Source organism: Crinia signifera, chromosome 4 (genome assembly GCF_055691185.1).
Source record: "Crinia signifera chromosome 4, ASM5569118v1, whole genome shotgun sequence".
NCBI classification, from domain to species: domain Eukaryota; kingdom Metazoa; phylum Chordata; class Amphibia; order Anura; family Myobatrachidae; genus Crinia; species Crinia signifera.
The window spans coordinates 103,501,547-103,645,725 of record NC_139220.1 but is presented as its reverse complement, the minus strand read 5'-3'; the positions used below and the strand labels follow the sequence as shown (position 1 = coordinate 103,645,725).

At 44.2% G+C, this 144,179-nt stretch overlaps 2 protein-coding genes and 1 long non-coding RNA gene across 9 annotated transcripts; 1 reads left to right on the top strand and 2 right to left on the bottom strand.

The window, feature by feature from the left end:
* Positions 1 to 40,182: 40,182 nt before the first annotated feature.
* On the top strand, positions 40,183 to 57,242 carry FGFR4 (fibroblast growth factor receptor 4). Of its 6 annotated transcripts, none has more exons than XM_083182115.1 (18): positions 40,183 to 40,627; positions 43,483 to 43,644; positions 45,001 to 45,255; positions 45,709 to 45,801; positions 47,075 to 47,241; positions 47,379 to 47,502; positions 48,033 to 48,223; positions 48,528 to 48,666; positions 50,044 to 50,237; positions 51,386 to 51,531; positions 51,620 to 51,741; positions 52,310 to 52,420; positions 52,535 to 52,725; positions 53,012 to 53,134; positions 53,243 to 53,313; positions 53,928 to 54,065; positions 55,134 to 55,239; positions 56,264 to 57,242. In XM_083182115.1, the coding sequence occupies exons 1-18, from the start codon at positions 40,588 to 40,590 to the stop codon at positions 56,423 to 56,425; spliced, it is 2,535 nt and encodes an 844-aa protein (XP_083038241.1). In that variant the 5' UTR covers positions 40,183 to 40,587; the 3' UTR covers positions 56,426 to 57,242. The 6 variants fall into 6 exon arrangements, with proteins under 6 accessions (XP_083038241.1, XP_083038240.1, XP_083038237.1 ...); XM_083182114.1 differs by lacking the exon at positions 40,183 to 40,627 and adding an exon at positions 40,744 to 40,894; XM_083182111.1 differs by lacking the exon at positions 40,183 to 40,627 and adding an exon at positions 41,010 to 41,139.
* Positions 51,324 to 119,694, bottom strand: LOC146074238 (uncharacterized). Of its 2 annotated transcripts, XR_014473392.1 has the most exons (4): positions 119,584 to 119,694; positions 115,683 to 115,867; positions 56,773 to 56,863; positions 51,324 to 51,521 (listed from the first exon to the last, which is right to left on the bottom strand). It is a non-coding gene; the product is annotated as an uncharacterized LOC146074238 (long non-coding RNA). The 2 variants fall into 2 exon arrangements; XR_014473391.1 differs by lacking the exon at positions 119,584 to 119,694 and having other exon boundaries at positions 115,683 to 116,096.
* LOC146074231 (uncharacterized) lies at positions 99,352 to 105,208 on the bottom strand. The gene is made up of 2 exons (XM_083182110.1): positions 104,646 to 105,208; positions 99,352 to 101,099 (listed from the first exon to the last, which is right to left on the bottom strand). The coding sequence occupies exon 2, from the start codon at positions 101,078 to 101,080 to the stop codon at positions 99,689 to 99,691; it is 1,392 nt and encodes a 463-aa protein (XP_083038236.1). The 5' UTR covers positions 101,081 to 101,099; positions 104,646 to 105,208; the 3' UTR covers positions 99,352 to 99,688.
* Positions 119,695 to 144,179: the final 24,485 nt, after the last annotated feature.

Sequence of the window (144,179 nt, the reverse complement as noted above, 5' to 3'; positions counted from 1 at the left end):
AGCGCTGCAGAATTTGTATGCGCTATATAAGAAACTGTTAATAAATAAATAATAAATAAATAAATATATGCTACATATGTTCAGGGCCAGCTTAACAATTGGCCTGATGGAGGTACAGCCCATTTTGTAGCTGAGGGCTGGGGCTTTCCAACGAGCCCAGCCCTGTGTCGCTAGCCCCCTGGGGAACTGGAGATACCGCCAGGCAAAGCTGGAATATTTTCCCCATAGGATAACATGGGACCCACTAATTTCGACCCCTGCCCGGTTCCAACGGCTGCCAGTAACCCCTCTGGCATCACAGAAGCTCAAAGTTCTCAGTTGAACCCAAATCGCTAGGCCTTCGATCTAATACCAGGCTGGTCCATATGGGTTAATTGGTTCCAGAGATCTTGCGGGTAAACCGATTTTTTTCATTTCTGAAATGTAATTTCATGGCTGTTCATGTTGTTTGAGGGTAGATTTCTCTGAAACCATATGACCCGGGACCGCAATCGTTCAAAGCCCACTCAAAAGTTCTTTAATATGATACTGGTCTCATGTAAATGCATCAATTGGTTCCAAAGATATAGCCAGTTGATTAAAGGGTGGGGGGTTTCTCTCCCCCTCACACCAGATATTGCAGGGACTAGGTTGGTGTAAAAGGGGCCAGCCCCTGAATGCGCCTGCATGATCCTGGGACCATATTCCTGTGTAATATGGTCCCCTTTCTGGTGTGAAAGGGGTATTATTTCAAATAGCCTGGACCTGCAGTGCTCTGACTACAGCCGGACAGCCCCCTGCTTTCTGCCCGTCTGTCAATAACTGTCACTTCTGCCCAGCGGTGGCTGTCCCCGATTTACCGAGAGCATGTATTCCCCCTTGGCAATGACCATGTAATCCCACATGGCAGGGCCGTAACTAGGGGGGGCTAGGGGGTCACGCGCACCGGGCGCTGGGTGTGGGGGGCGCAGAGTGACTCAGTGACTGGTGAGGCTTTCTTCCTACTTTACATGACGCTGCCACTGGCCGATGGGTTCCTCCTCCGCGACGATGTGCGTGTGACATCATCACGCAGTCACCATCCACATCACGTCGGAGGTGCAGTGGAAGAGCGACTGGCGCAGCAACAGGACTCAGTGCAGGAAAAGAAGTGACATTAGTCACAAGGGACAGCCGGCGTGGGAAGACAGGGCGGGATCGTCTAGCAGCACCGTAGCTGCACCGCACAACCAGAACAGGCCGCACATCCGAGCAGCATCAGCCTGAGCCAGCACACAGAGAGCGGCGACAGGACACATGTCAGAACAGATAGAGAGGAGTGGTGTCTGTAAGTAATGTGAGGGAATTTAATGGGAGAAAGTGTGGCCTGGGGGGCCTGGGCATTACTGTGTGTGCTATAATGTGTTCTGGGCATTACGGTGTGTGTTATAATGTGTACTGGGCATAACGGTGTGTGCTATAATGTGTACTGGGCATAACGGTGTGTGCTATAATGTGTACTGGGCAGTATGGTGTGTGCTATAATGTGTACTGGGCATTACGGTTTGTGGTGTAATGTGCTCTGGGCATTACGGTTTGTGGTGTAATGTGCTCTGGGCATTACGGTTTGTGGTGTAATGTGCTCTGGGCATTACGGTGTGTGCTGGAATGTGTACTGGGCATTACGGTGTGTTCTATAATGTGAATTGATACTACTATGTGACCACACCACTCCCACCCCCCCCCCCCCAAAAAAAAATGCCCTAAATTTTTAGCGCACTGTCCCTGTTTGATGTCACCCTTCTGCTGTCTGTAAGCACATAAATGGCTTCTGATTAATGTATTTCTTTCTGTGCAAAACCAAATGCCAAATGTGTGCCTGCTTCTGAACAAAAATTATGGTGTGTGCTATAATGTTTACTGGGCATTACGGTGTGTGTTATAATGTGTACTGGGCATAACGGTGTGTGCTATAATGTGTACTGGGCATTATGGTGTGTGCTATAATGTTTACTGGGCATTACGGTGTGTGCTATAATGTGTACTGGGCATTACGGTGTGTGCTATAATGTGTACTCGGCATTATGGTGTGTGCTATAATGTGTACTGGGCATTACGGTTTGGGGTGTAATGTGCTCTGGGCATTACGGTGTGTGAAGGTATGTGTACTGGGCATTACGGTGTGTTCTATAATGTGAATTGATACTACTATGTGACCACACCACTTCCCACCCGCCCCCCCCCCCCCCCCCCCCCCAAAAAAAAAAACATGCCCTAAATTTTTCGGCGCGCACTGTCCCTGTTTAATGTCACCCTTCTGCTGTCTGTAAGCACATAAATGGCTTCTGATTAATGTTTTTCTTTCTGTGCAAAACCAAATGCCAAATGTGTGCCTGCTTCTGAACAAAAAAAAAAAAAAAAAAATATATATATATATATATATAATTTTTTTTTGGGGGGGGGGGGGCACTAAATATATGTCTTTCCCCGGGCACCAGAAACCCTAGTTTCGGCCCTGCACATGGCAACGAGCATGGAACACCTGGAAATGAGCATGGAACCCCTGGTAATGAACATTTAGGTAAGCAGCACTTATGTAGCATAATTTTTAATAGGCATTATGTTGTTTGGCATAATACGTAATGGACATTATGGTGTGTGGCTTTACATGTAATGGGCATTATGGTGTAAAATTTTAATATGTGCTGTTTATGAAGCATATTGTGACTTTTTGCTCAATCCGTTTGGTATAGTGTGTAATTTGCCTCAATCCGTGTGAATTATGGCTTATTCAATGTGGCATAATGTGTAAGAGGCAAGTACGGTATAAGGGGATACCTGCATCCTGTGAGTGCATTAACCCCTTGAGTGGTGGGTTTTGCTGGGTCAGGACAAACCTACCAGGGCAGGTTTTTCCTGCCCCAGCAAAACCCACCACAGGAAGTTGAAAGCACCCCCCTCCTCACCTCTGCTCTGGCATTAGTACGCCGGAGCTTCCCTGCCGCCGCTGTCCCCGCTGCCTTAGCCGGCCGCCTGTCACATTCAGCAGTGACGTCGGCTTCAGGCTGGGGGATGTTCGCAGCGGCTTGGGAGGACTCGGTGCCTGAGCGCTCCCGAGTCCCCCCGAGCCGCGCCGACCATACCTGAGCCTGCCGCCGACGTCACTGTAAAATGAGTGATGGCTGGCTGGCGGGTCAGGGGAGCTCCGGCGTACCGATCGCCGGAGCAAAGGTGATGGAGGGGCTGGGGATTGTGACAGGGGTGGGCTCTAGAGGTGCTGCACCAGTGGTGCATACCTGGACACCACTGGCGCGCACCTATTATATATTAGTGGTATGCCTGGAAATTTTCCAGGACAGCCCGCTGTGGCAGCGCAGCTGAGCCAGGAAAATTTCCGGCCATACCCCTCAAGGGGTTAAACTGCACCACCACTTTTGTCTTTCAAGTGTCTTCAAAACAGTTAATAAACTGAAACGTCATCAGATGGAGTAGTCCTCTCCTTTATTTGACCTGCTTTGTTAGTCCAAGTGCCATTGCACACTTTGGCTGGAGAGATTGTGCATATATATCTTCCGATGCTCTCAGGTCTGGCGATACATGGTCGGCACTGCAGCCCAAAGTCTGCAGCTGCCGCTGGAAGGTAAGTATATCTGTAGCTTCTATTTTCCCTCTTTTCTGGGCCAGGCCCTAGCATATGCCAACCTCTTTGCCATTTTCCACCCTATACTAAAGCCTTTGAATTTTTCCTATGCCAGCCCCTGCCTTTTCCAGGCATATAAATAGTTGAAATTATCTATACAAATAGAGACACATCCATGAGCAGACCACCCAAACAGAACACTGGTGACGGCCAACACATTATTAGGTGTTGGACACAAATCCTTTTATTGCACATAATAGGCCCTTGATAATTTTCAGCTCCAGGTCCATTTAGACCTTAATCTGGCACTGCATATGTCAACGCGATGAATGTCAACAAGCATACCGAACCTGTTTTTGCAACTCTCCCTTCTTTGCAGTGACATTCAGAATTATTGGGGGTCATGCAAGAGGTTTTTTTGATTTTACAGAACCAAAATTGAAAACTAGTTTCAGGGAGATTATGGTTGGTAGTAGAATTTTGCACAGTGCCCCATTGAGGGGGCATGTCATGCTCCACCGAAGGGGGTGTCTAGTTCCATATATGGAGAGATTGTGAAAACAGATTGTAAACATGGCACTTAGAAGTGTGGGTGTGTACTGCTAAATCTGAGAGGAATATTTTAAAATGACTTATATCCAAATGTAAATGATCCCCAAAGCAGTTAGTAAGAGTTACTATACTTGGTAAAGTGCTGGGAAATGGTGTTGATGATTCAATATAAATTTATCTATTTCCTTTTTCCCAAAAAAATGTAACAGTGTAATGTGGGCTAGGTGAGATGAGGGAGATTGCTAGACTAATGAGGGAGAGAGGGAGATTGCTGTAATTACAGGGAGTCTCCTGCAGAATGCAGGAGGGTAGGCAACTATGGTGCTGATGATTCAATGTAAATGTATCTATCTCTCATTCCCTTTTCCCCAAAATGTAATAGTGTAATGTGGGCTAGGTGAAATGAGGGAGATTGGTAGACTAATGAGGGAGAGAGGGAGATTGCTGCTATTTCAGGGAGTCTCCTGCAGAATGCAGGAGGGTAGGCATCTATGAATAAAGTCTGTGCAGTCTATGCTTTTAGTACTAGATTTCATCATATCTAGTACAAAAAGCACGGTGCTGTAGCACATTGTACGCTTTTTGTACTAGATACAATTCAATCTAGTACTGAAAGCTCAGAGTTCTTTGCACCGTATATGGGCACCTTAAGTGTACAATTTCTGGACCAGTAGAGCATACTTTTACTCCAACCACCAGATCACAATACCTGTCTTTCTTTGTGCGTGTACTTAGCTTTATAATGGTATATTAAACGCCGTTCAGGCGAGCTATGACGGCAAGCAGTGCCTATTGCTCGCCATCATAGCCCGCCCTAAGTATTCAACCCACCCCAACCCCCACCCCCCCCTTCACCTTCGCTGTTTTTAAAAATCCATGAGGAAAAGGCGAGGCTCGCGGCTATATGCCGTGTGCTCGTTGCATTTGTGATGAACCTCGCTATTTGGGGGAATCCCCGCCATCAGAGGACGGTAAGTACTTCCCCGGACCACAAAATACGGCGAGCGGTCGGTGAGGGAGTTAGAAGGCAATGGCTTGTTTTTGGCGATCCTCGCCAAAAACAAGCCGTTCTCGCCATACAAACCCCCTCGCCAGCCACATTAAATATACCCCAAAATGTGTATCCAGCTGTAGTAATAATTGAGTACATACGACTTAATTAGTACCTCAGTTATTTTCATTTAACCATCTTTGCTTAAGCATGGATGTGTCTTGAGGACCAAGGTTGAGATACACTGCACTACATTATGGGGGTTATTCTAAATGGTTCAGTCCCCTGTGCGTATGTGTTTGCACAGGGGACCGATGTTTTGCATCTGCACATAGGTGCGAGCAGGCATGGGGTGTGGGGCGGCGGAAGAGCCCATGGAAAATGCTGGATGTTTCAGGGAAATCCGGTAATGGTGCTGGGGGGCAGGCAGCTAACGTTAGGGATGCCAATCCCGGGGCATTTTTTCAATCCCGGGATCCGGGATTGAAAAATGCTCAATCCCGGGATCCCCGGGATCCCGGGATTGGCATCCTTAGTTTGCTGGCATGTGCCCTATACCCACCCCCACACCGGCCGACCCACAGATTTACTTACATTGGCAGGCGGGCGGCCGGGAGTGGTGTGGGTTCTGAGGTGCACGGTGCCGTCGGGCTCGTGCACCTCCTCATATCAGCACTGCAGCCGGGAGGAAGGCTCGGGCGGGCCGGCGTTGGTGAAGGGGCAGGCTGGCCAGCGCAGGAGAAGAGGTGGGGGCGGGCGGCCAGGAGGAGTGACACTGACAGCAGTGTGGGGCTGTGGGCGGTGTGCGTGGCCTGCACAGCGTGACCGTCACGCTGCGCAGGCCGCACGCAGGGGTCTGGAACAGTCTAATACCGAAATCCCGGGATTGGATACTCCAATCCCGGGATTGAAAATCCCGGGATCCCGCCGATCCCGATCCCGGGATTGGCCACCCTAGCTAACGTCAGCGGATTTTAGCTGCCCGGCTGCTTCCCGCACAGGCCGCTCGCAGATCAGAGACAGCATGCACTGGAGAAGTCATTTCATAGTCGCTGACCATGATTTGTCCCCCGTACCCAAGGCTGTGAATGGATGATATGCTTGTACGGCTTGTACAGGGTAGCGCGGGTGCGAGGGGGGGCGGACGGCGGATGGCATTTGGTCCACATGCAATGTTATGAATTTTGCAGCATTGTGTGTGGACCAGAATAAGGTCCTATGACCTGGCAATTTGATTGCAGTTTTAAGTGGTTGGTAGAGTCAGGTAAGTTATTGATCTCCTTCAGTGTCATTAAATAAATGTTAAAACCAACAATGTATCCCTTCCCCCACCCTGAGCTGCTTACCACACCTACTACTCATTACTGCTTTTCTCTGGCACTCATTACAATTTCAATAGAGCTGCAAGGAGCTTGGCCCATTAGTAAAAATAACAGCAGCACAGAGAAATAGCTTAATAGCATAGTGACTTTACTCTGGCAAACACCCCCACCAGAGGAGAAAGAAAGACAACAGTAACTAATGTGGCCAAGTTAGCACATAATACAAAGCAGGAATCTCCTGAAACTGGGACTGGAAGGTACAGAGATAAAGGTCCATTATAATATTTATTAACCTACTAGCTGAAAACCCATCAAAATGACAGACACCAGGACTGGATTATGTAGGGGGCGGGTTAGTGTTGCTACACACACACACACACACACACACACACACACAAACACATTATATTTCCAATTATCTGACGCTCGCAAATAAATGTGGACGTATGGTGCTCTGTGCCTTCCTTGGACCCAACAGCCAATATATATATATATATATATATATATATATATATATATATATGTATATATATATATATATATATATATATATATATATATTTATTCAATGAAGGGGACACTCACGAGATTTGCATCAGGGAGGAATTAACAACATTATTTCATCTCTGAAGCAAGACTCATGAGTGGTGCCATCATTATATATGGATAGATAGATAGATAGATAGATAGATAGATAGATAGATAGATAGATAGATAGATAGACTCCCAAAGTAGGCCACACCCTCATCTCATCCACATATGTTGTATCCACTGGGGTGTCACCCACAGAGTCTCAGATTTCCAGAGCTCCACATAGTGATGAATTTTAAGGGGCTCCCACCAGAATTAGAACTTAAAATTAATTTTTTCATATACATAAGTCGTTTTGGTCACTTCCAGTCCATCATCCGGTATAAAAGTCAACACAGCATGCACATTAGAGCAATAACATATTTATTTTAATTATTTATTAACAGTTTCTTATATAGCGCACACATATTCTGCAGCGCTTTCCAGAGAATATTGGAACATTCACATCAGTCCCTGCCCCAGCGGTGCTTGCATTCTATATTCCCTACCACATGTACATGCATGCATTCATTCTAGGGTTAATTTTTGTTGGGAGTCAATTAGCCTACCAGTATATTTTTGCATTGTGGAAACCCACGCAAGGACGGGGAGAATATACAAACTCCGCACTGTTAGAGCCATGGTGGGAATCGAACCCATGACCTCAGTGCTGTGAGGCAGTAATGCTAACCATAATACCATTCGTACTGCCCCATACTGCCCAGTACGGATGCATATTTTAAGAAAAAGTTACATAGGGAAGCTAAATGGCAGTGGTGGACCAAAAAGGATTATTTGACTGTGGCACACCAAGTGGGTATCTATGCGATTCTACATAGCTGGCCAGAAGTGATGATGCAAATCCAGCCAGCCTAAGTTATCCTCTGCACCGTCCTATAGACAGGTCTGTTCTGTTAGCAAGTTTAAGCATGTTTTAAGTCCTTGCTGTGCATCAGTCTCTTGTAGTTGCACAACATGGTGTAGCTTTTGGATACCGGCAGTAGGAGTCAAGTTTGGGCCCTCTCTCTGTATGGGCCCGGACTCAAGTTCCCGCAGCCCCCCTGAACGCATTCCTGCAAGCAGGAGGCTTCTGCTTATATCATACTCCTCCTGCTTTATCAACATACAGTATTAACACTATCGCTGCTGCTTCCATCATGTAAGCAGCATCTAAATTATACCCCTGGGCCTTGTACACAATTAATCAAATGTCATACTGATGAATGCCGACATGGTGAATGTCGACATTATAACCATTGCATCATGAATGTCAACACTATGACTGTCGACATATCTTACCCAACCCTTTTCCAGCACGTCCTCTTCCCACCTATTCACGGATAAATATTAAATAAGAAAGAAAAACCTCTATTTTACATTACAACCTGCCATATGGAACATGAAAAACACATCCACCCATAAATGTAGCTTTTTAGCCAACAGCTCCGCCCATTAAAGAGAAGCCTTCCTGTGGTAACTAAAGGTAATATATGTGTAGTACCACAGGTGCTGACCATACGGAGCATGGCATAGCTCCCCATAAGGAAGCAGAGGCCTGTGATTTAATGTTTTATTTGTGGCTGGACATACAATTTAAACTTCGGGCCATACTGTCACCTTAGTATGCTCAGCTCTGCTGGACTTTTCCACAAGTCTAGGCCTGGCTGTCGTTCAGCATTCAATGACTGTAATTAGCAGACACTATTGGCAGATAGACCTCTGCAGAGTTTCCTCATGGCCTAATATTTGTCTTGAATGTATAATACAAACAAAATGGCTTCTGTTGGATGTTAAGCTTATTGACTTCTAATAAGAGCACAAGAGTTTACATTGAGATTGTATACTCTTTATTCGCAAAATGTTCTAGCATGAGTCAACATATGGAACTGATTTTATATTCCTGGTATTTGCCTGGCACTGGAGAAGTGAATGACAGGAAAACAAGGGGTAGTGTGTGTTGGGGTGTAATATTTTCATAATGTGATCCCTTTGTTTTCTTTTCATTAGAAGAAGGTTTGGAATGTAAAGTTTGTTTGAACACAGCACAGTCTTGAGAGGATTTAATGAGGAGCATGAATAGCTGAGACACTGCAGGTGGTAGGGGATGGTCCTTTACAAATCAGTCACCGTCTGCCAGACCAGGACATCTTTCCTGGGATATGTTACAAAGGTGGCCATGTGACTCCTTTATCTAAGTTATGCCTGTTAGCTACAAGTACAATAGCCCAGGCGAAATAAAGCCATCAATTTATTCAACTGTATACATAAGAGAATACCATGTTGGATTAAATGCAAAATTGTTTTCTTCTTTTAAATAGATAGAATAAATAGGCTTTTAAAAACCGTACACATATGATAACATTATTTCTTAATTCCCGTTCCTAGAACTACATATATCCTTATACTTAAAATAATTTAATTATTCAACTATCATAGGACATAACAAATCCTAATAAAACAGTATACATTTATTGATGTCATTATTTATTTATGTATCTCTATAAAATAAAGGATCTTCACCCATCCTCCATGCAACCACTTACATTGTGACTGTGGTAAACTGTAACTAGCTGCGCTCTACATTTGTTAAATGTCTATGACAGTGGTTTCAACCACTGTGCTGTGGCACGCTAGTGTGGCTTGAGCTGTTCTCAGGTGTGCCCCCAGATCTAGAGATGTCCACACCAGTTTACAGCCACCACCAGTTCAACTGTTATTTACTGGTCTCTTCTTTTCATGTAAAGGGCCAATGTGCTTTATTTTTGTTACCTGTGGGAAACAGTGTGATTGTTTTTTTTTATATGGGGGCCAATGTGTTTTGCCCTGTGGGGATCTCAGGGTGTGCCTTGGCAATTTTTAAATCTTATTTAGTGTGCCGCAAGGTACAAAGTTGAAAATCACTGGTCTATGGGGATACACAGGGGCCCATTTATCATATAATATTTGTGGCTAAATCCCCCAAAACACCCTTTTAGGGGGTTAGCTGCAAATATTAAGTATCCCCCAAATATATACTTAGGAGGGAACGCAGTTGGAATCTTAGATCCCTGCTGCAATCCCTTCTTCCCCACCGGCAGCAGCATCCTCCATAGATTTCTATGGAGGATTTCATGCTGCCGAAGTATTAATATTAGGTCCTGGGGCTACTGCAATTCTGACGTGGTGGCAGCCAATTGTAGCCTATGGGCTACAGACCGCACTGCCGGCGGGGCAATGTGGTAATCCGGGGGTCGGCCCTAACTCCGAGCACCTGGTGAAGTGGATGGGACACACAATACATCCAGCAGAAAGGATTGCATATTGCAATGCGATTCTGTGCTGTAGATCCCACCTAGATCACATTGCATATAATAATAATAATGATATTTATATAGCACTTTTCTCCCAATAGGACTCAAAGTGCTTCACACATTGTCTTTACAGCTCGAAATACAAAACAAGCTTAACAGTAGATGTCAGTAAAATGCTTGGGTAAATAAGTATGTCTTTAGTCTATTTTTAAAGGATTCTATAGTGGGCGCTTCTCGCACTGTGCGAGGAAGAGAGTTCCACAGAGTTGGAGCAGCAAAGTTGAAAGCTCGACCCCCAGATGAATTCAGGGAGATTCTGGGTACTGTTAGTAGTCCTTCTTCAGTGGATCGTAGTAATCGAGTAGGACAGTAGGGGATCAGCAGCTGCTGCAGGTACCTTGGGCCCTGGTCATGTAGGGCCTTGAAAGTGAGTAAGCCAATCTTGAAAACGATTCGCCATTTTACAGGTAGCCAGTGAAGGGCGTAGAGAATGGGAGTTATGTGGCAGGAGCGGGGCTGGTTAGTTAATAGTCTGGCGGCTGCATTTTGTACCAGCTGCAAGCGGTGCAATTCTTTTGCTGGAAGACCCAGGTAGAGAGCATTGCAGTAGTCTAGTCGTGATGATATAAATGCATGTATGACTTTAGGAAGGTCTTCTGAGGGAATTAAATGCTTGATTCTGGCTATGTTTCTCAGATGAAAGAATGAGGATTTGATTGTGGCTGACACCTGATGTTTAAGTGTCAGGCCATTATCCAGGACAACACCAAGATTCCGCACATGATCAGAGTTTTTTAGTGCTGTGCCCCCCAGCTTAAGACCTGTCAGTTGGCTATGCTGCCGTCTTGTCCTGTGATTTATCATCAGGACTTCTGTTTTATCTGGGTTCAGTCTCAGCCAACTGGCACTCATCCACTCCTGGAGCTCAGCTAGGCAGCCATTTAAGGTTGTTATTGTGTTAACGGTGCCTGGAGCAAAGGACAGGTACAGTTGGGTATCATCTGCATAGCAGTGGTAGACCAGGCCGTGACGTCTGATTATGTCACCAAGTGGAAGCATGTATACTGCAAAAAGCATGGGAGATAGTATAGAGCCCTGTGGGACACCACAAGACAGCGGCACTGGTGGTGAAGAGTATACTCCCGATGCAACTCTCTGTGACCTGCCAGCGAGAAATGATTTGAACCAGCTAAGGACTGTGCCACCCAGGCCACAGAAATTCTTCAGGCGCTCAATTAGAATCCCATGGTCAATGGTGTCAAATGCTGCAGAGAGGTCCAGAAGGATTAGGATTGAACAGTCTCCTCTATCCCTTGCATTTAGAAGATCATTGAGCACACATACCAGAGCTGTTTCTGTGCTATGTCTTCTCCTGAATCCTGACTGGAATGGATCATAAATGTCATGGGTTAACAGGTGGGTCTCTAGTTGAGTTGCAACCACTTTCTCAATAACCTTTCCTAGAAAAGGAAGATTTGATACTGGCCTGTAGTTGGTCATGCAGTCAGGGTCTAAATTAGATTTTTTAAGAAGTGGTCTGACTATTGCTTCCTTTAGTGGTTCGGGAAAAACGCCTGTCTGCAAAGAGCATATGCGATCCTATAGTAAATGGGCCCAACAGTGTCCTACTGATCTAGGCATCACTTTATTCACATGCATTAATGATACATTCACCTTACAGTGAACACAGAACCAGATGTTTTGCCATGTTAAACATACAAGTTATATAAAGTCAAACATAATTCAAGCTGTGGGTGTTTGGGGGACTGAGATGTAATCAGCAATGTTCACAATCACTTACTAGTACACAATTCTAGCACATTTGTAACAAATCTTTTGTTTAAATTGATTCTAACCTTAAAAATCAAAAATATACTTTGATCTCTCAAAATAGCTCATGTACTGTACATGACATTTTTTGCACTCCCACCCTCCCTGTAAAATACATCAGAAGAGTGTGAATAGGACACACAAGCAGCTTCTGCTGATTAATATGATATGTGACATACCTATATTCTGTTTGTCATTGCAAATGTATCTGTGTTCAAAATGTTATTCCACAGTGGTTTCCAGCTAAAAACTCTAACAGTTTGTATATATAGTCACAGTTACATACAGAATATAGGCATGCTGCATATTATTTTAATCTCAGAGGCTGTTTGTGGGTACAATTCTCATAACGGTGCTAATATAACCAGTGTCCCCGCAAAAACATCTAGGTCCGCAAGAAGCTGCTTTCCATTAGCCGTCCATCACCTGAACAATCCAATCAAAGTGAATGAAATCCCAATATCAACAGCCAAACAACGTGACCCTACTTGGCGACCTGACCACCATAGTCGTAGCTAGAAATGGAATGCATGTAATGTCTTTATGTAATATTGCCAAACACAACTTATTCCCAAAAAGCTCTATTTATATCTGACTTTACAGAGCTGTTTTATGTGAGACTTTCTAACTCAGATACCATTACTTGCTCATGCCTCCAAATTGTCCCGCTTATCGCAGGAACGTCCCTTTTTTTGGGGACGTTCCCACGTCTCTCCCGGGGCCAGTAGTGTCCAGCTGCGGGGGTCCCCCCTGTCACACATGAATAGATGCTGTGCATGCACCCACAGCGATGAAAACGGGACGAGTACAGAACACGCCCCCTTCCCGCTAGGCCACGCCCCCAACATTTTAACACGCGCACTGTCCTTCCCAGACGGGATTAAAAGTTGGGAGGTATGCTTCATGGCCTGCAACTATATTTCTATACACCGCAATCCAGTTGGTCGGAAAAAGTTGGATGCTTCCTGGTCTAAAAGTACAGCGAATACTTTGATCTAATTTGCATTCTGAGAGTTAAAGATGCACACCATTACATTTGCCTGAATTTCAGGAAATTTCATACATTATGACGTCCAACTTTTTCCCAGCTGCTAAAATCAGCTCCTATTACATCCCAGCCAATGGGCCTGATTCTGGTTCACTCGCAAAAGCAAATTCTTGTGAACTGCAGGTGGGGCAGATGTAACATGTGCAGAGATTTTAATGTAATATTAAGGAATTGTGGGCTATTATTTAAAGTGGTTATTGCTGACAGTATGGGGTTGATGAGGGGGCAGTAGATTAAAGATTTGCTACCCCTTTTACACCGAGGCAAAAAAACAGGTTGGACCCAGGTCAGTGTTGGTGTAAAAGGGGCCAACCCAGGTCCAGTTACACTGGAATCGTACCCAGGTCCTGACCAGGGTAGAACACTGGTTGGTCCTGGCTCATGGGCGGTGTAAATGGCTGCAGCGACAAAAGACAGCAGCCAGGAAGGATGCGGCCACGTGCAGACAGTACATACAGAAATCATAACTGTATGCAGTATCATTTACCTTCTTTCTTTTGGGGGAGGGGGGAGCACATGGAAGAAGCTGCACTTTTTAACTGCTATGTATGCTTGAGCACTAAATGTAACTTTTTGAAAAAATATTTTACAAAATAAACAAACCAATGTTTTTCAATACTAACTTGTCATGTCTTTTAATTTTTATTTGAAACCATTGAGGGAAGGTTGGCAGGCAGTTTATCTGTCCTAAAATGGAAATTTTAATGTCATCCATAGGGAAAAGCAGTGCTGACCCAGGTTCAGTGTAAACTGCGCAGACCCGGATCCGACCTGGGTCACAGTGGGGTATGAAACTGGGTCTGACCCTGTAAACTCCTGTGTTCAAAGACCAGGGTCCGACCAGGGATTTTGGTCAGACTACTGCCTGTCAGTGCTGCTTCCTAGTGCTAGATAGGGTTGTAGCAGGTCCACCTGTGGACCACCAGATAGCAGGGGTGCCCGGAGCCTGTGTGCACTGTGCGCGAGTGGCCGCGTCCTTCCTGGCTGCTGTCTTTTGCCGCTGCAATGCACTGTGGAATGCATGGCGCTGACTTACGGAAAGGCTTCCCGTTCTTCTGGTATCCTTTCAGCACTACCCAGATGTCCCAACCTGCGTTGGAAGCATTTACACCGCCCATGACCCAGGTTCGACCAGTGTTTTACCCTGGTCAGAACTTGGGTAGGATTCCAGTGTCAATGGACCTCGGTTGGTCCCTTTCACCCCAGCTTAGCGCTGGGCCCAACCTGGGTTTTTGCCTTGGTGTAAAAGGGGTTTATTGGTCACAGAATATCAGTAAGAGGAACATTTGAAGCTCTTCCAGACAGACTAAAGTCTAGTATAAAGCAGTGCAGTTTTACAAGGACAGTGCTCCCACTTTGTTCTGCTCAGCCAGAAAACTACAGTACATTAGCAAAAAAAACATAATTAGAAGATCCTTTGTAAAGAACACTGAGTAAGGCGATTTATGGCCATGCCTGGATAAGCCACATAATAAAACAATAAAGAAATAATTAGAATTATACAATATAATAAAAATGTAAATTGTCATTTCCTAGTAATTTTCTACCTTTGTGAGTCACATTTGTTAAACATTTCACGGGGATGATATTTGCCATCTGCTGGGTCAGTGGAAATATAGTCTGAGTAGCTGAGCGATAGGTTGTACTTCCTTCTATTTTCCAGTCTTAATGAGTATGTTACCATACAGTATAGAAAACCCATGAAAGGCACATATGTTAAGTTGTAAAGTATATTATGTTTTAAATTGTTGGTAACAGTTTTCGTTTTAACCTGATACATTTTAAATATGGAATCTTTGTGTCAAATTCTGAGAATATATATTTTCCACTTCAGACGTGTATTTTTATAGACCTTAGCTATGTAAAAGGGACCTCACACTAGGAAATGTTTTACAGTATGAAGAGGGGCAGTCATAAAAGGCTGTCAGGTGTGTGCAGGGCTGCCATCAGAAATTTTGGGGCCCAGGACTCATTTTCAGTCTGGGCCCCTCCTCACTTGACTTACCGTAACCCAGGTCCTGCTCCCCCATCTCTTCCACTGAGCTGCAGCCTGGAGGTCCCATAGTACAGGCTTCATCAACTCAGGATTCTGGTGGCCAAATGCAGCACCGGCTGATGAGCCAATCAGAGCTTGCGTACCGGCAGCCGCTCTGACTGGCTGTCGTATGCGAGCTCTGATTGGTTCAAAAGCCAGTGCAGCATTTTAATTGGCTGTCGGCATCCTGGGTTGAATAATCCTGTGCTCTGGGACCTGCTTTGTTCAGCGCACTGAGCGCAGCACAGCGGAGGCAGTCGGGGGGAGGGGGGTTGTGGTGCGCAAAATCAGCTGCCTGGGCCCTTCCAAAGACCGGGGCCCGGGACAGCTGTACCTACACCACCCACCTATTGGTGGCCCTGGGTGTGTGGGCTGCAACATGAAGGTGGTTGTGAGGAGAGCACAGATCTCTTCATCAACGCTTTGGATGGTACAGACCCAGGAGTCTTGAATAATATCAAAGGGTATTTCAAGTTTATGTCTATTTGACCTTTACATCATATTAGCTTACTATAGTGTTCTGTAATGTCCAGGAGACTCCTGAATACTGGGTAGTTCTAATAAACTCCTGGCAGAGTGACCAGTCTGGCAGGTCTGGTAGCAGAGGCGTACCTAGATATTTGTAGGCCCCATAGCAAAAGTTTGTAAGGGCCCCCTATTTAGCAACTGATGGTGATAAATGCATGTAAAACATATTAGTTAGACAGCAAAGATGGGCCCCCTTCAGCTCCGGGCCCCATAGCAGCTGCACCCCTTGCACCTATGGTAGTTACGCCCTTGTCTGGTAGATATCCAGCTCTTGAGAAGTTGGCCTTTTCTTATTAGTTGCATCAGGCGGGGCCACAATGACACACATTGGGGCAGATGTATTAATCTGCCTATAACGTTTTGAGAATAACGAGTCCCGCTTCTCCAGCATAACGTGGAGAAGCGGGCAAACGTTATAGGCAGATGTATTAACCCTCCCAAAGCTGGTAAGGAGAGCCGTTATCCCCAGCGTGAAAGGCTCTCCTTATCGGCTCCCTCGCCGCCCCGCACATGCGCACTCGCCGTCCCCCCCCCCCCGGGCGGCTTTCTGGGCATGCGCAAGATCTCGCTAAAACCGCAAGATCTCCAGCGCAGCCCAAGCCAGACGCAGGGCTAGCGTTGTCCCCATAGTGGGGGATAGGACAACGCTAGCCCTGAGCTGGTGAAGCGGCCGGGGCGAATTAACGCCTTAGGTGCGCTAGTAATACATTAGGATAAACGTAATCCCCCCCAGTTAACCAGCGTTAAGTGCATTTTTGCACTTAACGCTGGTTGATACATCTGCCCCATTGTCACATATGCTGGACCTCCCCTCTGTGATCTCTGACGGTGCTCATATTCGGTACAATTATTGTATACAATTTGGACTAGATCGCATCGCATAGGTTTTTCAATGAGATGAGATCTAGTACAAAAAGTATGTGCAGCACATACTTTTTGAGCTGTGCGATGAGAAGTGTGATGGAAGTGCGCATCTCATCGCACCAAACAATTGTACCGTGTATGGGCACCTTTAGAATGTTAAACAAGACATTGGTTCCACCAGCTCACTGAATGGTATCAGTAACCAATCTTGAACACTACATGATTATAGAATTCAGAGATATTGGTTGCATATACCTGCGCAGGTGTATGATATGCCCCCAAGCCACGTCAAGGATTCTCTGTATATTGGGGATCCCTGGCGCTATATCTAGGTGCACGTTGTGGCACCCTAAAAACTAGGGTAACGGTGGTGTGGGGTGCGGTGCCCCTGGACTGGGTGGCTTTAGTGCGGCACACCCTTACATTCTATTAACACTTTTCCCTCACTAACACTATCTCTCTCATTTTAATTACATTTCATTTTTTATTTTCTCTCTCTCTCTCTCTCTCTCTCTCTCTCTCTCTCTCTCTCTCTATGTATATATATATATATATATATATATATATATAAAAAAAAATATATATATATATATATATATATATATATATATATATATATAGCTTCGGCTTCCTATCACTAATTAACACAAATTAACATAATTAACACTATAGTATCTCACTGGCATGCCGCACTGGGCTTTCTAGCTTACGATAGTTTTTGGGGTGCCACACCCTGCACCTAGATATAGCGCTAGGGACCCCCAATATACAGAAAATCCTTGACGTGGCTTGGGGGCATGTCATACACCTGCGCAGGTATATGTTACCAATATCTCTAAATTCTATTATCATGTAGTGTTCAATATTGGTTACTAATACCCTTCAGTGTGCTGGGGGAACCAATGTCTTGTTTTACTTACTCAGTATTAACCCCTCCCTTGCATGCACCTGAGTGGTATTACTGAACTAATTTGAGCATCTACCACTATCTGTATGTATAGCTTTAGAATGTTGGCAGATATGCTTCACGTGCCTCTGGCAGTATCATATAGTTAGATTTACAAAACACTATAGAAACTATATCATATATACATAATACCAATTGTTTATGCACAAGTATAAATAAATGATTTGACCATAGACCATTAGTACCAACACATCAATTTCTATATTAATACATGACACTGAGGGGAACATTTACTAAGATGGGAGTTCTATGTCAGATGGGATGTTGTTATGGGCAACCAATCAGATCCTTTAGAATGTGCTAAATAAATATATATGAAGTTGATTCTTATTGGTTGCCCATAGCAACATCCCATGTGAAATAGAACTCCCTTCTTAGTAAATTTCCCTCTGTCTAATGTCACCCAGACCACCCAGAGTAATCTGAACTCCATAGAATTTTGTGTAGCAGTACATGAGAATAAGGCTTAGGGCAGTGTACTTAACATATGTATGTACATACACCACAAACTGTCTGATGAAAGGCAAAATGAATACACCCTGTCCAAGTCTTACCTTTGCCAAGTACCTAGGGCTAATATAAGCAGATGTTCGAACGCCAATGCACCTCTACCCCTGGGGAAAAGCCTTACAATGATAACAGCAACAGTGCTAAAGAGAACAAGGCGAGTGTAGGAGGTGCGTGTGACTGGTTTACACACACTCTGGGCAGCAGTATAGGCTATAAATAGAGTTATCTTTTTAAAAACTATACCTAGTAATTGTATATATCAGTCCTCAACTGTACTACGCACATGTTTAGTGGAAATGAATGAATACCTGTGTTTCCTGGCAGGACACTTCTCTGTAATGTTTCCATCCTACATGTAGCCATGGTGGAAAAAAGACTCTATGCAATCGTGTTGCTTTGCTCAAAAGAAAATACAACTGTTAAAATATAGGGGATTATTCAGACCTGATTACTGCAGAACCCTGCGGTTAGATAGTTGCAACCCCAGCAGATTAAAAACCCGCCTTGCGAAACCCATGTGAATCAGCGAATAGCTGCAAATCCATTCGCAACTCACTCACCATTGAATGATTTTCCCAGTCTGTGTATAACCTACTCTGCCTGTGCAATAAAAACAGGCTGATGGAGGCCGGAGGCCCGGAACTGATGTCACACATCCTCTATGAACTGGGCACACCTTATTTCTTCTGTCACTCCCAGAAAATAGCCAGTTACCACCCACAAACGCCAGCTTCCTGTCCATCAACTCGGGAATGGCTTGTGATCAGAAAAGATGGTAGAGTTTTTCGCTGAAAGGCCTGGCATAAGCAGTCAATCGATAATAGTCTGCCTTGTGAAATCGTAGGGCCGCAATGAGATCTGAATAACCCCCATAGCAGTCCTTGTGGCTGCTTCCTACTGGAGCCCCCTGGAGCCAATCAGTGATATCAGTGATTCTATTTTTCTGCTGTTGTAGGAATAGGGATGTGCACCGGCCACTTTTCGCGTTTTGGGTTCTGATTACCTTTAGGTTTTGGGTTCTAATGGGTTTTGCCAAAACATCCCCTAAACATTTTGGGTTTTGGGTTCTGATTTTTTTTTTTTAAAGCATAAAAACGTCTAAAATCGCATAATTTTGGTTTTGTTTGCTCCTACGCTATTAGTAACCTCAATAACAATAATTTCCACTCATTTCCAGTCTATTCTGAACACCTCACAATATTGTTTTTAGGCCAAAAGGTTGCACCGAGGTAGCTGGATGACTATGATAAACGACTCAATTGGGCAGCACAAACACTGGACTGATACGGCACACTTAGGATCACCCCTGGACGAATACAGCACACTTAGCATCACCCCTGGACGGATACAGCACACTTAGCATCACCCCTGGACTGGTACTGAACACTTAGGATCACCCTTTGACTGATACGGAACACTTAGCATCATCCCTGGACTGATACGGAACACTTAGCATCACCCCTGGACTGATACGGAACACTTAGCATCACCCCTGGACTAATACAGCACACTTGGCAGCACCCCATGAATTATATGGCAGACTTGTCTCACCCCTGGAATTATACGGCACACATGCGGGCACCTTTGGACTGATAACGGGACACATGGGGGCACCCATGGAATTACACGACACACATACAGGCATCCGTGGACTGATACCACACACATAGCATCACCCCTGGACTGATACAGCACATTTAGCAGCACCCCATGAATTATACAGAAGACTTGGCAGCAACCCATGAATTATATGATGGGCAGTATGGATGGTGTAATGGTTAGCGTTACTGCCTCACAGCACTGAGGTCATGGGTTCAATACCAACCATGGCTCTAACTGTGCGGAGTTTGTATATTCTCCCCGTACTTGCGTGAGTTTCCTCCGGGTACTCCAGTTTCCTCCCACAATCCAAAAATATACTGGTAGGTTAATTGGCTCCCAAAAAATTAACCCTAGAATGTCTGTGTGTGCATGTACATGTGGTAGGGAATATAGATTGTAAGCTCCATTGGGGCAGGGACTGATGTGAGTGTTCAACTATACTCTAAATAATATGACACACTCGGCTCACCGTAGGAATTATGCGTCACACATGCGGGCACCCCTGACCTGATACAGCACACATGGAATTTTACGGCACAGATGGCGGCACCCCTGGACTGATACGGCACACATGGTGGCAGACATGGAATTATACGGCAGACATGGCGACACTCCTGCAGTAAAAAAAAAAGACAAACTTTTATTCTTTTAATTAATTAAAAGAGCAGCACACCTGAAATTATGCGGCAGACTTAGCAACACCCCTTGAATTATACGGCACTCTTGGCTCACCCCTGGACTCATACAGCACATCTAACAGCCCTTGCAGTAAAAAAAAAAAAAAAAAAACTTTTTTTTATTTTAATTAAAAAAAGGGCAGCTCCCCTGGTCTGATACAGGACACATGGGGGCACCCCTGGACTGATACGGGACACATGGGCAGGGCCGTCTTAACCATCTAGTGGGCCCCTGGGCAAAATAATTTTTAATTTTTAGGGCCCCCCTCTCCTCCTCACAACCCCCCTCCACCCACCTATGTGCAGCAGCAGGGGGGGGGGGGGCGCTTGGGGCTTTTGAAGTAGCTACCCGGGCAGCGTGTGGCGGGGATCCAGGCACAACTGTCAGCGGCATCCGTCCAGGCAGAGGCAGCGGCGACTCAGCGGTGATCCAGGCAGCGAGAGGGCTGGGAGCTTGATTTAGCTATCCAAGCGGAATGTAGCGGCGTGTAGCGTCCGGCCAATCAGCATACAGCCAGACTTTTCAAAATCAGCAGCGCTTCTTGCGCAGCAAATAGCGCTACATCAAGGTCTGAGTAGCCGCTGCCTGGACGGCCACTGACAGCTGCTGCCTGGATCCCCAACACATGCCGCCCTTATAGCTACATCAAGTTCCCCGCTGCCTGGATCACCGCTGAGTCGCCGCTGACAGCTGCTGCCCGGATCCCCGACACAAGCCACCCGGATTGCTACATCAAGCCCCCCCGCTGTCTGGATCACCGCCGCCACTGACCACCGCTGCCTGGATCCCCGCCACCCGCCGGCGTTCCCCAGGGCAGTGCCGTCTTCCCCAATGGGGTGGGCCCCTACAATCATTGGGCCCCTGGGCAACTGCCCATTAAGCCCAATGGGAAAGACGGCCCTGCACATGGGGGCACCCATATAATTATACAGCACACATGGGGGCACCCCTGGACTTGTACAGGACACTGGGCACCCCTAGAATTATTCGGCACACATGCGGGCACCTCTGGACTGATGCAGGACACTGTGGACCCCTGGCATTATACGGCACACATGCGGGCACCCCTGGATTGATACGGGACACTGGGCATCACGGCTGGACTGATATGGCACACTTAGCACCCTTTGCAGGTAAAAAAAAAACACCTTTTTTTTTATTTCAATTAAAAAATGGGGGCAGCTCCCCTGGACTGATACGGGACATTGGGCACCACTGGAATTATACAGCACACACGCGGGCACCCCTGGACTGATACGGGACACTGGGCACCCCTGGAATTATACGGCACACATGTGGCCACCCCTGGACTGATAGGGGACACTGGGCACCCCTGGAATCTACGGCACACATGCGGGCACCCCTGGACTGATACAGGACATTGGACCCTTGGACTGATATGGCACACTTAACACCCTTTGCAGGTAAAAAAACAAAAAAATTCAAGCTCCCCTCGACTGATGCGGGACACTGTGCAGCACAGCTGGACTAATTCAGGGCAGCCCTGTAGTAAAAAAAAAGTAGCCTTAGTAATGCCCCCTTAGTAGCTGTAACCTGAATAGTTTTCCACTTAGTATAGTTTTTCCCCCTCAGTAGTTCCCCCTTAGTAGATGTACCGGAGTAGATGTACAAAAGTTCCTGCACCATTAGTTCCCCATTAGTAAATGTACCTCTTGTTCCTTCCCAATATATATTTGTCCCCCTTAAGCAGCCCCCATAAATTTATAGCTTCTATTAGTTCCCCCTTAGAATGTCCCCCCACAATGGTATTTTGTCCCCCATAGCTTTTTATTCTGTGTGCACAGACAGCACGGACGAATTAAGATGGCGCCGGTGCCGGCTCTTTTATAGAGATCCGAATCCGACCCGGGGTGATGACGTCTTGGCCTCGTTTTGGACTCAGAAAGATGGCGGGACCCAGCGAACTCCCAGAAAGATGGCGGGACCCAGCGAACTCCTCGGATCCGGCCTCGGATAAGGAGAGTGGGGCGGTGTTAGGATCTCTAGGATCCGAACCTGCTCATCTCTAGTTATAAATAATAATTGTGAGTGCATATCTCATTGGTATTTAATCAATTCAGACTTGATCGCAAAACACATTTTTTTCTCAAATGAACAAAACCATGTTGCACTGCAGGTGGGGCAAATGTATCACGTGCTGAGAGATTTGGCTGTTATTTTGTTTCTGTGCAGGGTAAATACTGTCTGCTTTATTTTTACTCTGCAATTTAGATTTCAGTGTGAATACACCCAAAACTAACGCTGAGTCTAAATTAAGCCTATCATTTCGGCATGCAAAATGTCGAAAAGTGACATTGACATGACATAATGTTTACAGACTGTTATTTTTAACGGGATGCAGTTAGTATCCCGGGGGTCGGATTCCCGGCGGTCAGAATCCCAGCGGTCAAAATCCTGATGCCGGAATCCCGGCACTTTGTCCCTCTATAGGTGTCCATGACACCCATATAGGGAGAATAAATTAGTGTGCCGAGCGTAGCGAGGCACCGGGCCCGCTGCATGGCAAGCGCAGTGAGCCCGCAAGGGGTGGGGCAAGCCACATCCCCCTTGTCGGGATTTTGTCGGTCGGGATTCCGGCGTCGGGATTTTGACCGCCGGGATTCCGACCGCCGGGATTTCATACCGATCCCTTTTTAACAATGTTAGTTTTATAGTTAGGATAAAGCAGGGTTCCTACTTAACAATGTGTGTACTCAGCTGATAGGACTTCCGATGTAACAATACATCGGCCACCCAGCATACACTGAATGATATATAATTCATGGCCGCATTTTTTGGAAAGCGACAGAGTGGACAGAGATAAAGTACCAACCAATCAACTCCTATTGCTGGGAACACATTGGGCACTCCCCTGGCACTGCCGATATTGGGCCAGATGTACTAAGCTTCAAAAGTGATAAACAGCCAGCCAATCAGCTCCTAGACCTAGCTTCCATGTCACAGGCTGTGTTTGAAAAATGTCAGACAGGAGCTGATTGGTTAGTTGTTTATCACTCTCCATTTTATCACTTTTGAAGCTTAGTGCATCTGGCCCATTGTTACCTATATCGACTTTGCGGCGGGAGTCTTTATATAGTGCATGCACACTAACCGCAATCAGTAACAATAATCAAGATTGAGCTGCATGTACAAATGACAGGAGGGATCGTGATATACCCAGCATATCAGTCATTTTCAAACACAACTTATACGATGACAGGAACTGATTGCTTGGTAATTAATTTCTCTCCATTTTTACTCTTTTCAAGCTTTGATAAATCTTTCCCTGAATGGTTAGTACTTAATGCTGTGCTGGGGAGAGATGCTGCTGATGTAGAAGTGTCAACTCTATCCCTGCTGCTGCCCTCTACAATTGGGAAGGAGGGTGGAGGGAAACGGGCAGCAGGATCCCCCCCTCCCACGGCCAATCAGACAGGCCCAGGTAAAAAGTTCCATTCCCCCTCCTTTTTGTACCACTGTAAAAAAGCCCATTTATTGTCTGTGGTAGGCAGTTGGTTTGTGTTCACACACTTCAGTGTACATGATCTTTAGACAGTATGTACGATGTCATGAACCCTGAGGTACTGTTCCTTCATTGTTTACTAGTTATTCCCTGAGTACTACTTTGAGGGGTAGATTTATTATCCATTGATCAGGGGAATATGCGGTATCCCTGTGCGTTATGGCAGGGGATAGCGCTTCCCCTGATCTATGACACCCACGATGTGTGTGTTTAACGTGCAATGGTGCGGGCAGGAGGCTTAGTGCAGTGACAATATTTTAGAAAGAGCGCCTGCACCTTACCTGATGTATTATCTGGCGATGTTCTTTATGGTGCCCCATCCCGGATCGCCATCTTTATCTGGCGCTGCGGATCTCCTGCTTCTAATTTTCAGTCCTGCTTACTGGTCTCTGGCGACTTCAAATTAAAACTGCGCATGCGCCGTGTATACAGCATCCCAGCATCCCCAGGGAATATTATCCGGCGAATGTGCAGTTTTAATTTGAACACGCGGGAGATCAGCAAGCGGCACTGAACATTGAAAATAACTGCGCATGCGCCGTGGACACAGTGTGAGGTGCACAACCAAGTGCATGCACAGTACTACAACCCAGGGAAGAGAACACAGCCATTATGGGAGGAAGCATATCCCCGTTGGGCATAACGAAGATTTCTACATTAGTACATTCAGGCGATGTGCGGGGCAGCTACACCACGATAAAGTGCTAAAGCAGAACGGGGCTGGTTAGGATCGATAAAACAGGAATAATAAATCACCCCCTAAATTGCTTATACAAAAATGAAAAAAAAACATCAAACTTTAAGGTGTGCCCTGTACACATTGAACATCTCCATATGAACTAATTATGAACAGTCGTAGCATTGAATCAGTAGTGTATTTGTAAACATAGAAAATGTTTCCTAAAGAGTGAGTCTTTTATAGAATGTGGGTTTACTAGATTTTTTGTTTACCCTTGTACAACTTTTTTTGGGGAAACTATGTCACATCACCTTACAGAGTACTGAGCGGCTCCTGAATGGTTTATTCATGATAAAAAAACTTCAATTCACATAAACTCTTTTCAGAGTGTGGTGTATTCCAGTCACTTCAGGCTGGGTACATGTGCATGTGTGTGGTTTGATTGAGGTGTTCCTGGCCCTGGATAATTTATGTGAAATTCAATTTCTTTCCTCCGTGCTCCACTGGTGGAAAAAAAAAATCCGAGCCTGGTGTATTAGTTATGGGCAAACAAATCCTGAATGGAGTCTTTGAGAGAAGGAAATGTCAGCCAGTCTCACATTATAAGTAACAGAGTCAGGGAGGGAGGAAATGAAATGGAGAGTTACAGATAGTGAAATAGGTGGATAAGGGGATATATTTAACAACTATTAGCAAATATTGATTATGTTCTCCAAGTTTACTGTTTTTCACATTCATTTCTCTATTTCCATGCAAGTCATTCTAAAATAAATTAAAAGCCTTCAATAATGTATGTGCACAATGCAGTGAGGGTAATTAGGAGGATTAATATTCTCATTCAGAAATATGTATTCAACCTCCGGTAACATTTTAACTAAAGATAATTGCTGATGTTGGCCTGTTCACCATATGGTGTTAACCTAGACACCGTTGACCTATCATATAGATACCAATTTTCATGAATACATTAACTTTGAAATATAATTGATCATTTTGTAGGAAGTCAATTGCCAGCAACTTGTTCAGCCAACCAAAGTTGTACAACTGCCGCACTTTTGACTTTAAGGGTATTCAATTAATGCCAAATTTTCCGCAAGTCAAAAAATCATCTCTTTTCGATGATTTTCAATAAGGAACCAAGGTAAACTAAAAAGTAGTATGAGCCATATTCAGAGTAAAGCTGGGTACACATCTATACAATCTAGCTTTTCAATCGAGCGTTTGATCGACCCTACTTTAGAATTTCCCCAAACAACAACTGATATGCGCATGCACACCTATCCGGCCCAAACTATCCTAAGAATATGATTGTACCGCCAATCCCGATACTGGCTAACTGGCCAGATGTAAAAAATATTACATGTTTTGGCAGAAAACAATGTTAATTTAATTAGAAAGAGGTGAACAATTACAACGCAATGGTGCTTACATTCAGTGCTTTAGGAGAGACCATGCAGCTAGTAAATGCCCCATGGGCGTTTCTCTTAGAGTGTATTATCAACGACCTGCATATCGATAAAACATGCGTACACCGTGCACTTTTATTCCGATATGGGCACATACAGTCGGATGAATATTAAACTGCACATAAGATTCGACCGGTGTAGGAGAGCATTAAAAAAAAAGTGCAGTTTGTTCTTGAATAAACCATGATATAATGTAAAGGGTGCAAATGCATTTAGTTTTAATAAAATATGGGCTCTGTTTCCTTAACTACTAATCAGCTTTGCTTTTACGCTGACATTTAAAATTAAGTTATTACACCCATTACACCCAACTATAAATCTCTCTGCACATTTAAAAGGTACCTTATCTACAGTGCAATATGGTCTATACCATATATTTTTTTTCGGTACTTGTTTCCTATCTGGGCGCCCGCTACGTTAATTGCGCACCATGCTATTCTCCGTATAAAAATCGGATCGCATCGCATCGGATACCACAAATGCACATACACGATATTGAACGATGCGATGCGATCCGATTTCGTTCCCGCTTTTATGGTTGGCCCATAGGATGGCCCATCTGTAACACTACTGTATTTATTTAACCCTTCAAAGCCCTCCCCTTGTCACATCTGCACAGAAACACAGTATTGACGTCAACCCGAAGCGTGGCGAGCGCAGCGAGCCCCGCGAGGGGCGGCGGTACGCGTCCTCCGACTTTTTCATACCCCCACTATCCACGTCGGCGTGGAGTTGAGAATATAATAGTGTGGCGAGCGCAGCGAGCCACCGAGCCCGAAGCGTGGCGAGCGCAGCGAGCCCCGCGAGGGGACGCGGATACTTCACAGGTATCCGTGTCCCCTCGCGGGCTTCACAGGTATCCGCGTCCCCTCGCGGGGCTCGCTGCGCTCGCCACGCTTCGGGCTCGGTGGCTCGCTGCGCTCGCCACACTTTCTATTCTCAACTCCACACCGACGTGGATAGTGGGGGTATGAAAAAGTCGGAGGACGCGTACCGCCGCCCCGCGCTGGGCTCGCTGCGCTCGCCACGCTTCGGGTTGACGTCAATACTGGGGTGGCGTTAACAATGGAGGCGCATTTTAAACCATCAGGGGGGGTTTCCTATACAAATCGTGGGTTTGCGGGGTTATTACATTGAAATCAATGTAAAATCGGGTCTCAGGGACCATTTAACATTGATTCCAATGTAAAAATCAGGTTGATCGCGTCACCGCATGCGATGCGTACCGATTTAAAATGTAATCGGATCGGATAGCATCGTATGCCATCGTACATCATCGAGTACCGAATCCGATGCGATCCGATTTCATTACGGTGCCGTACGTAGAAAACCTGGGCGCCCAGATAGGAAACAAGTACCTTTTTTTCTATTATCCCTAGCTAAATAAGGCTGTATACTATATATATATATATATATATATATATATATATATATATATATATATATATATTCACCCTTATCCAAAATGCTCGGGACCAGAAGCATTTTGTATATTTCAATGGGGTATCTTGCATTACATTGCTCATTTTCCCTCTAACTCCAAAAGGGTAAACAGGAAAATGTCACCAATGTTCAATGATAGTCTACCTTAGTCTACCAAGCAAAAATGACGCGAAATGATGCGATTCACGTCATTTTAGCCCCGCCCCTCGCCACGGACCGAGAAAATCGCTATGTAGCGCAGCGGGGAAGGGGGGCTGAGGGGGACAGCATGGCTGATGTGGGAGACTTGCCCACCATTCTGAGGGGCTGGGAGGGGGACCCGAATCCTGGGAGCCTCCCGGCCATTCTGGGAGGGTAGGCAAGCCTGGCTGCACATGATGATTAGATTCACTCTTCTGATAGAATTTTCTAGAGGTTTATTAATTGTTTTGCAGCCTAGTACTAACAAGATTTTTAAAGTTACGATAAAACACTTGGATGATATTATAGCAAGACCTTTATTTTATTACCAAAACAGCTGCTTTCACTGTGAAAGTCTGTCAAATCAAATCACAGTTACAATAGCTTTGTTATACTAATTAGTAGTTCTCCGGTGAACTGTTCCTATTGCAAATTAATCAGTTCACAAATAGGTGAAGTATTTAAGAAACACCTATTGTTGTACGATTGTCAGACTGTTACACAGTAACCATGATTAAACAAAAGATTCAGTAAATGGTCTACTATTATAGATTATTGAATAGACAGATCTTATTTATAGTGAATAAAAGCAAATAAAGGACAGTTATAGGCCAGTGCCTAGACTCTACAACAGACTTTCAGATCTATATCCTGAGGGATGAGGTGTCAAGCCACTGAAACCACAAAAATGTGGTTGTGGGGGAAGGGGGAAACCCCGGCACTCTGATATGTAGTCGGAGTGTGTAAGGATAATTGGTGTAGCTCGTGTTCCGGGTAGAAAGTGATATGGATAGGTAATGGTGAAGATATGAAGCACATATATGAAAGAAAACAATGTTACAATGGTGATAACAGTGACTATTCTGTGAATAAATAACAGTAAGATAGAATTAAAAAAAACAATTACTAAACCAAATGGCAAAAAAAACTAAAAAAAACAAATAGAATCCAAAAATAGAGACAATTATTCTTAATGAATTATCTCAGGATTATTACTGTAAGATGACTGGTTCACAGCATCAGTGCGAAGAATAAACCATGAATGTTTTAATTGCTTCTCACAAAATTTTTTGGCAACCCTGGAAAGGTGGGCAACCCTCCTCGATTCTGCCCCCCCCCCCTGTTTGTGGCTTCCCCCCCCCCTGACCGCAGTGTTTAGCTAACCTGATTTGCCGATCTCCAGGAGGGGGCGGGGCTAAAGTGTCATAATCCCGTCATTTAGCCCCGCTCCCTCCGCGGAGATTGGCAAACCGTTCATTTCCCAGCATGGGGGCAGGGTTTAATGATGTCACGCACAAGCCCTGCCCCCGAACTCTTGCTGAAACTCTTCTCTATGGCTTCTCCTGGAGAGGAGATAATAAAAGTCAACTACATAATTTAGTCAACTAGATAATTATATCAACTACATAATTTCACCTTAGACACTCACTTTTATTTTGTAACCATTCATAGGAACCATAGACCCAACTTTACATTGCAATTTAATCTGAAATTTGCAGAGTTTCAATAAAGTATAAAGTTTAAATTAGTTACTAGTCATAGGAAAATGCAGGGGGGAGAGGGGGGGGGGGTTCTGGTTGCCCAGATAACCCCCTCCTCTTGGCAAGTGCCTTAAATTATGACAATAGCACTGGTATATAATATGATCAATAGAGCTGTCATGACATCATGCAGTGTAAGGGACAGAGCAGGGGTAGTGCACATGCCTAGTGTACCAACTTATTCTACCACATTTACTGTATGTGTGGATCTGAGCCCTCAAACATCGCAATGGAGAGCAGCTGCCAGGAGGAAGAGACAGGAGCCTTACCATGAAGTGGGAGATTGCAATACTGGTTCTATTATGTTTGTGTATTTAGTTATTATGGTATGTTTAACCTTTTCCTCACCATTTATCTTATTTAAATGTTTGAAACAGTCTATACTATAGACCAGTGGCTCTCAACCTCGGTCCTCAAATACCCCCAACAGTGCACGTTTACCAGGTCACCTGGCAGGTGAACAGGTGCACTCATTAGTCATTGAAGTTTTATTTCACCTTTGACTGTGTGTGGAGACCTGGAAAATGTGCACTGTTGGGCAGTGGCGTAACTAGATACATGTGGGCCCCATAGCAAAAGGTTTGTAAGGGCCCCTATTTATCACCTAATGCTGAAAAATGTATACAGCACACGATACTTTGACAGGCAAAGTGGGCCCCTTTCAGCTCTGGGCCCCATAGCAGCTGCATCCCCTGCACCAATGGTAGTTACGCCCTTGCTGTTGGGGGTCCTTGAGGACTGAGGTTGTGAACCACTGTTATAGACCATCTGTACTGTTAAATGTTAATACTGTTTTCCATACAGTAGCCATTGTATAAAAATACCAATTTTTGGGGCTGTTAATGCTCCCTCAGACTTGTATACTAACTCCAATGATTACATTTGGAAACACCCCTCTAAAAATCCTACCACTGCTAGGTACAAGGGTTTTTTTGGTAGCTGCCTCATCATTTCAGATATATTTCAATATAGACACAAAGTCCATTTCAATACTAAGGGCAGTATTCAATGATAAATTACCCGATGTGCAGCGAATCCTGTTTAGGATTTGCTGCACATTCACAGGGTTCCAGAGCGCTGGAGCATTCGTTGCCAGCCCTCCCTGTCACCCTATTCAACTTTGCAGGGGCTCGCTGCACCTGATGGTGAAGTTTAACCCCTGAGGCGAGATGGAAGCCTCCCTGCCTGCCCCAGAATGTGGGGGGGGGGGGGGGGGGGGAGGAGGACTCCTGGGGACACAGGCAGCAGAAGCTGCCCTGGGGAGAGCTGGTAGGGGACACGGTTAGGGAGCCGCTGCACTGCTCCTGCTCATGCATATGTAATGAGCGGGAGCAGTGTGAAGTGAATATATATGAAGTGAATATAAGAATATATAATGGCGAATGTGTAAAAATATTTTTTTTTATCAAAAATGTAATATATATTCATGTGCTACAAGCACATGAATAAAAATAGCATGCCCCTTCACAGAAAACAGTTTCTGATTTTTTTTACACCAAAAAAAAACTAAACTCTTTATCACTTTCCAGTTCACCTTAAAAAGATGTCAAATGCAAAACGGTGAATCATGGCGAAAATCATGCTGAAAGCAGTTCTCCATCCTAGCATTGAATACACTCTCGGCGAATCACAGTGAAAACCCCATTGAAATACAATATCGACTTGCAGCGAGTATGAAACGGAGAACTGGCCGGCATTCACTGTTCGCGTTCGGCGAACAGTGAACATTGAATAGGGTGAATCAGATTTTCAGTGAAAAAGATTCACCACAAGGAGTGAAAACCGCCCGATTCGCCAAAAAAACCTGAATCAGGACCACTGAATACTGCCCTAAGTGTGGAGTTCTATTAATCACGATAACCCATTTACAGAGGTTAATGTAGCTGGATGCAACTAAATGCATTTGGGCGCAAAGGTTTTGCTATTTAATCAGCCACGCAAGCTAAGTTGTAGGATCCATAGGATTTAATGCAGATTTATCTTCACATTCGCTGAGCAGGTGAAAAGTTTGGGAACATTTCTTTTTTTCAAGCTAAAAATGTGGGTTGTGGTTCAGAACCCTAGACATACCCCCACCTAAATATTAAACTGTTAAGCACTTAGAAATGTTAGCTTATACTGCTTTCACATCGCAAAATGCAGGTTTGCACCGGGACTTTGAAACTGTTCAGTCCCGGCGTGAACCTGCATTTTGGGATGTTCACATCCCCACAGCGAACCAACATTATTGCCGGTGTGATGACATCATCTGGGGGCGGTGTGATGACATCATCTGGGGGTGGGGCGGGGAGTCGGTGCGTCATCTGGGTCAGGGGGAGGTGGCAGAGCTTAGAGCTGGCGCTGCTCCAATTGCTGCCTCCTCCATAGTGTGAAGGTAAACATGTCGTCCGACCCGTTTAACTGTTCACACCGCCAAGCAACATGGCATCAAACCAGTAAGAACTCTGCTTTCTTACCGGTTCTTATTGCCATGTTGCTACCCATTAACGGGCCACGGTAACCCCTTTCATCTCGTACTAATTACCGGGTCAAACTGGCTTGTACCCGGTAATTAGTTGCAATGTGAAAGGGGTATTAGTTTGGCCAAAAATGACATGCCAGTTTTGGTGCAATATTTTGCGAAATGCAAAATCAATGGGTTAAATGATGATGGGGCATATAATTAAGGGTGTTGCAATGATAGGAAAGGTGGTTTTAAGCTTGCAGGTGGGAGTTACAGGTGATTTTTTGTAACAAATTCTAGGCAGAAAATACCTTGCTTTTAGCCACTAACATTATACTATTATCCAATAAAAGTTTACACTTCCTTGGAGTGCAGGCTGATTTTCTCATTTTTTTCCACACTTAACACAGCTAACATCATAGAAAATTACAGCTCAGCCGCCGGGAGAAGCCTTTTCCAATTGAATTGTATGTTAAGCGGGAGTGCACATAGACGTGATAGGTGAAATTACAGTGTGATAAGTGTGTCACTTCAAGCCACAGTAAACACAGATTTTACTGAGGCTAATTGCGTCTGCCTCTAAAGGCCCCCATACACTATGAGATTTATCTGACCTGTAAAATTGCATCTGATTTCCCTTGAACTTCCCCGGCAGCTTCCCAGGAGGCCTACATACAATTTGTCACTTGATGTGCCATTTTTTACATCCAATTTGCGTCAGATAAATCACATGATTTATCTGATGCAAATTGGATGTAATCCAAATATCTATCTATCTATCTTTCTTGAAAAGAGCACTCCCCAGTCTTCAAAATATAGCCAATCAGTGAAAAATCTTTAATACATCACCATGTCAACTGAATCGCATGTCGACATTTCGGGCTGATGTCAGCTCTTTGTCAAGACCACACACAGTGAAGGGAACACCACAGTAGCAGGCAGTAGTGGTGTTCCCTTCACTGTGTGTGGTCTTGACAAAGGGCTGACATCAGCCCAAAACGTCGACATGCGATTCAGTTGACATGGTGATGTATTAAAGATTTTTCACTGATTGGCTATATTTTGAAGACTGGTGAGGGCTCTTTTCAAGAAAGTACTGCATATTGGCTATACCCCTGGGACTCTTTAGCCTAAAGATTTGCACCGCTGCTGATGTAATTACACACACACACACACACAATCACTTCTTTGTGACAGCGGCCGGCTACCACCAGGGGCGCTTGCGCGCCCTGTGGCAATGGAGCTTGGCGGGGGTCCCCGCTGCCTCCCCGTCAGTCCCCTTTGCCACCCCAAACCCCCCCCCCCCCAGCCACCGCGATACCGGGACACGTGTGCGATGCACGCGCGTCCCTATCGCCGGTGCTCGCCAGTTAAAGGGATCTGGCGGGCACGGGAATGAATGGATTCAGTATTGAATCCCGGCGGTCGGGATCCCGGCGTACAGAATCCCGACAGCTGAAATGTCGACAAGGGGGGGACGTGGATCGCCCCCGCTTGCGGGCTCGCTGCGCTCGCCACGCAGCGGGCCCGGTGCCTCGCTACGTTCGGCACACTAATTTATTCTCTCTCCAGGGGTGGCGTGGACACCCCAGGAGGGAGAATGTGTCGGCATATCGGCGGTCGGGATTCCGGCGTCGGGATTCTGAATGACGGGATCCCGACCGCCGGGATATTAACTGCATCCCGAATGAATGAGCGGCGCTACATTTGTATATGTGTGTGTATAATTGAGCTTTTAAAATAAAAAAAAATACATTTCTCATTAAATTCATTTTTTTATTTGTAATTAACCCCCTGCCTGCCTGGATTTCCTTGCCTCTATGCTCCACTATGGAAGGGGTTAATGGTGCAAAGAAGACAGAGCATTTAACACACACAGCTCCCCCCTGCAGCCTATTGATGTCCAGAAGATTAGCCTGCAGTTCTGAAGAAAATACTACTTCCAGATCCCAGCCACATAAAGTACATAATAAAAGTTAGGGGAAGACACTCCTAGTGACGTCCAGCAGCAGTGGAGAGACTGGTGTCTGACTCTGCTGACCTCCAGCAGCAGGGGAGGGGGGCCTGGCTCTGCTGCTGTCTCCTGAACTCCAGCAGCAGGGGAGGGGGGCCGGGCTCTGGTACCGTCGCACGAACTCCAGCAGCAGCAGGGAAGAGTCTCACTGCTTCCTCTTCTCTCATAGCGAAGTGCATGCAGCTTCCGGTGATGTGTGTTCCGGCTGCTGCTGCTGCTGCAGAACACCGGAAAGAGGTACCCGGAGTTCTTCACATAGATATATCGGATCTGAAACATCGTGGGTGCTAAAAAGCACCCACGATGTGCCCATGATGGGTCAGATTCCGATGTATCTTATGTTCAGCAGGTGCGACCACCTGATCCAATCTGATGCGCACGGGAACGCGCATCAGATCGGATCAGATGTCACAAACATCCGATTTTGTGCCGATTTTACCCGATTTATCGGCCAAAAGTGCCAAAATCGGGTGAAATCGGCCCAAAATCGCATAGTGTATGGGGGCCTTAAGCCACTTTAACAATACATATTGTAGTGTGTGGCAAAGGATTGAATAGTGTTTTACTTTTGATGAACAGGTGATTTTAATTAAATAATAGTGCCTCCTAATTGTAGTGCTTAATTAATGTCAAGGGGCCAGATGTACTAAGCTTCAAAAGTGATAAAATGGAAAGTGATAAACAACCAACCAATCTGCTCCTGCCTGACATTTTCAAACCCAGCCTTAAGAGGTGATTGAAGCTTAGTACAACTGGCCCAAAGTCTGATTCACTTCATTATCAACATAAAGAACCTAGACATGTGTGTGTTTTTTCAGTCACATGTGGGGGGTGGGAACTGCGTACCACCAATCATGTCAAAACATTGGCTCCTATGCAACAAGACATTGGGTCCTTGTGTAGTTTCACGGCGCCAGCATAAAAAAAAAAGAAACTTAACTTCATGCCAACGTGGATAGTTCATACCCCCACTATCCACATTGGCATGGAGTTGATTTTAGATAGCGTGGCGAGCGTAGCGAGCCACCGAGCCCGCAGCGTGGGTGAGCGAAGCGAGCCCCGCAAGGCGCCGTGAAACTACACAAGTACCAACACTGTTACTGGTTGACCAATGACCCAATACAGTCGACAATTTTACAATTCATCACCTGTTACTCGACCGACATCCAATCATTCTCTTACAATATGTCTTTCTGCATGTGTAGCATTCCATGATGAATTGCATATTACAGTAGGAACAGCAACCATCCAGAGAGGAAGACTGGGAACAAGAGTAACTATAACAGAAGAGGGCGGGTGGCTGTGGTGACCCACCAGGTGATGGGTATATTCGGAATAGAACAGGAGGGACCATAGCGGGATGGGAGGAGCAGTGACAGCTCAGGTGACCTGGGACATGATAATGGGTGATCGGACCGATAACTGCAGAGGTGCGTACACAGCTTAACTTCCTATTTTATGGGGTTTTTTTGTATGTGTTTAATCAGGAAAGAACATGAACATACAGGGCCATATGTACTAAGCTTGAAAAGTGATTACATGATAAACCACCAGCCAATCAGCTGCTCACTGCCATGTCACAGGCTGTGTTTGAAAAATGACAGATAGGTGCTGATTGGTTGGTGGTTTATCACTCCCCATTTAATCACTTTTCAAGGCTTAGTATATCTGGCCCACAATGCGGTCTGGTTTTATGGTTTGTCTTTGGTTGAAGACATTTCTGTGGAATACAGTGAATTTATTTACTAGCGGAGAGCTGACACTGTTCCCTTCCAGTCCCCTCATAGGGATGCTGTCCGCAGGTCGACAGTCAATAGGATTATTGGTTGACAGTCCATATGTCGACACATGGAAAGGTCAACATAGTCAAAAGGTCGACACAAGCAATAGGTAGATTTGGAAAAGTTCAACATGTAAAAGGTCAACATGTCATGGACTGTGCAGTGGTTAGCATTTCTGCCTCACAGTGCAGATGTCATGGGTTCTATTCCCACCATGGCCCTAACTGTGCGGAGTTTGTATATTCTCCCCATACTTGCGTGTGTTTCCTCCGGGTACTCCGGTTTCCTCCCACAATCCAAAAATATACTGGTAGACTAATTGGCTCCTAACAAAATTAACCCTAAAATGTGGTAGGGAATATATATTGTAAGCTCCACTGGGGCAGGGACTGATGTGAATGTTCAAATATTCTCGGTAAAGCGCTATATAAAAACCAGGAAATAAACAAATAATAAATAATAAAGTGAACATAGAGTTAGATTATAGCATAGCGAGGCACCTTGCCCGAAGCATGGCGAGCGAAGAAAGCTATGTGAGGAGATACGGTGCACTTATATGGTGTCCATGTTGACCTAAGTCAACAAAGACACTAGGAAATGTGAAAATCTCACGTCAACCTTTTTCATGTCAACCTTTTCCATGATGACCTGTTGACTGTGTCGACATGTAGACCTGTTGACCCTATGACTTATACCCCCTCATATACCCCAAAGATCTTATAAGACAAAACTCTGTCCACACTGTTGCTTTTCTGGGCATGTCGGGAATGCTGGAGCATGAAGGAGCATGTGTAATGATGAGCATTTTTCACTCGTCTTCTACCTGCTCCAATTCACTCCCTGTATGCCTGAAAAAGATGTCCGTGTGGCTGAAGCCTAATGATTTGCAGCATGAAAGCTGAGTGGAGGTAGTAGTACATGAGGTGAAGGTCTTGTCGGGAAAAACAAGAAAAATGGCGGTCCTCCAGGCCAGGGGCAGGTTAAGCCTTCAGGGGGCCCGGGTCACTTTAGACAGGGGGCCCCCTCCCACTTGTCATTACTGGCCGCTAACTGCACAGGAGATAATTACACTGTCAAAACACAGAGTAAAGGCAGTATAGTCTTGGTCAATGGGTAATTGCAGGGTTGGGTTTAATATACATATACATATACATACATATATATATATATATATATATATATATATATATATATACACACCACATGAAAAGCCTGTGTGTCCCTCTGTACATTACTCTGTAGGAGACCTCACAGGGTCAGCGCTGCCTCTGATTAAAAACCCTCCTATGATGAAGCTGCTGCTGCTGTCTTCCATGGGCCCGAGAAGCATGTGATGAGCTCCATCAATCAGAGCTCAGCACAAGCTTCTCAGCCTCTGACCTCTGGTGCAAAGTCTCATGGGACTTAGTCAACTCCCAGTAATGCACTGCACACTTGTGCAGTCAGTGTGCCTTGGCTCCTGATGCTCAGCACCATTAATCATTGTCACATCGGCAGATAGGTGAAGCTGCAGCACTACCCCACTCCTATGCACAAAACCTTTAGTTAAAAATATGTATATTTGTTTTAATTGACCACAGGGGGGCCTAGATAGTGGGGGGCCAGGGGTACTGACCCCCTGAGCCCCCCCCCCCCTTCCTTAATCTGGCTCTGCTCGACAGGCCTTCAACTGTGCCTGCATTATGTGGGACACAATGTACAGAAATACCTTCCAGTAGAAACTATACAGGTATATGGTATATATTTATATCTCTGTTAGATAAATCATAGGGATGTTACATAAATAATGTTAATGTGCAAATAAATCTCCAAGGGGCCAATTTACTACCTCTGTGACTCTGGTAACTGCAGACAGTGTCTTTGTCACAGCAAAGTCATTAGCAGAATAAATTTTCAGGCAGTAATATATCTATAACAGTCACAGCACACTAAACAGGGGCTCCTATTGTTCTAGCGCAATGGATGTACATGTGAGACTGCCCTCACATGACAATATACCCTATAAAGTCTCCAGACATGTAATACTGCATTGTTTAGTAACAGTCACACATATATAAATCTTATGTTGATATTGAATTATGAACACATTGGGAGACTATAATGATCCTTGTTTCCCTGACCAATGGCTCCATTTCATTATTGTATTCATTTATTGGCCTTAGAACTTGGTAAAAATAAACGCATAGCACTGTAGCTTCTAGGTTTATGTTGGCTTCTTCTGTTACTTCTGCATATGTAAAATCAAATACAATACTGTCAAGGGAAACCCACACTGTCTGTGCGTTTGTGCTGAACATCTCGCTTATTGATCTACTGTATAACACTCAGACAGTGTCGTAGTTATATATGCTTCAATTATGGGCCTGATTCAGAGATGGATGCAGAAACACAGCAGCTGCATCTTTTGTACGCTGCAGCTGTGCTCAGGGGTACATGTATGAAGCTTGGAAAAGTGATATCATAAAGAAAGTTATGTGCAAGGTGATAATGCACCAGCCAATCATCTCCAATATGTAAATTGACAGTATGTAGCTGATTGGCTGGAGCACTATCACCTTGCACATAATCATTCTTTATTGAGATAGATACCACTTCTCCAAGCTTCATATATTTACCTCCCCAGGATGGCCGTTGTTTTCAATTAGCCGGGGCCAGTGAAGCTGCTTCAAGAACACAGCCACTGGCCTAGGCAAACCACTGATCTGTAGCATGGCTATGCCTGCCTATAACATGCCCCCAAATTGCTGCAACATGTGCAGATCTTGGGAAAATTGCAGCTTACCGAGTCCTTGTGACTAGCCTCGGCAAATTCGCCCCCCTCACCTCCATTTTTTGAAGACACAGTCCCTCGCATGTGCCCGCAGCAGGAAAAATCAAGAGTTACCCAAATGTAACTCTCTCTGCACATGTTACATCAGCCCCACCTACAGTGCACATGGTTTTGTCCATTAGCAAACCAACCTGAATCACCCCATTAGTACAAAAACCCAACAGTTTGGATGGTAAATTGTAAATAGGTCTAGGACCCATGTTCTAACAAAACTGCACGCATTAACAAGTGTATACAATTGTGTGTGTGTGTGTGTGTGTGTTACATAGATAGATAGATAGATAGATAGATAGATAGATAGATAGATAGATAGATAGATAGATAGATAGATAGATAATGTGGTTGCTGACCTGTATTCATGGAATCTGCACAATACTGAATAATTGACTATCGTATGATGCATGTATTGACAAACTGTAAAAGTAGCTGAAATTAATCTCTCACTGGTCATCAATGGATATATGCAATCTGTGCATAATACTGTAAAGCAACAATTGTGTCCTTTCATAAATGTTGTACCAGATCGCCATCTACAAGTGCATGTAAACAATAATTGTGATTTTGTATTAAAAACATATGTAGTTATTAAATAGTTTGAAATTAATGTGTAATATTTTTTAATATGAACAATTTGTGTCACTGTTGTGTATACATATGAGCTAAGGAAATATCAACATTCATGGGACAATAATATCACTCTCAAAAACATCAACATATTTTGAAAACTTTAAACTCTCTTCAGTCTATTAAAGTGCCCTTTTGAATAAGACGATAAATATCATATAGCCATGACTGACGTGGCGGCATATGCAGGTGTCCTTTTTTATATAATAGACCGGAGTGCCCCCGTGTCAATTGTTGAGATTTATATATATATATATATATATATATATATATATATATATATACTCACATACAAACATATATTAGCTAAATGGCTAATTCAATCTAGCATGTCTGGACTTTCTAAAGGCACCAACGACTTAAAGCAACATAAACATACTTTAGCTTTACAATTCATAATATAGCATGGTTATCCTTTGTCTCCGCAATGTAGTACTATCAACTCTGGCTTCATTATCTAATCAAAACGTCCTTTAAAATTCCCCCAGACTCAATCTGCTAGGTGAGGGTGTAGAGACAAGACACTAGGGGGTAAAAGTAATTGTGTGTTATCTTTTCACAGGCATATTCTGACTGTTGTGGCCAAACACCTAATTAACTTCAATGCACATCCAATAAAAAGGAATGCGATGAAGGCACAATGAGGTGAATAGCAAACAGCAACTAGGCACAAATACCCCCAAAATGACTATTTATCATCTGAAGCCAAATACAAATAATTGGAATCGGTTTATTTACAAACAAGAGAAAAGAAAGACGTGACTTTTGACTTTCCATAATACCCCCTCATAATTAAATACGAATATGATTAGATGTATTTAAAATGGAAATGTTTTACTGCTAAATAAATATAGATTTGCACTTTATCCCACATGCGGGTGTTCTCCAGTCTCTGGATGTGGGTACATTGCTATGGCAGCATGTCACCCAGTATTACATAGCTGTGCATGCAGGGTGTATATTCTGGTTCTGGGAGGGAGAAATTCTGCCTGTGACAATGGGACACCCCGGCTCCTCATCTAGCTGGCAGCAGGAATGTCATCATTAGGGGGAGGCTTTGTACAGGGAGGCAGGAGCCATGCTGGGACTCAGAAAGCCCTGAGCTGGGCAGTAAAGTGAAGCAGTTTAATCCTCCCGCACAAAGCTGGGGGAGAAGTTAGCTAATTTGAGTGTGAAAGGGTGAGTTGGGGGGAGGGTAGTGAATGAGCCCGGAGGGAGGAAGGGGGGGGGGAGCAGAGCCTGGGGGCGTGTTTGTGGTGGGATTCCCTGTAGCATTGCACCCTTATAGCCCATTGTTACTGACTGGGGAGGGAGAAAGAGTGGACAGCAGCAGCTACCCAGTGTAACCTGAGAGACCTATCACAGCGCCTGAAAGGAGTACAGGGTCAACTGAACACAGCACTGCGGCCGCTGCGTCAGCGTACATCCATCTGTGAATAGCAGTCTGCGTATGCGCCGTCTCCGGGGATGAGCACAGTAGTCCCGTAGTGCTCCAATATAACAGGACGGGGCTGGAGCCCGGGTGTGGGGTCAGAGCCTGTAGGTGGACTGTGTGTTGTACTGGGAGCTGGGTATCTGATGCGTGAGGAGGACTGGCCGCACTGGAGGATCTGCGTTTGGGGAATTGCACCGAGCATCTGCAGGAGTCAGCGTTACAGCGGAGGCACAACGCGTGTGAATGGGGAGACCGAGGGGCCCCCAAATATCTGAGTCACCAGGTGAGGGGTGTACATGGCAGAGCCGCGTTGTGCAGCGCACTGCTCGCAGCCCGGGCTCTGCTGCTGGGCGGGCACAGGGCTGTGGGAACATTTCCCAATGCGCGGACTCTAAATAGGCTGCTGCTGCTATCACTGTCTATGTGTGTGTGTGTTGCTGCACGCTACTCCGCTGGGATACCCCACTGCTGCTGCACTGTATGGGGCGTGTGACCCTCCAGCGCCCGCTATCCCCAGCATGTACTGAGGAGCCCGGATTCATAGGGGAAGGTAACAGCTACGTGTGAGAGTGTGATCCTTTCATATCTGCCTGATTGTGTGTATATGGAGGGAGCTCTGACTAAAGTGAGTCCAAGTTCCCGATCAGTGGCTGGGCTGGCCAAGTTTGGAATGACCATCTGTCCTCTCAGCTCTGTTGCTGGCTATGGGCATGGACCTTGCTTCATGTACAGCTTGTCCCAATGAGCAGGTTGGCAGTCAGTGCGGTGGCACCTATAAGGTAGCAGTGTATAGTGGTGAGTACTGTTGGCTCCTGCATACCAGGGCTGCTGGCTGAGTGCTCTGTTGTCTCAGGAAAGATCTGGTTGTATCTCTGCAGAGTCTCAGCATGATGATCTATGTCTTGTTTCCTTGTCTGATTTTTCCATTCTGTTTACTCCTTCCTTATCTGCTGTGATTGCAGAGCTGCTCTGATTAAACTCTCACTGTGGTACCATAACTATTCTGTAAATCTATAACCAGGGTAGCCTTGGCACACAAAGGCCTTTGTCGTGTTGTGTTTAAAGATTAAGCTGGAGCCCCGGGTCCCTGTAGCTAGTTACACATTGATATCCATTGGAATGCAGTGATGTATAGGGGGATTACCTCCCCTGTATTTTTGGTAAATTACTTTAAGGTATGATCTGTTATCTGGACCAGGACTGGCATGACTTTCTGTATATGGGCAATGGTGGTGATGAAAGCGATCATGGCATTTGTTTGCACAACTGACAGAATTTGCACAGTTAGATTCCGACAACCTCTTTCTTTGGATACGATAGTCTGGTGAGATTAGTGACATAAATTTTAATGCAGTGTGGTCAGGTGACTGTTTATTGTAATACAATCATTACATTCCTTTGCTGATTATTATTATTGTTGTTGTTGTGTGGGCTGACATCACTGTTGCATAGCTGACAAAGTCCTTAGTTATTAATCTCAGACTGCATTACTAAAGGCTGTATTGAGGAGTCAGAAGCTATGCCAAGAAGCATAAAGTGCTGCCAGTGTTTTTGTATATATTGTATATTTGCTGATCTAGATTTTTACATAGCACAACAGAACAGACCATTATACTAATTTTCCAGGAAACTTAGGGTAGAATTACATTTTAATGCAATGTGATGTGTCTGCACACACATTTTGGCCATATACCGTAAACTGACATTGCAAATCCCCCCCCCCCCCCCCCCCCCACCCACCAAGGGTCTGAGACTTTTTTGCTTTTCATTATTTAACAAGATTTGGAAACACTGAAGAGCCATCTACGACTTGCATTCTAAAAAAGAAAGTGGTTTATTTTGAAACCTGATCTTGCTAATTAAGTGGACTTGATCGTAAGGAAAAGCTGCCTTCTTTTTATATAAAAGTAGGATCTACACAGTCACTACATCAGAGATTTCAGGTTTGTGTCAACATCAGGTCTACAAGAAATAACTACATATTCTCGTCAGCATGGAGAGGTTATAACACCATTTCCAAACAAGTTAAATTCAATAACTCTACAGTTACAGGGTTTATTTACAAAATGGGGGGTGTTTGTCCCAGCAAAGCGCAGGCCATGTGACCGTTTTGGAAATTGCAAAGAACCCAAAAACTACATTCAAGGATCTACAGGCCTCTGTCAACATATCAACTGTTAAAGTTCATGACGCCATCATCACAAAAAAACCTGAACAAGTATGGCTTTCATGGAAGGATATCGAAGACAAAGCCTCTTCCAAAATAAACAAATCTTAGTATGGCTAAGGTTTGCAATGTGGCATGTGAACACAACCAGCCTTTTAGGCATGAAGCAGATCGTCATCTTTGGCTTTAACCAAACAGTGAATTGCTTAAGGAATTTCGGAACCAACTATCAGTCATGGTGGTGGAAGGGTAAAAATTTGGGGTTATTTTGTAGCCAAAGAAACTGAATGTCTGATTCATTACATTCACCTTTTTATATGAGGGTATTTGGTCTTCAGCTTATCCAAATTGAATGCATCAGGACAGTAATTCTAAACTCATCGGCAAATCTACAACTTACCGCATGAAGTCTAGAGCTTATTTCAGAGTATTTCACACACTGGGTGAGATGTACTAAGCTTTGAAAGTGATAAACCACCAACCAATCAGCTCCTACCTGTCATTTTTCAAACACAACCTGTGAGATGGCAGTTAGAAGGTGATTGGTGGTTTATCACTCTCCATTGTATCACTTTTCAAGCTTAGTACATCTCGCCCATGGGCTTAAGAGTCCAATCCGCTTCTACTTTATATTCTACAGGCTTTATTTGAAAAATGACAGTTAAGAGCTGATTGGTTGGTAATTTATCTCTTCAAGCTTTGAATAATACCCCCCATATTTTATTTTTGTTTACCAGACAGTGACAAATCAAAATCTCTTCTATATTTAACTTGTTGAGAAATAAAAATGTTTGCTATATCTTGAGATGTCAAACATTTACTTTAAAGCGCATATATTTTTATGAAATGGTTGCACATTTGCACAAACAGGAATACATAACAAATTGGGAATACTCCAACGTAAATGATTTAACTTTGTTGTCTGTGTATAGCTTTACTTACTGTCCTTTTTTCCCCTGGTTCTCTTGCAGATTTTGCACACTTTTTGGAACCCATTTCTCTTTATTCAAGATCTTCAACAAAAAGACAAATTACCATGCAGAACTTTCCAAGGGACCTGCTGTGTTTTCTGGCTCTTGTCACATTAACATCAAGCAAACCAGCGGCACCAGTAAACCAAAGCAGTTGGAAAGGTAAATCAAAGTATTATATGATGCCTGTGCCTGTTTTTATTCTGTAACTTTTGTCATTTGTAAATTTGAAAATGATTTTAGAGCTGAAAGTTAGTCTTGTTTCATGTTATTGGGAAATAAGAGAGCTGCAGTTAGTGCCTCTCCATTTGTGTCATGTCTTCTGGTGGCAGTAGGGCACGGACCATGCAAGAGTTTCCTTAGAGGTCAGAAGTTGACAGCCAGGTCAAAATACAAGTTCAGGAGGGTATCCCTAGCTTAGGTGAGAGAACTCACACCCTTGCTGTGTGTGTCTTTTTTTTCACACCCAGACCCCAAAATGCTCCAAAGTTCACTGAATGGTCAAATAAACATGAGGGTATCTCCTGTGCTTAGAATTGAGAACTGTCTAATTAAAACACTAATGACAGAGCAATATTGACAGATTCCAAACAAGTACGTTTTATTTATATAGCACACTTTCTCCAACAGAACGTTATGTAGATCATAGCCTAGATAGATTTAATGTAGTTCAGTAATGTTAGTTTGACATCACCTTTTTGAATTAATTATTTGACACCGGTTGTAAATGGCAACATTTTCTTTCCTTGTTGCCCGATTTCTGTGTTTTATTTTGACATCATTGCTGCTAGTACTGATGGGACCTCATGTACCATAGACTCGGGTAGCACCCAGTTTATTTCCCATGCTGTGCAGTTTTTGTTTCGGGTTGTTGGATTTGTGTGGGTCCCCCCCCAAAAAAAAATTGTTGCACTTTTGTTCTCAATTTTGTGACAAGTCATGGTGTCTGTGACATGCTTAAAGGTACTATTTGACACAATGTCAAGTCATAAGGACAAATCTGTACACACAGCAGGCTCTAAATGATTTTTTTCCCTTCTATTTTAACACTTTAATTGAACAGTACAGTGTATTTCAGATGTTAAGTTTAGATTTTGTATTAAGATAGTGTAAATGGATGTGCTAGAATTGCCCTCTACCGGTATCCAGTTAAGCTAGCCAATAACACTTTTCTATTCGGTTGTAGACCTTTTCGGATGGTTTTTAGACCTGTTTCGTCAATGTAGTGTAACATTTTTTAAAAGTCAAAACTGCATTGGTGAAACGTGATAAAAAAAAAAAACAGATTCAGTTTGGACTGTGACTGATTTTTCGGCAGTTGAAAAATCACAACTTTAATTGACTAGGTCGAATGTACGTTAGACCTAAAAACAGCAAAAAGTGCAGATTTTCTGAATGGGAAAAATCTGTAACTGATTTGAATATCCCCTCTGACTTTCCTTACTTGCTGATGAAGAGAGTGTATTGCTAAGAATAAAATGAATGAATAAAACAGTTGGCTTCTCTCTGCCCTTTCAGCAGAGACCCACCATGAGCTTGAAGAACACCTCTTGCTTGATCCTGGGAACCCGTTGCACCTCTCCTGTGACACCAACTACAGCAGTAACATAAACTGGTACAAAGAACAGGAAAGGCTGCTATCAGGAGGGAAGATTCGACTGAAGGACTATGTTTTGGAACTGTCTGATATCGCTCTTGAAGACTCAGGACTTTACTTATGTGTGGTCCGTGGCACTGGTCAAATCTTGAAAAGGTTCTCCATATCTGTTGTTGGTAAGTGCTAATGGCATACTGCATCATGGCTCAACATTCTAGTAATATCTATGTGATGATGTGGACTGAAGCAATCTTACCTCCTATATTATGACTCTTTAAATCTCCTAAGTGTTGTCTGATATGTCCTTTTGTGAGTTTATAGACAGGAAGTCTGATCTATATAAGGAAAATGTCCCACCCCCTTGTTCATAGACTTGCCCAATATCTGTTGTGCATATGATATACAATATAAGTTGTAATCATAATAAATAAACTTCTTGTATAATAGACTGCATACAGACCAGACTTACCTAATGCATTATGCCACTTAGCCAGTCTTAATCTGTCCTACCAAGATGTTCATGACCTGTAATGTCGCGTGTAATTGTGTAATGTTAGTGCTACTATTAGGATCAAAAGAACAATGCCTTCGAGGCTCTCTGCTCTTCTGATAGCTGACTGTTTCTGTAGATTCAATGGCATCTGGAGATGAAGATGACGAGGATGGCCGTGGGGAAGACTTCGAGGGTGATCTAAATGAGGAACCAGGTTATATCTACCAAGGTGAGTGCTCTCCTGTTAAGGTTACTAATTAGAGGTCATCGTAACCCTCTTTCCCCACCCATCAAGGCTATAAACTATAATCCCAGTGCACAGAAGTCTGGTCTTGCTGATGGTCTCCACATACCAAAGACCAGACTGTCTTTTGGCCTGAGAGATGAGTAAAAGCTTCTGACCTATGCCCTGGGGATAATAGATAAGTGAAACAGAATCTGACTTTTCCATGCTGTTACAGCAACACAGACAAAGGGGACGTCATGTATAATGTATATTTAATGATCAAATATTTAAGGTATTCAGAAGGAGAAGTTTTCAGTGTACACTCTAGGATTTTTTAGGGTAGGGCACTTTTTTTCAATCTGGAGGGCACATTTTATATTAGAAATTTTACATAAGAAACAAAAAAAAAAAACATACGTATATTATAAATTGCACACTGCCCTAGGATTACGCCCGATAAACATTGTCATTGCCCATTGCATATTCTGTCGTACTGACAACTACAAGAGGTTTTTTTTTTTTGGGATCCCGCACTGGATTCTCTACCGTGATGGTTTTTAATGACATCAATATTAAGATAGATTAAGCAGTTAAATGTTGTCCAGATCCTGTATTGGTTTCTTAATGAGAAATCTCAATTTAATAATTTAGAGGCTGGAGGTGCTAAATTAAAGTACTCGCAATTACACATTATGGCATATACTGTAAAGCCTCTTACACATTATACCACACACCATAATGCCCATTCCACATGATTGTATACAACGTAATACCCATTACACATGATGGCACACACAGAAAGTGCATGTCAGCGCCGTGGGGGGCAGCGTAAGGGCAAACAGTGCCACGCCTAAAAAGGACAGGGTGCATTTTGAGGTTTTAAAAATGGGCAGGGTGCGGAACACTGCAAAAGAAGTGTAGAGGGAACACTAGTTTTTACATTCCTATAGATGTGTATGTGACAAAGTTTATTACCCTTTCCACCAGGGAAGACAGTATGTGGCTTATAAAATACAACCATCTTACAAAATCCATTGAGTGATACATGGCTTTCTTAACATGGTAGTCATTTTAATGATTACCACTGTGCTGTAGTCCAGTGTTAGTTTCTGAACCAACAAAGTAATCACCTGTACATGATTAGAGGAATCTTTAAAACCTGAGCTGTTGGGGATGTTTGATAGCTGGAGTTATGAACCACTGCTGTAATCATAGATTCTCCTTCACACCGGTCTAACATTGTCATGGCCACTTACAACTAGATTTTGCCTTTCAGCTCCATATTGGACCCATCTACGTCGCATGGAGAAGAGGTTATATGCACTCCCCGCGGGGAACACTGTAAAGTTTCGCTGTGCAGCAGGTGGCAGCCCTCATCCAACTATCCGATGGCTAAAAAATGGAAGAGAGTTTCGAGGGGAACACCGAATAGGAGGAATTCAGGTGAGTCGTTTGCAACATCCATAATTTGTTGGCTGACCTTGGAGTTTTCAGAATTGGGGGAAGAAGAAAAATGTGTGGTCCTGTATTCTTCATATAAGATCTATTCTATTATAAAAGGCCTCTTTATTTCCCTCTAGCTAAGACACCAACACTGGAGTCTGGTCATGGAGAGTGTGGTTCCATCTGACCGTGGCAATTATACCTGTGTGGTGGAGAATAAGTTGGGCAGCATCAGCTACACATACATATTAGATGTACTTGGTGAGTATGTCTGTCTGGTTTTCTTTTAGTAGCAATCTAAAATACAAGTTGTATAAGTGCCCTGTATTGGGCCAAAGGTGTATGATGTACAGCGTTAACCATGCCAGACTGTCATTTGAGAACACTGGTCCTTGTAAAACCTTCTAAAACATCAAAGTCAATAAGATACTGTTTGTGTCGTAAATCTAATGAGGGTCATTATCTCTCCTGCTGCAAGGCCCTCTCTGATTAGCTACTACAACTGTCTGCTGTCTCCCAGGGTAATTGAGATGTTGTTGTCTGAAATGGGTACATCTTTTATGGGTGTTTTTCACTGTCCCCCTGCAGTTTGTTACAAATTCTAATATTAGTATTAAGTATGTGGTTTCACTGCAAGAATCAAGTTACCAACTCCTTTTTATAAGTGTAAATTTATCTTCAGCGATTTTTGTTTTATGACCTCTGTAATTAAAAAGGTACTTAATCTCAAACCTATTTTGTAAATATGGAAGATCAAATGTAATAATTTTTTTTCCTCCTCCTTTTTAAAGAGAGGTCTTCTCATCGCCCAATCCTCCAAGCTGGTCTCCCAGCTAACACCACGGCCCGCGTGGGCAGCGATGTGGAGTTCCTCTGCAAAGTGTACAGTGACGCTCAACCGCACATCCAGTGGCTCAAACATATAGAACTAAATGGGAGCCGATTTGGCCCCAATGACGTGCCTTATGTGCAAGTGCTTAAGGTGAGTTTGCTTGATTATGTTAAGTCTGTGGTTGTCCCTGCTTGCCTTCACCTGGTGTATATAGGATCCTCTCCTGTCCAATCTCGCCAGTAATCGCTATTTTGGACTCCTGTAAAAGACTGCGTCCGCGAAGCACCCAAATACTAAAAATCGAGTTTATAAGAGTTACTAATGACACAATTAGAAATTCTATGTAGGAGAAGTGCTGTACTATACCTATATGTCTTCTGTGTGCAAAGCTTATGTGCTCATTTTTTAAAGAATGATCTTTCAAATGCTACTGTTTTTTTGTTTCTTTTTGTAGACTGCAGATATTAACACTTCAGAAGTGGAAGTACTGCATCTGCAGAACATCTCCATGGAGGATGCTGGAGAGTACACTTGTCTAGCAGGGAATTCCATTGGTCTCTCTCATCAGTCTGCTTGGCTCACTGTGCTACCTAGTAAGTGTAGAGTGGCTGCCAACTTGTACTGTACTCAAGGCTACTTTTAGCATGCATGGCAGAACAAATAGAAGCTCAGCGTCAGATGTATATTTTAGGAGTAAGAGGGTCTGTGTGTGTGTGTGGGCGCGCGTGTGTAATACTAATAAAAATGTTTTGGTGTTCTGTCCCACGTATTCAACCAGAAAACTGCATTCATAGGGGTTTATTTACTAAAATGTGAGTTCTATTGTAGATGCTATGGGCAACCAATCAGAAACGACAATTTTTTTTTTTTTTTTTTTTTACGTTCTATCTAGAAGGTAATCGATATCGTGCGCCATTCAATCCACAATTCTGACTGTCCGAACATCCCGACAGTGGGAATCCTAGCCGGTTTCCGTTTTTTTTTGACAGACACATGACAGGCGGAATTCAATGTTCCGCCTATCCAGTGGTGAAAACATCCGTAGATTGTTGAGAAACTGCCGTGAATTGAACAATCCATGGCCGTTTCTGACTAAAGTGATCCGACTTGTTTTAAAGACGAATCCGCCCTCAATGCTATCGGAAATGGCAGCATTGAATCTCATCCATAATCTGGTTGCCTATAGCAACATCTCATCTTCAATAGTACTTCTATCTTAGTAAATGTACCCCATAGTATGCATCATACAGTCATCATTTATCAACAAAATAATCATGCCTGTATATGGAATAGTAACAAAAAGTTGCCCATAGTGACCACAGTGGCCATTTCAGTGCTGGAATAGCGTTCTTAAGAAAAAAGAAACTACTCCAGCACCTCCAAACCGGTTGCTGTATAAGTACCGGTTTTATTTTTTATGGGGGGGTTTCCCCTGACATGGTTTTTCATAAATTGTGATTTTTGTTTACTACATGAGTGCTGGTCTCTAGCTGAAAAACCATGTAGAAATCCGGAAAGTAGTAAAGCTGCGCACACACCAGTGAATTGTAAAATCAAAACCTGTTCCAGTCAGAGCTATTATTAAAACAGGTCAGACAAAAAGGATAACATCTCGAATGAAACAGTCATTTTGGGATTTAATCCTACTTCTTCACATGCAGCAATACACACATCCAAATGTACATCTTGGTGCACTTAAAGACAGCGTGATCTCTGGGAGATTTAACAGCAACACTTTTAAGGTTGTTTGAACCTTTTCAAATGCCATTATTGCTACTAGACATGCACATCTGTAAAGGAAGTCTTGATCTGGCATGTCACATTTTTAAACTGCTTGGTATATTAAAAAATATGGGGGGGTTGTTTGAAGAATAACAGATGGGAATGGCTGTGAGGAGAGGCAGGGTCCATAAAGAAGGTCAAGGTCACAGATGTAGTACTGACCCCCTGTCTGTTTCCTTTCCCTACAGATGAGGATTTCCTAGAGGAGGCAGATCCAGCAGAGTCTAGATATGTGGATATAATTATATATACTTCTGGTTTTCTGGCTGTGGCAATGGCAATCGTTATTGTAATACTGTGCTGTATGCAAACATCGCACAGCAAACAGACACTGCAACCAGCATCTGTGCACAAACTTTCAAAGTTCCCACTCATACGGCAGGTAAGTGGCCACTGCTGTCTTTTTCTATTACTAGTGGTGTCACCAGATCATCTCCCTATTGTCATTTGATTTCAATAAAATAACATTAAATCATTTGGCACCATTTTTAAAGTCAAATTTGATGGTTATATTAGTTTTGTGAGGCAGGTGTGGACCACTGGGGAATTAAGGGTTGCATTAGCACTTCCCTTCCCTCCCTTACAGTCTAATGCTCTACATAAAACAAACACCCCCCCCCCAATATGCATACATATTGACATATATATATATATATATATATATATATATATATTCCACAATATGCCGGCACTCTGCAAATAAAGCCAATCGTAGGATGCCTTCCCGGTAGCTGCATACACCAATTCCAGGGGGTGGGAGGCACTCAAATAAAACACTCAGCCAATGGATAAAATAATGCTGTGTATTGCGCACCAAGCGCTTTCGGGAGTCACCCCGTCCTCAGGGCACACACAAGATGGCCCGTTCAATAAATGTACTCTTTAAGGCCTCCAAACACTGGGACCATTTTGGGCCATTTTCAACCAATTGCGACGGAGAGGGCCAAGAAATCGGGTGAATTCAGCACAAATTTGATGTGTTTGCCATTCCATCTGGTCCGGTTTGCGGTCCCCGTGCCCATCTGACCAGAGTCAGAGGTCGGACCTGCTGCACGGCCGACCTCCAACTCTAACATCCACCAATGAGGTTGCATGTGATTCTGCCACCCTGGTAGGACCCAGACTGCTCAAGGGGCATTGGATGGCCATACACTGCTAGAAGTTGCAGCCATGGCCACCTTTTTAGAATACATAGATTTTTAACCAATTCAATTCAGTTAAAGTCAAAAATTCCCTGTACATGTTTAAAGTCTAGCTTTTTTTTAGCAGCATGATCATTCATAAAATCCCAAGCATATGTAATTTAATAATATGTATTATATATTTTTTTATGTAATAGTTGCATACTTTATTAACATGTTTATTTCCCAGCTGTCTATGACGTGAAAGCCTCCCCAAAACAAAGGCCTTTTTAGAGTTATTTTTAAAAAGCTTTCTTTTTATTAAATGAAAAACATTGTTGATTTTAACCAATTCTGAAAATTCAATATGCACTCACAGTATGGATTAATTTTATTTTTTTTAATGTAGTTTTCGCTGGAGTCCAGCTCCTCTGGAAAGTCCAGTGCGCCTTTGATCCGCATCACTCGCCTGTCTTCCAGTTGTGCACCCATGCTTCCTGGTGTCATGGAGGTGGAGTTGCCCTTGGATGCCAAATGGGAGTTCCCTAGAGACAGGTGAATGTTTGTCTTTAACAACTTACACACTCTATCAACCAATCGCTTATAGAGTGTTAACCATTGCAACACTATTTTTCCCTATCAGACTTGTTCTTGGGAAACCTCTAGGAGAAGGCTGCTTTGGACAAGTAGTGAGAGCTGATGGATATGGGATTGACAAAGATCGGCCTGAAAAACCTGTGACCGTGGCAGTGAAGATGCTTAAAGGTGAGTTTATCAGTGTGTTACTACACATTGACAAATCTATAGATTGTCTGTCTGAATAATTCACTTGTCTTCTTTAATCATAATTTAAGATGGAACCTTGTAAGGTGATTTTAGATAAGCCAATCTGATTCCCTTATTCAGGCATGGCCAAACTATGGCCCCCCAGCTGTTGTGAAACTACACGTCCCATCATGCCTTGCCACAGTTTTGCTAATAGGAAATGCTAAAACTATGGCAAGGCATGCTGGGATGTGTAGTTTCACAACAGTTTGGCCATGTTTGCCTTACTGTGCTGATTGATTGGAATGCCGTGACACCTTCCCTCTGAATGAGTAGAATTAGAGACATATTGGTAATTCTGGGGCTAGCTAGAATGCATCTGGCCAGCACTACAGAGATAACTATATCAGGCACTTCTCTTTGCAAAAGGAAACATCTTTGTTATATCTACATGTAGAGCAGTTATCTATAATGTATCACATTATGATTTCCCTTTTAGAACATTTAATATAGTCTGCGGAAATATTATTTCACAAGTTTTAAAATGCTTCTGTTCTTCTTTTTTTAGATAATGGGAATGACAAAGACCTGTCCGATCTCATTTCTGAAATGGAGCTGATGAAAGTGATCGGCAAACACAAGAACATTATCAATCTGCTGGGGGTCTGTACACAAGAAGGTGAGTGGTGAATCATTGGCAAGTACATTGTGTGTTAATGGATCTATGTGAAGGCTTCTGATCCTGACCCATGGTGGAGGAACTATAAGACCTTTTTTTTGTGTCTGCATTTAGGTCCACTTTTTGTTATTGTGGAATATGCTTCAAAGGGAAACCTTCGCGAGTTCCTGCGCGCCCGGCGGCCACCTACACCAGGAGATGATTTTGATGTCTCCAAGATTCCTGAAGAGATGCTGTCTTTTAAGGATCTGGTGTCCTGCACTTATCAGGTTGCCCGTGGCATGGAATATTTAGAATCCAAAAGGGTAAGTAAAGATGTTAATGGATTTTATTTTTTGTGTGGGTGTTTTTATTTTTTCCCCATAGGATCTCTGTAATTGTGTACTTAATCAGAACTAAAAACTTAGTTGAGATTTTTCTACAGGTTATGAAGTCTTTTTGTTACATCTTGGTATCTCTTTAATATGCAGTGGTTTTCAGAAAAGTCATTTGAATAAATGTACACTTCGCAGATATACAAGTAAAGGGAATGTAATCTCTTCTAGAATATGACCGCTTTTGCCTGTTGACTTAATGGTCTTTGTCCTACAGTGCATACACCGGGACCTGGCTGCCAGGAATGTTCTTGTAGCTGAAGACAATGTTATGAAAATCGCAGACTTTGGCCTGGCTCGCGGGGTGCATGACATTGATTACTACAAAAAGACTAGCAACGTGAGTTCTGTGAATTTATGCATGTGACGAAATCTGATTATTTGTATCTTGCTTATAGGAACGATACTCTTGGTTTTTGTTTATTGTTAAACTCCCTTTTTCAAACAGGGTCGGCTGCCTGTGAAGTGGATGGCGCCTGAAGCTTTATTTGACCGGGTATATACACACCAAAGTGACATGTAAGTTTAAGTTTAATGTTCCTGAAGATGTTATCACTGCGTCTGTGTAACCCAAGAAAAATGTACATTTGCGGAAATTAAAAAACAAATTGCTGACTTTGTATTCAGCCTGCAATTCATGATTCTCTCGTGAGTTAGAAATCTTGTGGCTTCGTTAGATTAAATATTAGCTTTTATTATAAATTAATGGAGAAAAGGTTGATCCTCGGCTATGGCAAAAAGACTGTTTTAATCACGCACCTCCTTAGTATGCAATCTTCTGAGCTGGAGATCTGAATAGCCTTGGAATGTTGCTTTGAGTAAACCGATATGTTCAGTTTAATGCACCTCCCCTTGTATGCTGTAAACTGATGTATTTTGGGAGGCAATTCTTTGTACATCATGTTTCACATATGTGCCCTTCCCTATCTGACATAAACAGTGTGACTTGACGCCCCTTATATTTGATAGCCTTGCCTTTAAAGCAAACCAGTCCCCTATACACTTTGTGTTATACCTAGATGATTTAATGGGTTTCTAAATCATTGGTGGGATAATATTTCTTCTGCTTGTTCGTACATTGCATTCTGTACTATGCTCATTTTAGTAGTGACTGTGTAAATACTTTTTTACAGTTGGTCATTTGGAATTTTGACCTGGGAGATATTCACTCTTGGTGGTTCTCCATATCCTGGAATTCCAGTGGAAGAGCTATTTAAGTTGTTACGAGAAGGTCATCGCATGGACAAGCCATCAAATTGTACTCATGAGCTGTAAGTGTTTTATTGATTACCGAATATTCTATTGAGGATTGTGCAAAAGAGCATTGTGGTAACTTGTGACAAAAATATTTGGGGGGGGTGGGGGGGGGGGGGGAGTGGATGTTGTAGGTCCTGGAGTGAGTACTACTGCTTCAACCCAGTACTATCATGTTATGTATTAGATTGTTATGTGGAGTAAAAACTGAATGCTTGAAATCCTTATCCGTAATGGCAATAACACAACCAAGATTTTGAAGCTCCGTACATGTGCAGTCCTTCATGAAACATTGCTAAATGTTGTATCCTTTTTTATTTTGCACAACATTTATGTAAGAATTGCAACTTTGTACCACTTCAAATCCTTTACCGTGACAGAATTTAGCATTTCCTGTTTTTTTTTTTATTTTGTTATGTTTATTTCATTTAGTTAATCTCTTTCAACACTTGTTCCTCTTCTTCTGAGTTCCAATCTTTTGGTACTGACCTAGTTATGTGGAAACCATAAATCCAAAACCGAGTGGTCCTGTTGACTACTGAGCTTAGTAGAGACTTAGCTGACATGAGTGCAGCGCAGCTGAAACCTCACATGGTCATCACTTCTGTGCATGCGACGGATCGCTGCAGGGGCATCTTTTGGGTGCGGCATGGACAATGTAGGCATATCCGGACTGCTCGGGGGGAGGGCCAAGGCAGCTGGAATAAGTAGCACACAACTGCTATGAACCAAAGCCAGAGGCCAGCCCACCGTATAGCGAAGCGCTTGCGCTTTAGCGATGTGCCCGCAAAACTTTGTAGGCACATCGTTGGGCAGAACCTGGCATACGGGTGGCTTTGCCCTGTGCCCTGCATTGGTTGTCTTTTTCTACAACCCAAGCTGAATTAGGCACATGGTGCAGTGTTTCAAAAGCCATTACTCCTGTCACCCCAGATAAATCCAGGTAATCTGTATTTGCCCCACTCCACTTGATATCACTCCTATCTGCACAAGATGCTTTGATTCTTCACTTGCCAGATGATTATTGTATTTATAAGTGCCATCTATTCTGATGAGCCATTATTGAACGTATCTCCTCTTTGTAGGTACATGTTCATGAGAGAGTGCTGGCATGCAGTGCCCTCCCAGAGACCAACCTTTAAACAACTAGTGGAACAGCTGGACAAAATTCTTACTGCCGTGTCAGAGGAGGTAAGAAAGTTTTTCTTTAGATCATGCACATTTTTGTTTGTTAAATAATATACTTGCCAGGGCAAGTTGTTTAAGTCAAAGCACACATATTAGAGTTCGTTTTATCAATAGCTGCCTTGCTAAAGTGTAATATTACTGTAGGATGGGGTATTTTCAGGTAACTATAGCAAGAATAGGTAGAATTGTAGCATATCCTTTTATTTTTCTATAAGCACTAAAGCTACATACGCATTGGGGGTGATTCTGGTTGGTTTGCAAAAGCAAACTCCTTTAATGGACATAACCATGCTGCACTGAAGGTGGGGCAGATGTAACATGTGCAGAGAGAGTTACATTTGGAGTGCTTTTGTTTCTGTGCAGGGTAAATACTGGCTGCTTTAGTCTTGCACAATTTAGATTTCAGTTTGAACACACCCCACACAAATCTAACTCTCTCTGCACATGTTACATCTGCCCAATCTGCATAACACATGGTTTTGTCCATTCAAAAAGGAGTTTAATTTTAAAAACCAACCAGAATTCTCCCCATTATGCAATAAAGGCAGACCACAATATCGTTAAAGATTTACCTTGAACTCTCCGGAGCTATAGAATGAAAGATATAGCGCTTTCACACTGAGCAATATGAAACTACTGTATGAATTATTGACCGTGTTTTATAAAAAAAAAAAAAAATTATCTGTAGTCCACACTAAATTATCTGCAGCTAGTCCTAAATGACAGGAAAAACCTGACCATGTACAGACAAGAAAGTGGGTCGATAATGACCCACGTGAGCGTACATTGTTATCGTTAGTACACACTGAATGATAAGCGCAGGATAATCTTGTTACTGTGTATATTGTTTGCCTTTATCGCGTAGTGTGTACGAGGCTTTATACTCCGTGTATGAATGCCCGTTTGGTATGGTATCTGCTTTATTATTAGAGGAGTATAATCTAGGAGGGTGGTTGGCATGGTCTATTAATAAATGTGCTTTATATCTGGTAACCCACTCACTCCTAAATATGCCATTTCATTACAGTACTTGGACCTATCCATGCCTTTTGAACAGTATTCTCCGTCCTGTGAAGACAGCGCTAGCACATGTTCCTCCTCTGATGACTCTGTATTTACCAATGATCCTGTACCAACACTATCCTGTGTCTTCAACTACCACAATGTTCATACTCACATGGGGACCTGAGCAAAGAGATGGGTCGAGCTTTAGAATGAGGGAATATGGACATCTTAAAGTGCTGTGTATACCCTCTATAGCAGGGACCTAACTTATTGAAGACTTAAGCCGTGTCTGGTATTCTAGACACTGGTGAAACACTGCTGCTTTTCTGCAATGCTTGGGACAACTAAGTTGGTGCTGGCCTCAAGCCACCGGTATACAGAATAAAAAGCACTGTGAGCTCCTGACTGGCTCGGTCAGGCTATGTCAGGGACGTGATGTAAAATCCCATGTTGTGGATGTGAAGGACTACAGCTTGCAGGTCTGTTCCAAGAGACCTAAATGCATAAAGGGATGCTAGGAACAAGGCTTACCTGCTCGCTTACATTCTGTGCATTTGTAATGCCAAGCTGCAATCTGGTCTTACAAGTGACCCCAAAGTGCCTCGATTTTGTGTTCTGAAGTCTGTAAATATTTTCAAATAGAAGTATTTATGTCCTGTTTGTTCTGATACATATGATAGGTCATTTTAACATTTCTAGGAGTGGGAAGCTGAAGATATTTATTTTGGATTATTTTTTGCTTTCTACTCTCAGCAGCCATATAATTTATCCTGGATATTTTGTTTTATTTTGTTTTTGTATTAAGGTACTTTTTGGACTATGAAAAAGAAAGGAGAAAAAAAAAACCTTACAAACAATTCTTAAAAGTTTTTTTATACACTATAGATCTATTTAAAACAGAATATGCTCTTTTGCAAGTTACCAAAAGTTTCATGTTGATTTATTTTATATATTGTTAAAAAAAAGTTACTTTTAATATAAAGACTTAAATTATATCTATATTTCTTTTTGTGCGAGTATTTTATCTGGTCAATGGCTTCCCTCCCCCTCCTTAATCTATATATAACAAAAACGGTCACAGTATATGGGGAGCAGCGGTTGGGGGTGGGTGGAGGATTAAATTAAAGTTAATGTTTCTTAGAAAAATAAATGGGTTGATTGATCACAGATCTTTGGCTTGGAGGTCACCGCAGGGAAGCCTATGTTCTACTGTTATCTGAAGAGCCATTTGCAAAAAATAAGGAGGGTTAGTGATTGATCTGGATGCAGCTACGGGTTGGTGGGGTTAGTTACTTGGCCAGAATGGCCATTTACATTTCTAACCCTGAAACATGTTGCACATTTACTGAATACCTGGCGATGCACCCAGTGTCCTGAGGGTGAAGCAACTGTTTTTAATTGAGTATATTGTTCTCTGTCCAGGGACAGGATTAGTAGCCTGGGGAGTTTTGTTACACATTATCTCATGCTGCCCCTCCTATGCATCTTAATGAAAAGAGTCCTACACACACACACACCTGCTCCCCTCACAAACACACACATGCAATTACACAGCAGGGGCATTACAGATCTGCCAAACAATAATACAGGGAATATGCAGCTAAAACACAGCTGATGTTCACCATCCTTTTTGGCTAGGATTTTGTGACAAAATACATGACCACAAAACAAGATCATTAACACTGCACATTTTAAGCTGCTCATTTGTATGTGATTGTTTTATTGATTTGCACACACAGCTGATGTTCAACATTATGGTTGAGATTTAATGGGACGAGAGATTCAGAAAGTGAGAGATTTGGTGAGAAATCTCCAGTTTATTTAAAGAGGCAATCATTTACACATAAAAACTGGAGATTTCTTACCAAATCTCTCACTTTCTGAATCTTTTTAATACGTTCTGAAGTTTTGTATACGTGTAAATGACAGGGAAAGGGAATGCACTTACACACATGGGGGGGGGGCACGACTGTGTGTGTTGTATGAAAACAAAATTCTAATACAATACATTGGAGACTATGGTAGAGATGCAAATGTTCTAACTTTTAACCTTTGTGACCCTATTAGTCAATGGCACCTTTATTGATTGACAATGCAATTGGTCTAAGAAAAACAGCCTATCTAAACTAAACCCTGCACAGAAGTTTAATTAGATGCACAGCCTCCACCCACACAAGGGCTTCCATTTGCTATTGTTCAGTACGTTTTTGAATGGTGTGAGCTGCATCTTTATAAACAAGCAATGATAAGACTCCTACTATTTGTGTTGGAGGCCAGAGATCACCAGCTCACTCTCCTTCTTGTTCTCTCACATAATTATCCCAAACTACATTCTACCCCCCCCCCCCCCCCCCCCCTTTTTATAAAAAAAAAATTATTATTATTATTTTATTACATTTTTTTTTATGGACCATCCCAGGTCTTAAAAAAACTAAAACATTTCTTGGAATCTTACCAAATTTACTGTACTATACAGTATAAACTCCCTTATTCTGTATACAGTTCTCACTATTATTACTCTGGGCTTTTTAGCTTGTTATATACATTGCTGCAATGATGGGCACAGCAGTGTAGCTAATTAAGTGTCCCTAGAAATTATTTTGGAAATTGGACCAGCATTCTCTCTGGCCTGGGCGCAAGCTGCAAATGCTCGTGACTAATTTTCAATAACTAGCGCCAAACATTCAGCAGAATTGCTCTTCTTGTACACTTTGGCTGCTGTGGATGCAAAACTTTTGTCTATTTCAAATATTTGAGAAATATATTCTGCTATAAGTGCAGCTACCACATTAGAATTCTCTTAGGTATCTAAAGGTCCATACACACTGGGCGATTATGCCCAACGTGTATGGACAGCGATGATCGCATTCATTGCTAGGGGGAAAGCCACTCAGTGCATACACACTGAGCGGCTTTCCCCCTGCACGGCGCCGACGGAGGGGGAGGACGGCGTTGCAGGGCTATGCAAAGCCATCCTCAAAGCCGCTCATCTGCTGGTAATACCAGCAGATGAGCGGCTTTCCCGGCAATGATGCAGGAGCACGCAGCAGTGCTCATCGCCGGGGCATACACCTGCTGTTTTGAGCGACTTTTAGCGCAGTCGCCCAGTGTGTATGGGCCTTTAACTGAGAGATTTATGCCAGAAATTCATATGGGTAGATTCAGCATGAGACTTAAACTAAATACACTGGTCCGATTTGTCCTAAGGACAAGTTGGACCAGTTTACCCGTGAGAACCCCCCAGGAGACTAACCCGTGACCTGGCACTTAATTTCACGGCCCGACTTGACTAAATCGGCTCAGTGTATGGGCACCTTTAATCTCTCAGATAATGGGCCCACACACTGAGAGATTTGTGCCAGAGATTAATAATGGGAGATTCAGCATGAGCGATTTAAAATCTCTTTCAAAGTGTTTAGGTAACTTCAGGGGAATAAATAAAATATTCAAATAATGGGTTGGAATAAAGCCTGGGGGAGTGTCCTCTTCAATTGTCTATAATAGAAAAATAATGTATAAATTTTTTTTGTGGGCTCCCCCCCACCAAGAGCATGACTAGCCCCAGAATACCAGGGGAAAAAATTAAATAAGGTCCCCCTATATTCAAGAAACCAGGAACGGTCCTGGTTACCAAAATACGTGGGACAAAGTGAGTAGTTGTCCCCTGTATTTTGGGTACCAGCACCAGGCTCCACTAGCAGGTGGCGTAATGCCATACCCAGGGGACATGCCTGACGGGGTCCTGTGAAAGCATTACCCACCCTAACTAGTCAGCCCAGGCTATAGGGGGGTCCCCCCTCTCCAGGGCACGCCAGGCCTGGGCTATCCCCTGCACCCCTGGGCGGTGGATGATAATAAAGCCTTCTTCACATGCTGGTAATTGGGAGAACCACAAGTACCAGCTTGGGGGGCATTAAAGGCCTGCCGGTAACTAGAAGCCCCACTGTAAAGGAAATATAAGAAAAACTGCATCTTCCCTCTTCACCCACTAAAAATGCCAGAATCGCTCACAGCAACTGTTCTTTAAGTAATTTGTCCCATCTAGTGGTCAGTGGCGGTACTTCGCCTCATAGAGGTGAGGAGTGGTTAGGAAAATCAATAACCTCTAATATACTAAGGTTGAAGTTCCCAAATGGAAAAAAAAGGGCAGGATAGATGGGTCAAGAAGTGGGTATCTGTCAACAATTTTTGGTACTTGTTTCCTAGCACGGCGCCCATCGTATGCCATTGCATACCACTAATTAAGTTATGCAATGGGACCCGATTTTCAATTTTAATAATGCGTCGCATCGCATGCCATTACAATGGCATGCGATGCGATTTTTAATTGTACAGGCACCCTGATGGGTGATTACTATGTTAAATGCACCCACAGTGTTAACGCCACCCCCACTATCAATGCCAACCCGAAGCGTGGCGAGCGCAGCAGTACGCTCCCTCCGACCTTTTCATACCCCCACTATCGACGTAGGTGTTGAGTTAATTTTATATAGTGTGACGAGCCCGAAGCGTGGCGAACGCAGTGGAATACATGTGAAGTAATCTGCGCGCGTCCCCTCACAGGGCTCGCCACGCTTCAGGCTCGGTGGCTCGATGCGAGCGCCATACTATATAAAATCAACTCCACGCCGACGTGGATAGTGGGGGTATGAAACGGTTGGAGGACGCGTACCGCCGCCCCTCGCGGGCTTGCTGTGGGTTGGCGTTCATAGTGGGGGTGGCGTTAACAATGGGGGTGCATTTAACAGTAATCACCCATCAGGGTGCCTGTACAATTAAAAAATTGGGTCTGATGGCATTGCATCGCATCGCATGCAATGCGATGGGATCGAAATGATGGCATAAGATGAAAATCGTGGGCGCCATGCTAGTAAACCAGTACCCAATTTTTTTGTTTGTATGCTAACTCGATATATTTGCAAACTTTTTGTCCTTTTATGACCAGACCATTGTTTTGGGGCAACACAATGCCACAGTGGTTAACATCTCTGCCCCACAACAATTTGGTCATGAGCTCAATAATACCCCTTTTACACCAAAACGCTGGGTCGCACCCGGCTTTTTTAGACCCAGGTTCAAGCCGGGTGCGACCCGGAGTTTAGTGCAATTTACACCGGGCGGACAGCCCGGCCCGCACCCGCCCCGCCCCCCCCCCCCACCCCGTGCTTGGAGATGACAGGATGATGTCATCTCCAAGCGCCAATCACCGCTGCCGCCGGACCGGAACGCTGCTGGGGGCAGCCCAGCACTAAGGTAAGCTGCTGGGCTGCCCCCAGTCCCCGCGCACACTCCCCCCCACCGTCGCACAGGAGGTGAATGGATGCCGCACACAGGCATCCGTTCACCTCCCTCCCCCGCCGCCACTGCTGTCTGCAGGGTATAGCAGACAGCAGCGCCGGCTGTCAGTGTCAGGCTGACAACCCGTCCAACCTGCGGACGCTGCGGCCCGCAGGTTGGACGTTCCCCATTCATGTAAATGGGAGCCGGGTCATCCGACCCGGCGTTCCCATTTACACCGCCCTCTACCCAGGTCCTAGCCGTGTTCTACCCAGGTCAGGACCTGGGTAGAAGTCCCGTGTAAAGGGACATGGCGTTAGGGATTTACACCGCCGAAGATCCGGGTCTGACCCGCCGCTGACCAGGATTTTTCGGCGATGTAAAAGGGGTATTAATAGCCAGGGCCCTGTCTGAGTGCAGTTGTAAATTTCTCATATTTAACCATGGGCCTGATTCAGACTTGATCATCTGCCACCCAGAGTAAACGTGTATATTTGCAATAAATTCGCAATCTGGTATTCTGTCTCACCAATAAACACAAATCAGTCACCATCAAATGATTTCCCCACCCTGTGCAAATGTAAGCCTGACCCTTCCACAAGTCTGTGACAAGCTGATCGAAGCCGGCGTTGATATCACAGAGCCTCACTTAAAACCAAAAAATATATACTAAAGCCCCGTACACACGGGGGAGATATATTGCTCAGCACTATATTGCTCAGTTTCTCCTTTTCATCAGCTACCAGAGATGGTCGAGGGAGCTTGCAATTAGAATGGGGCTGAAAACGGGTGCTCACACCCGGCGATTTATCGCCGGGGCAAACACCCATCACTGGCAATATGGTCGCCAGCGACCATATTTCCAGCGATTTCAGCCCCTATCGCCCCTGTGTGTACACAGCTTAAGTGTATATCAGGCGCAATAAAAAATAATTATTGTTAATATTCCATTAACCACAGCTTCAACTGATTATGGTGCTGCTCCTAATAAAGTAACTAGAACTATGCAGTAAAAGAATAGAATGCTTAAGAGAGCGCACTGTGATTATTATTATTATTATTATTTTTATTATTCCTTTTTATTCCATTTTAAGTACAAAAAAAAAGACATAGATACCATACATACAGATAAGCATGGTGTGCATAGAAATGCAGGTTGTATATATACTTAAGCATAGATCGCATTCAGATATTATTGGCATTCCAGCTTACTGCAACAAACATCACACTGAATACATAACGGTCCTAAACCCAACTATCACAATATAACCTTCTAACACTAGGGCCCTTATTCTGGTTGGTACGGTAATGTCCGCGTGCGGTCGGTCCACCGATGTTTTGTGTCTGCGCATGTGCAGAGGCGTCTCTGCGCATGTGCGAACGGGACGCACGTCCAAAATCCGCATGAAAAGTGTACACTACAAACAGGGGGTGGAGAGAGGGTGTGAAGGGCTGTTTGGGCTCATTACCATATGTTTACACCCCGCGTTTCATGGGCGTTCCCATGAAAACGCTGGGCGTACGTATGGTAATGCGGTTGTGACGCACGTGTAGGGGGCGGACATATGACATTGCCGGATGTCAGCTGCCCGCCCAGATCCCTGCTTTTGCACGGAGAATTGCCCGTGTGGTCTGAGGTTGCGGGAGCTGCCTGACCACTCGGTCCTGCATTTGATGGTCTGCGACCATCGAATGATGGGGGAGGTTCCCTGAGATGGAGGAGGTGTATTCATGAGAAATACACTTGCGGTCCGTTCGGACAGCTTCTTACCGCATTCGGACGGAGTGAGCGATCCGTACGAAAGGCGGGGTGTAGGACGCACGGTCCTGGCGCATATTCGGCTCCGTCCGCACCGACCAGAATAAGGCCCTTAATCCCATACACTTTCTACCCAGATGGCCTCCAGGATAATTAATTTATCTTATTTATATAGTATTGAGCCCATTCCCCCTTAGTGATTCTCTTTATCTGTTCTTTGCTTTGAGTCCTGAAAGTTGACAGCACTAATGTAGGTTTTTAAACATTTGTGTTATTGTGCATTCCTTATTCCCCCTGAGTGCCATCTATATACGTGCCGTGCCTTATAATATTTGATTGTGTTATGTTTAATATATATTGTGTAATTACCAATTCAAACTGCTCTTTACTTTGTGAATTACCTTTCTATCCAACTACTCCATATTTTTTTATATTTACCTAATGTGTTCCTATTTTTATAGATATATTTTTCATGTTTTACTGTGTAATCGATTAGTGATATCCAGCTGTCAATTTCCGGACCTACTTTTGCCATCCACGTCCTGGCTATCATCACTTTGGCCAGTGCGCACATATTAGTGATAAATATTTTCAAATTTCTATCTATTATCCCATCTTCAATTATGTTCAAAATACAACATCTGGGCGTGAGTATACTTTCTCTTATCCCAATTTCTACTAATACTTTTTTAACTTCCATCCAAAATTCCTGTATCACGGAACACTCCCATATCAAATGAAAAAAGGTGCCTGGTGCATTTTTACATTTCGGACATCTGTCCAATGTTATTGCCCTAAATTTCACTAATCTCCCCGTGGTTAAATACGATCTATGCAATACATATAGCTGTATTTGTTGGACTTTAATGGAGTTTCTACTCTTAGGTATTGACGTCAGAGCAGAGATCCAATCCTCTGTATCTATAAACCCTAGGTCTTGCTCCCATTTCTCCTTTAATTTCTTCATTTTATCTTCGTTTTTATTTTGCAACAAATGACCATATACCCTAGAGATCTTAAAAGTGTTACCACCCGTTGTTAACACTGGGATTATTAATTATTTAATGATGCTAAAATTAATTATTATGAAAAAATTATATAATTTAATGAAAGCATATGTTCAACACATACAAAATATTAAATAAAACACTTAAAAACAATTAGATAATGTCCAGCATTAACCTCATTTTTGATGTGTAATCCCCAGTTAATTAGATGATCAGATCCACTGATACTGGGATAATACCATGTGAAGGTTCCTTTAAACTCTTACCGCTGTCTCTGGTAAACGGTATCTTTCTGGTTTAATAAAGGGAGCTCCAGGGGTAATACGCTTCTCAGAAGGAAGGTAAATACCAGTGGATGATAGTTTGTATTAAATGGAGACCTTTGCCAAAGGTCTCCATTTAATTCATACCATCATCCACTGATATTTGCCTTCCGTCACTTAAAACACCTGGCCATGCCTGTGTTTTTTCTGACACTCCCGGTTACCACCCCCAAACGCTGGCTTCCTGTCTGTCATCTGCTTTCAGCTCAAAATTGCCCAGTGTGTATGGGCCTTAAGCTTGCAGCAGGGCCCTCCTACCTCCATGTCTGTCATATTTTATCAAGTGTGTTCTATCACTGTCCACAGTTGTTAAGCGCAACAGAATTTGCTGTACTAAATAAGAAACTAAATAATGAAATAAATAATAAATATTCTGTCCTTAGTGGACATTTAAAACAGAGTAATCTGACTCAGCAAACTGATACTAGGCAGCTCTTGAATATCTATATGAATATCTAATGAGCGGCTCGGCTCCGGCCCCCTGCTGGCTGGTCTGTGTAAAAAATATATATATATATATTTTTATTAAATATATATTCATGTGCTTACAGCACATGAATAAAAATAGCATGCCCCTCCTCAGAATAAAATTCCTGATTTTTTGACACCAATTGTAAAAAACAAAACACTTTATTTTAAAAGTTTACCTTCCACTTCACCATAAAAAGATAGCGATTGCTACTCGGTGAATCATGGTGAAAAAACCTTTAAATGTATTCGCCATCTGGTCATTGAATAGGGTGATTCACCGTTTTAGTCAGAAATTCGCCTTACAGCACAAAATCGCCATAAAAACCTGGCGAATCAGCCTCATTGAATACCGCCCAGTGTCTGGTCAAGGCTTCCTGCTTCTGTGACATCCAGCACTGTAAAGTGAGTTGCCACTTTACAGCACCGTGGGTCACAGATGCTGTAAAGTTTAAGGAAAACTACTTCCAAAACCCTTTAATGAATTCAGATGATACTAAAATAACTCAAAAAGGGTGAGATAACACCCTTTTATGCTTTATTTAAGTAAAAATAATAGACTTTACACTGATAGAATGTATAATTTTCTGATAACAAAAAACTGATGTATCATAGCTGTGGTTACAAGGACTACATCTCCACTGCACTTTGACAGGGAGACAATGAATGAGCTATGGTGTAAAATTCTTTATTGAAACGTAAAGATGGTGTAATGGTTAGCATTACTGCCTCACAGCATTGAGGTCATGGGTTTGATTCCCACCATGGCCCTAACTGTATGGAGTTTGTATTTTCTCCCCGTACTTGTGTGGATTTCCTCTGGGTACTCCGGTTTCCTCCCACATTCCAAAAATATACTGCTAGGTTATTTGACTTTCAACAATATTAGACCCTACCCTAGAATGTCTGTGTGTGCGTGTACATGTGGTAGGGAATATAGATTGTAAGCTCCATTGGGGCAGGGACTGATGTGAATGCTCAAATATTCTCTGTAAAGCGCTGCGGAATATGTGTGCGCTATATAAGAAACTGTTAATAAATAAATAATAAGTATAAAATTATCATAATTATTGATGCACATCAGTAAAGCCCATTAAACCTGCTGCAGTCCTGCCTCAAAGCTAATCTATGATATTCTGATACCACAGCTAGCGTGGTCGAAATGACAGAGGCGCTCAAAAGTATAACACTGCTTACTTTTACCTAGCACTTGTGTTGCTTCTGCGATGTTAATCTAAAGGGCCATACACACTGGGCGATTTTGAGTTGTTTTGTCGTCGAGATGCTTTCAGCTCAAAAGCCGCCCAGTGTGTAGGGGCCAGCGATGATCGCTGATGCGTGCTCCACCATCATCACTGGCCACCCCAGCTCATCTGCCAGTATTACCAGCAGATAAGTGACAGGGTGGTTGGCTTTCCTGCTATGGAAAGTCATCCACCCCCTGTAAAAATCGGTGACCAGAGGGAAAATGGCTCACTGTGCATGTAGGGAACTGTATTCTATGGTGTGGTATTGTATGTTTTGAAGTGGTTCTTCAATTTTTAGAACTGGTACCTTAGGCTGCTTATAGCGCATAATATATTGTTTTTTTCTTCTTTTCTTACATACATGGTTTGGCCCAATCGTGTGCTGTTTTGCTTTTCTAACAAAGCTGGATCAGACAATCAGTGGGGAAAGGAAGACCAATGTTGATGACACACTTTAGACTTGTCATTGATAATAATATGTATTGGGTTTGTAAAATGATATAACCCCCTCAAAAAAACTTCAGTATTCCTGCAGCATATACAGTATTATACATTGGGTTGTATAACTTTTTATGTTTCCATTGCAAGTAAGCCAATAAAGAATATTACAATTAACATTACAGTTACGCTCAGAGAACAGATTTGCTATAAAGAGCCGCTTTGCAGAAACAAAGAGCAAGAAGGTAAGTATAGCAGCGCTTGGTGAAATTTACTTAAAAAAAATACTGTGTATCAATTGGACTGATTTTACAGATAAAACTATTTATTTTCTCTGAATGTGACCATTCAAATAAATGAATTAGTAAAAAACATATTGTTAGCAAATAATAAATACACAGACAATTTAGATATATATGGGGATATGCTAGTGCACTAGATTTAAAAGTTCTACACAGTTCCTGGTGAAAAAAAATAGATCAATTTAAAAAAAGGTGGCTGTCCATTTACAATACGCCCTTAAGAAGGATCCAACAATGAATGAATAATGGTTTATTACCGTCCACCTGGAAGTGCACAGTCTGGCACTTTTGTTTGCCTCCTGGGCAGGTGTTTGAAGTTCGTCCAAAGGAGGGTCCAGTCCACCAATGGAGGATAGCTGGCAGTGCTTGGGCTTGATGAACAAACTCCTGCGCTTTGGTGGGTAGAGGATCAAAACATCAGGGGTTGGTTCGGATCAGTCCATATAGTGATGGAGCGTAGAGTATACCAGGATGTAGTAGGAATGAAAGGACCGCTGATGCATTTCGCCGTATCAAACAGCTTTGTCAAAGTATATCCTTTGACAAAGCCATTTGATATGACGAAACGCGTATCAAACATGTTCGTAACTCTCTCTCTGCACATGTCACATGTGCCCCACCTACAGTGCACATGGTTTTGTCCATTAGAGAGAGAGAGTTTGCTTTCGCAAGTGAACCAGAATCAGGCCCTAAGTCCAGGAAAATATTCATAAAACTAAAAGCAGCAGTGTCTCACTTAAGAGCTGAAAATACATATATTACTCAATAACATCGTGCTAATTACGTATTAAATAACGGTCATGGCAGAAAAAATGCTGTCATCTCCCGCTTTATTAGAGCAAAATGCGAGCTCAAGTTTAAGTGATTATCCCAGTCAGCATGTATTGTACATCTGGTGCACTACTGATGTGCTCCTGATGTGCACATATATAGATGAGAGTCGATGCATTCACCTGGGCACTCACCTGGGTATGGATCGTTAGGCCGACCCAAGAAAGGTCGACACCGGAAGATCGACGGGGACTGAAGGTCGACACATATCTTTTTTGATTTTTTTAGGCATCTAGATCTAGACGTCTAGTTCTGGACACTGTCTAAGTGTATGGCAGCTGTGCTCGCAAAGCTTCGGGCACACTATTCTATTCTCCCTCCATGCACTACCACCTGTTCTGGAACCACAACCTGTTCTGTAACCACAGTGGGGGGAAAAAATAAAAAAAAACGCGTTGACCTTCTGCATTGTCGACCTTCCGATGATCAACCTAAGGGCCCTTTTGACCTTCAGTCCCTGTTGATCCCTGTATTTTAAGAACCAGCACCAGACCCAACCAGCCAGCAGGGTAATGCCACAGCCGGGGGACACTTATTATATAAGGTCCCGCGGCCAAAGCATTATCCCCCTGGCTGGTCAGCATGGGCAGGGGTCCTGGGGAAGTGGGGACCCCCCCAATGAAGGGGTCCCCCCCCTCCAGGACTTACCAGCCCATGCTGAAAGTCCGGGGCTGTCCCCGATGCCCCTGGGCGGTGGGCATCGGGCTGATGGAAAGTGTAAAAAATAGAAGAAAAACTATTGTTTTCTACTGTAGAACTATGAGTCCCAGCAAGCCTACCCCGCATGCTGGGACTTGGAGAACCACAAGTCCCAGCATGCGGGGCATTAAAGGGCCCGCTGGCACTTGTAGTTCTACAGTACAAAAAATAGTTAAATAAAACACACTGACACCCTGAAAAATAAAAGTTTAATACACACATAACACACACACTGATACTTACCTACCTTGAGCCCGTAGGTCGGTCCCTGGATCCTGGGTCCGGGGCTCCTGGACAGAAGAGTCCGGTTCCGGGGCCTTGGTCCTGGTTCCGGGGCTGGTCCGGGGTCCTGGGCTCCAGGGCTGATGTCTCCAGGGTCCAGGATCCGAAGTAGTCCAAAAGGGGTTCCTAAGGAAGGAAATCCTACTCACCTGGTCCCCGGCGACGACCTCGGCATCCTCTCCGGCAGACGCGCTGCTCCCGGCTGGTACCCGCTCTCGGACTGAAGAGGCGCAGAGATGTTTCATCTTCTGCGCCTCTTCTCAGAATGATTCCATTGGCCGCCTAGCGGCCAATCAGGAGCCGACTTTCTCGGCTCCTGATTGGCCGCTAGGCGGCCAATAGAATCATTCGGAGGAAAGGCGCGGAAGATGAAAATCTCTGCGCCTCTCCAGTCCGAGAGCGGGTACCAGCCAGGAGCAGCGCGTCTGCCGGAGAGGATGCCGAGGTCGTCGCCGGGGACCAGGTGAGTAGGATTTCCTTCCTTAGGAACCCCTTTTGGACTACTTCGGATCCTGGACCCCGGAGACATCAGCCCTGGAGCCCAGGACCCCGGACCAGCCCCGGAACCAGGACCAAGGCCCCGGAACCGGACTCTTCTGTCCAGGAGCCCCGGACCCCGGACCCAGGATCCAGGGACCGACCTACGGGCTCAAGGTAGGTAAGTATCAGTGTGTGTGTTATGTGTGTATTAAACTTTTATTTTTCAGGGTGTCAGTGTGTTTTATGTTTTTGTCAGGAAGGGTAATCACAGGTTCAGTAAGCGTAGCGAGGAGGTCATCGGCAAATAGAGACAATTTATATTCACGGTCCCCCACCTGTACGCCCATTATATCTCTATTGGCTCGGATTGCCTGTGCTAGAGCTTCCATACATAAGACAAAGATTGTCGGTGAGAGGGGGCAGCCTTGAGGTGTGCCGTTACTTATCATGAAAGGGGAGGAGAGAGCTCCATTAATCCAAACCTTTGCAGAGGGGGAGCAGTATAGGGCAAGTATGTGGTGCATACAGTAAGATCTCAATCCCAAACTGGGGAGAAGACCCTACATAAACTGCCAGTCAACCCTTTCAAAGGCCTTTTCCGCGTCCGTGGACAATTAAAAGGGGGAAGCAACAGTCCGTGGACAAGAAAAAAGCCTGTTGCTTCCCCCTTTTAATATGATGTATCAGGTATATGAGTTTGGAAGTATTGTCTTGGCTTCTCGTCCCCTCACAAAACCCACCTGGTCGTCATGTATTAAGTCAGAAAGGAGGGACCCCAATCGATTGGACTATACATATACTTTTAGTAAAACTTGCAATACATTATAAAATATGCATGAAAAACAAACAATGTCATAAAACTGATATTTAGAAATACATTAAATTCCGACTTTGCCTATAACTCTGTATTCCATGTAAACTAACCAATACATGACTGACTGCTGTAGGAGAGCTTGTTGATAAACATGGGGGTTATTCTGGTTGATTCGCAAGGCTGTGAGTTTGCAGCCTTGAGAGTCCACCAAACCCCGCCTTGCAAATGGTTGGCTGGCACCACCCATTCGCAAGCTAGATTCACATTCCCTCCCACCCATCTGTCCATTATTCCCACATTAGCATGAGAACGCCCAGCATTCTGCTAATGAGCTGGCCGGCGTCCCACGCCCCTCTCCATACCCCGCCCACTGTGTTGGGTGCATGCACCCAGCAAACAGAATGTTCGCCATGAGTGCACACTGTCACAAACCGCAGATCTCACCATCGGAAACATCGGTCATTACCCTCTCGATGGTCTGTGTTGCGTGAAAGGCCTGTCATCCGCAGGTCTTCTGATATCTGGCGTGATGTCCCCAGTGTCTCCGCGGTCCGTTGCCATGGTTCCCTGCAGAGTGCACGCCGTTCCCGGGCAGCATGGGTGCCGCCATGACACTCACAGTCAGCTGATCCCCCAGACCAATCCCCGCTGTCCATTCACTTCACCTCTGACCCGCACACCTGTACCTGAATCACGGTGTGTGCTCCACTCCCCAGTGTTGATTGGTGCTGCAGCAGGCAGCCAATCACAGACAAGCAAGGGGGATAAATCTGGCCTGCGGCCTTCCTTCCTTGTCTTGAACAATTGCTTACCTGCTCTCAGTATTCTCCTGTGACAGAGAAGTTCCCAAGACTCCGAGATCTCCAGGCTCCCCTGTGTCTCACTCCAGCGTTACCTGCACCTGCGATACTTACCTGGTTCCGTTCATCTCCAGAAGACTCCTGCCTTTTCCACCTCTGCAGTCGAGTAACCGGTGCCTCGCCATTACCATCATTGGCTTCCAAGCCTTCAGCGACATTCTCCATCTTGTCCTGAACTACCGACAGGCTCCGTCGACTCCAGTGTCGACACTCCTCTGCTGTGTTCTATAGAGACTTATCATCCACGTCCTATTGCTCCAGCATATACCTGAGCCATCCACCAGTCGTCGGTACCACTGTCAACACCATTTGTCGACATTCCGTGCAGTCCTCTGCAGTCCACAGATTGCATCGCCTTCGCTATAATCTCAAGTATCATCGCCCTTGCCTGCGTCCAGAGGACCAGGGCAGGGGGCCGCGACCTGCCTGTCAGACGCAGCTAAGTCCAAAGTTCCTTGCGGGGCTCCCTGGTGAATACCGCTGGCAGGTTAGACTCCGCGCCCCTGTTCCTGGTCTCCGCCAACTCTCTGGTTCGCTGTGCCCTGATCTCCCCGTGTATGTCCTACATTAAACCTTCTGCCTTTGGCTCTACAGCGCCCTCCACTGGTCCACCACGGTCACAGCCGGGAACACAAAAACCGCCTGCGCTGACACACACATCCTGCATATGCACATGCGCAGAAATGCACACAACACAACATCGGTCCCCGTGCGAACGCATCCCTGCTGCGAAGCAACCTGAATAAGGTCCATAGAATAACTAGTAATCCTGCTCGTAGCAAAAGCTTAGAAAGCTAGTCTGCTACCTTCGGTGCTTGTGCATGTATGAGAAAGAGATGTAATTTAACTCTCTGCCAGCAGATGGCAGTGTTTCGGAGACTCACAGACACTAGACATATATATTGTGGGGTTTTAGCATCAAACGGGTAGGCACAGGTGAGGATTTGGCACAGACTTAGACAGTGACATCACGGCTTGGGTCCAAAACAGGGCTTGCCTGAGTTTTATTGCAGCACTCAGAGCAAGAAACTAATAACAGCCTTTACACTTCAGGCAAAACAGAAAACAAAAACCTGCTCGTCTGAGCTCTAACTAAACAGAATAAACGTCCCTCTCTATACCAGGGCCACACTATGTGACACTGGACACACACAGCAGATATAGATCAAGTAATGCAGTACTTACAGCCTTGTCTCTCTCTAGCAGCAGCTTACTGCCTCCAACACCCAGGGAGAGAGAGAGCGAGCCCTAAGGAGAGGGCTGACTCCTTTTTAAAGAATCAGGTGTTCTCCTGATTACCAGCCCAGGACAGAACACCCTTTGTAAGCCGGAGCTTACCACACAGATTGAAATAGCCTGCAGTCTATATGCCATAAGACAGGATTCTAGGGGAAAAGTACCTGCCGTCTATGACTTTCCCTGCCACTGTCTTACATACCCTCCCCCTCTGTTCGAACCTGTGGGGTCGGACACTGTCTGCCAACTGGCAGTATGTTCGGGATAGGGCATCGGCATTACCCTGAAGCCTTCCTGCTCTGTGTTCCACTGTAAATTTGAAATTTTGCAAATTGAGAAACCATCTCATGACCCTTGCATTTCTCTCTTTGGCTTGGTACATCCATGTAAGTGGGGAGTGGTCAGTGATTAATCTAAAGGAGCGTCCTAAGAGATAGTACTTTAGGGATTCAAGGGCCCACTTGATTGCTAAGCACTCCCGCTCGACTATACTGTAGTTTCTCTCCGTAGGTGTGAGCTTCCTGCTCAAATATGTTACCGGGTGTTCCTCTCCACCAACTTCTTGGGAGAGGACAGCACCTAGTCCCACATCAGAAGCATCAGTCTGTACGACAAACTCTTTTTTAAAATCTGGAGTGATCAGGACTGGTTGATTACAAAGGGCCACTTTTAATTCTTGGAATGCCCTTTCAGCCTCTGGGTTCCAGCTGACCATAACTGCCTTACCTCCTTTGGTAAGATCGGTTAGGGGCGCTGCCATGGTTGCAAACTGGGGAATGAACCTACGGTAATACCCCAGAATTCCCAAAAAAGCCCTGACTTGTTTTTTTGTCGAAGGACGAGGCCAGTTTTGGATAGCCTCCACTTTATTTATTTGAGGCTTTATTATACCTCTCCCGATAACATACCCCAGGTAACGTTTTTGGACCTCCCCAGATATGGCCTGTCTACGCGCTTCTGGTACTCTATAGGGTTTTAAGCGTACCCGAACTCCAGGTTCGGTGACAATGTCATGTTTTATGGCTGTGGTGCGCCCTGGAAGTTCTGAGAACACATCATAATTCCTTTGTACTAACTCTTTAGTTTCCTGCTTCTGGGATTTGGACAGGGTCTCTGACACCCGCACCTCTGGGCTATCACTAGAGGGGGCACTTACAGCTGTCAAAGTCTCTTTGTCTTTCCAGGGTTTAATTAAGTTCACATGGTACAACTGTTCTGGCTTCCGTTTACCTGGTTGATACACTTTATAATTTACACTTCCCACTTTTTTATCTACCCGATACAGTAGATACTGGTTAATGGCCATATATGGGAACTCTTTGTCAGCATTGGGGTATTGGGGCTCACCATTTATGACTTTAGGATTTTCCCTAGCTCTTAATAAGGTGGGATCTCTAAGTTGAGCAGTCCCAAAATTATCACGTGACATCTCTAGTTCAGGCATATCACACGCTTCTTCCTGCTCCTCAGCTTCACCTGCAAGAACAGCTAGGGGAAAACTGTCAGATTCAATAGTGGTCACCCCTACCGTTTGAACCTCAGTATCCTGATCAAAAGGCTCAGGACTAATCACAGGGCACACATTCTCATTATTAACATCATTTCTAGTGCAGTGTACATTCTTTTTCCACAAGTCCCAGAACAATGGGAAGTCTCTTCCCAGGATCACACTATGCATCAGGGTCTCTACCACGCCCACTTCATGGGACACAGTTCCACAAGTACTCTTTAGCTGGACTAAAGCTGTGGGATACTCCTTGGTGTCCCCATGTATGCACAAGACCCCTATGTAACGTCCTGTGAGTGTCCCAGGGTCTACCAAGCTGGCATGGATGAGAGTAACTAAACTCCCAGAGTCCAGAAGAGCCCTCCCGGGATAACCATCCACCTTTACATGACAAATTTGCTGTCCAGTTTCTGACACAGTCTCAGCAGAGAAAACAGAACGTGCATATAAAGAGCTTCGCCTGGCTGTATCACACTCCATTTGCTCAGAAGTAAGGGGGCAATTGGCAGCAATATGCCCAGGTCCATGACAACGCCAACACTGTATGCGGCCCCAGTCTTTTTGCGACCCAGGTTTGGACCCTACTGTCCCTTGGGAACGCCTCTCCACTGTTTGTTCCCCATCTAGGCCACCTCCCTTTACAACATTATTCACCCCTCTAGTAAACGGAACAGTCTTACCAGATGATCCGGCCGATTTGCTGTTCTTGAGGGTGGAATGTCCAGGAGGCACTTCTTGGATTAGATTTTCAGTAGCTCTGTACCTCTCAACCAAGTTGACAAGCCCCTCGGCATCATTAGGGTCGCCGTGACCGACCCAGCGCTGAACCTTTGGAGGTAAGGAACAAAGATACTTGTCCAGCACGACTCTCTCCACGATCTGCGCTGGTGTAGACTCCTTTGGCTGTAGCCATTTCCTTACCAGGTGGACCAGGTCATACATTTGGGACCGCGCAGGTAACTGTTCAGAAAAAGTCCAGTTATGCACCTTCCGGGCACGCACACTCATGTTTACGCCTAAGCGAGCAAGGATCTCTCCCTTGAGTTTCACGTAGTCGTTAGCATCCTGCTCACTCAGATCAAAATACGCCTTTTGTGGTTCTCCAGTTAGAAAAGGTGCTACCACACCTGCCCATTGATCCACGGGTAACTGTTCACGCTCTGCTACACGTTCAAACACCGCAAGAAAGGCCTCTACATCATCCGTGAGAGTCATCTTTTGCAGAGATTTCTGTACTGCAGCCCGTGTGGTTGGAAGCAAGGGTTGGGGTGTTTGCACAGTCTGCGCCACACTCTTAGCCACATTCTGTATTTGCTCTTGTAACTGCAGATTAATTTGCTGCTGTTCCTTTAAGGCTAGTCTGTTGGATTCAAGCAGCAAAACATTGGTTTCAGCCTGGGCACGCATGGCCTCCTCATGCACCTTTTGCTGACATGCGTTTGCCTGCACCAAGTGTTTTAAAAGGTCCTCCATTTTAACAGTCTCCTGTTGCAGTGTTACAGCAGCCTTTAGCCAGGACATGCAAGTATCAGTGCACTCCAGACACTCACTTGTGGCTGGTTGCCTTTAGCAACAACTTCCAGCTTGCTGTAGCAAAAGTCCTATAGTTCGATGTATGTCTCTTTAAGTGAGATGCCTGCTCGCATTCTCCACCATATGTGGGGTTTTAGCATCAAACGGGTAGGCACAGGTGAGGATTTGGCACAGACTTAGACAGTGACATCACGGCTTGGGTCCAAAACAGGGCTTGCCTGAGTTTTATTGCAGCACTCAGAGCAAGAAACTAACAACAGCCTTTACACTTCAGGCAAAACAGAAAACAAAAACCTGCTCGTCTGAGCTCTAACTAAACAGAATAAACATCCCTCTCTATACCAGGGCCACACTATGTGACACTGGACACACACAGCAGATATAGATCAAGTAATGCAGTACTTACAGCCTTGTCTCTCTCTAGCAGCAGCTTACTGCCTCCAACACCCAGGGAGAGAGAGAGCGAGCCCTAAGGAGAGGGCTGACTCCTTTTTAAAGAATCAGGTGTTCTCCTGATTACCAGCCCAGGACAGAACACCCTTTGTAAGCCGGAGCTTACCACACAGATTGAAATAGCCTGCAGTCTATATGCCATAAGACAGGATTCTAGGGGAAAAGTACCTGCCGTCTATGACTTTCCCTGCCACTGTCTTACAATATATATGTATATATATATATAGATGATATGAAAATATGAACTGGCCTAATATGACCTTGAAATTTAAATTAAGCTCCACTAGAACTCAAACGCTAGCTACCATATATGTCTAACTAATACTTAACCCACTACTGAATATGAGCTTATTAATACATTGTGACTTTAATATAAAAGCACATGAATATAAAATAACTTTAAAACATTATGTTATTATGCTACTCAGGGAACATATATAAGTTATAAGATTATTATATTAAAATAAATTCAAGCAATACCAAATATTTAAAGTCTAGTGACTATCCCTATAGATTCACACACACACATACAGTATGACCCGCACCAAATAATGTTTTGGGAATATATCCCTGTGGATGGATTTTTTCAAAAAAGAAGAAACTTTTTATAAATATTGTTTCTCTTGGTTTTAGGGTGCTCTCAACTGATTTAGCGTTTGACTTGTTCAGAAAAAGAAGGAAAGAAATCAGTTTTCACTGGGATGCACTCCTCATCCACATTGTCCCATGGGACATAAAAATTAGTACATGTTCTTTATTGGTATGCAATTAAAGGTAAAAAGCCATCATTTATTATTCCATTTGGTCAATTTTATTAATTGTCTGGTGACCTGGTATAACGAGTCCCTGTGGCAGGGATATTGATAGCGAAGTATTAAAATAAAGTAATGAATATAGATAAGAAAAGAAAAATAAGAAGATTAAAATCTGTATACTGTTGTTTTAATCAGGTTTGCTCTGATAGTTTGGTGATAACTATCAGTGGTATTGTACCAGTGAGTACTAGTGTGGTCAGGGGTATATAATCACTGAATGTGTGGGTTTATATGTATTCGCAACTATTGTTGTTGCTAAAGGACACTGTTGCCTTCAGAAGTAATTATTCTACACTTGTAACAGTAGCTACTATGCAATTCATGAGAACACTGCTATTTATTTCCCCGTCAAGAATATTGCGGCTACAGAAACGGGCTACAGTACATGTGTGCCTGCTGAGTCTGTATGAATATATGATTACCGCTATGACGGTTTAATACTATAGTTTCCGCTACTGATGTGGAGATAGCGTTGCCAATTTGCATGCAGGGTACCTGTATCAGACCATAAGGTGTGCTTTCATATATATGTGACTTTAAAACACTGATTGTGCTGGTATAGCTGGTTTTAAATATTGCGCTATTATGGCTTTGGTCCACCTATATTATTGCACCTTATAGCAAGCACTGTTTAGTGGTTATGCTTTGATGCATATATCGACAATGTGGGATGCCTGATTATGCACATTCACAGTACAGTTATGGCCTGGTACATCGTGGTTTACAACGCGCCATTGAGGGCTCTGACTCGCGAGTTGCAGATCACGTTATGTCCTGCGTTATGTACCACGCCATGCAATACATAGTTTAACCACTGGGTGACTAATGCTCCACGTTAAGACTTTACGCTACGGATTTTTGCTAACCACTTTTCACTACGGATTTTGTCCTTACTTTACGGACAGATTGTTTTGTATTTATTCGCAGAAGCAGCTACGTACGGTCATTTATGTAATTGGTACAGAAGCCATGCTAACCTTTGCTATTGCTGGATGACTACTTAAAACATTATTTGAGGACCTACAGTATCATACTTTACACTACGGATTTTGTCCTTACTTTACGGACAGATTGTTAGTACAGTATTTATTCGCAGAAGCAGCTACGTACGGTCATTTATGTAATTGGTACAGAAGCCATGCTAACCTTTGCTATTGCTGGATGACTACTTAAAACATTATTTGAGGACCTACAGTATCATACTTTACACTACGGATTTTGTCCTTACTTTACGGACAGAGTTCTTTTCTTTTATTCGCAGCCGCAGTGACGTACTGGATGGTCATAAACTGTATTTGATTGGTGCAGAAGCCATGTTAACCATCTGCCAGGAATGAAGTCACAGGCAATAGTGGCCTAGCGGGTAGAGGCACGGCTTCACTATCTCAGTATCAGTAGTTCGATCCTCAGTTGATTACATTATATTTTTATTTTTTAAACGTTTTTTTTCGCAAAATAGATTTAGCTTTTCAGGTAAAACTCCTTGCCTTGAGGACCGTGTTTCGGGATTAAATTCGCTAACCATTGCTAACCAGCCACTTTTCACTACGGATTTTGTCCTTACTTTACGGACAGATTGTTTTGTATTTATTCGCAGAAGCAGCTACGTATGGTCAGTTATGTAATTGGTACAGAAGCCATGCTAACCTTTGCTATTGCTGGATGACTACTTAAAACTTTATTTGAGGACCTACAGTATCATACTTTACACTACGGATTTTGTCCTTACTTTACGGACAGAGTTATTTTCTTTTATTCGCAGCCTCAGTGACGTACAGTACTGGATGGTCATGAACTGTATTTGATTGGTGCAGAAGCCATGCTAACCATCTGCCAGGAGTAAAATCACAGGCAATAGTGGTCTAGCGGGTAGAGGCACGGCTTCACTATCTCAGTATCAGTAGTTCGATCCTCAGTTGATTACATTATATTTTTATTTTTTAAACGTTTTTTTTCGCAAAATAGATTTAGCTTTTCAGGTAAAACTCCTTGCCTTGAGGACCGTGTTTCGGGATTAAATTCGCTAACCATTGCTAACCAGCCACTTTTCACTACGGATTTTGTCCTTACTTTACGGACAGATTGTTTTGTATTTATTCGCAGAAGCAGCTACGTACGGTCAGTTATGTAATTGGTACAGAAGACATGCTAACCTTTGCTATTGCTGGATGACTACTTAAAACTTTATTTGAGGACCTACAGTATCATACTTTACACTACGGATTTTGTCCTTACTTTACGGACAGAGTTATTTTCTTTTATTCGCAGCCGCAGTGACGTACTGGATGGTCATGAACTGTATTTGATTGGTGCAGAAGCCATGCTAACCATCTGCCAGCAGTAAAATCACAGGCAATAGTGGCCTAGCGGGTAGAGGCACGGCTTCACTATCTCAGTATCAGTAGTTCGATCCTCAGTTGGTTACATTATATTTTTATTTTTTAAACGTTCTTTTTTTTTTTTTTAAACTAATACAGTTACAGTAGTTGGTGCTTATCAAAATCTTTCGGACTTTTCCACAAACAAAAACGATAGTTAATACCCATACTGTACATACTGTACTGCGCTACAGAGAACGTTTTTTTTCAGCAACAATAGATTTCTCCAAACTCAGACACAGACCGACACCTCAGACAATAAGATGTTGATTGCAGTCATATGTTAATTTCAGTCTGCCTTTTTGTTTCGCTGGTAATTGTACATAATTCAAATGCACCTATCAGCTTCATGAAGGATTTCCTTTGTCTCTGCCAGCATAAATTCAGCTAGTACATTAAAATTGTCAAACAATCCAGTTTTTTTTTCTGCATCTAAACCGTGTAGAATTGCTACGGATCGTCTCTTCATCTCTTGCCTGTATACAAGCACGAGATTCTACCTGTACACCTGGACTATTCATTCTGCTGAATCCAAAGTCAAGTTGTTGCTGCGTTCGTGTTTCTACCGTTTTACCATCATACTGCCTTCCTTCCGCAAGAACACTACTGTATCTTCTCGCTGGAGCAGTACAGTAAGTACACTATACAGTAGTACAGTCATTTGTACATTTCACTGATTGCTGCATTACAGTATACAGTAAGCAGCACTACAAAACGGTCCCTGCGCGGAAGCGCTCGGTTCCCACCCTTCCCTGAATGAAGCTGTTTCCCTTCTTTTCCTACTGTTCAAATGCACCCGGTGCAGAATACTGTATACCATCGCTTGCTGTGTATACTGTATTCAGATACTGCAGGCTGCCGCTATGAGTATTGGGGCAGATGTACAGTATTAAGCGTTAACAAGAGATTCAATCCAAGGGTGATAAGGAGAGATAAACGTCCAGCCAATCATCTCCTTTCTGACTTTTTTCAAACACAGCCTGTAACATGGCAGTTAGGAGGTGATTGGCTGGATGTTTATCTCTCCTTATCACCCTTGGATTTACAGTACCTCTTGTTAAAGCTTAATACACCTGCCCCACTGTCCATAAATACTAGAGTCTGTTTCGCAGACTTACTGTATACAGTATCTACAGTGGTAGTGATATCGTGATTTTTGATGCCTTACACGTTCAGTGCAGTGCAGTAGAGATAGCGCCATTGAGAATATTGTACAATGTGTTAAAATTGCCTGGTGTGTATGGGCCGCAGATCCCCGACTAGCGATGACAGTACTCTATTAGGGTGGGCTACTTTAGGCTGCTAAATACTAGTTCTCTCCGTAATACAATTGGTGTAATACTGTAAATAACGTATTTTTTCGCTATTTTGCACTCATACTGTACTGTACAGTATTTGTGTAAAAAAATACCCTAGCTGTGTACAAAATCCCCTAGCTGTGGGTGTTCGTATTGTAAGTACGAGGGGCGGCAGTACGCATCCTCTGACCTTTTCATACCCACACTATCCACGTCGGCGTGAAGTTGATCTTACTGTACAGTACAGTATACACTGTAGCGTGGCGCGCGCAGCGAGCCCCGCGAGGGCACGCGCATTACTTCACAAGTATTACGCGTCCCCTCACGGGTCTTGCTGCGCTCGTCACGCTTCAGGTTCAGTGGCTCGCTGCGCTCTATATACTGTACTGTAAAATCAACTCCAAACTCCACGCCGACGTGTGTAGTGGGGGTATAAAAAGGTCAGAGGACGCGTACCGCCGCCCCTCGCGGGCTGGCTGCGCTCGCCACGCTTCGGGTTGGTGTTGATAATGGGGTCTCGTTAACAATGGTGGTGCATTTAAAATAGTCATTACCCATCAGGGTACTCATCTGGTTGCCTGTACAATTAAAAATCGGTCCTATCGCTTCATATCACATGCGATGCGATTTTTGGTTGTACAATGCCCTGCGATGGAAATGGTGGGTGCCTTGATAATACACAAGTACCCCATTTTTTTTTAATCATGCTACTTTTTGCCAATTTTCAGATCTACAGTAAATCTCCAAGTGTGTATAGTGTAGGCCACCAATGGGAGACACAACACTAGCAAAGTCTCCCGTCTGCTGATTTGACCAGCATGCCAGCGATGATGGATAATTTTTCATCCATCATCGCTGTGTGTGTGTGTACACCGCGCATGCTTTCAACTTGCGGACCGCCTCTGCGCCTCCACTTCTCCTGTCCCTGCTCCTTCCCCCTGCTCTGTGTTGTTATGAGCCACACATTACCGGCCGCTAGGGTTGCCACCTCATCCCTTTAATCCTGGAGACTGTACTGTATTTGTTACTTGTCTATTATCATCGCATCGCATACCACTAATTAAGGGAAGGCAACCCTACTGGCAGCACGTCCGGCCCCAACTTCACTCCTGCCTGCCCGGCTGACAGCCAGTCGACTTGTTGCCGAAGTACCAAAATTTCCATTACTGGTCAGTACTGTATTTACGGTACATTACTGTACAGTATCTTGTCTCCACAGTTCCTGAGATTAAACATGCCGCCAAAAATCACCAAAGAAATGAGCCAGATCATCGTCAAGATGAAGCAAGATAACAAGACAACACGAGAGATCCAGGCTTGGCTGAAAGAAAGTGGTACTGAAGTTCATTTACAGACTGTGCGCAATCATGCTTCTATGAGGATGCGCCCCAGATACAAAACTTCTTCTCACTGCACATTGTAAGTACAGTACTCTATACAGTATTAGCAGATTCTATAATTACTGTACTGTACATTACTACTGTATACTGTACTGTACCAGGCGGCTTCAAGCTGTGGCCCTCCAGCCGTTGTGAAACTACTGTACAATTGCCATCATGCTGTGCCATCGATTTGCTATTAGAGAAAGATACAGATGTGTAGTTTCACAACAGCTGGAGGTCCACAGTTTGGGCATGCCTGCTGTACTGTACAGTATGCTGTACAATCATTTTTGTCTGTGTTATACTATAGGAAAGTCCAAAAGATTGTAGAAGAATTAACTTGTGGTGATGATGAGCGTACTGCTGGAAAAATAAAAAACATTCTTCATTCGGACTATGATATGGACGTTTCAGTTTCCAGTGTGAAACGGATGCGAAGAACAATGGGATGGAGATATTGTCGCACAAGGTAATGTAAAATACTGTACTGTACAGTACATCAACCTTAATTTTACAATACTGTATACTGCAAGTCATAAGCATTTAATGCCTCAATGGTCCTAATTTTTCTTTACTTACTGTACCTCTAGGCTGCATCCCATGATAAGAGATGTCAATAAAGAAAAGAGAGTGATACAAGCTCAACAGTGGATTGACAGTGCCGAAAAATTTAATGATGTACTTTTCACAGATGAAACTTCTGTTTCTATGGAGAGGTTCTCAAGAATGTCCTTCTGCAAACCTACCTTTATCTCATTGAAACCACGAGCAAAGTTTCCATTAAAAGTCCACGTATGGGGAGGTATATCTCGCAGGGGTGCTGGACCTATGTTAGTTTTTGAAGGTACTGTACTGTACATTTCTACTGTACTGTAGTTTTAAACAACTCAGAACCCTGAAATGTATACATGTTAATGGCATCTTACTGTACTGTATCTCTGTAGGGATTATGGATAAGATCTTCTTCCAAGAACAAATAGTCGATCGTGTTTTGGTGCCATTTATCAGAAAATACTATCCATCTGGACACAGAGTATTCCAAGATAATGACCCAAAACATTCTGCTTCTGCAAAATACATGGAAGAGAGAGGAATAATTTGGCAACGTACACCACCAGAGTGAGTATTATTCGAACAGCATTTACTGAACTACAGTACACTACTTATTGTACAGTCGTGATTTTATTACTACTGTACTGTACAGTATGTTAATACAGTAGTACTTAACTTTTGTATGTACTGTACTACGTATACTTTAGGTCACCGGACATGAACCCAATTGAAATGGTCTGGGCACAAATGAAGAAGTTCATCAGGAATGAAGTGAAACCGAAAAATAAACAAGAACTTTTGGATGGGATCAGGACTTTTTGGGAAAAAAAACTGACACGTGTCCAGTGTATTAAGTACATAAACCATCTGGACACCGTCTTGCCTGTCGTCATTGAGCGAAATGGGCATGCAACTGCTAAGTAGATTCTCCAGTACTGTATAATACAGTATAAAGTACTGTACCTGTAAAAATGAACCCCTCGCAGCAGTCTCTTACAGTACAGTATACTGTACTGTACAGTACAGTACCTCTCCTTTTACTCGCTGTCCACCTCACAACTTACTGTATTTCCCTCCCTTCAATGTTTACTTGACATGTACTACACATTGCAGTTTGCTTGGGTCAGAGAACAAGGAAGAACCACTGGCCTGAAAAAAGTACAGTAAGTTTATGATCTTACTGTACAACACTCTTACAGATTGTCATGTGTACTGTATCTCTCCCTCGCTATTATTTTTTCTACTCTACCATGAGCAAAATCAAGCGTGTTTGGGCCAGAGAACAAAGGACTGGCAATGAAATGGAAAAAAAGTAAGTTTATGATCTTACTGTACATTATCTCTCTCCCTCTCTCCCATCCCCTTCCCCTGCCAACATGTCCCCCCCCCCCCCCGAAACCCTTGTGACCATTCAGTACTAACGCTATTCTTTTTTCTTCTCCCCTTACTGTATCCACCACATGCCACTCTACCATGAGCAAAATCAAGCGAGTTTGGGACAGTGAACAAAGGACTGGCAATGAAATGGAAAAAAGTACGTTTATGATCTTACTGTACATTACTGTATCTCTCTCCCTCTCTCCCATCCCCTTCCCCTGCCAACATGTGTCTCCCCCCCCCCCCCCCGAAACCCTTGTGACCATTCAGTACTAACGCTATTCTTTTTTCTTCTCCCCTTACTGTATCCACCACATGCCACTCTACCATGAGCAAAATCAAGCGAGTTTGGGACAGTGAACAAAGGACTGGCAATGAAATGGAAAAAAAGTACGTTTATGATCTTACTGTACATTACTGTATCTCTCTCCCTCTCTCCCATCCCCTTCCCCTGCCAACATGTGTCTCCCCCCCCCCCCCCCGAAACCCTTGTGACCATTCAGTACTAACGCTATTCTTTTTTCTTCTCCCCTTATCCACCACATGCCACTATACTACAGTATGAGCAAAATCAAGCGTGTTTGGGACAGAGAGCAAAGGACAGGCAATGAAATGGAAAAAAGTAAGTTTATGGGGCGAGATTTATTGTGTTTACCGTTTTTCCGAAAATGCGATTTTTGCTCAAATCGCCCTTTATCGCCGTTTTTTTAAATCGCTTTTTTTTCCAGAACTAGAATATTTAATGAGGTGTGTATTCCGGCATGAAAAGTGGTACCTGGAGGAGTGGGGACCCCCCCAATAAAGGGGTCCCCCCCCCCAGCCTTCACCCGTCCAGGGCTGAAGCCTGGGGCTGTCACCGGCGTCCCTGGCCATTGGACGCCGGCCTGATAGGGTTAAATTGTCATTCCTAGCATTGCTTAATACAGGAGAACTGCAAGTGCCAGCAGACCTCCCCAGCAGGCTGGGACTTGGGGAACCACAAGTCCCAGCATGCGTGGCATTAATGGGCCCGCTGGGACTAGTAGCCCACCTGTAAAAAGAATGTTAAAATAAAGCACACGAATGCGAATTCCGGAGTTAAAAATAATCGCACTTTTAGAAAAGTGCGATTTACAGTATGCCGCAAATCGCCACCTATTACAAAAATGGATTTGGGAAAACAATGAAAAAACGGCCGTTTTGGCGATAAAAATCGCCAAAAACCCACCATCGATCTCTAATACTGTAAATGTCACCAATGATCTTACTGTACATTACTGTATCTCTCTCCCTCTATCCCCTCCTCTTCCCCTGCCAACATGTGTCTACCCTCCCCCCCCCCCCCCCTGAAATCCTTGTGACCATTCAGTACTAACGCTATTCTTTTTTTCTTCTCTCCCCATACCACTCTACCATGAGCAAAATCAAGCGTGTTTGGGACAAAAGAGAGACCCACTGCCTTGGAAAAAGCTTTCTTGTCACCTACTGTAAAATACTGTACTGTACTTTACTTAAAATACTGTGTTAGGACTGATTGAATTACTGTACTTTTTTATTATTATACTGTATTCTACGTTAAGTCCCCAGACAAACTGCAAACCATCTGTACAGGGTCTTGCCTGACGTCATTGAATGTAATGTAATGTACAGTACATGCATACTGTAAATACTGTAACACTTCTCCTGCACTGTATTGTACTGTACTGTATGTTTTAAGAAGTGCTGTAATGTACTGTACAATATTTTTGGTCAATGCTGTGTTTTGTCAATAAAGTACCGGTAGTCCTTGCAGGTGCTGAAGTACTGTAGCAGGCAGCGGCGGAGAGTTGAGTGCAGTGGTGGGTGTCAGGGTAGCGGCACTGCGGAGGTAGTAGGCGGCTTTGCGGCTGTGAGGGGAGTTGTAGCTTGGAGGTCGCGGCTGGAGAGGGTAGCAGGCATTGTGCGCACTCTGCAGAAGTGTGTCAGTGAGTAATGAGTACACCTGTGTGTCTGTGCTGTGACCTGGGAAGTGTAACGGGGGGTGCGGGTGCATATACTGTACTACAGTATTTGGCTTTTGTGTGTGTGTGTGTGTAATGCTGGGGGGGGCGGGGTTCATTGGGGAGAGAGTGTGAGAGAGAGAGCAGGGGATATAGAGAGACAGTGGGAGAGAGAGCAGGGGATAGATGCACAAATATTAAGTACTGTAGCACTGAAATGTACAGTATTAAGGTGGACCGCAGCAGGAATCTCCGATCCCTGCTGCGATCCCCCCCTGCAGCACCGCCGGCCGCATCCCCCATAGGTTTCTATGGGGGATGCGAAGCTGCCCGATGTACAGTATCAGCCCCCCTTTCGGAGCCCTGTCCCTGCGCACAGCAGGTGATACAGTACATCCCGGTGATACTGTATGATCGCATTTTACAATGCGATCCTGGAGGTACTGTAATATTCCGCCCAGATCGCATTGTAAATGCGATCAATGATAAATGGGGGCCATAGAGAGACAGTGGGAGAGAGAGCAGGGGATAGGGAGACAGTGGGAGAGAGAACAGGGGATACTGTAGGTGCACAGTGTGAGAGAGAGCATGGTATACTGTAGATGCACAGTGTGAGAGAGAGCAGGCGAGTGGGAGTACCTGTGTCTGTTGTGGTCCGCAGTTACTGTAGCTGCTAGGTATAGAGCCAGCCTTCTTCTTTGTGCTGCCAATGGAACCCGGGAGGAAGAAGATGACCACGGGAGAGGTGAAGGGGGAGGGTGCTTCCAGTGGAGCGTGAGCTTCAGCAGCCGGGGGGAGAGAGCAGCGTTGCCGCTGCTGCAGGTCGGCAGAGCCCATGCTCTGGGATGTGTGGCTGCGTGGAAGACCAGCGTGGATTAGTGCAGAGGCTGTCCGGCAGTGTGAAGGAGACCAGGGGAGATTATTGTGTTGGCTGTCCGGCTCCTGCTCACCTTGTAATTCACCGCAGTACTGTAATTCCATTAAGGGGGGGTGGGGGGGTGGGTAGAATGGGACTTGTTTTATAACTTCCCTGTCTCCAAATCTCTGCTGCTTTGCATGACCCCCACTGTGCCAGTGCCGGGGAGATGGCAAGTGACATGCTGCGCGCTGTGGTCGGCCTTCTGGCGGGCCAGGGATTGCCCTGGTGGCTCCGTTTCCATGGGCGGGGTGATCAACCCCCCCAAAAAAAGTAGTCTACTACTAAGATGGATAGTAACACAAATAAATAGCACTGCACATTTAAAACAAAATTCATTATTTATATATTTTTTACAATATAATCAAAGAGTTGATTTTCTGCCCCAATGAGTCTCCCGATTTCACTTCGTATGGCATCTGTGAAAATAAAAAAAAATGAACAGTTTTAGAACAATAATACAAGTTGAGTACTTTACAGTAAACATTATTACAGTGTTTATAAGCTCCTGCATTCAGCAAGGCACAAAAAGGCCAAGAGGAATCATGACTGGCAGATGGCCTGACGCCATGATGTTGCCAAGCAGAGGCTAAAGGCCCCCATGCACTATGAGATTTACTGTATCTTACTGTACCTGTAAAATTGCATCTGATTTCCCTTGAATTTCCCTGGCTGCTTCCCAGGAGGCCTACATACTGTACAGTACTGTACAATTTGACACTAGATGTGCCATTCTTTACATCCAATTTGCGTCAGATAAATCACATGTGATTTATCTGATGTAAATTTGGATGTGCCACTGAGACAATGCAGGTTAGCACCTAGCACACTGGCTAAAGCGTCTATGGGACATTGCAGGCTGGCACCAAGCACACTGGCTAAAGGCCCCCATACTGTACATTAGACCGACTTGTCCTAAGGACAATTCGGACCCAATTCTCCTGCAAGCTTCCCGGCAGCTCCCCGGGAGGCTCACAAACAATTTGGCCCTTGATGTGCAATTACAAAACCGGGGAGCTGCATGGCGGTGAGGAGCAGTGGGGCGGGCAGCAGCGGTGCCGGTGAGGAGCAGGCATGGGGCAGCAGCGGTTCCTGTGAGGAGCAGTGGGGGCGGGCTGCGGCGGATCTCAAATGATCATCAGTGTGCACCGCCGCAGCAGCGGCTATTACAACTTTAAAATAATGTGTCGAATGACTGTCCAGCTTTTGATTGGCTGAGATAGAGCACTCTTAGCCAATCAGCGGCCTCCCTCTGGCGGCAGCTTATTGGCTGAGAGTGCTCTATCTCAGCCAATCAGAAGACGGACAGTCAATGGACACATTATTTTAAAGTTGTAATTGCCGCTGCTGCCTGCCCCCTGCACACAGCACACTGATGATCACCGCCGTGGCCGCACTGCTTCCCCACCGGCACACACACCCCCCCCCGCCCCTTAAAGCGTCCCTGGGACAATGCAGACTGGCACCTAGCACACTGGGTACAGAGGGGCAGATGTACAGTATTAAAGATCGATATGAGGGAGAAGGGGTATCAGCGCACGTTATGTGCACTGATACCACATCTCCCCAATGTATTAAGGAGCCAGCATGCAGTAAATGACAGGGGCACTATGCGCCTCTGTCCATATCGGCGCTGCTATCTAAATGATAGCAGGCCAAATGTATGAACGGTCAGCACTGCTGACCATTCAGCCCGCTGCTGGTTTTGCGCCAGCAGCAGGCTGGCGTAGCCCTATCTCAACAGCAGGGACAGCGCTGTCCCTACTGTTGGCTCTGTGCTACAGTACTGTATGCTGGGGATCTTGCAATTAAAAAAAAAGGTTTAAAAATACCTGTACTGTACTGTAAGTTACAGTATTAAGAAGTATAAAACTGTACTGTACCTTGTTGGTCTTCATCCTCAGATGGTGCAGGAGTTGCTGTAAAAAAAAAAAAAGCACTGTCAGTTTACTACTAGTTTAAAACTAAACTACTAATCTTCCATCCCCCGAACATACTACAGTACCCTTTTTCCCACTATCTCCATCAGCATTGGTGAAACCGAGATCACCTCCACCGACCAAACGCGCGGCCTTGGTGTCATCATTGACTCCTCCCTCTCTTTCACCCCCCACATTCGTGCTCTCTCCAAGTCTTGCCGTTTTAACCTACGCAACATCTCACGCATCAGACCATTCCTCTCCACTGACACGACCAAAATTCTCATTCACTCTCTTGTCATCTCCCGCCTTGACTACTGCAACATCCTTCTCTCTGGGTTACCTCGAACACGCCTTGCACCACTCCAATCCATTATTAACGCTGCTGCTAGGCTCATCTTCCTCTCCCGCCACTCTACCTCTGCCTCCTGGAACAACCTCCCGCCACCTACTGTATCAGGCTTTCTGATTCCCTTACCTCCTTCAAGCGCTCCCTCAAAACCCACTTTTTTCGACTAGCCTATCCCTCCTCCTAACCTCTTTTGATCCTCCTATCATGCCTCCGTTCCCATCTGTTCCTACAGTACTTACAGTACAGTATCCTATTGTTTTTCGTTCGTCCTCCTTTTACTGTAGTCTGTTAACTCTTATGAGTAGGGCCCTCCTTCCTCACGTACTCACCCTACCTCTTTACCTCACCTGTGCTCCTCTCCTGTTGTTCCCTTCATCTACTGTACTGTACTGTACTTCATTTCAACACCTACAGTACTTCTGAACTGATGCTGATTTTAGTTCTACCAGCTACAGTATACTGTACCCCTATTTACAGTATGCTGTAATTTTCAACACACCCTGTACAGTACGTTACCTTGTAATTTGTTTTTTTGTTTGCTACAGTACTGTATGTACGGCGCTGTGGACACTTTGTGGCGCCCAGGGGCGCTGGAACGTTTTTAGGTTGGGGGGGGGGGCAAGATATAATCTCATTTTGGCGCACCCTAAATTGCTATATGTTACCCCCGGGCACTATACACACTGGCAGCGGCATATACACGTGGGCATTATACACCGGGCAGCGGCATATACAGTACATGTGGCCAGAGACACCAGGACTGACATTAATCCAGGGGTTGTCATTTACTCGTAAAAAGTGGAAAAAGTGGCACTGTCACCTCCAAACAGATTTATGTGATTATGTCTGATTATGATAATCAGACATAATTACATAAACCTGTTTGGTTGTGAATCCAGGGGTAAATGACAACCCCTGGATCCAGGAGTCACTGGGGAAGGGAGGGTGAGAGGAGCAGCATTTACCTTTAAGTTTTAGTTGTGGCAGCACAGCGTGATGGCTGCTGCTGCGGCTGTTGTAGGATGCTCCCGCGGCTCCCGCCCATGCACTGATCCACGCGACCAGTCTCCCTCCCTACGGCCCGCATCACGCCCGCCAATCACTGTGGACGCATCACATCCACAGCCACTGTGATTGGCGGGCGCTGGTTCTCAACATCTCCCCGCAGAAGTCATCCATGTGGGTGGACGGCTGCGAATAGGAATCGGATTCTTGCTGAGGCGCTAAAGCAGCTGTGCGGGCGGGCGGCTGCGATTAATCAGTAATATAGGCGGACGGGCGGGAGGCTGGATCAAGCTTAATCAGCCCACCGCCCGCCCGCCTACTGTATATTACTGATTAATCAGCCGCCCGCACAGCTGCTTTAGCGCCTCAGTAATTTTGGGGGGGGCAAGCTGGTGGCGCCTAATAAATAAACGTACTGCTACTATTACTACTTACATGGTTGGGGAGGAGTTTGTTCATACTGCCAAGGTAGCCAAGGGGAATGCACTGTGGAAAAAGAAATGTTTGATCATTTTCTGTAACAATAGTAATACAGTACAGCATATTGTACAGTACATACGGTACATTACTGTACAGTACAGTACAAATACTTTACTGTACAGTACTGAACAATAGTGTCTCATACTGCAGCACATACAGTACTGTACACTAGTGTACTGTACAGTACTGTATGAACACCAATAAAGTCATAAGAATTGTCATAGTGGAGCACAACTTTCTGTGTACAGTAATGTACAGGTGGAGCAGCTCCCATTTCAGCTGCTCCTGGAGACAGAATCTCAGGACAGCTATCCATACTGTAGGCCAGTATTCAATGCAGCAGAAGCAGTTGCAGCAGTGAGTGTTGATGAATGAAGGCATTACACAAGTCAGGGGGCATTGTGCATTAGGTGATGGGGGGGGGGGGTTGAATGCATACTGTAATTACTGTAGGCACTAAAGGGGGGCATTCTTCATACAGTATGGGTCATTCTGTACAGTATACAGAATGGCAATATTGAGGGAATTTTGTAGTGCACAGGTACAGTACAGTACTGTACAGTATACAGTATGGCTTTACAGGTGGACTCCACAACTCCCTCAATGCTCCACACCATTACTCCCACCTTCCCTCCCTGCTCCACACTACTACTCCTACCCTCCCTCCCTCCCTGCTCCGCACTATTACTCCCACCCTCCCTCCTGCTCTGCATTATTACTCCCTCCCTCCCTTCTCCACACTATTACTCCCCCCCTGCTCCACACCACTACTATGCTTGATGGGGAAGGGGCCCCAGAGAGATCAATTTATGGGGCCCCAGGATTGCTGTTGCTGGCCATGAGTACAGTACTTACACCCTGGGGGAGTTCTGCTGGATGCAGGAGGAAGCGCTGCTGCCACCTCGCTTTCTTCCTCCGAGCGGCAGGAACAGTAGCTCCAATTTTCCTGGGGCTCCGGGGATGAACAGCTCCAGGTGTCCATACTGCAGGTGTCCATACTGTCCTCCTTTGGCACCTCTGGGTATTGCAGGTCTGTAAAAAAAATTGCACCAAAATTTGAGCTTGCTGATACAGTACAGTATACTAGGTAACAATAAATACAATAGGTAACAATAAAGTCTTGAGCGTAGAGGATACTGTATGCTGTACAGTAGAGAGGGGTGAAGAGAGACAGAGTGCCTAATTCAGAGGTGAGCACAAGCAGACACACTTGTACAGTATTTCTGCGCATGTGTAAGAGGGCATGGAAGGGAGGTGGGGTATATTAGCAGCACTTGCCTCCATAATATACTGTACTGTACTGTACTGGTAGAGATACAGTACCAGTGTTGCAAGTAAGGGGGTACGGCGTGGTACGGAGAAATATGTTGCAGGTACGCAGTACCACTTATTCCCTGACCCACTGTCAATTCTATTTTTATTGTAAGTCTAAATATACTGTAATGCATCCGCAGCCCGCCCACCCAGTGTTATGATTGGTGCTGTATGCAGCTACTGGCTACTGCTGATTTAGCCTGTCACACGGTGCCGACAGCATGAAGAGCAGGCTCCACAATTGTAAGTACAGTACAAGCTGCCCGGCTCTCCCCAAGCAAGAGCCAACCCACCCCCAGTCATTCCCTGTTTCTCATTCCCTGTCTCCCAATGCCATGCTACTATTGTCATTAATACCCCTTTTACACCAAGTGAGAAACCTAATGCTTGTGTCGACCTGATGACCTGTCGATCTTATCCCATGTCGACCTAGACACCTGTCGACCTTGCAGTATGTCGACCTTATGACTGTCGACAATCTTTCGGTTGACCATACCAAGCGCAGCGGTCCTATCCACTTTGGAGCGGAGTTGATTTTATAAAGTACACTATAGCGGCCGCAGCACTTTATAAAATCCAGTCCACGCCTTTTTGTAAACCCAGTAATGAGTACAGTAACTTTATTTAAACAGCACACTTTCTCATTTTTCTCATCTTCACACAGTGCCTCCGCTTGAAGGCGAGGAGGACACCCTGCCCTTGCGGGCCGTTACAGCCTCAGCCGCTCCGTCTGAAAGTAAGTCCTGTCATTTCTTTATTGAGTTTGTGTATTTTTTCTTCCTTTCCAACTTGTGTATTTTCTTGGCGTGCCTTTGGCCGAGGCTGAGGGGACGCAATGCACTTTTCTATTGTCCATGTTGACTGTGTCGACATTCAGTCAACAATAATGAAAAACTCAATGGTGAACTTTTTGACTGTCGACCTAGACCATGTCGACCTAATGCTTGTGTCGACCTGATGACCTGTCGATCTTATCCCATGTCGACCTAGACACCTGTCGACCTTGCAGTATGTCGACCTTATGACTGTCGACAATCTTTCGGTTGACCATACCAAGCGCAGCGGTCCTATCCACTTTGGAGCGGAGTTGATTTTATAAAGTACACTACTGTATAGCGGCCGCAGCACTTTATAAAATCCAGTCCACGCCTTTTTGTAAACCCAGTAATGAGTACAGTAACTTTATTTAAACAGCACACTTTCTCATTTTTCTCATCTTCACACAGTGCCTCCGCTTGAAGGCGAGGAGGACACCCTGCCCTTGCGGGCCGTTACAGCCTCAGCCGCTCCGTCTGAAAGTAAGTCCTGTCATTTCTTTATTGAGTTTGTGTATTTTTTCTTCCTTTCCAACTTGTGTATTTTCTTGGCGTGCCTTTGGCCGAGGCTGAGGGGACGCAATGCACTTTTCTATTGTCCATGTTGACTGTGTCGACATTCAGTCAACAATAATGAAAAACTCAATGGTGAACTTTTTGACTGTCGACCTAGACCATGTCGACCTAATGCTTGTGTCGACCTGATGACCTGTCGATCTTATCCCATGTCGACCTAGACACCTGTCGACCTTGCAGTATGTCGACCTTATGACTGTCGACAATCTTTCGGTTGACCATACCAAGCGCAGCGGTCCTATCCACTTTGGAGCGGAGTTGATTTTATAAAGTACACTATAGCGGCCGCAGCACTTTATAAAATCCAGTCCACGCCTTTTTGTAAACCCAGTAATGAGTACAGTAACTTTATTTAAACAGCACACTTTCTCATTTTTCTCATCTTCACACAGTGCCTCCGCTTGAAGGCGAGGAGGACACCCTGCCCTTGCGGGCCGTTACAGCCTCAGCCGCTCCGTCTGAAAGTAAGTCCTGTCATTTCTTTATTGAGTTTGTGTATTTTTTCTTCCTTTCCAACTTGTGTATTTTCTTGGCGTGCCTTTGGCCGAGGCTGAGGGGACGCAATGCACTTTTCTATTGTCCATGTTGACTGTGTCGACATTCAGTCAACAATAATGAAAAACTCAATGGTGAACTTTTTGACTGTCGACCTAGACCATGTCGACCTAATGCTTGTGTCGACCTGATGACCTGTCGATCTTATCCCATGTCGACCTAGACACCTGTCGACCTTGCAGATTGTCGACCTTATGACTGTCGACAATCTTTCGGTTGACCATACCAAGCGCAGCGGTCCTATCCACTTTGGAGCGGAGTTGATTTTATAAAGTACACTATAGCGGCCGCAGCACTTTATAAAATCCAGTCCACGCCTTTTTGTAAACCCAGTAATGAGTACAGTAACTTTATTTAAACAGCACACTTTCTCATTTTTCTCATCTTCACACAGTGCCTCCGCTTGAAGGCGAGGAGGACACCCTGCCCTTGCGGGCCGTTACAGCCTCAGCCGCTCCGTCTGAAAGTAAGTCCTGTCATTTCTTTATTGAGTTTGTGTATTTTTTCTTCCTTTCCAACTTGTGTATTTTCTTGGCGTGCCTTTGGCCGAGGCTGAGGGGACACAATGCACTTTTCTATTGTCCATGTTGACTGTGTCGACATTCAGTCAACAATAATGAAAAACTCAATGGTGAACTTTTTGACTGTCGACCTAGACCATGTCGACCTAATGCTTGTGTCGACCTGATGACCTGTCGATCTTATCCCATGTCGACCTAGACACCTGTCGACCTTGCAGTATGTCGACCTTATGACTGTCGACAATCTTTCGGTCGACCATACAATCCATCCTTGTTCTCATTTTTGACATTTTCCCACAGTGACTCCGATTGCAGACCAGGGCACCCTGCCCTTGATGTGGCTGGACACCCCTCCTCGTCCTCTTTACCCCTTCCAATATAACAGTCCCTGTGCTTCCATCCGCCATGAAGAAGGTACTGTAAGCATTGCTGCGCATACTGTACAGTATAGTAGGTGTGCGTAGCCCATTTTATTAGGGGGTGCACCATTCAAGGGGCATGTCAATCACTGGACATGTCCATCACCGCCTATTATTACACAAAATGCCACACACTTTAATGCCCATTAGAGATACTGTAATTACACACACAGTAATGCCAATTCCACATACTGTACTGTAATGCCATGCACAGTAATGTCCATTCCACATAATGCCACACACAGTAATGCCCATTCCACATAATGCCACCCAACATACAGTACAGTAATGCCAATTACACATAATGCCACACACCATAATGGCCAACACTCATACTGTAATGCTACACACAGTAATGACCATTTTACATACAGTAATGCTACACACCATACTGCCCATGACACATTATGCCAGGGCTTGACCAATGTTTGTAAAACAGGGATAATAGAAAATGTGCGTTCCAATGGTGCACGTCAAAAATTTACACCGTAATGCCGATTACATGTCACACAGCCAATACATACTGTAGTACTGTATACCACATGCCATAATGCCCATTACACGTTATGCCACACACCGTAATGCCCATTGCACTGCAAACTGTGATGCCCTCACTGTGATGCCCATTACATGGTACACCTCACACTTCGTAATGCCTATTACATGTCACACAGACATTACACATTATGCCTCAGACCGTGATGCCCATTCAACATTAAGCCTCACACCGTGATGCCCATTACACATTATGCCACACACCATGATGCCCATCACACATAATGGTACACACAGTAATGGCCATTACACTGAATGCTATACACTATAATGGCCATTACACATTAGGCCACATACTGTATTGCCCATTACACATTATTTGACACACATTATGCCACACACCGTAATGCCCATTACATACTGTACTGTACAGTATTATGCCACACAACTGCGGCTTACCTACAGTGCATTCTCATTGCTAGATGTTACATGCTTGATGCCAGGGATTTATTGCTCGATGCCAGGGATTACAGTACATCTTATTGCCCTGGTCTACATGCTCCATTCCAGGTGTCTCATGCTCGTTGCCAGAGGGTGTGAAATGCTAATTGCCAGGGGGGTGGGGTGAACTGCTCATTTCCAGGGGTAACATGCATTTTACCAGGGGTTCCATGCTACCTGAGAAGGGGGTGGTTAAATGCTAATTGACAGTGGAAGTTTCATGCTCATTGCTTGGGGGCACACTGCACACACTTTCGGAAAGCATTAAGCACTCTTCGTATCAGATACCTGCCGGAGCCGCAGCCTTCTTCCTTTTTAAACTGCATTCCCACATGCCAGAGCCACAGCAGCCTCCTTCCCTTTTGAGCTGCTGCCATATGCTGCACGTCATTTTTGTAAAGCCACCCCCGCCCTATTAACAGTACTAAGAGTACGGTAAGTTTATTAACAGTAAACAGCACTTGTTCTCATTTTTGACATTTTCCCACAGTGACTCCGATTGCAGACCAGGGCACCATAACAGCCCCCACCGCCTCAGCCGCTCCGTCTGAGAGTAAGTCCTGTCATTTCTTTATTGAGTTTGTGTTTTTTTTTTCTTTCTCTCCTACTGTACAGTAATTGTGTCTTCTCTTGGCGTGCCATTGGCCCACGCTGGTAGCGTGGGCCAATGGCAGCCTAGCGCAGCCCTGCGTAGTCAGCGTTGTGTCCATGTCAGGGGGGTGGGGGTGGAGCGTTGCGCCAAGGCCTCTGATGCACAAAAGGAGGCAATTGCCACTGGCAGTACTAGTGTACATCCGGTACTGCACTGGCAAATGCCTCCTTTTGAAACAACCACTATCCAGGGCAGCCGCAAGCAGGGAATGCGCAGCGGTATGTGTCCTATCCACTGTGGAGCAGAGTGGATTTTCTAAAGTACAGTATGGCGGGCGCAGCACTTTATAAAATTCAGTCCACGCCTTTTTGTAAAGCCACCCCCGCCCTATTTACAGTACTAAGAGTACGGTAAGTTTATTAACAGTAAACAGCACTTGTTCTCATTTTTGACATTTTCCCACAGTGACTCCGATTGCAGACCAGGGCACCATAACAGCCCCCACCGCCTCAGCCGCTCCGTCTGAGAGTAAGTCCTGTCATTTCTTTATTGAGTTTGTGTTTTTTTTTTTCTTTCTCTCCTACTGTACAGTAATTGTGTCTTCTCTTGGCGTGCCATTGGCCCACGCTGGTACCCTGCGGGCATTCTACAGGCCCCCCCACCAATTGTTAATGTTGATTTATTATGACCAAAGGACAATAAGTGAAAAGCCTAGGTTACGTATTACAGTATGTCCGTAACCAGCGTACCTTTTATACCTACAGTAGGTACGTGCGAACAAATCGTGGCGCAGCGTAGCGTACCTTTATTGTGTATTATACACCAAAGAACCAATACCTTAATAATAGATCCCTTCGCAGTACTCTGTCTCTAATCTGCGAATACACCTTTAAGGACAGTGTCCGTAATATACCTTATCGCTATACAGTATGTGAATAACAGACGAGACAACAGTATACTGTACTGTAGAAGTAAGGAGATAGAAACTCCGTAAATGATGTATTAAAGTCCCTAATGGACAAAAGGGGGTTACAGGAATAGGAAATAACAGGTACTGTACTGTATAACAAGTAATACAATAGTCTAACAATGAGTATAATAATCAAGCTCTGATAGGGGAAGAAAAACAGACACAGGATACAATCAGCCAACAATACACCGTTACACGTTATGCCACACACCGTAATGCCCATTGCACTGCAAACTGTGATGCCCTCACTGTGATGCCCATTACATGGTACACCTCACACTTCGTAATGCCTATTACATGTCACACAGACATTACACATTATGCCTCAGACCGTGATGCCCATTCAACATTAAGCCTCACACCGTGATGCCCATTACACATTATGCCACACACCATGATGCCCATCACACATAATGGTACACACAGTAATGGCCATTACACTGAATGCTATACACTATAATGGCCATTACACATTAGGCCACATACTGTATTGCCCTTTACACATTATTTGACACACATTATGCCACACACCGTAATGCCCATTACAGTACATACTGTACTGTACAGTATTATGCCACACAACTGCGGCTTACCTACAGTGCATTCTCATTGCTAGATGTTACATGCTTGATGCCAGGGATTTATTGCTCGATGCCAGGGATTACATCTTATTGCCCTGGCAGCAGCCTCCTTCCCTTTTGAGCTGCTGCCATACAGTATGCTGCACGTCATATCGCACACTTACTGTACTTTACAGTAATAACCATACAGTAACTAGTGTATTACAAGTAATAATAATAATAATACTACAGTAATAAAAACTTTATTTTTAAAGTATATTTTCTCATTTTTCCACAGTGCCAAGGGTACAAGAGGACGAGGCAGCCTCCACCCCTCATCCAAATCCGCCCATGGATAGAGGTAAAGTACAGTACAGTATACTGTAGTAATAGTAATGCTTACTGTACTGTAAAGTACAGTATTCAACATGTACAGTATTTCTGTTCTAAAACTGTACATTGTTTGTTTGTTTATTTTCACAGAAGAATTAAGAAGAGTGGTGCAAATGCTGCAGGGGATAATAAATCACATTTTCAATTTATTATTAAGATTAATATAATTTTTTTTTTTTTTTAATAAAAAATTTATAACAATCATTACTGTCAGTACGTTTCATTACAATTTGAATCATGTGTGGGGACTTCAAATACAGTATAATAAAAAATAAAATAAAAAAAACACAGCACATTAATTTAAACAGGACAAAGTCATACAGTATTTTAGGTACAATAATTTAAAGTACTGTTGGTCACAACAAAGCTTCTTGCAAGGCGTGGCTGTCCTTTGTTCTCGGTCCCAAACTCGCTTGATTTTGCTCATTGTAGAGTGGCATGTGGTGGATAAGGGTTGAAGAAAAAAGAATAGCATTAGTACTGAATGGTCACAAGGGTTTCGGGGGGGGGGGGGAAACATGTTGGCAGGGGAAGGGGATGGGAGAGAGGGAGAGAGATACAGTAATGTACAGTAAGATCATAAACGTACTTTTTTTCCATTTCATTGCCAGTCCTTTGTTCTCAGTCCCAAACTCGCTTGATTTTGCTCATTGTAGAGTGGCATGTGGTGGATAAGAGTTGAAGAAAAAAGAATAGCATTAGTACTGAATGGTCACAAGGGTTTCGGGGGGGGGGGGGAAACATGTTGGCAGGGGAAGGGGATGGGAGAGAGGGAGAGAGATACAGTAATGTACAGTAAGATCATAAACGTACTTTTTTTCCATTTCATTGCCAGTCCTTTGTTCTCGGTCCCAAACTCGCTTGATTTTGCTCATTGTAGAGTGGCATGTGGTGGATAAGGGTTGAAGAAAAAAGAATAGCATTAGTACTGAATGGTCACAAGGGTTTCGGGGGGGGGGGGGGGGGGGGAAATGTTGGCAGGGGAAGGGGATGGGAGAGAGGGAGAGAGATACAGTAATGTACAGTAAGATCATAAACGTACTTTTTTTCCATTTCATTGCCAGTCCTTTGTTCTCGGTCCCAAACTCGCTTGATTTTGCTCATTGTAGAGTGGCATGTGGTGGATAAGGGTTGAAGAAAAAAGAATAGCATTAGTACTGAATGGTCACAAGGGTTTAGGGGGGGGGGGGGGGGAAATGTTGGCAGGGGAAGGGGATGGGAAAGAGGGAGAGAGATACAGTAATGTACAGTAAGATCATAAACGTACTTTTTTTCCATTTCATTGCCAGTCCTTTGTTCTCGGTCCCAAACACGCTTGATTTTGCTCATTGTAGAGTGGCATGTGGTGGATAAGGGTTGAAGAAAAAAGAATAGCATTAGTACTGAATGGTCACAAGGGTTTCGGGGGGGGGGGGGGGGGGAAATGTTGGCAGGGGAAGGGGATGGGAGAGAGGGAGAGAGATACAGTAATGTACAGTAAGATCATAAACGTACTTTTTTTCCATTTCATTGCCAGTCCTTTGTTCTCGGTCCCAAACTCGCTTGATTTTGCTCATTGTAGAGTGGCATGGGGAGAGAAGAAAAGAGAATAGCGTTAGTACTGAATGGTCACAAGGATGTCAGGGGGGGGGGGAGAGAGAGATACAGTATGTTGGAAGGGGATGGGAGAGAGGGAGAGAGATACAGTACAGTAAGATCATAAACGTACTTTTTTTCCATTTCATTGCCAGTCCTTTGTTCTGTGAGTACAGTAGATGCCAGTTTGAAGAGACGTCTCCAGTTGCTGTGCTACAGTAAGCACGTCCAGCGTGTAACTCTGGGCATCCGTAGCAATCCATTTATAGTGTCCTTTATCTTTGTACAATCAGCCTTTGTAAGCTCAAATTTCCCCATGAGCCGTGTCACTATATCGAGGCGCAGATTTTCTGGGATTGCAAATTTATTACGTTGCCCATCATAATTGACCCGATTGCACCAATTCTTATACAGGTCAAAAGAAACATGCTCTTGGAAAATCTGTTGTGCATAACGGTGCATTTCCATCTTCGCTGCTTTAAAGAGAGTGTTGACACCCTCAGCTGTGATGACTTTGAGCGGCATGTCAGGCAAGGAAATCCCCACAGCGCACAATTCTTTGGGTATGATTCTAGGTGTTCTTTCATGTAGAGGTGATGTTCTTTGATGTTGAGGTAAGGTTGCGACGATCATATTTCCAGGGGACAATTGGGATGATGCAACCATTGCAGTGTCCATGTTGTTAGAGGCTTGGGATGGTGCATTGTGTCTGTCAGCCAACCAGTGAGATGTCAGTGGGGTACTTGTTAAGTTGGTCTGACGTTGTTGTGTATCTGAAGCATTATGTGTGGCAGGCAACCAGTGAGATGACACTGGTGTTGTGTCCATGTTCACCAATTCATTTGGTAAAACAGTTTCTGTGTCCATGCTAGGGCTGGCCAATCGGTTGGATGAAGCTGGTGTCATCTCCAAATCAGAAAAGTGGAAAGATGTGGTTGGTTGGGTCATTTCCAAGTCAAAATCCTCTGTTTCAAATGCATCAGGGCAGTCAAATTGTGATTGTACTGGATTAGATGTTGTGGGTGTAATGGGTGGCCCTGTAGCAGCTTGCCATTGTTTGGCTTGAGCAAGCATGTCAATCAGACCTCCTGACAGCACTTTAATTTGTCCTGTCAGTACATGAATTTCCGCTTTCAGTTCATCCACATGTACAGACAGTCCATTGTTTTGGGTTTCCAGGTGGGTCATCTTGCCCAAAATGTCTCTCACCAGCCCTGTGCAGCTACATTGTGGTGGGTTGTGATCCAGAAAGTTAAGTTTCCTACGGGACGGTGATTGAGATTTTTGTTCCAGAGGTGTAATGTGAAGCTCCAAAGGGTGCAAGTCATTATCTACGGGAACTGACACATCTGTCACTGTGTTAATGTCTTGCTGTGCATCAGTGTTAATGTCTTGCACCAGACAGTCATCGTGAGATTCTCCTATAGTCGCGAACAAAGACTTGTTCTTGGCCTTGGCATTTTTCCGTAGTTTGACAACAGGAATATTTTCTTTTCCTGCTTTCTTCTTAACGATATTATTTTTAATGTTTGGCACTAATGCAGCCATTCTCTTGGGACATGCAAGTGTAGGTTCTCCAGAATAGAATTTTTTTGTTTTCACCATCTTCAGTAGGCAGTGCACTCTACAATACACAACAATAAGATTCAAGTTAATACAGTACATACTGTACAGTACAGTACATTAGTTACAGTACAATACAGTAGCATACAGTATTGTATTATGGTATTACAGTAGTGAAAATTACAGTAGGTACAGTACTTGTGACTTATTTGGGCGCCTGATTTTCTTCATCGCACCTAAAATCGCGTCAAATTGCATCGCATACAATCATACAATTGACCCCATTTTTTATTGTATTCCCACCCTGATGGCTAAATGCCCCCATTGTTAACGCCACCCCACTTGCGCTCGCCACACTATATAAAATCAACTCCACGCCGACGTGGATTGTGGGGGTATGAAAAGGTCGGAGGACGCGTAACGCCGCCGCTCGCCACGCTTCGGGTTGGCGTTGATAGTGGGGTGGCGTTAACAATGGGGGCATTTAGCCATCAGGGTGGGAATACAATTAAAAATGGGGTCTGGGGGGCCATTTCACATACTGTATGAAACAGGCATCTGGGTACATCTGTACATACAGTACAGTATTAAAATCGCATCAAATCGCATCGCATGCAATACAATAGCATACAATGCAACAGCAATTTTCTCTTCAAAGGAATTTCAAGGGAAATCGCATCAAATCGCATGCTTAGGGTACTGGCATACAATTTCAACATTGGCTGCCCAGATACTGTAAGTCACAAGTACCGAAAATTATGTGACCGTACTGCATAGACATGAGCTTTTTTTTTCAATAAAAGGGATGAAGCGATAAACAAAAGTACAGTACGTTAACAGATGGGGCTTAGACAGACAGACTAGGAGGGGTGGAGGCAGGGGCGGGCTGGGCCGGGGGGCAGGATGCCATCTGCCCCCCAGGCCGCTCTGGCAGGTGTGCTGCGGGCCGCGCCGCCGCGCCCGTTTCTGAGGCCGCATTGCCGTTTGTTTGTTTTTTCACTGCCGGCGGCCATGTTACTGTGGTTTTTTAAATGATGTCTGAGGCCACAGCAACATGGCCGCCGGCCTCCACGGCTACGTGGAGGAGGGCTCCGGCCGGCAGCCTGTTCCCTCTTATCCCCAGTGGCAGTCGGCAGACGCTGGGTGCGGTGTGGACGTCATGACGTTGACGCCTCCCACCCACGCGTCTGCACTCAGAGACTGGAGGAAGGCTGGGGCCGCCCGCAGAGCAACTCGTGGGGGACGCTTCAGGAGGCCGCAGAGAGGGGAACAGAAATTTGTGGAGCCGCAGCAGGACAGGAGGAGCCTGGTCGAGGATAAAACACAGGATAGTAGTAAGTTAACATGATCTAAAACGACATACAGTATCTGTAATAATGCAATGACACCACAGGCTGCTCCCCCTGTATAATAATTTGTGTCATGGCATTACTATTAATAATAGTAATGCCATGACACAAATTATTATACAGGGGGAGCAGCCTGTGGTCATGGCATTACTTTTATATTATACAGGTGGAGCACCCTGTGGTGTCATTATTATTGTACAGGGGGAGCAGCCTGTGGTGTCATGGCATTATGCCATGACACCACAGGCTGCTCCCTCTGCATAATAATAATGCCATGACACCACAGGCTGCTACCCCTGTATAATATAAAAGTAATGCCATGACACCACAGGCTGCTCCCTCTGTATAATAATAATGCAATGACACCACAGGCTGCTCCCCCTGTATAATAATTTGTGTCATGGTATTACTATTGTTACTGTATATTATACAGCGGGAGTAGCCTGTGGTGTCATTGCATTATTATTATACAGTACAGCAGGAACAGCATGTGGTGTCATTGCATTATTATTATTATACAGAGGTAGCAGCCAGTGGTGTCATGGCATTCATTTTACTGTATATTATACAGGGGGAGCCACCTGTGGTGTCATAATTATTATTGTACAGGGGGAGCAGACTGTGGTGTCATGGCATTATGCCATGACACCACAGGCTGCTCCCTCTGTATAATAATAATGCCATGACACCACAGGCTGCTCCCCCTGTATAATATAAAAGTAATGCCATGACACCACAGGCTGCTCCCTCTGTATACTGTAATAATAATAATGCAATGACACCACATGCTGTTCCTGCTGTATAATAATAATGCAATGAATTAATAAAAAATGTAATAAAAAAAATAAAAAAATAAACTGGTACAGTATTCTGGTTCTCCGGATACCTGTAATCTAGTATTACTGTACAGTAATTACTGTACAGTATTACAATACGAACACCCACAGCTAGGGGATTTTGTACACAGCTAGGGGATTTTTTACACAAACAGTATGACTGAGTCTGCGAAATAGTCTATTAATATGCGCAAAAATCCCCAAACTGCGAAAAAATACGTTACTACAGTATACAGTATTTACAGTATTACACCAACAGTATTTACAGTTGCACAGATTATACGAGAATACCCATAGTAGCAGCCTGCCAGTAGTAGCCCACCCTAATAGAGTATTGTCATCGCTAGTCGGGGATCTGCGGCCTATACACACCAGGCAATTTTAACACGTACAATATTCTAAATGGCGCTACAGTATCTCTACTGCACTGCACTGTACTGTATGTGGCATCCATGTTGATCCCTAAAATGGCGGAAAATCACGATACCACGTGATCCTATTGCTGTGACTACTTCAATTACAAGTACAGTATGCGGGAAAAAATGCCAAATGATCCGTTATTTACGGTATTACAACAATATTACTGACAATACCCCAATCCAGGATTTATTACACATTATACGGACAATACCCATAGCGGCAGCCTGCAGTATCCTAATAAAGTATTCTCATCGCTAGTCGGGGAACTCTGGACCATACACACCAGGCAATTTTCAGATGAAAAACGTTTAGTGTGTACTGTATGATCCTCAAGAGAATCATGCACTGTTCATTATGGTACTTACTGTATGGTACAGTACCTGAAGCAGAAGTGCAGTAAGGGGGAGGGAAAGTTGATCCTGCCCTCGCAAATGTAGCGGGGGATCTGCGTCCCATACACACTAGGCAATTTTAACACATTGTACAATATTCCACATGGCGCTATCTCTACTGCACTGTGCAGCCATCTCGATTCCCAACATGGCTGAAAATCACGATACTGTATCACATGTGCTCCTATTACTGACTGACTCTGCGAAACAGTCTGTAAACATGAGAAAAACACCGGTCCCCTCGTTTGAGGAAAAAATACGTGTTTTACGGTATTACACCAATGGTATTACGAAGAGAACTAGTATTTAGCAGCCTACAGTAGCCCACCCTAATAGAGTACTGTCATCGCTAGTCGGGGATTTGCGGCCCATACACACCAGGCAATTTTAACACATTGTACAATATTCTCAATGGCACTTGTACAGTATACAGTATTCTGCACCGGGTGCATTTGAACAGTAGGGAAAGAAGGGAAACATCTTCATTCAGGGAAGGGTGGGAACCGAGCGCTTCCGCGCAGGGACCGTTTTGTAGTGCTGCTTACTGTATACTGTAATGCAGCAATCAGTGAAATGTACAAATGACTGTACTACTGTATAGTGTACTTACTGCTCCAGCGAGAAGATACAGTAGTGTTCTTGCGGAAGGAAGGCAGTATGATGGTAAAACGGTAGAAACACGAAAGCAGCAACAACTTGACTTTGGATTCAGCAGAATGAATAGTCCAGGTGTACAGGTAGAATCTCGTGCTTGTATACAGGCAAGAGATGAAGAGACGATCCGTAGCAATTCTACACGGTTTAGATGCAGAAAAACAAACTGGATTGTTTGACAATTTTAATGTACTGTAGCTGAATTTATGCTGGCAGAGACAAAGGAAATCCTTCATGAAGCTGATAGGTGCATTTGAATTATGTACAATTACCAGCGAAACAAAAAGGCAGACTGAAATTAACATACTGTATGACTGCAATCAACATCTTATTGTCTGAGGTGTCGGTCTGTGTCTGAGTTTGGAGAAATCTATTGTTGCTGAAAAAAAACGTTCTCTGTAGCGCAGTACAGTATGTACAGTATGGGTATTAACTATCGTTTTTGTTTGTGGAAAAGTCCGAAAGATTTTGATAAGCACCAACTACTGTAACTGTATTAGTTTAAAAAAAAAAAAAAAAACGTTTAAAAAATAAAAATATAATGTAACCAACTGAGGATCGAACTACTGATACTGAGATAGTGAAGCCGTGCCTCTACCCGCTAGGCCACTATTGCCTGTGATTTTACTGCTGGCAGATGGTTAGCATGGCTTCTGCACCAATCAAATACAGTTCATGACCATCCAGTACGTCACTGCGGCTGCGAATAAAAGAAAAGAACTCTGTCCGTAAAGTAAGGACAAAATCCGTAGTGTAAAGTGTTTTAAGTAGTCATCCAGCAATAGCAAAGGTTAGCATGGCTTCTGTACCAATTACATAAATGACCGTACGTAGCTGCTTCTGCGAATAAATACAAAACAATCTGTCCGTAAAGTAAGGACAAAATCCGTAGTGAAAAGTGGCTGGTTAGCAATGGTTAGCGAATTTAATCCCGAAACACGGTCCTCAAGGCAAGGAGTTTTACCTGAAAAGCTAAATCTATTTTGCGAAAAAAAACGTTTAAAAAATAAAAATATAATGTAATCAACTGAGGATCGAACTACTGATACTGAGATAGTGAAGCCGTGCCTCTACCCGCTAGGCCACTATTGCCTGTGATTTTACTGCTGGCAGATGGTTAGCATGGCTTCTGCACCAATCAAATACAGTTCATGACCATCCAGTACGTCACTGCGGCTGCGAATAAAAGAAAAGAACTCTGTCCGTAAAGTAAGGACAAAATCCGTAGTGTAAAGTATGATACTGTAGGTCCTCAAATAATGTTTTAAGTAGTCATCCAGCAATAGCAAAGGTTAGCATGGCTTCTGTACCAATTACATAAATGACCGTACGTAGCTGCTTCTGCGAATAAATACAAAACAATCTGTCCGTAAAGTAAGGACAAAATCCGTAGTGAAAAGTCGTGGCGGCCACTGTTTTGTAGAAGAGATTTTTACGCATGCGCTGTACTGTTTGGGAAAAGTGACATCTGGTGGTCAATGAGTGTAAGTGCAGGTTACATTTACAAGATTACGTTACGTTATAACGCGATCTATAACGGGACTATAGCGCAAGGAGCAGGCGCGATCCAGGCGCGATTTGCATGGCGCACTTTATGCGCAACGCAGCCACGATGTACCAGGCCATAACTGTATGTCATCTATTATATATGCATCTGCAGGCTAGCTGATAAGACAGATAAAGTAGTAAGTATAATCCAATAATCCCACCGTTTGGGAGTGTTCCCGCAGTGTTAATTGCGTGTATCTGTGTATACGCTCTGCATATCACTCAAGTACAGTATTTAATCATGGTAATGTTGTCTCCTATTCCATCCGAGATATTGCGGCCACAGAAGCAAGCTTAGTTAGTTAGTGCTGGCTTTCTCTGTGCGTTAAATTACCGCTATAACGGGTGGAGTAATTTACTGTAGTGTGCAGAGGGATTCCCGTTTATTCATACTGCAGGCGGTTTGACATACTACTCATGCATTTTTATAGATATTAGGCCACTCAAAAACACGCAGCTTCCAAACACTGATTTGTACTGATATAGCCAGTTCTGGGTGTCTGCAATTGAGTGGCTTAAGATAGCATATGCTCTGGTATCATGAAGCAGGCACTGTTATTTAGTTATGGCAGTAGTATACACGTGGATATTTAGGGTGCGTCCGTGTGTATCTTAATACCCAATTCTCAGTTATATATATACACCTAGGGCAAGTTAAATATGCGGATAAGGTGGCGGGCTTGAGTACAGAAGTCTCTGTCAGGGATTGTTCCCTTTGTACTCGCCGCGCGTGTCAGCGTGTGTGCTCAGTTAGCAGCCGGAGATCTGTGGTGATTCTCCGTTGCAATACTGTGCCTTCACAATCAGGGGGTATATTCCCACTAGTACACTGCGTGTGCTAGCGTTTTTATTCACGCTGCCTGCAGCTAGTACTCGCTCTCTTATCCCGCTACCTCTAACCACAATACATTGAGTAAATTTTTACAGTTAATAAAGCAAACACTGGTACAAACAAACAAACAGTTTACAGCGATCTGCCAATGCGCATTTCGCTCTCTATAAGCTTTGTCAAGGCTTAGTATAGGATAGCTATACTAAGCCTTGACAAAGCTTATAGAGAGCGAAATGCGCATTGGCAGATCGCTGTAAACTGTTTGTTTGTTTGTACCAGTGTTTGCTTTATTAACTGTAAAAATTTACTCAATGTATTGTGGTTAGAGGTAGCGGGATAAGAGAGCGAGTACTAGCTGCAGGCAGCGTGAATAAACACGCTAGCACACGCAGTGTACTAGTGGGAATATACCCCCTGATTGTGAAGGCACAGTATTGCAACGGAGAATCACCACAGATCTCCGGCTGCTAACTGAGCACACACGCTGACACGCGCGGCGAGTACAAAGGGAACAATCCCTGACAGAGACTTCTGTACTCAAGCCCGCCACCTTATCCGCATATTTAACTTGCCCTAGGTGTATATATATAACTGAGAATTGGGTATTAAGATACACACGGACGCACCCTAAATATCCACGTGTATACTACTGCCATAACTAAATAACAGTGCCTGCTTCATGATACCAGAGCATATGCTATCTTAAGCCACTCAATTGCAGACACCCAGAACTGGCTATATCAGTACAAATCAGTGTTTGGAAGCTGCGTGTTTTTGAGTGGCCTAATATCTATAAAAATGCATGAGTAGTATGTCAAACCGCCTGCAGTATGAATAAACGGGAATCCCTCTGCACACTACAGTAAATTACTCCACCCGTTATAGCGGTAATTTAACGCACAGAGAAAGCCAGCACTAACTAACTAAGCTTGCTTCTGTGGCCGCAATATCTCGGATGGAATAGGAGACAACATTACCATGATTAAATACTGTACTTGAGTGATATGCAGAGCGTATACACAGATACACGCAATTAACACTGCGGGAACACTCCCAAACGGTGGGATTATTGGATTACACTTACTACTTTATCTGTCTTATCAGCTAGCCTGCAGATGCATATATAATAGATGACATACTGTGAATGTGCATAATCAGGCATCCCACATTGTCGATATATGCATCAAAGCATAACCACTAAACAGTGCTTGCTATAAGGTGCAATAATATAGGTGGACCAAAGCCATAATAGTGCAATATTTAAAACCAGCTATACCAGCACAATCAGTGTTTTAAAGTCACATATATATGAAAGCACACCTTATGGTCTGATACAGATACCCTGCATGCACATTGGCAACGCTATCTCCACATCAGTAGCGGAAACTATAGTATTAAACCGTCATAGCGGTAATCATATATTCATACAGACTCAGCAGGCACACATGTACTGTAGCCCGTTTCTGTAGCCGCAATATTCTTGACGGGGAAATAAATAGCAGTGTTCTCATGAATTGCATAGTAGCTACTGTTACAAGTGTAGAATAATTACTTCTGAAGGCAACAGTGTCCTTTAGCAACAACAATAGTTGCGAATACATATAAACCCACACATTCAGTGATTATATACCCCTGACCACACTAGTACTCACTGGTACAATACCACTGATAGTTATCACCAAACTATCAGAGCAAACCTGATTAAAACAACAGTATACAGATTTTAATCTTCTTATTTTTCTTTTCTTATCTATATTCATTACTTTATTTTAATACTTCGCTATCAATATCCCTGCCACAGGGACTCGTTATACCAGGTCACCAGACAATTAATAAAATTGACCAAATGGAATAATAAATGATGGCCTTTTACCTTTAATTGCATACCAATAAAGAACATGTACTAATTTTTATGTCACATGGGACAATGTGGATGAGGAGTGCATCCCAGTGAAAACTGATTTCTTTCCTTCTTTTTCTGAACATATCCCTATAGATTGTAAGCTTGCAGCAGGGCCCTCTTACCTCCAAGTCTGTCTGTTAGTCAATTTGTTTATCAGTTTACAATTGTAAAGTGCAACGGATTCTGCTGCGCTATATAAGAAACTGTAAATAAATTATATGCAAATAATATATAATTTGCTTAAATATTTATATTGTATTAGAACACTGATGAAAAAAGAAAAAAAACGAGGTACTTATTTCCTAGCACGGCGCCCGCGATTTTGATTGTATTGATCGGGTCGGAAAAATTGCGTCGATCGCATCGCATGCCAACCAAATCGCATGCGATGCGATCGACGCGATCAACGCGATTTTCCCATAGAGAATAATGTTAAATAATTTTTATAGGGGACAATGGAAATGGGCCAATATGGCCAATTTCTCATTGAGTATGGTTATAAAGTATGGTTAATGCCCCCAAATTGTTAACGCCACCCCACTATTGACGTCAACCTGAAGCGTGGCGAGCACAGCGAGCCCGCGAGGGGCGGTGGTACGCGTCCTCCGACCTTTTCATACCCTCACTATCCACGTCGGCGTGGAGTTGATTTTATAAAGTGTGGCGAGCCCGCAGCGAGCCCCGCGAGGGGACGTGCATAACTTCACAGGTATACGCGTCCGCTCGCCACGCTTCGGGCTCGGTGGCTCGCTGCGCTCGCCACACTTTATGAAGTCAACTCCACGCCAACGTGGATAGTGGGGCTATGAAAAGGTCGGAGGACGCGTACCGCCGCCGCTCGCCACGCTTCAGGTTGACGTCAATAGTGGGGTGGCGTTAACAATAGGTGGGCATTAACCATACTTTATAACCATACTCAATGAGAAATTGGCCATATTGGCCCATTTCCCATTGTCCCCTATGTAAAATCGCGTTGATCGCATTGTCCCATTGCAATGGGCCGCGATTTTGATTTGAAAAATAATTTAACATTATTCTCTATGGGAAAATCGCGTTGATCGGTCGATCAACGCGATTTTCTCTTTCACCGGCAAATTAGCAGGTGATTGACACAAAATCGGGTCCATCGCGTTGATTGTATGCCTTAAGTACCTTACACTTAAGGCATACAATCAATGAGACGGGCGCCGTGCTAGGAAATAAGTACCAAAAACGAAACAACTTTATTTTTTCTAAGTGTAAATATACAGAATAATTAGCAGTACAGAGAGAGAGAGAGAGAGAGAGAGAGAGAGAGAGAGAGAGAGAGAGAACACAAAGAGATCTTTTCCCTGTAACACACCAGACATTAGATAAATATACATAAATCTTGCTAGTAAAGATAGCAGCCATAAACAACTACACAGGGTCATGGCTAAGTACACAATGAGGGAATGTTGGTAGGGAGGGAGTAATGGGGCCTACACACATAGCGATTGCAGACACTAGATGGGAATTAAAACAGACATAAGCTGTCAATTCATCACATAGAGGGATAGCAGGAATTCTTCTATCCAATTCTTCAATTCTTCTCTACAGCCATACAGTAATTTTTCCAAATGAATATGACAACAGGTATTTTTATAAATGCGAGATGTGGAAAAAAAAATCACAGAGGCGTAATGGCACATCTCATCAGTGAACATACAGTTCCTATAAACGTCCATCAATGTTCCCATAAATCTCCATCAATGTAGAGACCACCTTGGTAACATAACTGGAGATTGAGGATAAGTAAAAAGAGAAATATAAAGGGCGGGATGTTGTAACATCCGCGCCCATTATCGCTGGCTACCGCATTTTTAATAACGGCATATGCTATAACATATGCCGTTATTCATGCAAGGGACAGCTCTTGCGGTAAGAGCTGTCCCTTGCGATGCGGTGCCGGCGCTGGACTTCCGGGTCTGTGACCCGGGAGTCCATCTGCGCATGCGCAGACCCCGGCGCCGGCCGCAGGGCACGCTGGGAGGGATCCGTGACGGATCCCTCAAACAGCGCTGCGGTAAGAAGCCCATAGGCTTCTGCAGGGATTCGCCAGCTTTAGCTGGCGATTCCCTCTGCAGCGCTGACACTGCGGAGGCGCCATATAGCATATAGAGATGCGGTAGAAACCCCGAAAACGGGGTTTTTACCGCATTTCTGCTATATAGCATCCCGCCCATAGTGTTTGGTATCGAGTTTGAAGCAGTAAATGTGACTAAAGAGAACTACATCAGACCCTGAAGGTACCAATTTTTGGTTACTCTAGAGCAGTGATTTTCAACCTTTTTACCTTGCGGGACACTAAATAAGATTTTAAAATTGCCAAGGCACACCATGAGATCTCCATAGGACAAAGCACATTGGCCCCCACAGGAAAAAAAACCTATTGGCCCCATTATAAAAAAACAATCACACTGGTCCCCACAGGTAAAAAAAAAAAAAAAACATTGGCCCTTTACATAAAAGAAGAGACCACTAAATAACAGTTGAACTGGGGGTGGTTGTAAACTGGTTTGGGTATCTCTAGATCTGGGGGCACACTTGAGAACAGCTCAAGTCGCACTAGTGTGCCACGGCACAGTGGTTGAAAAACACTTTTCTAGAGGACTGCCCACCCTGAAAAACTGTATTAGCACTCAATGGGAGAAAAAGGGATTTATATAATGAGATGCGGTGGGATGATACGATGGTGAGCATGAAGACTAACAAAGCTAGAACTGAGGATAAAATCCTGTTGATGGAGTAATCAGTATAAACATCCAATTAGAGATGTTTGATGCAATTTCCAGTTCCAAATCACTTTGGGTTACCTAGTGGAGCCGGGTCCCAGTTCAAGTCCGTTGTCAGTTCAGACATCGGACCCAAATCCAAGTTTTAAATGACATGTAAACATATCCAAATGACATCATTTCAACTGTTTTTATTGATTTGTTTTATCAATGTTCAGCAATTTAAATTCAAATTAAAGGAAACCAAAGCCGAATCAAAACCTGCATCCAGACCAAATCACTTGAGGGTGGAAAAGCCCAAACTAAAACATGATGATGATCTAAAAATAAGACTCTTCCTGCTTCCCACCCTGCCGTCATACAGTGAATGGCTGGCCCTGAAAAATCGCTCAGCACGCAGTGCTGACAACTTTGCTGTGTGCTGAGCAATCCTGCTGAGCGTTCAGAACCCTCAGCAAATCTCTCCTTGTGTAGGCCCATATAGTATGTCAGAAAAAGAAAAGAGTAGTTTAAGCGCTGATTGTTCAATTTTGCACTGCAGCAGCTCCCGATAAAGGGGGATTACCAAAACCCCTTTTTGAGATGCAGTAACAAAAAGAAAAAAGACAGTGGAGCTGCGCTTTGCAAAATTGTATACAGTTTATTAAAATATAAAATATATCAGAAATTTATTTCATACAATTAGATTTTAGTGGCCACTGTGACAAACAAGACGAACACACATACACAACAATGCTCTGTTTAAGATCTGTTAGTAAGATGTTAATCTGCGTTCATCTTGTTAGTCCATTGTGTTAACATATACCGGTTAGTATCACTTTAAAAACTTCCCAAATGTTAGGAATAACTGTCCCCCACTCATGTGCACATGTTATTGGAATATAACTCACTCTTTCTTGAGGATTTTACTTTCCAAAAAGTGGGGATCCGGCTCTTGATACTTGAGAGTTGCTCCGACCAGTTGTTTTAGCAGTTCACTGCGGTCATATCTGAGTGCTGTACTCCCATAAAACTTGTATCCAGTCGCCACCAACTGTCCCCGTCGCCCTCTACGCGTTTCTCCGCCTTCTCCGCCTTCTCACGTCAGCGGCTTCCTCAGGAGGTGTCCTCAGGAAGCCGCTGATGTGAGAAGGCGGAGAAATGCGTAGAGGGCGACGGGGACAGTTGGTGGATGGATACAAGTTTTATGGGAGTACAGCACTCAGATATGACCGCAGTGAACTGCTAAAACAACTGGTCGGAGCAACTCTCAAGTATCAAGAGCCGGATCCCCACTTTTTTTAAAGTAATACTAACCGGTATATGTTAACACAATGGACTAACAAGATGAACGCAGATTAACATCTTACTAACAGATCTTAAACAGAGCATTGTTGTGTATGTGTGTTCGTCTTGTTTGTCACAGTGGCCACTAAAATCTAATTGTATGAAATACATTTCTGATATATTTTATATTTTAATAAACTGTATACGATTTTGCAAAGCGCAGCTCCGCTGTCTTTTTTCTTTTTGTTACTCCATATAGTACGTATCTCCCACATTATATTGTGGTACTTTCCTAGTCCTCATCATTCTTAGGGGTCCATCCTATTACACCCGAAGGGTGCGGATGCGCCTGGTGTTTGCGAATTGTCACGACACCGGGCGCACTTTACGGCGGGCTGAATTAGCTGAAAACTTCTCGCACCTCCATAGAGATGCGAGCAATATTCAGCTATTTCAGCTCTGCTAAGGGTGTGAGTTAGGGTTAGTTCAGGTGTCGTTTTTCAGCGTTAACTCGCACTCTTCGGGGTTAATAGGATCGGCCCCATAATTGGTTGAATCGTCTTGCATATTTGCATTTAGGAGAAAAAATTATATCTAAACTGTTGGAAAATAACTCCGTAATCCTAAATATAGAGAAAACGCCACTAATGACTAATTGAGCTGGGCTGGACATGGCAAGTCGCATTGATGGAGTCTTGGCCTGCCATCAGTTGTCATAACAAGGAGGAGACGCAGAGAGATGTTACTCAGCAAACATAAGGCACTTACTATCCATGTCTTGAAGGGACACTTGTTTTAAAAAGGGATTAAGGGGGGAAAAAAAGCGCAGAACTGAAGACCTTCCTAGCAAGCTCAGTTTTCAAGCTCTTATTTAGACACGGGTTTACGATACCTATTATGGTACTAGCACAAGAGATGAGTGACATATCTGAACAGGAGAATTTTCCTGCCTTTACAGAGCCTAAGCCACAAAGAACAACTTTATGCCTGTCTCAGTTTGTTAACCCCACAACTACTTGCAAAGTCAACTACACACAGCAAAAATTTCCAGCAGTATCTGAACAGTTAAGAACACAACCAGACAAAATCCCAATAACCACTGTAGTTCCTAGAAGCATTATGCTATATTTTAACATGTAGCGCTACAAATGATCCATATACAATATCAGTAAAAAAAAGCCATCCAGTGGAAATGTAGATATCATTTGAGACATTATTCAATTCAAACAAGTGTTGAAATGTGCCTGTCCAAAGCATTTTCCACATACAGTGGTTACACATTGTACAGTGTATGAATAAAGCAGCCAGTATTTACCCTGCACAGAAACAAATGACTCACCCAAATCTAACTCTCTCTGAATGTGTTACATCTGCCTAACCTGCAGTGCACATGGTTTTGTCCATTAAAGAAAGAGTTTGCTTTTGCAAACCAACCAGAATCACCCCGTTTGTATTTAGCAAGCGATGTAAGAACTGTGAGAAGTTTCCTTACAAATATGGTCCATTTACAGATCTGTGCAAGGCATGGAAGGGCTTCCTAGTGGACCCATAGATGCACACCCATGTATGGTACTTGGAACTGCCGCTGTGGCAGCTGAAATCGGTAATGAATGATAGAGTAAAAATATAGTTTACAAAGTGCTGGTTATTACCACTTTATGACCACCTTGTCATTTTCTCCTAAAACACTGACTGATTTAGCTGTAGTCATAGGCGCTGATTACGTGGGTGCTTCCAGGCCTGCGCACCCACGGAAAATGACAAGCACCCGCGGATGGTTCCAGCGGGTACCATGGGGCCCGTGGATAGGCCCCAGAAAATCCGTCCCTAGCCCTCACACAAGGAGGCCTCATTCCCAGAGGTGCACTTCAGGTCCGATGTGTGACGCACCATTATGTCACACAGCTCTGCGGATTCACCTCCACTCAGAGAACAGCCTGTCCAGACATGGCAAGCAGGGTTTGACACCAGAGCCTCGTCAGCCAGCCCCAGCAGCCCATTGGCCATGCACACAGCTGGGACGGACCACCAGCAGGGCAGCAGAGAGCTGCCCTCTTTCCCCTAACAACCATCCTGGGACCTACAGCAGTGTTTCACTCATTGAGCACCCACCAGCAAAAACATAAATCGGCACCTCTGGCTGTATTTAGAGATAAAATATATAATGATCTTATTATTATTATTACTATTGTTCTTCAAACTATCAAAGAAAGGACCCCCTGTCTCTATCTACACCAGGCATGTCCAAACTGTGGCCCTCCAGCTGCTGTGAAACTACACATCCCAGCATGCCGTGCTACAGTTTTAGCATTCCCTAATAGGAAAACTGTGGCAAGGCATAATGGGACTTGTAATTTTACAACAGCTGGAGGGCCGCAGGTTGGACATGCCTGCTCTACAAACTCATCAATGTTCTCTTTTATGTGCACAAGATAAAAAGGTGCCGGTACTCTATAGGGCCCTCCTAGCTTTTAATCTGTCCGTAAATACCCAGTTTGTTGTAACACTGTTTCCAATTGTAAAGCACAATGGAATTTGCTGCGCTATATAAGAAACTGTTAATAAATTAATACCAAAATTTTCAGGATCATCCAAGACTTAGGAGGGAATTCGGTTGGCAGCGAAGGGTGTGAAATGCCATTGCTGTGGCATTTTAATGCAAGCAATGGTAGCCTGACTCGTCCCTCTTACCTGGCCAGTTTGCACACCTCTAGGGTAGAAAATATTATTAAGCAAGATCCTGCTGCCACACATGTTCAGCCAAACAAATCCATTTGTCCTCGGTTGAATTCCCCCCTTATAATTGCTTATATTCTGGACAAGTCTTCAGACAAATCTTCTTGTTATTGCCGTTTGGAGTAAATTTACCAAATCTTCTAAAATGAAAAGATGTGATGTTTACATAGTAACCAATCACACATTGTCTATAATTTCTCTATTACATCCTAGAAAATCATGGCTAGAATCTGATTGGCTGGGCAAGATCACCCCTTTTCATCATGCTAGTGAATATACCCCTTTTTATCAATTGCAGAATGATGTTCTCACAGCAGCCAGATATATATGGACAGAAGTGTTTAAATGTGGACAGAATCATGAGAAGGTCTAGATCAGGGGTCTTCAACCCATGGCCCGCGGGCCACAAGTGGCCCACTGAGTTGTTTTGAGTGGCCCTCCACCTGCCGCCTCTCATTGCTGTGTAAAAAAAAAAAAAACCTTCCGCGCTAGTCCCCTTTGCATGTGGGACGCGGCAGAGGTGGATGTGCAGTGGCTGGGGTGGTCGGGACTGTGCGCGGACATGCGCATTGTGTATTTCCTGATACCGTGCACCTGTCCCCCCCTGCGTCCTTTCAGAGTGCAGTGACAGCCGCCGCCAGTCCTCTGATGAAGCTGTTGTTTCCTGAGACCTCTGCCAGGGACATGGAGCATCTTGTGACATTGCAGAAGATTCAGGCAAGTTTCTTAGGGAAGGGGGAAGCTGGCTAAATGCAGTGCTAACTTCGGGGGGGCTGGCTGCAACGCGGTGCTGAGTATGGGGGGTGGGCTGGCTGCAATGCTTTGCTGACTATGGGGGGGGGGGGGGGCATGAGCTGGCTGCAATGTTGTGCTGAACATGGGGGGGGGGGGTGAATGGGCTGCAATGCGGTGCTGACTATGAGGGGGGGCTACCTGGCTGTGTGGTGCTGACTATGGGAGGGCTGGCAGGCTGTGCAATGTGGTGCTGACTATGGGGGGCAATACTGGGGCACTTTGTGAGGGACACTACTGGTGGCATTTTGTGAGGGACACTACTGGTGGCATTTTGTGAGGGACACTACTGGTGGCATTTTATAAGAGGCACTGCTGGGCGCATAATATGTATAAGCAGGAGTATTGGGGGCATTATAGTGCAAGGTGCAATGGGCATCATGGTGTGTGGCATAATGTATAATGGGCATTATGGTGTGTGGCACAATGTGTAATGGACATTACAGATAAACCGTGTATCTTAATTTAAGTAGCCTGTCATTGTTTGGGCTTGATTTGTGAAGCGAGCTAGGTCACTGTGTGGACCTTAATGTTTATAAGCGTGGAAGGACAACAACTATTCCTGCTGTAACCAATGTCTGGTCATGCAGGTTGCAAAAGTGAGATGTCAGGTAATGGTTTTCCTGCTAGTTCACACTCTTATAATTAGACCACGCCCCCTATAACTAGGCCACACCCATTTTTGGGAGCACGTCTACACCGTGTGCAATTTCATCAATATAATATTATGTATGGGGAGCTGCATTTTTTTCTGTTCGCACTGGGACCCTAATTGTCTAGAAATAGTCCTGGTGCTGACTATATATTGGGGATGGGGTTTATGTGTATGGGCAGCTGTGCCAACTATGTATGCAGGGGCTGTGCTATCTATAAAGGGCTGTGCTTTATGGGGGCTGCGATGTCTATCAAGGACTGTGCTAATTACCACAGTAGAGATTAGTGGCCCTCAGGCTTCATTGAATTTTTTAATGTGGCCCACACTGTCGTAAAGGTTGAAGACCCCTGGTCTAGATACTGAGAAGCAGGGTTTGATGTAAAATTTGCCTGACTCGCTGTCTCAAAGGCCAAATATATTGTATCATTTACTCAAAGAGGAGTGTGTAGAAGATCTCAGATTCAAATTATGTATCTGGTAGGAAGAGTTACAGTTTCTTTTAGGAAAGGCCATGTAAATTCATTATGGGCTACAAAAAGCGCTCTTTCATTGGCATTCTGTTGGCTGTGAAATTTTGAGATGGGAAATCTGCAGTGGCTAAATCAAAGTCCATTCCTAGCTGAACAAGCCAATGATTCCCATATTCATGAAGTGCATTGTGGGATAAAGAATGGTGTCCATTTGATATCAAGTCAATTAACAACTACTAAAGCTAGATTACTCTTCAAGCAGCATAAATGGGCTAACTATAGATAATGGTCTACTACAGGGGTAGCCAACTCCAGTCCTGGGGAGCTACCAACAGTTAATGTTTTCCAGGTCTCCTCACAGCATCACAAGTGAAGAATTAGGTCCACCTGTGGATCTCTTATATCGTGTCAGTGAGTAAATACTACACCTGTGCAGCTGCTAGGTGAGCTGGAAAACATGAACTGTTGGTAGCTCTCGAGGACTGGAGTTGGCTAACCCTGGTCTACTATATAGGCAAATCAAAACTTTTGATGGAAAAAAGAAGATACAATTACTTCTTCCAGAAAAATATAATTCTATAGTGCTGAAGGCCCTTCATAATGATCATAGTCACCTTGGGTTGGATAAAACCTTATTGGCCTGTAATGGAAAGAGATGTGACTGAATATTGCAGGTCTTTTGGAAGTTGTGTTCATACTCATTCCACACCCAGGGCCGGTGCAAGGCACCGGAGCGCCCCAGGCGAGTCGGGGTGGGGGTGCCCCGGTGCCCGGGGGGGGGTGTACCTGTCCTGCGGCTGTGTATATAAAGCTTGCGGAGGCAGCGGGGGGGTCAACAATGGCCGCACGGCGCACGCTGATTGGCTGAATCTCAGCCAATCAGCGTGCGGCCAGTGTTTCCACAACAGAAGCGCTTCCGCGTAGCCAGGCGGATAGCGCTCGTTATTTCTTGACTGCAGGGACCCCCCGCTGCCGCCGCCGCAAGCTTTATATACACAGCCGCAGGACAGGTACCCCCGCGGCATGGGGGGGGGGCGAAATGCCGCCCTCCAGTGGCCGGCGCCCTAAGCAAGTGCCTAGATTTGCCTAGTGGTGGCGCCGGCCCTGTCCACACCTGTGCATACGTGCTGATTCTGTGGGTGCTTGAGGGCCCGAGCACCCACGAAAATTGATGAGCACCCACCCGCTCAGCAGCAGCACACCCGCCCGTGTCCCACTGCACTCCCCTTTATGTATTTTGCACTGTTGCCATAACTTGAATATTGGAGACTACTGTGCTGCGTAATAAATCAGTATTATTTTGTGGCCGTGCCCCTTTCCCAGGAAGCTACTCCCCTATATTTTTGGCTTGAGTACCCACCCAGCAAAAACATAAATCGGCACCTATGCACCTGCGGTCAATAGATCCAGCAGTGGACCCATGGAACTGTTTTTTTTTATATTTCTTGACTCTGGAGGGGGACTCAAGACAAGTTAGCAGCATCTTAGTAGTCACTGATAAATGTCCTCGGTATTTCCAGGCCAATCTTACAAAAGATCAAAAGGCAGTTATGGTGGGAATGATTTTTTTTATTCATTATGGTTCTCCCAGAATAATTGCATTCCGATCAGGGTAGGGATTTTGAGAGTTGAGTCATGCAGTATTTATTGCAACCTTTGTGGTATAAGGTAATCACGGACTGTATCATACCAGCCTCAAGGAGATCCTCAGCCAGAACAATTTAATAGGACCCTTCTGAATATGATGGGCACCTTGGATCCACTCAGGAAATTACACTGTAGCTGACATATTTGTTATCATCTGGTCCGTGCGTAAAACTGTATATGAAATGAATCCATTGGATATTCCCCATATTTTTTAAATATTTGGATATGAGGCTCACTTCCCAATTGACATGTGTTTATGTCGGTCCACTGAAAACATTCCCAGATATCATACCAAACATGTAGTGCAGCTCCGATGAGAATGGAAGGATACATGTATAATGTAGCTGAAAGAGTTTCTGTAAATGGGAGGAGAAGAATATAGGCTCGATATGATCAAAGGATATCGGAAAAATAAGAAAAAGAGAAAGAGAAACCGGATTTTCCCTCCAAAATACCTCCACAAAATTATAGCTCCCAGTTGAACACTCTATAGTGACAGGAGGCTGACAGGAGACATGTTATTGTAGCCAAAACTGCTAGCAGATGCTGCATAAGGCTCACAGGCAGTGAATAGTGACTGGAAGCATCTGCGTCAGGTCAAGTACGTAAAGGCCAATGTTGCATCAATACTGACATCAAGGGAGAGACATGTTAAAGGTGCTGTCTACAGACATGGAATTTTAATAAAGATAACTCATTGAAGGCCAGATGTACTAAGCTTGAAAAGTAATAAAATGGAGAGTGATTAAAAAAAACAGCCATTCAGCTCCCAACTGCGATGTCACAGGCTGTGTTTAGAAAATGACAGGTAGGAGCTGATTGGTTGGTGGTTTATCACTGTCCATTTTATCACTTTTCAAGGTTTAGTACATCTCGCCCTAGCTCAGCTAACAATACTGCAAAGTTTGTTTCTTTACATAAGAGACTAACAGGGGGAGATTACAGTATTTTATGGAATTAATTATATTGGGCCAGATGTACTTAAACTGTGATAAATGGAGAGTGATAAACCACCAACCAATCAGCTCCTAACTGCCATGTCAGAGGCTCTCCATTTTATCACTTTTCAAGGCTAACACACATGGCGATTTCAGGGAGTTTTCTAAGTGATCTCACTGGATCACTTAGAAAATGCCCCTACATTGCTCTATTTGTATGGGTCATAGTGATAGCTATGTGCAGCCCCACGCGTCGCTATCGCCCCGCGATTAATATCCAGCATGCTGGATAAATCTAGTTAATCGCTGGTCAGGGCCAGTGTTCTCACCGGAGAACTTCTTCTATCTTAGTGGTCTCTCTCTACATCCCTTGGTGGTGTCCCCTACATCTTCCCACTGGAGCAGGGACCTGGGAGGTTCTGAGGCTTTTTGGAAGCTTATGTAATTTTGGGAGATACAAGGGCTACAGGAAGATGTAGTTCTCCCAGCAGCCAGCTCCAGGATGGATGACACTACATGGGGGGAGGGGGGTTACACACCCAAAACCTAAGGGTCACTCGTACAAACTCAACACACTACAAACACTCCAACACTACATACTCACCTCTTTTTGCAGAAGACCTGGTTCCTGACGCTGGATGAAGAATACACCACTTCAGACGATGGGTAATTACTGATTATTTAAGCTATAGAAATCACTGCATACCACTTTTTTGTTCACTAATTCAGTAGCAAAAACATTTGCCATGGGTATTAATATATTTCCCCTACAGAGAGATTTATCAAAGTTTGGAGATATAAAGGGTCTATGTAAAGGGTCTATGATATAAAGGGTCTATGATTCAAAATCATTGATGGTTTATGGGCGATGTCGAATACTTTTGCCATTGATAGGGGAGAACCAGATTGAGGGCCTTATTCAGATTTCATCGGTACTGCGCGCATTCGCACGCAGTACCGATGTTGTGCGTCTGCGCATGCGCAGGCAAGTTTCTTTCGGGTCGCCGGGTGCACGCACCCATGGCAGCGAGGGGGGCGGAGAAGGACGGGGAGCGCCGGGCTGCCCATTACCATATGGGAACGCCTAGCGTCCATAATGAGGCAGTGACGCGGGTGTGTGGGCCGGGTAGCTGACATCACCGGATGTCAGCTGCCCGCCCATATCACGCCAGCGTGCACGCTAAACTAAGTAACTCAAAAGTCACTTATATAAGCGTGCACGCTAAACATCATTCGATGGTCACGACCATCGAATGATGTGGGCGGACACCCCAGCAAAGCGAATGGATGTTTATGCAAAACATCCATTCGCTGGCGTATGAGGGGGCTGCGTTGAATACTGTCAGGGTGAGTGGTGACAGCGAGCAGGAAGCTCTGCTCGCTGTCACCACTCGCCCACGGATTCAGTATTGACTCCCGGCGGTCGGGATCCCGGCGTTCAGAATCCCGACGCCGGAATCCCGACAGCCGAAATGCCGACAAGGGGGGGACTTGGATCGCCCCCCCCTTGCGGGCTCGCTGCGCTCGCCACGCAGCGGGCCCGGTGCCTCGCTACGCTCGGCACACTAATTTATTCTCCCTCCTGGGGTGTCGTGGACACCCCAGGAGGGAGAAAGTGTCGGCATTTCAGCGGTCGGGATTCCGGCGTCGGGATTCTGAACGCCGGGATCCCGACCGCCGGGATCTTAACTGCATCCCCTCGCCCACAGCATTGAATACCTGCCAATGGGTAACATGGCAGTTAGTAGCTGATTGGCTGCTTCTGTATCTCTCTTCAAGCCTTACTAAAGCTCCACCATAATCCCATACACTGCAAATTCTATTGAACAGGATCCTCTCATCCTAAGTATATTCTTGCAATGCTATCATCGTATATTCACTATGTTTCTGTTTTTATAAAGCACTCAAAGAATTTGGTGGCACAATATAAATAAAGGATAACTAGAAATTTTGTAAACAGCTACATTGAGTTATAGTTGAATCTTTTTCTATCTAATCTCCCATCTGTGCTATTTATTGAGTTCACTTTTAAGTGCTACTTTAGTGTCAGCCTACTGACCTGACTCTGTAATTAACTAAAGCCAAACTCAAGCAGCAGGTCAATCAGAAAGGAACATCTGTTCTGAAATAGTCACTTAATATTGAATTATTTCTGGGTTGGTCCAGACAGGAGGCAGTAAAAAGTGCGGGCAGTAGGACAGCTTTGCACGAAAGGAAAAATCTAAGCCACACTAGATTAAATTTAAAGGATTGAAGCTAATTTGCCTGAGTTGAGTAGTGAGCCTTATGTACTTGCAAAAAGGTGAGTTTATGAAAGACCCCTACAGAGCATGATAGTAAAGTCTGAGTGAAGTATGGAACACTTATTTCATAGAAACATAGAATTTGACGGCAGATAAGAACCATTTGGCCCATCTAGTCTGCCCCTTTTTTTACCCTTCAGGTAAACTCAACCCTTTTTAATCCTTATTTCTTTGTAAGGATATTCATATGCCTATCCCAAGCATGTTTAAATTGTTCTATTGTCTTAGCCTCTACCACCTCTGATTGGAGGCTATTCCACTTATCCACTACCCTTTCTGTGAAGTAATTCTTTCTAACATTTCCCCTGAACCTACCTCCATCCAGTTTCAGTGCATGTCCTCGTGTTTCAAAGTGGAACACAGAAGATCACTGGTTGAGTAAATACTGGTTTCAAGAGCAAAATTGCATGTGCTGTACAACCACATACTATACACTTTTAAGATTACTCACAGAATTTAAAAGCCAGACTTCACAGGAGCGCTGGCAACAAGTCGCGCTGTCCCACCCTTGCGTGCTACTTTGCATGAATGGCCCTATTGCACATCTTCAACTCTGTCCTCCATACTGTGCAGACATGCCCCAGAGAGTCTCGGTAACGTGTAGAGAGTCTCCTCTCCGGGCTTCTCCTGGAGAGGAGACATGTAAAGTAGGCAACCCTGACCTAAATTGCAGTGTAAAAGTGAAGCTGCCCAACATTGAATGATGCAAAAGCAGCCAGTATTTACCATGCATGCAAAAACACATAAATGAAATGTCCAGTGGCGTAGATAGTGTAAGGCAGCCCCCGCTGCCGCTTGGGGGAGCGAGGGCTGCCTGGGCGCCGGCAGCTGCCCGGTGGCCGACGCACTGAGTGTGACAAAGAGAATAATCTCTGAGTATGTCACACTACAGTACATGTTGCTTGTGCCGCGGCCGCCTGCTGCTGACCGCACGCTCGCAGAGCACAGGCGAGTCTGCCGTGGTGCGGGCACAGCTATGACAGACAGTGTCACACTGTCTGTCAAAAAAAAAAAAAACTTACTTGAAGGGCGGGCGGGCTGGCGGGCTGTCCAATCGGAGAGAGGCTGTCCAATCGGGCTGTTCAATGGGAGCGAGAACGGGCTGTCAAATGGGAGGGAGCGCAGCCTGGATGGAGTGTCAGAGACAGCAGTGTCTGCTGGTCTCTGCCTCAGCTTCTCCTATGCGTGTGATGTCATCACATCACACGCTGGAGAGGCCATAGGAGAGGAGCCATGAAGACAGCAGGGAGGAAGCAGAAGAAACAAACAGTGTCCCACCCAGTCCCCACACCTGACTTGTCAATAACAGAGGTGCATTATTATTTACATCAATATAAAGAACTATATTTAAAATAATTATATGTATATATACTGTATATGTGTGTGTGTGTGTGTGTGTGTGTGTGTGTGTGTATGTATGTATGCATGTATGTATATATAAATCTCACAATGAGTCAATATGTATTTTTATATATATATATATGAAGGGGACGTGCACGCACCCTTACTACGGTGCTCCACCACCTAACTCTGCCTGTTTGCAGGGTTCGCGTTGCCCACCACCAGGAAACTGGGATGACAGCAGTGGCCAATGGGGGGGGGGGGGGCGCAACAATTTTTTTGGCAGGGGGGAGCAAAATTTATAGTTACGCCACTGGAAATGTCTGTGCACCACTTGCATAAGTGTAGTTACTGTGCTGTGCTGCCCAATACATTAGCTTGTCCCTGGTCGCCTTGAGCAGGAATCACATAGCTGTAGGCACAGAAGAAGTTGCTGCACCAGACAAAGGGCCTTTTTCGAGTTCACTCTTTCTGACAAAATCCTTCTTAGATGGACAAAACCATGTGCACTGCAGGGGGGCAGATGTAACATGTGCAGATAGAAATAGATTTGGTGATTTTTTTGGTGTTTCTTTGCAGGGTAAATACTGGCTGCTTTATTTTAACACTGCAATATAGATCTCACTTTGAAGTAAAACCCCACCCAAATCTAATTAGATCTGCACAAGTTACATCTGCCTCCCTGCAGTGCACATGGTTTTGTCCATCTAAGAAGGATTTTGTCTGAAAGAGTGAACTCGAATAAGGCCCAAAGCCTCCAGCCACTATATTAGAGTTAAATGTTCAAAAGATCCTTACGTAAAAGAGCTTTACAATGACAAAGGTGCCCACCCCCATCATTGGTATTGTCACTTGCTGGCATATAACTCCCTGCCACCATATCTCTTAAGAGACTTTTTCACTGTATGATGCCTATATCGCTCACTCCCACATTACTGCTGCTCTCCAGAACAGCAACTGTACCGGGCGCATGTGCATCATTTATCTGGTGAAGGATGCACTGTGGGAAGAAGGCAAGCTGTCAAAGTCTGTGTGATGAAGAAGTAGAGAGAAAGAAACTCTTTTTGGCTGGGGCACTGCTTACTAAGTCGATTCAATAAAGTATTAAAATATTTTATTCAAATTGGATAAAAGGACATACAGAACATATAAAGTCTGTTTGATACTCTAAGCAATGTTGATAAACCTTGGGTCCTGTATCCAATCAAATGGTCCCGAGCCAGTCCATTTCGTCTGGTCAGAAATCTTCAAGATAATGTGGAGGATCCAGACAAGGTTTTGGGAGCAGAATCCCAGGTGTGTAATCAGCAGCACCTGGGATTTCCTGATATAAGGATTTCCAGGGCGATTAGCCACCCAAGCGATAGGCCGCGGGCAGGCTATTGTAGGGACCATTGGAGCCTTTCAAGAGTCAGTCATGATGAGATTGCCTGTATGCTACTGCCTGTAATTATGATCGCCTATGGAATCAACCTGGTATTTTTTAATCCAGCATTGCGAACACCTGATGATGTCCCTTGTAGGGACGAAACACGTTGGGCACATTCGTTTGCTACTCTGAAATATTAATAACATACCATTGAACCTTTTAACAGTCTGGATAAACCACCTGTATTGTGTGGAATAAGAGACTTTTATAATAAATGTATATGAGTTTTGGACTTTATTTTGCTTGTTTTACAATTCACTACAAAGCTATGTTGATCTAATTACTAAGGTCATCAAAAGGGCGGCATCTTACAATTGCTATCCATACTTTCCTTTACTTCCCCCATCCAACAGGGGATCTTGTAACTCAGGCTGGACACAGTAACCTTAAATTTTGTGGCACGAAACAGGGGTCTGCTCTCTCTCTCTAAATATATATATATATATATATATATATATATATATATATATATGATAACAAAATCCCCAAAATTGCGCTATTAAAATACAATCTTTGGTGGTCGCTGCTGACACTCTATCCCCTACTAGTTGGGATAGGAAACACCTAACTATACCAACAATAGTGTCCTCAGCGCCCTAACTTAGTAATGTCCATCAAATATTTCAATAAAAAATTGACAATACAGTTGTAGTAGTTCTTTTTGTGAGAAGCTTTTCTCTTTTTATTTTCAGTACATGTGACCAATACCCAACGCGTTTCGTCTCGTTAGAGACTTCATCAGGGGTTCATGATCTTAAAAATAAACAAGATTTATTTAACCCTTCTGGGTCCAAAGGCAAGGATAACACGATTCAAAAAGAGGACCGTAATTAGGGTCCAATTGCGACACCTCAGGAGACGATTGGTGTAGTAGAAGCCTTCTTATAATCTTAAGATAGTAAGGTGCTTATATATTCGGATGTCTTTGACAGTATCTGGATCCCAATGAGCACACATCACCCACAGGCACAGGAAAAAATCCTGTTCTCTTGGATATAACACATTGGGACAAGAGAAGAATTTGCCCTAATAGGTTCTCCACTCAAGCTTATAAATATATAGATACTGTCAAAGACATCCGAATATATAAGCACCTTACTATCTTAAGATTATAAGAAGGCTTCTACTACACCAATCGTCTCCTGAGGTGTCGCAATTGGACCCTAATTACGGCCCTTTTTTTGAATCTTGTTATCCTTGCCTTTGGACCCAGAAGGGTTAAATAAATCTTGTTTATTTTTAAAATCATGAACCCCTGATGAAGTCTCTAACGAGACGAAACGCGTTGGGTATTGGTCACATGTACTGAAAATAAAAAGAGAAAAGTTTCTCACAAAAAGAACTACAACTGTATTGTCAATTTTTTATTGAAATATTTGATGGACATTACTAAGTTAGGGCGCTGAGGACACTAATGTTGGTATAGTATATATATATATATATATATATATATATATATATATATATATATATATATATATATTTATTTATTTATTTGCATTAAAATTACAGTATTTATATCTACAGGATTAAAATACTTCTAGTGAAAAAAATTGATTGGATCCCTATTGGACACATTGATAAAGTCAATTCTGCAAAATGTTAATAGCAATCTGATGTATGGACTATTTCAAGGTTTTTACGTTTTTCGTTTGGAATATGACCACCACCAGCTTCTGTGTACAATTATCTTCTCCCAATATTAACAGACATTGACAAAGCTATAAGAAATTGGGCAGCGGAATGGCTGTATCTCATCCAATGCTGTCACCTATAGGGAGTGGCCTGCATGTCAGCGCTAGCGGTCAGGAATCTTTTACATCAGAGTATTTACAATCCAATTGTATTATCTCATGGGCTGATAAAAGACTTTAGTCAAGGTAAGGGAAAGAAGAACCTTGAACCCATGTTATCCCTTATCTTACGGCATATTCCATGTCTAGTTTACACCCCATGACTAAATATTACATTAATATATCATTTTATATTTATTTTCTGTTACACAAACAGAAAACACCTATATTATATGATCAGCAATGTAATACTTACATAACAAAAATAATCATAATATAATATTATTATGTAGCCTATGACTTAAACTAAAATTAATAAAAGGTCACTTTATCATTCAGAAACCATTATGAAGTTGCTGTTTCCACAAGCTATTAGTATTGGGGCAAGCTATTATCATTGTACCACAGAATATATCAATATATCGTCGGAGTGGGATTTTCCAGTTAGTAAAGGGATAACGCTGATCCTGCCAGCTGAAATTGGCTCTTATAACTGGAACCACTGTCCCAGTAAGAGGACTTTGTTAACCCTTTGTGTGCCGATTAAATTTGCCAAAATAGGTGCGTAAATTGAAAACCAAAATGTTTTCCATCATAATGACCTGTAATATTCACCTTATAGGAAATATAATCTTTTTTACACATTTTTTATTTGACTTTATATAACAAATGTGAGGGATGTTGTCATTTTTAGATTTGGCACTCAAAGGGTTAATTGGTACATAAAATCCTGAAAATTATTGCTGCATTAAAGTAGTGATTCCATTAGCTAATACCTTGCTGCAGGGCCATCTTAACAGCAGTGTGGGCCCCTGGGCAAAACAATGCACTGGGGCCCTTACCCATTCTCCCCTCCTAGGGGTGGGGGGTGCTATCAGCAGCAGCTTTGATGTCCCACGGGTGGCAGGGTGTGATCTATCTTCCACTCAACATGTAGGACCTGAAGCAGTAACTTCTGCTAATTACTCCTTTACTGCACAGGTGGTGGGAGGGAGAACACTAACATATGGAGGGCGGCACTGAGCTTAATGAAGGGTCCCTTGTAAATGACTTCCAGGGAGGTAGGGGGTGTTTTATACGCAGGGGAGGGTTGGATAATGGAGTGGGCTAAATATTCATAATTTTCCGGTGGAAGTGCAGCTTGTACGACTGCAGATATCGTCATTATCTGGAAATAGATTTCTTAGCCTTCAATAGTATAAAAACCTAGAGTCCTAACATTCAGGAGGTGCTGGGAACTTGGGGATCAGGAGCCAGAACAATCCATTAACAAAAATATAAAACTGTACACCAGACGTTTGGAGCTGGAGCAGGGACCGGCTACAGGAAGGAAGATCTCTGGTTTTGGGCATGACAGAGACAAGCCGATAGTATCAACAGAAAGGGGAGAGTCCCAGCTTTTGGAATATACTCTTAGAAAAACTCTGGGTGAGATTTAATAGGATGAGAGTTTCAGAAAGTGAGAGATTTGGTGAGAAATCTCCAGTTTTTTTAAAGGGGCCATCATTAACACTGCAAAACCAGTTTGACTTTGCAGTGTAAATGATTGCCGCTTTAAAAAAAACTGGCGATTTCTCACCAGATCTCTCACTTTCTGAAACTCTCATCCTATTAAATCTCACCCACGATGTCAGAGAGAATCTGAAATATATGACTGGGAATTGCAATTAACAGGTCGGATGTGGACTACTGCTTTGAAGTTGGATATCTCCAGTTCCCCAGGGCCGATTTTCAAAATTTTGGTATCCCTGAAAAAAGGGAATCCTTAGCTATCAAGGCGCTTATACACCTGGGGCCCCTGGGCAAGTGCCCATTAAGCCCATACGAAAAGACGGCCCTGCCTTGCCGGACAGGAAAATTAAACTTTTTAAAAAACAAAAGAGATTGATGAATTGGCTCCTAGGTAATGATTGTTTATGGAACCCCACTGCCTTGATAAAGAGGCCCCTAAGCATGATCTAGTAAGTAGTTACACTGTAAAATAAGAATATGACTTCTGATAGATGTTATTATTTCCTTCTTTTAAAAAAAAATATGATGAGGTTTTTCGGTACTTATGTATTATCTGGGCTCCCATGTTAAATGCACCCCATTTTTTCATACCCCTACTATCCAACTACGCATGGAGTTGATTTTATATAGTGTGGCGAGCGCAGCGAGCCACCATGCCCGAAGCGTGGCGAGGGGACGCGGTCTCATAAGAAAAACGGGAGCCCAGATATTACATAAGTACCGGTTTTTCTTATGATGTAGTTGTTGATAGATATCGCCCTGTACTGTGTCTATACAGCTTAATAAGGACTCTGGACTGCCAGGAGTGCGACCTCTGACCCATGTGCACTACTTTGCATGCATGGCCATATCATGAGTCTTCAGCTTCATCCCCCCCCATACAGAGAGGGCATGCTTCTGAGAGTCTCCATAATACACAGTCCACTGGACACGCAAGTTCCATTACACCACCCCTGCTATGTATTTATGTCAGGCTGTGAATAAATAATATATTGGACTGAAAAATCATTCTTTATCATTGTGATATGCAGCAGTAGGGTTGCCCTGTCCAGCAGCAGCAGAAAGATCTTCTCATTTGCTTCTTTTGTAACCCGGAACCTTTTTCGCATAGTGGCTCCAAGAATGGGACAGTGGCTCCAAGAATCAGTGCCATCTAAAGATGGTGTTGGTTTTTGCAATCAATCTCCAAAAACTTTCTGCTTTCTATGTTTGATGAATATTGGGCAGCTCAATCGAGCCCATAACACAGAATGGGCCCTTTACATACAATGGGCCTGATTCAGAGCTGAATGCAGTTTTGGGAAATTTTGCAAAACTGCAACCACCTGTGGTATTCTGCGGGGGGGGGGGGGGGGGGGGGCACAGGGCAAGGCAACTCTGCCAGGTCTCTCCAGGTAATGTACCCTAAAATACTTGCAGGCACATCCCTAAAGTGTGAGTGCTTCGCTGCTCAGGGAAGGGATCACAAATGACTGGCAGATCCCTTGCTGTGTAGCCTTGCTGCAAAGTCAGGTGCAGGCCTGCTATATTTCTGGTCGCAGTGGCTGCAAGTGATATTATGCAGCTGCTACGGCCCTACCCCGGAGCAACTCGGACACAACTGCGATTTCTGACCCGCTCCCAGAAAATGCTGCATTCTGCAAGGAGGCGTCTAAGCCCCCGTCGGAACTTGAACTGCGATCACGATCCCGATCTGCAATTTTTAGATAATTGCATATGGGTCTGTCTCAGGCCCAACATGCAGAAACTAGTGTTTCCACAATGGTAACAAGCTCATTAATGATAATGAATAGGCTCCTTAGTCCTCTCTTCTTGACTGTTTGCTTTCATCCGTGGTGCGTGACGTTTCACTGAACTGTAGTGCCCAGGTAGTAGAGTTAAAATGCCTTCATGTGAACACCATATGAGTCACTGCCTAGCTGCCATTATGTTCTCCTAGGGAGCTAGTGGGGGCAGAATAACAGCAGGACATCCGAGCAGGTCCGCACAGAGCTCCCTCTGACTCCTCTTCTCTAAAGCCAATTCATGTCCTATGCAGTCTCCAAGCAGATTTATAAGCAGCAAGCCCCTGAACTGGTACACAGGGACTGACACTGACACTACCAATGTGAGAGAGGGAGCATCGAAAGCCGCTGCCAACCAATTGTGATTGGTGGATGACAAGAGAAGGAGGGACCAGCTGCCAGATCTGGACCCACTGACAGTTAGAAAGGGGTGGTCTCATATGTCCACACATATGTCTACAGAGACAGGCCTGGAGCAGGAAGAGATCTGTGAATTACAGTTGGACTAGTGGTGGCGGCAGCAGCTGTTAAATAGTGTAGGCATCTCCAGCTATGGTGGCACACTTGAGAACAGCACAGTGGTTGAAAAATGTGTATATACACGTTCCTACATTCTGTTTGAGAAAATAAATACTGCACAAAATAGACAATAAAAGATCATGTCTTAATGAGGACAAATGGAAAAGGGAGAATGGTTGGCATGTTATACAGTTGTTCCAAGAAAACAGAATCTACTTGTATCACTCACATTGCTACTGGGGAGAGGACAGATTACTATCTGGGGACAGCTGAGGGTCCGTCTCATGCAGCTCCTGCAACAAAGACATCTTAGACTTTTTCTGAGACACTGTTATCCCTTTTCTTATGTTAGGCTAAGTATATGCAGGATGATATAAGACCTAGATATCTTGAAAATAGTAAATAAGAAAGTAAAGAAAATTTAGAAAATTACAAGACCAACAGCCTGGTATATTTAGTTAATATATTAGAATGGTAACAACATTAAGTACAGCCTCAGGTTCTTAAAATATATTTATTATATGACATCTCTCTTAAAGTCCCCATACACTAGGCCGACTTGTCCCGGGAGGGATCACATACAATTAGGCACTTGATGTGCCAAGTTTTGCATGTGATAAATTGCTTTATCACATCCTCCAGGGGAGCTGCAGGTGGAGGGAGCTGTGAGCCATTCAGGAGGGCCGGGAGCTGAGTTGCCGGAAAAATGAAAAACCCACACAAATGAATGGGCAGCCACTGCCACTGGCAGCTCTCAGCCAATTAGTGGCTGCCCATTCATTTGTATGGGTTTTTATTTTTAAATTTGCCTGCCGCCTTGCTCCCCCCACCCACCTCTTTGCATCCCCTGCTGGCTCACGGCATCCCCCACGCAGCTCCCAGCATCCCCCCGCCGGCTCCCAGCATCCATCTGCCCGGCTCCAGGCTGCAACAGTTGTTCAGGATCGTGTTTCCTCCCCAAAAGTAGCTTAAGGTAAAGTCAGTCAAGACTCCCCTTCTGTCGCAGACCGTTGTATCCATAGAAGATCATGGCTCTCCAGTGGCTTCTGCTCTATACTGAGATTGGAGAGGAAGGGAACATGCTGAAGTTTTTGGTGTACATTACCGTTTGTAAATGGTTCTGTGCCGTGACATTTTAGAAGAACTTTTGGCAGAGATTACAGTTCACAACCAGACATTCAGATTGTGTATACCTATCATATACCTATGCATTGCACACCCGGAACCTAACTGCGCACCACTTGTAACTCATCCCTCTCCAGTACAGGGGGCTCTACATGGATGAATGTGGAATCATCAGCTATGAACTGCTGAGAATGAAGATTTGTTTGTGCTACAATTCCAAGGTGGATATCCTATTAGCAGTGGTAATTTACTACTGCGTGCTAATAGGTTAGCTGGGGCTATCCTATTAGCCCTAATGCGGCATCCTAATCCCCCATTGCCGGCACTTATCGACAGGGCCTGATTGATGGTTCCAGATGCCATAGTCTACTACAGAAGTGGCCATGCCCAATTTTTTGGTGCTCATATTTAGCTAAAAATGTGTAACAAACTCAGGCCTCAACTTAATTCATATTGTCACTTACTGCCCTAGCTGTGCTGGCAATGGTGACAGTGGCATTAATCACAGCCTCCGCAGTGGAGCCAGTCTCTGCTCTCGTAGGATCTCCACTTTCTAGCGATCCTGTCTTTGTGACACTGGCAATCCCAGCAGGCACTGATGCTCCCACTGTCATGAGACCTTGCTTATCCCCAACTCCAGCGGCATCAGGAATCGCTCCCATCCCAGTGCAATCTATTGTGCCGGCGCTACACCCCCAGCCCCCTTCTCCCCCCCCCCCCGAGGACCCAGCACTCAAGGCTGCAGCCTAATCAGGCTATTGGTTAATCAGGCCCTGCCTATAGGGTGTTTTGTTGTCAGTGCCTGAGGCATGTAAAGCATACCTCATATCTGTCCCGATTACACAGTCCAGCTAATAGCACACTGTCCCGCTGTCCCATCCGCAGGTCTCAGTGTTTGGCGGGCAGAGGGGACAGATTGGAGAGTGGGTGATAACCGCTGCTGTGCTCTGGAGAGCAGCTCGTGATCACTGAATAGATGCTGGCATCTATGTTCAGGGAGGGGAGCCGGGCACTGCCCAACTGCTCAGGGAATGAAGAAAACAGAATTTGTCTTACTGGGCCATGCCCCTCAACCCAATGTCATGCCAACCCCTCCATTAGCTCCATCCCTTTTTGGACCAACTGCGCATTACACACAGCAGGTGCCCATTTGATTAATGCCAAAGAGTGGAGGTATGTGCAAAGCATAATCATGAGTAGTAGCCCAGATGCCATGTGTTATTGCCCGATCCTGGCACATTTTCCAGTTGAATGGGTTAGCCTGATACTTACCATCGGAGTAAAATTGCGAAATCAGAATGTTTTTTTTTTTCAATCCAAAAAATGATCACAGCTAATAGGATTCTGGTGTAAATGCCTGTCTGGGATAAACAGCTGCAGTACATCTAAGGACTGTACATTTTCTTTCTGCACATTACTGCCCAGCTGCACTATGGAGGGATGAATGTGGAGAGCTTTCATATTCCTGGGTAATCAGTAAGGCATTCTCTGGCACACTATGGTGGGACCTCTAGTGCTGTCTAATCTGTACCACGGCCTCACACTCTGCATCCATCCATCCGGCACACCACCGCGGCTGTACCCTTTATGCTCTATGTTTGCTAATACACTAACCTACAGTATCATATATTTTTGTTTTTATACTGCACTAGAAAAATGCCAGATTCCAAATGACTTCTTTTAGAAACAGTACATTTAGTCCCACACACCATTTTATTAAAATAAACTTTAGAATGGTAAGGCATTTTAGAGATATGAAGATATATGAAACATTGCAGAGTACACTAGGGCAGTGGTTCCCAAACTTTTTTAAATCACGGCGCCCTAGAGCATCAAAATATTTTCAAGGCACCCCTAGGCCAAATGCTTCTTATTAAAAAATTCAGAAAATAAATATTAAATTAAGTGCATTATGTTTATATATATGATTGAGTCGGATGGCTCCGAATGCGGACGACCAGCCGATGGTTGGTGTTTGCGAATGTGCAGAGGCGTATCTGCACATGTGCGAACACCGCGCACGTCCGAATACGGCATGCATTCTGTACAATCCGAACAGGGGGTGGAGAGGGGCGTGAAGGGCTGTTTGGGCTCATTATCATATGCGTACGCCCTGCGTTCCATGGCCGTTCCCATGAAAACGCTGGGCGTACGTATGGTAATTCGGCCTTGACGCACGTGTGGGGGGGCGGACATATGACATAGCCGGATGCCAGAGAAATGCCCGAGTGGTCTGGAGCACTCGGTGCTGCCTGACCACTCAGTCCAGCATTCAATAGTCGGCGACCTTTGAATGATGGGTGAGGTTCCCACAGATGGAGGAGGTGTGCACATGAAAAATACACTCGTTGACCGTTCGGTCGGCGTCTTACAACATACGGACGGTGTGAGCAATCCGTACGGAAGGCGGGGCTAAGAACACTCGGTTCCTGTCCGGAAATACGCATCCGACCGAATCAACTAGAATAAGGCCCATGGTTTTATCCATTAGAGAATGAATGGCAGTGGTGTAGAAAGTGGTGAGAGCGAGCACTTTTTATCTGAGTCTGTTGGAGGCACATGAGTCCCGCTCTCCCCTCCCTCATTGCAGGGAGCGAGAGAGAACTGCCACTGCAGCAGCCTCTCTCTCCATCCCCTCACACTCTGCTCAATGGCAGCCTGTCTCTCTTTATTCCTGCCCTTCCTTGCACAAACTTTTTTTTTTTAAAGTAAACATGGCCACAGTTTTTCCCATTAGCCACGCCTTTGTCCATTGACCACATCCCCTAATTTTACCGGGGCCCGGCTGAGATGCCGGTACCCCTGACAACTTCTTCTTCTTCCTGTTAGCTGTCCAGTAGGGTCTGCACAAAGTCTCACACACACACACACACATACACACAGCAAACTTGGTAAAAGCTGCTACCACTGGTAGTCCCTTAAACTGCTATAATTTGAGCCAAATCCCCCCACCCCCCCACCCCATTTGCCTTTGCAACCTGGACCTTTGTTATCTAAAGCAGAGGTACATAATCTTAAATTGTACTGTTTTCTGTTGTACATTACGTACAAGTGTAAAATAAAAGCATTCCGCTACAGAATGCCTGAGAATCCAAACAGTGCAGTAGGTAATATAATAATAATAATAATAATAATAATAATAATAATAATTATTATTATTATTTCTATTACTGTTTGTATTGTTATTTATTGTGTCTGCACTGTGTTCTGGCCTAATGAGGTTGCCATACAGGAAGATTCATGTCATATTCTGGCACATATACAGCAATGGCTGCTTCATGCATCTGTGTGTATCACATTCTGCACAAGCCTGCAGTGTGTGTATTGCAGCACATCTGTTGTGACTTAGTCCCCCTGTTACAGTAAGTAACCATGACCTCTGTTAGCAGCATAGACCTGTAACTGATCCCACAGCTGTGACCGCTTCAAGGATGGGAAAGGATTTCAGATTTCACTAACACCATGTGCAAGACACATAATGCACCCACAGCCATGTCTCGAGCCACCTGCTCCTGCTCCCCCCCCCCCCCGCTCCATACCCACAAAATAGAGAACGGCAAACTTGAAGACACTCCAGTAGATAACAAGACCTTTTATGATCTCTACCTCCTGGTAGAGATCATAAGCCAACGATAAATTAATCAGTGTTACTTCTAATTATCTTTTTCAGGTATTGCCAACTTATACCAGGTATTGCCAACTATACCAGAGCTTTGTACAAAACACAGAACTACAAAATTGAATGGCATTGACAGATATCCTTGCTGCTGAATGAATGGGTGGGAAGGATACACAATATCATTAAGAGATGACAGGTGCGATGCCATTTTTTATTATCAGCATGTTACTCTGGAGAAGGGAGCTAGGAGACTAATTTTTGTCGGAAGCCTGATACGCCTAATGTCATTATATTGTCATTAGTTGTATAGGATTTCTTATGTACATTAGCACTTAAAGTGTAAGAAGAGAGTCTTATTATCTCAGCCATCTACATCATTTCACTAGCTCCATTATCGCCAGCACAATAAAAAGTATCTCTCACCAAGAGGTGGATAACATCGTTATTGGCAAGAGTGGAAGACAGGAAATATTTCCTTTGTAAAGAAGGATCGGCTGATAGAAGGATACTGCAGCCAGCCCACATTCTCCATTCTCCATAATGTTTTTTCCAATATTTTTCTCTGTGTGGAGATTGGAGAACCACGTAGGTCACCGCTAGCAAGGGCTATGATGCAGAAAGCAGCATGGCCGACATCAGCACTCTGTCTATACTAGTGTCAGCAAGTATGTGATCTCACTGGGTAAACACGTTACCTAGGACCATATTCAGGTCCCTTCGCTCCCCCGGGACGCACCTATGGGTGTTTTCATGAAAACATTGGGCGTTCCCATGGTAATGAGGCATTGATGCGGCTGCCAGAGTGGGCAGCTGACATCACCTTCAGGTGCTTGGCTGTTCATTGCTGAGTTTCTGTGGGAGCTGTTGGGAGTTGTAGTCTAGCTCTGTAATTTGAATACATGAAAACTGTATCCAGAATTAACAATGGCTGATATTCTTGTTATCACTCATTATTTATAAATGTTAAATGGTGCACCAGCCAATCAGCTCCTAACTGACATGTGTTGCTGATAAGTGCTGATTGGCTGGTGCAACATTTATCATTTGTAACAAGTGATATCAAGACTATTACTTTTTGTTAAATCTTTCCCATTATGTTCTAGCCTATCCTATAGTTTTACTTGCCTCCTCTTCCAAAATAACCAGGAGGCTCCTGAAACTTAGGTGGTGCTTCTAGTTGCTCCAGAGCATTCAAGTCTCCTGGCGCCTTCCATTTGAAAAAAAATAACTTTCTAAGCAGATGATACAATCCACATTCATAACCACACCCCCCACTTTACAATGCTGGTAATCTCAGTATTGTATAGTGGGAGGCGGGAACATGATGATGTAATTGCACTATCAAGTCCTTCATTCCACCCACCTATGCAGCAGCACACCTCCTTCTGTGCAGACCTGGCTGTCCCATACCAGATAAGGGGGTGGACAGAAAGCCAACCATTATGCTTATAGTGTTGGACACTTTATTCTCGTGCCCTATAAACTTTGCACAGAACATGATATATCTGTGGGAAGCAGGTATCTGTCATTTTAGTCTCTTGTCAAATGTCCTTGATACCCTGCTTCCCTTACAATCTGATTTGATAGTCCACATTGAGATTTAAAAGCATACTGAGTGACTACATTGTCTCTTGTAAAGGAGACATGGAACACACGATGGATGTAAGATTTATTGAGCACCAGCATCTAAGTAATCTTTTCAGGCGTATAGAACATCCTGTGGCTAATGCTAAATTTCCAGATGTAATTCCTGGACTTCCACGTTGTGACAGTATAATCCCACATGTTAGCAATTATAGAGTGAGTACCCAGGAGATAGGCAAAGTAGTGAAAATGCTTTGGCACATTCTTACAGTCTGCCACATATTCCAAATGATAACCAGCTGTTGCTACTGTGTTACAGAAACATCGAAACCCTGTATAATAATGGGATACAGATGATATTGTATTATACAAGCAATACTGAAACATTTCTCTGTTTATCAACAAAACCGGGGATGTTAACAAAATGCACATGTTCTCTTTTTCCACAAAGGCATCCCATCATACAATCTATTATAATGGTATATAACATGTAGGTATAAATAATTAATATGGTAGCTGCCAGTAATATTACTAAATGCTAAATAATTAATAGTGCTAACTAGTCTTATGATTATCTGTACTAACTCATGATTATATATCAAACATATACTGGAAAAAAAGTGAATATATATATATAATATATATATATATATTATGTGATCATATATGACTTCTTAGAACAAGTAGTTATTACTTTGTGTTATCCTATATTGATCGCATGATTCAGCCATCAACCGCAATGTTGGGTTTGTTGTTAGGACCTCACCAATAAAATGTACATCCCTTTCCCTTGCCACCAAAACTACTATACCTTTTACCTCAGAATCATCCATCAACCATCAGCTCAAAAGCTAGGATTGCCATCTCTCTTATAATAATGGGAGCTGTAGAAAGAGACAGAGGGAAAAAGAGATGTGGGGTGAGGGGGGGGGGGGGGGATTTTGGAATGCTAGAAGCAGTGGCGTAAGTTCATCCAGTTGCCCGGAGGCAAGATAAATATTGGTGCCCCCCCCCCTTTCCACACACACACACACAACACACACACACACACCACCTTATATCAATATATTTTTGCTTGTGTGTATGTATGTATGTATGTTATGTGTAATATGTTTAAAATAAATAGCAGAGGAGAGTAGGTGGGAGCAGGAGCCCGGCGGCAGATGACTCCATTGCCTCCCAGAGTTCGGCCTCTGTCTAGAAGGGAGAGAGAGGGGGGTAATAGTAAGAGAGAAGTCAGCAATAGAAATATGCGAGAAAGAGATAGAGGGGATTAGACAGACATAGGCAGAATGTCAGGGAGAAGTGACTGGGGAGGGGGGGGGGGGGGTAGTAACTCTATGGTTGTACCTAACAGTCTGACAGCTGCTGCTAATTCATTATAGGGCGAGAGGGAATGAGAGAGATGGAGCAGCACTGCAACGAGACGGAAAGAGACTCTGAGCACTGCAATTGGTGGACAGTGTAGTACCGGCTGGTGTGTGCTGCTGCTGCCATGTGAGCGGGACTGGAGGAGTTGGTGGGAGAGAAGTGAGCAGCCCTGGGGGCAGGGAGTTACAAGGCCGGCCGCGGCCATCCTCAAAATGGTCAAAGCTGCGGCCAAATTTTCTATGAGTAGCACAGCCAGGCGGCGGCCCAGCGGGGGATAGCAGCCACATCTGGACCGGCCCACCGGGAAATGGCCCGGTTTCCCAGTGGCCCAATCTGCCCCTGGAGGTGGTGGGAGCGAGGAGGGAGAACAGTGAGCTAAGAGATAAGGTGTCAAGAAGAGAGAGTAGAGTGAGAGAAAGGGGGCGTCAGTGAGAGAGGGGGAGTGTCAGAGAAAGAAAGAGTGATAATGAATGGGGAACATGCTAGAGAGAGGAGCAATGGAGAGAGAGAGGGAAGCAAGTAGGGATGGCAATCGTTGCCATTGGCATTGATGGTTGCCATATATGGCATGTATATGGGCTTTGACAAGTGCTAAATTATGCAATGGATTACCATCAATGTTTGGTGCAGCGAAAGGAACCTGGGAGCTGGGCGCACTTAAAAAAACAAAAACATACAAATGAATGGGAAGCCACTGATTGGCAAAAGCTGGCGATTCCCTGCAGAAGCCTATGGGCTTCTTACCACAGTACAGTGTGAGGGATCTATCACAGATCCCACTTAGCATGCCCCGCGGCCCGGTGCTCTGCGCATGCGCAGACGGACTCCTGGGTCTCTGACCCGGAAGTCCAGTGCCGGAGCCACATCACAAGGGTCATGCTCTTATCGCAAGAGCTGTCCCTTGTGTTAATAATTGCATATGTTAGAGATTAATAAGAATGCAGTACCCGGTGAAGGGGGCGATATAGGGCAGCGGATGTTAGAGCATCCCGCCCAGCATATTATTAGTTGCTCATAGCAACATCCCATATGAAATAGAACTCCCACTTTAATAAATTTCCCCCATGGTGCCAAGGACCAGAAGAGGGATAGAGATAATACACAAAGCAGGTATTCCACTCACCTAGTGTAATCATATCACCTTAATAGACAAACAGCCACTGTAACTGCAAACAGCTATTTTAGGGGCAGGTCTGTGGGCACAGCGGCAGTCACCTCACCACCAACCCTCTGCTGCCATTTACAAACTGCACAGTGATGCTGGTGTTCCCTCCAACTTTCCCAGAATGCTATTCTCATGCATGGCATTCTGGGACCAGCCTTGGTGAAAGAGGAAGGACCTAGAGCAGACAGGGAGGAGGAACCTGCTACCATCATAAGGCTAGGTTTTTTTTCCCCCATCAAACGGCTCAAACTTTTGCCAAAAATACACCCCTCTAATCGGTCAACACAGCACCTGTCACAATACATTTTCACCCTGAACTCTACAAACTCTAGAACTGTCCTTGCTGCAAACAGAACAACAAAGCAGCGCCCACTGCAAAGAGAATGTTCGCCGGGTGACCTTGCGGCCTACACACGGGAGAGATTTGTGTATCGCGACCATATTACCTGCGATATTAGCAATTAAGTTCTAAACACAATAAATTTATTGATGCCTTATTTCTTTTTTACATGCCTGCATACTTATTCCAATAATAAATATAAGCTAATTAAAAAATTATCTCAGCAAATTAAGAACTGCAATGACACCATTAGATAATAAGCAGGTACAGTTAAAAATGTCATTATATTAATGGATTTTTATTTTATGTACTGTACTTGTAATAAAACAAACTGTTACCAAAATGTCATAATATTACTTTTAAAATGATATGGTGGTGAAAGCCTTTTGTAGTGGAAAATGAATACACTTCATTTATATAAACTGGTTTGCTTGCTCCACAACTGTGCAGTAACTAAGCAAAGATGCTTATACCCCTTTCACACCAGCCTAATTTCCCGGGTTGGGCCAAAATCCCGGCAAAAAATTCCGGGATTTCAACCCTGCTATGGAGCAGGGTTGTTCCCGGGTTCGACCCGGGGACCCGGCTGGTGTGAATGGGGTAGGGTATACTTACCTGGGTTGCCGGACCTCGGTGTCCTGTCTGGTCAGGGATCCACACAGGCAGCAGGCGCAAATGACGGGACAGGCGATGGATGAAGATGACGCAGCTCTGCGGCAGTGAGGACACTGGAGAGCTGCGTCATCTTCATCCGCCGCCTGTCCCGTGATTTGCGCCCACCGCCTGTGTAGATCCCCGACCTGCACAGAGGACAAGCAACAGGGGTGAGTATTCTCACCACCTCCTGCCCACCTCCGCCGCCATCCCGCCAACTGCGGGCCTCCTCCCCACCTCCTTTCCTCCCCCTTCACACACCAGGAAATGCAGGGACTTGGTTCCGGGGCCATATTCCCATATGGGTCCCTGCATTTTCTGGTATGAAAGGGGTATAAGTGAACAATTAAATAATTAAATCTAAATAAAATATATTTTTCTCCTGATAATTCATTTGTAATGGATAAATTACTGTCAAAACGTAAAACAAACACTTTGTACTAAATGTTGTAATTACACCTTCATTTTTATCTCTGAAGATAGAGGAACAGGTGCCATCTTTGTTTTTAATTTGTTAAAGTTGTACTTAACTTGTGTTCTGCCTATGAATGAAATGCATCCACCACCTTTAATGACAGGGTGCAGCAGACTTATTATTCTTATTGTTATCCTATATTTGTGTGGTTATGCAGTACTATACTCTCAGACAATGTTTAATTATTTAATCGTGTAATCCGTGTCCCAGTGGAGTTTACAATAAACTTTCCTAACACAGGTAAATAAAAACACACATGCAGTGGGGCTAAAGGGGCCTACACAGGACATACCTCCCAACTTTCGTGCCGAAGAAATAGGGACACTTGCGCGGGGGTGGGGTGTATGCAAATGAGGGTGCAGCTTATGCTAATTAGCCGCAACCTCATTTTTATACGAGAATAGACGCTGTGCGCATGCGCACAGCCAGGGGCGTAACTAGATATTCGTGGGCCCCATAGCAAAAGTTTGTAAGGGCCCCCGATTTTGCAACTAATGGTGATAAATGTATGTAAAACACATTACTTAGACAGGAAAGATGGGCCCCCTTCAGCTCTGGGCCCCATAGCAGCTGCACCCCTTGCACCTATGGTAGTTACGCCTTTGCGCACAGCGTCTATTCTATTAGATTGGGGGGTCTCCCAACTGCCACCCCCCGCAGCGGGACAATGCCTGCCGCGGGTGGGACAGCGGGACAGGACCCGAAAATCGGGACTGTCCCGCTGTAATCGTGACAGTTGGGAGGTATGACAGGAGGAGATTTGCTGAGTGTGCTGAGCGAAGCTAGATTGCTCAGAACACTCAGCAAGGTCACTCAGCACACAGCGATGTGTCAGCGCTGTGTGCTGAGCGATCTGTCAGGGTTAGTGTTCTCCAGTTAGAACACTGGTCCTGACTGCCATTGTAACTAGATTTATCCAGCATGCTGGATATTAATTGCCGGGCACTATCGCTATGGCGACTAAACACAGAGCAATCCACTTTTATACCAAGATGCCGGGTCGAACCTGAGTTTTTAGAAGTGGCTCCAACCCGGGGGCGACTCGACTGTTTACCCCTTTTCACAGCGTCCCCATCCATCATAATGCAGAGGTCCTGAGCCGGTGCTTGGAGATGACATCATCTCCGAACGACAGAAAATCCACAAGCTGAGACCCCTGCAGTGCCAACCAACACATTGGGGGCAAGCCCACCAGCTGCTGGGCTGCATCCAGCCTCCGTGCACCCCAGCCTCCATCCGTGAGGTGACTGGATGCTGCACACAGGCATCCATTCTCCTCCTCCCAGGCTCCTCTACTGTCTGCATAGCACAGCATGCAGCAGTGCAGTATATACACCCCCTGCTCAACCTCCGGACTGACCACAAGACACTGCATTTGGGAGATATCGGCTCCCACATTGGTGGAAACAGGTCTTGGGTCAGATGACCTGGGTTACCCATTTACACTGCCCCTGAACCTGGGTTTCACTCGTGCCTAACACTGAACTTTTCCAGGGTTGGATTCCTGGGTAACAGAACCCGGGAAATTTTTGGGGCCCTATTTACACCAAGTGCCCACCCGGAGTGTCGTGGCAATAACACAGGTCGAGGCTCTGGTGTAAAAGGGGTATTAGAAAATGCCCTGAAATTGTCCGTGTATAGCCCCCAAGTTTTTAAAAATGAAAAGAGGTGATGTTGTCTATAGCAACCAATCTCTACTGCATCATAGAAAGTGAAAGGCAGAATCTGACTGGTTACTATGGGCCACACCACCTCTTTTCATTTTTAGACGCTTTAGTTAATGTATCCCTAGTGTCAGAGTCAGAGAATTGATATTCTAGCATATTTTTGGAAAATAAAATTAAACAGCTAGAAGAAAAAATATATTAGATGCTAGTAAATGAAATGATTAAAAAAATAAATAAATAAACACATTTAATTGTATAAATGTTAACAAGGTTAGTATTTTCATCTTCACCTTCCAGCTTATGTGATATTAAATCAGTAAACACCGAACACAATTAGGTTCTGTCTGTTTCAAAGTCAACGCTTCTGTTTTGCACTGTCTCTGACCTCAATATATCTTCCTTCCTAAAGAGAAGCCAGTAATGAATAACATTTTATTCTGAGATATTCAGAACTCTATACTGCGCTCAGGCTTTTTGTGCATATTAACATACCAATTGATAATCATGTACATTGCTGGTCACACTATGTATAATACAAATACTGAGATTGTTGTTTTTGTTTCCAGGACTCGGTTCAATTTCATATCCATATGCAGGCCCAGCACTCCCCCTTCCTGTATGTAAGATAATATGGGGTTCGGCAGCTGTGCTACGTTCCCCTCCCTATTCACTGACTGCTTTGGATGCCCACCCCTATGAAATGCAGAGCTCCTGCCAAGAGTGGATCGCATATCACTGCCAAGGCCCGCCAACTGCAGCTAAGTTAGGCCGGCTTATATCTCCATACAAATATAGAGGAAGAACAAGATGGTAGGTGTCAAACTCTCTGGTGATACACAAGGGGTGAAATTTAATTGGGTGCCATTTTTAGGCATGTCTAAAAATCGCATGTTTAAAAATCGCACATTTTTTCTTAAAATCGCAAATGTAATAGGGTGCAATTTTTTTAGACAAAGTCGGAATTCGTATGCGATTTAGTGCAATTTTTACTAAGAAAAAATTGTGAATTTTAGTAAGGAAAATGTGCCATTTTTAGACATGTGCGATTTTTATTACTGATAATGTGCATTTTTTAGATATGAAAGTGTGTGGTATTTAGTAAAAAAAGAGAGCATAACCAGCCTCGGGCTCATTGAGCTGGACCTGGTTCCCCTGTAGTTTTGGAACCAGTTCCAGCTCAGTGAGCCTGGGGCTGGTTATACTCAGGAGGAGGGACTCTGCATCATTTTTTATTTTATTTGAACTTTTGCACATTTTTTAAGACTGAAC

Excerpts from the sequence above, each read along its gene's own strand:
- FGFR4 (XM_083182111.1), top strand. The coding sequence starts at position 41,049 with ATGGGCATGGACCTTGCTTCATGTACAGCTTGTCCCAATGAGCAGGTT. Across the intron at positions 48,667-50,043 it reads TTGGCTCACTGTGCTACCTA|ATGAGGATTTCCTAGAGGAG; the intron begins GTAAGTGTAGAG and ends CTTTCCCTACAG. Across the intron at positions 51,742-52,309 it reads GGCAGTGAAGATGCTTAAAG|ATAATGGGAATGACAAAGAC; the intron begins GTGAGTTTATCA and ends TTCTTTTTTTAG.
- LOC146074231 (XM_083182110.1), bottom strand. The coding sequence starts at position 101,080 with ATGGTGAAAACAAAAAAATTCTATTCTGGAGAACCTACACTTGCATGT.